The 144,179-nt window shown below is 47.4% G+C and overlaps 2 protein-coding genes across 2 annotated transcripts; both read right to left on the bottom strand.

The window, feature by feature from the left end:
- Positions 1-13,603: 13,603 nt before the first annotated feature.
- Positions 13,604-70,965, bottom strand: SYNGR3 (synaptogyrin 3). The gene is made up of 4 exons (XM_073648399.1): positions 70,430-70,965; positions 26,108-26,342; positions 22,967-23,109; positions 13,604-19,456 (listed from the first exon to the last, which is right to left on the bottom strand). Exons 1-4 carry the CDS (start codon positions 70,526-70,528, stop codon positions 19,247-19,249), a joined length of 687 nt encoding a protein of 228 aa, XP_073504500.1. The 5' UTR covers positions 70,529-70,965; the 3' UTR covers positions 13,604-19,246.
- A 19,094-nt stretch (positions 70,966-90,059) lies between these two features.
- GFER (growth factor, augmenter of liver regeneration) lies at positions 90,060-93,720 on the bottom strand. Its single transcript, XM_073648400.1, has 3 exons — positions 93,489-93,720; positions 92,146-92,354; positions 90,060-91,803 (listed from the first exon to the last, which is right to left on the bottom strand). The coding sequence occupies exons 1-3, from the start codon at positions 93,684-93,686 to the stop codon at positions 91,641-91,643; spliced, it is 570 nt and encodes a 189-aa protein (XP_073504501.1). The 5' UTR covers positions 93,687-93,720; the 3' UTR covers positions 90,060-91,640.
- Between the last annotated feature and the right edge of the window lie 50,459 nt (positions 93,721-144,179).

Consider the following 144,179-nt stretch of genomic DNA (forward strand, 5'->3'; position numbering starts at 1 on the left):
CTGCCACTACCCTCTATCACTACGCTCTGCCACTACCCTCTATCACTACGCTCTGCCACTACCCTCTATCACTACGCTCTGCCACTACCCTCTACTCCTACGCTCTGCCACTACCCTCTATCACTACGCTCTGCCACTACCCTCTATCACTACGCTCTGCCACTACCCTCTACTCCTACGCTCTGCCACTACCCTCTATCACTACTCTCTGCCTCTACCCTCTATCACTACGCTCTGCCACTACCCTCTATCACTACGCTCTATCACTACGCTCTGCCACTACCCTCTATCACTACCCTCTATCACTACGCTCTACCTCTACTCCTACGCTCTGCCACTACCCTCTATCACTACGCTCTACAACTACCCTCTACTCCTACGCTCTGCCACTACCCTCTATCACTACGCTCTGCCACTACCCTCTATCACTACGCTCTGCCACTACCCTCTATCACTACGCTCTGCCACTACCCTCTATTACTACGCTCTGCCACTACCCTCTATCACTACGCTCTGCCACTACCCTCTATCAGTACGCTCTACAACTACCCTCTACTCCTACGCTCTACCTCTACTCCTACGCTCTGCCACTACCCTCTATTACTACGCTCTGCCACTACCCTCTATCACTACGCTCTGCCACTACCCTCTATCACTACGCTCTACAACTACCCTCTACTCCTACGCTCTACCTCTACTCCTACGCTCTGCCACTACCCTCTATTACTACGCTCTGCCACTACCCTCTATCACTACGCTCTGCTTCTACCGTCTATCACTACGCTCTGCCACTACCCTCTATTACTACGCTCTGCCACTACCCTCTATCACTACGCTCTGCCACTACCCTCTATCACTACCCTCTGCCACTACCCTCTATCACTACTTTCTATCACTACGCTCTACCTCTACTCCTACGTTCTGCCACTACCCTCTATCACTACGCTCTACAACTACCCTCTACTCCTACGCTCTACCTCTACTCCTACGCTCTGCCACTACATTCTATCACTACGGTCTGCCACTACGCTCTGCCACTACCCTCTACTCCTATGCTCTACCTCTATTCCTACGCTCTGCCTCTATCACTACGCTCTGCCACTACCCTCTATCACTATGCTCTGCCACTACCCTCTATCACTACGCTCTGCCACTACCCTCTACTCCTACGCTCTACCTCTACTCCTACGCTCTACCTCTACTCCTACGCTCTACCTCTACTCCTACGCTCTACCTCTACTCCTACGCTCTACCTCTACTCCTACGCTCTGCCACTACATTCTATCACTACGCTCTGCCAGTACCCTCTATCACTACGCTCTGCCACTACCCTCTATCACTACGCTCTGCCACTACCCTCTATCACTACGCTCTGCCACTACCCTCTATCACTACGCTCTGCCACTACCCTCTATCACTACGCTCTGCCACTACCCTCTATCACTATGCTCTACCTCTACTCCTACGCTCTGCCTCTATCACTACGCTCTGCCACTACCCTCTACCACTATGCTCTACCTCTACTCCTACGCTCTGCCACTACCCTCTATCACTATGCTCTGCCACTACCCTCTATCACTATGCTCTGCCACTACCCTCTATCACTATGCTCTGCCACTACCCTCTATCACTACGCTCTGCCACTACCCTCTATCACTACGCTCTGCCACTACCCTCTATCACTACGCTCTGCCACTACCCTCTGCCACTACCCTCTATCACTACGCTCTGCCACTAACCTCTATCACTACGCTCTGCCACTACCCTCTATCACTACGCTCTGCCACTACCCTCTATGACTACGCTCTGCCACTACCCTCTGTCACTAAGCTCTGCCACTACCCTCTATCACTACGCTCTAACTCTATTCCTACGCTCTGCCACTAACCTCTATCACTACGCTCTACCACTTCCCTCTACTCCTACGCTCTGCCACTACCCTCTATCACTACGCTCTGCCACTACCCTCTATCACTACGCTCTGCCACTACCCTCTATCACTACGCTCTGCCACTACCCTCTACTCCTACGCTCTGCCACTACCCTCTATCACTACGCTCTGCCACTACCCTCTATCACTACGCTCTGCCACTACCCTCTATCACTACGCTCTGCCACTACCCTCTATCACTACGCTCTGCCACTATCCTCTATCACTACGCTCTGCCACTACCCTCTATCACTACGCTCTGCCACTACCCTCTACTCCTACGCTCTGCCACTACCCTCTATCACTACGCTCTGCCACTACCCTCTATCACTACGCTCTGCCACTACCCTCCACTCCTAAGCTCTACCTTTGCTCCTACGCTCTGCCACTACCCTCTATCACTACGCTCTGCCACTACCCTCTATCACTACTCTCTGCCTCTACCCTCTATCACTACGCTCTGCCACTACCCTCTATCACTACGCTCTACAACTACCCTCTACTCCTACGCTCTACCTCTACTCCTACGCTCTGCTACTACCCTCTATCACTACTCTCTGACACTACCCTCTATCACTACGCTCTGCCACTACCCTCTATCACTACGGTCTGCCTCTACCCTCTATCAATATGCTCTGCCACTACCCTCTACTCTAATGCTCTACCACTACCCTCTACTCCTACGCTCTGCCTCTACCCTCTATCACTACGCTCTGCCACTACCCTCTACTCCTACGCTCTGCCTCTACCCTCTATCACTACGCTCTGCCACTACCCTCTACTCCTACGCTCTGCAACTACCCTCTATCACTACGCTCTGCCACTACCCACTATCACTACGCTCTGCCACTACCCTCTATCACTACTCTCTGCCACTACCCTCTATCACTACGCTCTGCCACTACCCTCTATCACTACGCTCTGCTTCTACCGTCTATCACTACGCTCTACCTCTACTCCTACGCTCTGCTACTACCCTCTATCACTAAGCTCTGCCACTACCCTCTATCACTACACTCTAACTCTATTCCTACGCTCTGCCACTACCCTCTATCACTACGCTCTGCCACTACCCTCTACTCCTACGCTCTGCCACTACCCTCTATCACTACGCTCTGCTTCTACCGTCTATCACTCCGCTCTGCCACTACCCTCTATCACTACGCTCTGCCACTACCCTCTATCACTACGCTCTACCTCTACTCCTATGCTCTGCTACTACCCTCTATCACTAAGCTCTGCCACTACCCTCTATCACTACACTCTAACTCTATTCCTACGCTCTGCCACTAACCTCTATCACTACGCTCTACCACTTCCCTCTACTCCTACGCTCTGCCACTACCCTCTATCACTACGCTCTGCCACTACCCTCTATCACTACGCTCTGCCACTACCCTCTATCACTACGCTCTGCCACTACCCTCTATCACTACGCTCTGCCACTACCCTCTATCACTACGCTCTGCCACTACCCTCTATCACTACGCTCTGCCACTACCCTCTATCACTACGCTCTGCCACTACCCTCCACTCCTAAGCTCTACCTTTGCTCCTACGCTCTGCCACTACCCTCTATCACTACTCTCTGCCTCTACCCTCTATCACTACGCTCTGCCACTACCCTCTATCACTACGCTCTATCACTACGCTCTGCCACTACCCTCTATCACTACCCTCTATCACTACCCTCTATCACTACGCTCTACCTCTACTCCTACGCTCTGCCACTACCCTCTATCACTACGCTCTACAACTACCCTCTACTCCTACGCTCTGCCACTACCCTCTATCACTACGCTCTGCCACTACCCTCTATCACTACGCTCTGCCACTACCATCTATCACTACGCTCTGCCACTACCCTCTATCACTACGCTCTGCCACTACCCTCTATTACTACGCTCTGCCACTACCCTCTATCACTACGCTCTGCCACTACCCTCTATCAGTACGCTCTACAACTACCCTCTACTCCTACGCTCTACCTCTACTCCTACGCTCTGCCACTACCCTCTATTACTACGCTCTGCCACTACCCTCTATCACTACGCTCTGCCACTACCCTCTATCACTACGCTCTACAACTACCCTCTACTCCTACGCTCTACCTCTACTCCTACGCTCTGCCACTACCCTCTATTACTACGCTCTGCCACTACCCTCTATCACTACGCTCTGCTTCTACCGTCTATCACTACGCTCTGCCACTACCCTCTATTACTACGCTCTGCCACTACCCTCTATCACTACGCTCTGCCACTACCCTCTATCTCTACCCTCTGGCACTACCCTCTATCACTACTTTCTATCACTACGCTCTACCTCTACTCCTACGCTCTGCCACTACCCTCTATCACTACGCTCTACAACTACCCTCTACTCCTACGCTCTACCTCTACTCCTACGCTCTGCCACTACCCTCTATCACTACGCTCTGCCACTACCCTCTATCACTACGCTCTGCCACTACCCTCTATCACTACGCTCTGCCACTACCCTCTATCACTACGCTCTGCCACTACCCTCTATCACTACGCTCTGCCACTACCCTCTATCACTACGCTCTACAACTACCCTCTAATCCTACGCTCTACCTCTACTCCTACGCTCTGCCACTACCCTCTATCACTACGCTCTACCTCTACTCCTACGCTCTGCCACTACCCTCTATTACTACGCTCAGCCACTACCCTCTATCACTACGCTCTACCGCTACTCCTACGCTCTGCCACTACCCTCTATCACTACGCTCTGCCACTACCCTCTATCACTACTCTCTGCCACTACCCTCTATTACTACGCTCTGCCACTACCCTCTATTACTACGCTCTGCCACTACCCTCTATCACTACGCTCTGCCACTACCCTCTATCACTACGCTCTGCCACTACCTTCTATCACTACGCTCTGCCACTACCCTCTACTCCTACGCTCTGCCACTACCCTCTATCACTACGCACTACGCTCTGCCACTACGCTCTGCCTCTATCACTACGCTCTGCCACTACCCTCTATCACTACGCTCTGCCACTACCCTCTATCACTACGCTCTGCCACTACCCTCTATCACTATGCTCTACCTCTACTCCTACGCTCTGCCTCTATCACTACGCTCTGCCACTAACCTCTATCACTATGCTCTACCTCTACTCCTATGCTCTACCTCTACTCCTACGCTCTACCTCTACTCCTACGCTCTACCTCTACTCCTACGCTCTGCCACTACATTCTATCACTACGCTCTGCCACTACCCTCTATCACTATGCTCTACCTCTACTCCTACGCTCTGCCTCTATCACTACGCTCTGCCACTACCCTCTACCACTATGCTCTACCTCTACTCCTACGCTCTGCCACTACCCTCTATCACTATGCTCTGCCACTACCCTCTATTACTACGCTCTGCCACTACCCTCTATTACTACGCTCTGCCACTACCCTCTATCTCTTCGCTCTGCCACTACCCTCTATCTCTTCGCTCTGCCTCTACCCTCTATCACTATGCTCTACCACTACCCTCTATCATTACGCTGTACCTCTACTCCTACGATCTGCCACTACCCTCTATCGCTACGCTCTGCCACTACCCTCTATTGCTACGCTCTGCCACTACCCTCTATCGCTACGCTCTGCCACTATCCTCTGCCACTATCCTCTATCGTTACGCTCTACAACTACCCTCTACTCCTACGCTCTACCTCTACTCCTACGCTCTGCCACTACCCTCTATTACTACGCTCTGCCACTACCCTCTATCACTACGCTCTACAACTACCCTCTACTCCTACGCTCTACCTCTACTCCTACGCTCTGCCACTACCCTCTATTACTACGCTCTGCCACTACCCTCTATCACTACGCTCTGCTTCTACCGTCTATCACTACGCTCTGCCACTACCCTCTATTACTACGCTCTGCCACTACCCTCTATCACTACGCTCTGCCACTACCCTCTATCACTACCCTCTGCCACTACCCTCTATCACTACTTTCTATCACTACGCTCTACCTCTACTCCTACGCTCTGCCACTACCCTCTATCACTACGCTCTACAACTACCCTCTACTCCTACGCTCTACCTCTACTCCTACGCTCTGCCACTACATTCTATCACTACGCTCTGCCACTACGCTCTGCCACTACCCTCTACTCCTATGCTCTACCTCTATTCCTACGCTCTGCCTCTATCACTACGCTCTGCCACTACCCTCTATCACTATGCTCTGCCACTACCCTCTATCACTACGCTCTGCCACTACCCTCTACTCCTACGCTCTACCTCTACTCCTACGCTCTACCTCTACTCCTACGCTCTACCTCTACTCCTACGCTCTACCTCTACTCCTACGCTCTACCTCTACTCCTACGCTCTGCCACTACATTCTATCACTACGCTCTGCCAGTACCCTCTATCACTACGCTCTGCCACTACCCTCTATCACTACGCTCTGCCACTACCCTCTATCACTACGCTCTGCCACTACCCTCTATCACTACGCTCTGCCACTACCCTCTATCACTATGCTCTACCTCTACTCCTACGCTCTGCCTCTATCACTACGCTCTGCCACTACCCTCTACCACTATGCTCTACCTCTACTCCTACGCTCTGCCACTACCCTCTATCACTATGCTCTGCCACTACCCTCTATCACTATGCTCTGCCACTACCCTCTATCACTATGCTCTGCCACTACCCTCTATCACTACGCTCTGCCACTACCCTCTATCACTACGCTCTGCCACTACCCTCTATCACTACGCTCTGCCACTACCCTCTGCCACTACCCTCTATCACTACGCTCTGCCACTACCCTCTATCACTACGCTCTGCCACTACCCTCTATCACTACGCTCTGCCACTACCCTCTATCACTACGCTCTGCCACTACCCTCTATCACTACGCTCTGCCACTACCCTCTGTCACTAAGCTCTGCCACTACCCTCTATCACTACGCTCTAACTCTATTCCTACGCTCTGCCACTACCCTCTATCACTGCGCTCTACCACTTCCCTCTACTCCTACGCTCTGCCACTACCCTCTATCACTACGCTCTGCCACTACCCTCTATCACTACGCTCTGCCACTACCCTCTACTCCTACGCTCTGCCACTACCCTCTATCACTACGCTCTGCCACTACCCTCTATCACTACGCTCTGCCACTACCCTCTATCACTACGCTCTGCCACTACCCTCTATCACTACGCTCTGCCACTATCCTCTATCACTACGCTCTGCCACTACCCTCTATCACTACGCTCTGCCACTACCCTCTACTCCTACGCTCTGCCACTACCCTCTATCACTACGCTCTGCCACTACCCTCTATCACTACGCTCTGCCACTACCCTCCACTCCTAAGCTCTACCTTTGCTCCTACGCTCTGCCACTACCCTCTATCACTACGCTCTGCCACTACCCTCTATCACTACTCTCTGCCTCTACCCTCTATCACTACGCTCTGCCACTACCCTCTATCACTACGCTCTACAACTACCCTCTACTCCTACGCTCTACCTCTACTCCTACGCCCTGCTACTACCCTCTATCACTACTCTCTGACACCACCCTCTATCACTACGCTCTGCCACTACCCTCTATCACTACGGTCTGCCTCTACCCTCTATCAATATGCTCTGCCACTTCCCCTCTACTCTAATGCTCTACCACTACCCTCTACTCCTACGCTCTGCCTCTACCCTCTATCACTACGCTCTGCCACTACCCTCTACTCCTACGCTCTGCCTCTACCCTCTATCACTACGCTCTGCCACTACCCTCTACTCCTACGCTCTGCAACTACCCTCTATCACTACGCTCTGCCACTACCCTCTATCACTACGGTCTGCCTCTACCCTCTATCAATATGCTCTGCCACTTCCCCTCTACTCTAATGCTCTACCACTACCCTCTACTCCTACGCTCTGCCTCTACCCTCTATCACTACGCTCTGCCACTACCCTCTACTCCTACGCTCTGCCTCTACCCTCTATCACTACGCTCTGCCACTACCCTCTACTCCTACGCTCTGCAACTACCCACTATCACTACGCTCTGCCACTACCCTCTATCACTACTCTCTGCCACTACCCTCTATCACTACGCTCTGCCACTACCCTCTATCACTACGCTCTGCTTCTACCGTCTATCACTACGCTCTACCTCTACTCCTACGCTCTGCTACTACCCTCTATCACTAAGCTCTGCCACTACCCTCTATCACTACACTCTAACTCTATTCCTACGCTCTGCCACTACCCTCTATCACTACGCTCTGCCACTACCCTCTACTCCTACGCTCTGCCACTACCCTCTATCACTACGCTCTGCTTCTACCGTCTATCACTACGCTCTGCCACTACCCTCTATCACTACGCTCTGCCACTACCCTCTATCACTACGCTCTACCTCTACTCCTATGCTCTGCTACTACCCTCTATCACTAAGCTCTGCCACTACCCTCTATCACTACACTCTAACTCTATTCCTACGCTCTGCCACTAACCTCTATCACTACGCTCTACCACTTCCCTCTACTCCTACGCTCTGCCACTACCTTCTATCACTACGCTCTGCCACTACCCTCTATCACTACGCTCTGCCACTACCCTCTATCACTACGCTCTGCCACTACCCTCTATCACTACGCTCTGCCACTACCCTCTATCACTACGCTCTGCCACTACCCTCTATCACTACGCTCTGCCACTACCCTCTATCACTACGCTCTGCCACTACCCTCCACTCCTAAGCTCTACCTTTGCTCCTACGCTCTGCCACTACCCTCTATCACTACTCTCTGCCTCTACCCTCTATCACTACGCTCTGCCACTACCCTCTATCACTACCCTCTATCACTACCCTCTATCACTACGCTCTACCTCTACTCCTACGCTCTGCCACTACCCTCTATCACTACGCTCTACAACTACCCTCTACTCCTACGCTCTGCCACTACCCTCTATCACTACGCTCTGCCACTACCCTCTATCACTACGCTCTGCCACTACCCTCTATCACTACGCTCTGCCACTACCCTCTATTACTACGCTCTGCCACTACCCTCTATCACTACGCTCTGCCACTACCCTCTATCAATACGCTCTACAACTACCCTCTACTCCTACGCTCTACCTCTACTCCTACGCTCTGCCACTACCCTCTATTACTACGCTCTGCCACTACCCTCTATCACTACGCTCTGCCACTACCCTCTATCACTACGCTCTACAACTACCCTCTACTCCTACGCTCTACCTCTACTCCTACGCTCTGCCACTACCCTCTATTACTACGCTCTGCCACTACCCTCTATCACTACGCTCTGCTTCTACCGTCTATCACTACGCTCTGCCACTACCCTCTATTACTACGCTCTGCCACTACCCTCTATCACTACGCTCTGCCACTACCCTCTATCTCTACCCTCTGGCACTACCCTCTATCACTACTTTCTATCACTACGCTCTACCTCTACTCCTACGCTCTGCCACTACCCTCTATCACTACGCTCTACAACTACCCTCTACTCCTACGCTCTACCTCTACTCCTACGCTCTGCCACTACCCTCTATCACTACGCTCTGCCACTACCCTCTATCACTACGCTCTGCCACTACCCTCTATCACTACGCTCTGCCACTACCCTCTATCACTACGCTCTGCCACTACCCTCTATCACTACGCTCTGCCACTACCCTCTATCACTACGCTCTGCCACTACCCTCTATCACTACGCTCTACAACTACCCTCTAATCCTACGCTCTACCTCTACTCCTACGCTCTGCCACTACCCTCTATCACTACGCTCTACCTCTACTCCTACGCTCTGCCACTACCCTCTATTACTACGCTCAGCCACTACCCTCTATCACTACGCTCTACCGCTACTCCTACGCTCTGCCACTACCCTCTATCACTACGCTCTGCCACTACCCTCTATTACTACGCTCTGCCACTACCCTCTATTACTACGCTCTGCCACTACCCTCTATTACTACGCTCTGCCACTACCCTCTATCACTACGCTCTGCCACTACCCTCTATCACTACTCTCTGCCACTACCCTCTATTACTACGCTCTGCCACTACCCTCTATTACTACGCTCTGCCACTACCCTCTATCACTACGCTCTGCCACTACCCTCTATCACTACGCTCTGCCACTACCTTCTATCACTACGCTCTGCCACTACCCTCTACTCCTACGCTCTGCCACTACCCTCTATCACTACGCACTACGCTCTGCCACTACGCTCTGCCTCTATCACTACGCTCTGCCACTACCCTCTATCACTACGCTCTGCCACTACCCTCTATCACTACGCTCTGCCACTACCCTCTATCACTATGCTCTACCTCTACTCCTATGCTCTACCTCTACTCCTACGCTCTACCTCTACTCCTACGCTCTACCTCTACTCCTACGCTCTGCCACTACATTCTATCACTACGCTCTGCCACTACCCTCTATCACTACGCTCTGCCACTACCCTCTATCACTATGCTCTACCTCTACTCCTACGCTCTGCCTCTATCACTACGCTCTGCCACTACCCTCTACCACTATGCTCTACCTCTACTCCTACGCTCTGCCACTACCCTCTATCACTATGCTCTGCCACTACCCTCTATTACTACGCTCTGCCACTACCCTCTATTACTACTCTCTGCCACTACCCTCTATCTCTTCGCTCTGCCACTACCCTCTATCTCTTCGCTCTGCCACTACCCTCTATCACTACGCTCTGCCTCTACCCTCTATCACTATGCTCTACCACTACCCTCTATCATTACGCTGTACCTCTACTCCTACGATCTGCCACTACCCTCTATCGCTACGCTCTGCCACTACCCTCTATTGCTACGCTCTGCCACTACCCTCTATCGCTACGCTCTGCCACTATCCTCTGCCACTATCCTCTATCGTTACGCTCTACCTCTAGTCCTACACTCTGCCACTAAACCTCTATTCCTACGCACTGCCACTACCCTCTATCACTACGCTCTGCCACTACCCTCTATCACTACGCTCTACCGCTACTCCTACGCTCTGCCACTACCCTCTATCACTACCCTCTGCCACTACCCTCTATCACTACTTTCTATCACTACGCTCTACCTCTACTCCTACGCTCTGCCACTACCCTCTATCACTACGCTCTACAACTACCCTCTACTCCTACGCTCTACCTCTACTCCTACGCTCTGCCACTACCCTCTATCACTACGCTCTGCCACTACCCTCTATCACTACGCTCTGCCACTACCCTCTATCACTACGCTCTGCCACTACCCTCTATCACTACGCTCTGCCACTACCCTCTATCACTACGCTCTGCCACTACCCTCTATCACTACGCTCTGCCACTACCCTCTATCACTACGCTCTACAACTACCCTCTAATCCTACACTCTACCTCTACTCCTACGCTCTGCCACTACCCTCTATCACTACGCTCTACCTCTACTCCTACGCTCTGCCACTACCCTCTATCACTACGCTCTGCTTCTACCGTCTATCACTATGCTCTGCCACTACCCTCTATTACTACGCTCAGCCACTACCCTCTATCACTACGCTCTACCGCTACTCCTACGCTCTGCCACTACCCTCTATCACTACTCTCTGCCACTACCCTCTATTACTACGCTCTGCCACTACCCTCTATTACTACGCTCTGCCACTACCCTCTATCACTACGCTCTGCCACTACCCTCTATCACTACGCTCTGCCACTACCTTCTATCACTACGCTCTGCCACTACCCTCTACTCCTACGCTCTGCCACTACCCTCTATCACTACGCACTACGCTCTGCCACTACGCTCTGCCTCTATCACTACGCTCTGCCACTACCCTCTATCACTACGCTCTGCCACTACCCTCTATCACTACGCTCTGCCACTACCCTCTATCACTATGCTCTACCTCTACTCCTACGCTCTGCCTCTATCACTACGCTCTGCCACTAACCTCTATCACTGTGCTCTACCTCTACTCCTATGCTCTACCTCTACTCCTACGCTCTACCTCTACTCCTACGCTCTACCTCTACTCCTACGCTCTACCTCTACTCCTACGCTCTGCCACTACCCTCTATCACTACGCTCTGCCACTACCCTCTATCACTATGCTCTACCTCTACTCCTACGCTCTGCCTCTATCACTACGCTCTGCCACTACCCTCTACCACTATGCTCTACCTCTACTCCTACGCTCTGCCACTACCCTCTATCACTATGCTCTGCCACTACCCTCTATTACTACGCTCTGCCACTACCCTCTATTACTACGCTCTGCCACTACCCTCTATCTCTTCGCTCTGCCACTACCCTCTATCTCTTCGCTCTGCCACTACCCTCTATCACTACGCTCTGCCTCTACCCTCTATCACTATGCTCTACCACTACCCTCTATCATTACGCTGTACCTCTACTCCTACGATCTGCCACTACCCTCTATCGCTACGCTCTGCCACTACCCTCTATTGCTACGCTCTGCCACTACCCTCTATCGCTACGCTCTGCCACTATCCTCTGCCACTATCCTCTATCGTTACGCTCTACCTCTAGTCCTACACTCTGCCACTACCCTCTACTCCTACACTCTGCCTCCCCTCTATCACTACGCACTACTCCTACGCTCTGCCACTATCCTCTATCACTACGCTCTACTCCTACGCTCTACCACTATCACTATCCTCTATCACTATGCTCTACCACTACCCTCTATCATTACGCTCTACCTCTACTCCTACGCTCTACCTCTACTCCTACGCTCTACCTCTTCTCCTACGCTCTGCCACTATCCTCTACTCCTACGTTCTACCTCTACTCCTACATCACTATGCTCTATCTCTTCTCCTACGCTCTACCCTATACTGTACTCTACCACTACTCCTACACTTGACCCTTACATTCTACCTCTACTCTTACCCTCTTCCTCTACCAATACTGCCCGCTCTACCTCTACTCCTACCCTCTACCGCTACTCTTTTAACTTTTTTTTTTTTTTTTATAATTAACCATTGCCTCTACCTCTGATCCTGCCTACCAACTACCCTCTACCTGTACCTTCACCTCTACTCCTGCCCTCAACCGCTTCTATGCTTCACCTCTACCTAACGCCCCACCCTTTTATGCCCGGTATTAAAGGGAATCTGTCAGAATCCTTTTGCCATGTAATCTGAGAGCACCATGATGTAGGGGCTGAGAGCACCATGATGTAGGGGCTGAAAGCTTGATTCCAGTGATGTCACCTATTGGGCTGTAATTTGCAGTTATAGTGAAACCAGTGTGAAACCAGTGTTTTATTAGCATGAGATTGTCAATACAGGACTAGGTATCTCGTGCCTCCTAGTCAAACCACGCCTCCACCACTGATTGGCTGCTTTCTGACAGTGTACACAGAAAGCAGCCAATCAATGGTGTGGGCGTGGTTATACACAGCTCAGCATTCCAAAATCTGCAGCAGAGAAAAGTTTGATTGTATCACAACTGCTGCACCCAGTAAAGTAAGTGACCCATCACTGCAATCAGATTCTCAGCCCCTACATCATGCTGCTGACAGATTCCCTTTAATAAGAATCGCTTTTACCGCTCCCATTCCATTTTAGTAGTCGGGTGGGAAAAAAAAAATGTAGGCCGCACTCCTCTTCCATTTAATCTTCTCTTTTTTTTTATTATTTCATAATGTACAGAAAACAAGTTACATTTCCGACACGAGACGCTACTGAAAACGCACAATCACAGATTGTTCTTTCAGGAGATACGATATATACAGATAATTGTAAACATGTCACTTTTTTTTTTTCCAGACACACACGGACCACACGGTATAACTGACACGTTTGTGCACTGCCTCGGTTTCCCTGTAGACAGGCCCTGGTATGAGTATGTGACGACCAGCGAGCGTGGAGAAAGAAGTCATATAAAATGCACTGATTACGGGGCAGATTGTATCTGATCCAGAAAACCCTTTATTCATTAACACACAACAGAATTTTCACCCTTTTAAAGCCCTAAAGGCTAAAAACCCACAGTTGCAAAACTACAACCTCCATGTTGCCCTTACGGCCAATAAGCGTATAAAAAAAAAATATTATTCAATAAAGAAAGTAAGTGAACCCCTGTCTATGTTTGCACCTTTATGTTGGTGCTGGAATGTGTCCCTTCTCCCTACAACCAGCTTCAAATGTCTCCCAAATGTCTCTCCTGTGTAAACATTAGCAACATTTTTTGGCAGCTTCATATTACAGGGTCAGATTCTTGGGTTGGGCTCCAGTGTGCCTCCTGGGGGCAAAAACTTTATAATATTTTGATAGTGGATAGGACTAACTGGGTGTTCTTTCCATGCATTCATTCCCCCATTGTGCACTCTGATATGTTAGTTTATGTATTAGTTTTTACCTACCACAAACAGCAAGGCAAGGGGGATGCAGTTCCCCAGTACTTGTCATCCATATAATCCCATATGCTGCCTTAAAGGGTTAGTCTCAGGGTTATTCTGGTCTTCACAGATGGATAGTGCTTGTAAAAACGAGCAGTTTTTCAATTTACTGCTTGTTAAAATTTGCAGCCGTTCTTGAGATATCAGCACTTTTCTTTTGTTTACAGCTCGTTGCCTTGGAGACCGACCACCGCTGCGGTCTAGCTTGTAAACACTGAGCTGAAGCCGGCAGGGATTAGATGGTAACAGCGCGCTCTAGCGATCCTGACCAGCTTCAAAACAAGCTCAACAGAAAAGAGCTTGTAAGCACAGCACATGTTCTGCTGGCTGGCAGCAGTGGTCGGTTTCCAAGGCAACGAACTATAAACAAAAGAAAAGTGTTAATATCTCAAGAATGGCTGCAAATTTTAACAAGCAGCAAATTGCAAAACTGCTCGTATTTACTAGCTCTATCCAACAATATCCATGTATGAAGCTGGGGGAATAACCCTTTAACTGAAGAAGGAAGCCATTCTATAAGTGGCCCTGGTTACAAATTTTGCATCTGGCCCAGGAGATTAAAGCTCCTTTATCAGGAAGAAAAAAAAAGGTTTAGTTTAGCTGTCCACAATGCTTGTTAATATTTTGCTGTGCTGACATTGGAATTTGGCATTTCTATAAATTAGGTGGGGAAATTAGAAGGCACTGTGGGGGGCAGGGGCAGATCTAGAAAAGAAAGGTTGCACATCATTAAAATATAGATTTTTAATGCACAGTCAGAAGTGATTTAATTCCGCGTGCAAGCTGTCACCACCAGGGGGAGCTCACTCCATATGGATTTGCACTTGCTGGCAGCTCTTCGGTAAGTGGTCACCACCAGGGAGCGCTCACTCCATATAGATTTGCACTTGCTGGCTGCTCTGCCGTAAGCGGTCACCACCAGGGAGCGCTCACTCCATATGGATTTGCACTTACTGGCAGTTCTTTGATAAGCAATCACCACCAGGGGGAGCTCACTCCATATGGATTTGCACTTGTTGGCAGCTCTTCGGTAAGCAGTCACCACCAGGTGGAGCTCACTCAATATGGATTTGCACTTGTTGGCAGCTCTGCCGTAAGCGGTCACCACCAGGGGGAGCTCCATATGGATTTGTACTTGTTGGCAGCTCTTCGGTAAGCAATCACCACCAGGGAGAGTTCACTCCATATGGATTTGTACTTGTTGGCAGCTCTGCCGTAAGCGGTCACCACCAGGGGGAGCTCCATATGGATTTGTACTTGTTGGCAGCTCTTCAGTAAGCAGTCACCACCAGGGGGAGCTCACTCCATATGGATTTGTACTTGTTGGCAGCTCTGCCGTAAGCGGTCACCACCAGGGGGAGTTCACTCCATATGGATTTGTACTTGTTGGCAGCTCTGCCGTAAGCGGTCACCACCAGGGGGAGCTCACTCCATATGGATTTGCACTTGTTGGCAGCTCTGCCGTAAGCGGTCACCACCAGGGGGAGTTCACTCCATATGGATTTGTACTTGTTGGCAGTTCTTCGGTAAGCAATCACCACCAGGGGGAGTTCACTCCATATGGATTTGTACTTGCTGGCAGCTCTTCGGTAAGCAATCACCACCAGGGGGAGTTCACTCCATATGGATTTGTACTTGTTGGCAGCTCTTCGGTAAGCGGTCACCACCAGGGGGAGTTCACTCCATATGGATTTGTACTTGCTGGCAGCTCTTCGGTAAGCAATCACCACCAGGGGGAGTTCACTCCATATGGATTTGCACTTGTTGGCAGCTCTGCCGTAAGCGGTCACCACCAGGGGGAGCTCCATATGGATTTGCACTTGTTGGCAGCTCTTCGGTAAGCAGTCACCACCAGGGGGAGCTCACTCCATATGGATTTGCACTTGTTGGCAGCTCTGCCGTAAGCGGTCACCACCAGGGGGAGCTCCATATGGATTTGTACTTGTTGGCAGCTCTTCGGTAAGCTGTCACCACCAGGGGGAGCTCACTCCATATGGATTTGCACTTGTTGGCAGCTCTCCCATCTATCAGCTGCAGGAAAAAGCTCTGACTGTATGGTGGGACGCACCACAGATTATTGGGGTCTTTTCCACCATTGTGTCTCATCTTCATGCATAATGGTCGTTTGTGCTTTAGAATTTAGATTAGGATCCGCAATTTCTCCGATTCTACATAAGCGACAAAAGACGAAGTAGCGCCCAGGACACAAATATCTACATTTCTTTTCTATACAACCACCCTCGGTTCTTGGCCGTGTCTATGTATGCAACTTATCCCCCTACCAAGGTCATACTGCAATACCAGACATCACCTACAGGCAAGAGTGGTGCTATTTCTGGAAGAAAGCAGCCAAGTTTTTCAATTCTCCAACAACCCCCCCCCCCCGCACCACCCACCTTCAATGTTATATTGCCAGGTATATAGATTGCTACCTAGGACTACAGGTGTCAATTTTACCCCTTGTATGTGTCCCCCTAGCCCCTTTCCCCCTTTCCTTCACCCTACATTCATTACTATAGGCTGCATTATGCTGCAGAGCTGCAATCTCAATTCTGCTATCTGATATTAAAGACAGCCAACAAACCTGTCATTCAGACACCCCAGATACGGAGAGACAATTTTCTTGCATCATATTACTGTACAGGACAAACAAGGACTGCTGAGAGATTTCAGCTCTGAAGCCTACAGAATAGTGAATGCAGCTCTGGAGTAACTGTAGATTGATTCTGGTTGTCATGAATTAATAATGGACACAAAGTGAAGTAGCTTCACCCGATTTGTGTGGTTAGAGAAACGATTATCAGGACCCTGGTCCAGTGGCCACATCAGTAGCCCACAGCTGCCAGATGTGAGTCCTGCAAACTGCTTCCTACCTGCCAGAATCCCCAGCGCCTCTTCTAATTAGCAGGCCTGGTGCTATGTCTGCCGCAATGATGATGATGTGCTGGGCATACAAGTCAGAGCAGGGCAGGTAGGGGGCAGATCACTGGACTCCGATCTAGCAGACAGGGACTACTGAAATGGCCACCGGACCAGGATCTTGCAGACCTATTCACTCATCTCTTGTTAGTTCCCCTCCTAATTTACGGTTAGGATCCTAACTAATAGTTCTGCAAAAACTTGTGATGTCAATTTCATGGAACAGTTCAGTACCACATTATGACCAGCAGGTGGCACTGTTTGCACAGTCGCTCTGATTTTTAGAGTGCGGTAACTGAACGACCAATCACGTGTCACCTTTTTCTGGGGTATTGTACACACTGCAACGCATGGCAGAGATTTTGCAGACTGAACCCCCAGACAGAACTTTGCTTATGTCAATTCTTGTAGAAACTAACCACATCCACAAGGTACGGGGATCACACTGCGTCTCACGCTCCTTGCAATCTGATTGGTTACTTGTTATATTTATATTGCTCGCATGAATAGGTCTTTGGATAAATCTGTGATCAGCATAACTTGTCCTGTCCTGTTCCTGGACAATGCAATTTTTAAAAAAAAAAAATCCTTTTTTTTTTTAAATATTTTAAAGGAAATGGTCACCTTTTGAGGACATTATTTTTACTTAATTGCATGCATTTTGGGATAAAACATATTTTTTTTTTGTAATTGCGTTTCATTAAAAATGTTGTACCGCTTGACTTTTACAAGCTCTTTTGTTTACTTGCACGTGAATGAGTTAACTGAGAATCCATCAGTGAGCTCCTTCTGATAGGGAATTTGTAACTTTTTCATCTGTCTTCATATTGGATTCAGATGGCATTATAAGGACAGCCAATGAATGAATGCATTAAGAATTGTGCAATACGTCATTTCTCCTGTGGAGGCGCTGTAGTTGACTTGGAGGGTCCCAGTAGTGGCCATAATCAATTTGTGACTGGAGGAAAGGGATTATCTAAAGCCCGCCATATTTTATGATGTGGGATCTGTCGCAGGGTCTTATGTTCTGGTTACAGATGGAATGTTCTCAGAAGGTGAAGGTTTTTTTTTATCTAACTTCATACAAAAACCTGAGTGTATGAATAACGCTAAAAAATACTAATATGCTACTCTGTTTGGCCCATTGTAGATAGATCAGATCAGGTTGTATGAAATGATTCTATATGATATAAAATGATGCAGTGGTTGCCAGATCAAAGTGGATCTGGCTCCTATCGGAGGGCAGCATTGGGTAGAGGAGGAGATGATCAACCAAATCAGTCTGCCCTCTTAAAGGGAAGTTGCCGGATCACTAATCTGAGGTCACCATCGGATAGAGGAAAAAATGACGAACTCGGGGATATATAGTTTTCTATAGTTTGATTTGCCCTTTTCATTGTAAAAATTGACTAAACGTTGTTTGGCTGAGGTTGTGAGTCCTGCTCCCCCCGCCCACATAACTGTGTGGGTGGAGTAAGCAGGACTCACAGGCTCAGACCAGAGCAGCATTTATTAAATTTTTATAATGAAAATAGTCAATTAAACCATAGAAAACTATATATCCCCGAGTTCGTATTTTTTTCCTCTATCCGATGGTGACCTCAGATACGTGATCCGGCATTTCACTTTAAGGATGGTCAGGTTAGACCTCTTGAGATATTTTTATTGAACTGCTAGCCCCTCTTTCCTATGCTGATTGACTGATGCTATGTTATTAAAAAAAAAAAAAGTTAAAAACAGGAAAACCTTTTTGAAGTGATCACAAACAAGCAATCAATGTCACAGTACGGAGTGCACTGTACATCTAACTACGGGGATAATTCCGGCAATCACATCTAGAATGTACAGCAGGATACGGTAGTCACTTGATTCTCGGCACGGTATCAGTACACCTGTTATATCTGCATACAAACATCCGGGGTTCACCCATCTCCGTTAGTACGAGGGTGCTTGGTATCCTTTGGGGCTGATGTCTGCATTTTCGGTGAAAGGAGGACTTTGATAGGTTTCTGTACTTTCAATGCCGCTGCCTGTGGGGTAGCCTGGGTATCCAGCGTTGGGTCCAGGGGCGAACTGGTCCGTGGCAAACAGGGACATATCGGTTCCTAGGCGGAATCTCTGGTAGGCTTTCAGAGCCATAGCAGCCTGGGTGGGAGAGCGTATGTTAAAGGGTTAATAATGGGTTAAAAAGCAAAAAAAAGGGAAGCAAAACATAAGTCAGTGACAAGTGATAGGCTATCAAAGCGATTAATAAGCTGAACATGATAGGAAATATTTTGGTGTGAAGAGTTGTCCGCCTTTAGGGACAATTTGTATTATTTTTTATTATTTAAATTCATGTATTTGGGGCTAAAAATCATTTTTTGCAATTGGATTTCATTAAAAATTTTGCAACAAAATTTGGCTTATACAGGATCTTTGATGTGGTCTGTGTTCATAAATCAGCTGAGAGGAGCTCAGGAAAAGACAGAGAAAAGAGATACAAACTGCCACGGTTCAATCTGAATGAGCTCACTGACTGATTCTCAGTTAACTCATTCTGCAGACAGCAATAGACAGAGCAGAACAGAGGCTATAAATGGTGCAAACTTTTTTTTAAATCAAACCAAAGAATTACAAAAGCTTATCACTCCATTTGAATGAGCTCACTGAAAGATTCTCAGTTACCTCATTCTGCAGCCAGCAAAAGGCTGTAGAAGGCGAACGGTGCAAAATTTTTAATGAAACCCAATTCCAAAAATGATTTTTAACCCAAAATACATGTATTTAAGTAAAAAGATGAATTGTCCCAAAAGGAGGACACCCCTTTAAAGGGAAGGCGGACATTTTGAAATTACAAATGTGACATATTTTTTAAAAGGGTTTCTCCTTTTTGTCCATTATTGCTCATGTGTAAGTCCTAGCTTATATCCTACACAGGCGCTAAGAGGATTATAGTGATATGGAAAACTGGGCATGGGACGTATCTTAAAGAAACCCAGCTCATTTAAAGGGATATGCATTACAGACTTCCTGCTTTATAATTTCTCATCTAGGCTTTGAAAAACGGCGACTGACTATAGGTTGTGCGTGGTATTGCAGCACAGCTTCGTTCACTTAAATGGGGCTGAGTTGCAATACCAATCACAAGCAATGGTCAGGGGTGGCGCTGTTTCCTTGCATGGTGCATCTGCATCTGCCTAGATGCTGACCTCTTAAAGTTGGCAAGTATGCTTTTAGGGGAAGTCCATTAATGTCCATTTCCCTGCTGGACTTGAGTCAGCATCTGGCAAATGTGGGCACATGACGGGGCCCCAATGGGCTAGGGGCCCAAGGAGATATGAGTACATCTGCCCTATGCATGTCAAGCTCAGGGGAGGGGGGGGACAGTCAGGAGCCTCTATGATCTATCGGAGGGTCACTTTCCATGGATTTCCCCTTTAAAAATGAGTTTATTAGCCGGGGGGTTAAGGACATGAGCCGCAGGTGACAGGAGACAGAGAGCAGAGATACAAGGAGGGGATCAGGGAATTATCCTCTGCTCCTCAGTGCCGACATTTTTCCATGGCCAATAATGATAGATAAGTCTGAAATAGGAAAAACAGGGTTAAACATACACGGCATGTGTGAATTCCAATAATCCAGATGGTCTGATGATCCATAGCATGGCATCAAATAAAAAAAAAAAGAGCAATTGCACACACAGGGGGGCGACAGTGATCATAAAGTTCAGACTGAGCTGCAGTACCACACATAACCTGTGCACAGGTGTGGCGCCGTTTTTGGAAGAGAGAAGCCATGTTTTTTTCTATTAATTTTATTGTGTATACACTATATGGCACAGTTATCTAATGTATTGTATGATGATAATATTCCCTGTATGGAGTATAGCACTATATGTCAGTATTATTTTGGCTCTGTATGGTGATATTATTTATTCACTAAAGTGTGTAGCACTACATGTCACCACTATTTTATGTACCGTATGGTGATATTATTTAATCACTTTATGGTGTATAGCACTATGCGGCAGTATTATTTTGGGCATTTTATGGTAAAATTATTTATTTACTTCATAGTGTATAGCACTATTATTTTATGTATTGTATGGTTACATTTAATCACTATATTGTGTATGCACTATATGGCACTATTATTTTATGCATTGCTGATATTATTTATTCACTTTATGGTGTATAGCACTATATGGCTTTATTATTTTATGCATTAGTGATATATTGTTGATTTTATTTACTTTATGGTGTATAGCACAATATGTCATTACAATTTTCACACTGTATGGTTATATTATTTATTCACTATGGTGTATAGCACTATATGGCACTATTATATTATGTATTGTATGGTGATATTATTTATTCACTTTATGGAACTATTATTTTGGCACTGTATGCTAATATTATTTAATTACTACGATGAATAACACTATATGGCACCATTATTTCATGTATTGTATGGTGATATTATTTATTCACTTTATGGTATATAGTACTATATGGCACCATTATTTTATGCACCGTGTGGCGATATTATTAATTCATTTTATGGCGTACACCAGTGTATGGCAGTATTATTTTGTGCAATATATGGTGAAATTATTTATTAATTTTATGTTGTATACCACTATTATTTTATGTATTGTATGGTGATATTATTTAATCACTTTATGGTGTATAGCACTATTATTTTCTGCATTGGTGATATTATTTATTCACTTTATAGTGTGCAGCACTATATGAAATTATTATTGTGGCACTGTACTGTAATATTTAATTACTACGATGTATAGCATTATATGGCACTATTTTTTGATGCACTGTATGGGGATATTATTTATTCACTTTATGGTGTATAGCACTATGTGGCACTATTATCTTATGTGTTGTATGGCACCATTATATTATGCACTGCATGGTGATATTATTTATTGATTTTATGGTGTACAGCACTATTATGTTATGCATTGGTGATATTATTTATTCACTTTACAGTGTATAGCACTATATGGAACTATTACTGTGGCACTGTATGGTGATATTATTTAATTACTACGATGTATAACACTATATGGCACTATTATTTGATGCACTGTATGGTGATATTATTATCATGAACTGTATTTCACCATTATTTTATGCCATATTATTATTTATTAATTTTATGGTGTATAGCACTATTATTTTATGTATCGGTGATATTATTTATTCACAACGGTGTATAGCACTATATGGTATTATTATTTTATGTATTGTATGGCACCATTATATTATGCACCGCATGGTGATATTGTTTATTGATTTTATGGGGTAGAGTGCTATTATTTTATGTATTGGTGATATTATTTATTCAACATGGTGTACAGCACCATATGGCACTATTATTTTCTGCATTCCATGGTGATATTATTTATTCACCATTGTGTATAGCACTATATGGTGGTTTTATATTATCCATTGCATGGCACTATTATTTAATCACCATGGTGTATAGCACTATATGGCACTATTATTTTATGCATTCCATGGTGATATTATTTATTCACCATGGTGTATAGCACTATATGGCGGTTTTATATTATGCATTGCATGGCACTATTATTTATTCACTGGAAAAATGGTTCCCTAGAAGACGTGACTGTAACAACGAGACACTCACCCAGGAGATAATGGAGAAGAAGGAGAAGGCAATGGCGGCTCTCGCAGCATCGGCCGCTTGGTCGACCTCCTTCAGTTTTGGCGTCCTTTGCCACTGGTTGGCCAAGAAGCAGAAGCACACAAACCAGAGGAAGGACCAGAGGCCTGGAGTGAACGAGAGGACAAAAACACAAGTCATGGCGTTATACAGGGCACAAGGCTAGAGGTAACACACATGGCGACAATCTGGTCCGGACCCCTAATTAATGGGGGCCCCATAGGTTATATGAAAAAAGGGTCTCAGGTCTCGTTCCGGATGACGCTGCAGAATTCTCCTCTAGAGCTGCGCTCCCACTCCCGAAATAAAAGGTAAATAATGAGATTCTCCGTGAGGCGCTCGGGCTGCGTGGTCCGGGATGCAATTAGTATTAACCCTTATTTCCAGACGTGGCCTGTGATTAGGCTATTAGGAAAACAAGAGATAATTACAGCAGGCGCCACACGGCCTGTAAACACCGGGAGGGGACGGAAAGAGAGCGCCGGCACAGCCGCCAAGATAGGGCAGGCACTGAAGCGCTATTTTAAGGTGAAGCCCGATTCATCATTTGCGGTGTTTTTTTAAAGTCACTTTTCTTTTCTTTTTTTAGCAATATTTATCAACATCTTTTGAGCCAAATTTTTCACAATGGAGAACGGGGTTCATGAATTTTGCGTAAATTAAAAAAATGCTCGTTATTTTTTGTCTTTCGCCTTTTCAGAGCAAAGAGTCCGAAAACGTCTGGAAGACAAAAAACACTCCCAAAATGGTGAACGTAACATAAGAATAACAGGCGAACGCATAGAAAACAGGCGGTAAAAAAGGCGCAAAATACAAGAAGAATTTGGCGCACGATCAAAATCAGGTGAAAGACAACAAAAAAAAAAACAGAGAAAAAACGCAAATGCAATAATGAATATGGCCGCACATGTGTAATGTTGGTGAAATATCTAATTATTCTGTCCTGCTCTCTATGGTTGTTGCTAATACTGGACCTGGTCCATATAGGAGAACGGTGCCAAGAATAGCCATCTACAAACAATGACATTCCTGCTATTACATAGGACTGCAGGGAAATCCTAAATTAGTGGGGATATGGGGTCTTGTTGATGATAGTGTGTTATGGGGGTCCTGTGGCTGGTACTGTTAAGGAAGTTGTATGGCTGGAACTGTTATCAGGGTCCTGGAACTGACACTATTACAGGGGGTCCTGTGCCTGACACTGTTATGGGGGTCCTGTGCCTGACACTGTTATGGGGGTCCTGTAGCTGACACTGTTATGGGGGTCCTTTAGCTGGCACTGTTAAGGGGGTCCTGTAGCTGACACTGTTGTGGCGGTCCTATGGATGGCACGGTTATGGGTGTCCTGTGGATGGCACTGTTATGGGGTCCTGTAGCTGACATGGTAATGGAGGTCCTGTGGATGGCACTGTTATGGAGGTCCTGTAGCTGACACTGTTATGGGGTCCTGTAGCTGACATGGTTATGGAGGTCCTGTGCCTGACACTGTTATGGGGTCCTGTAGCTGACATGGTTATGGAGGTCCTGTGGATGGCACTGTTATGGAGGTCCTGTAGCTGACACTGTTATGGGGTCCTGTAGCTGACATGGTTATGGAGGTCCTGTGCCTGACACTGTTATGGGGTCCTGTAGCTGACATGGTTATGGGTGTCCTGTGGATGGCACTGTTATGGAGGTCCTGTAGCTGACACTGTTATGTGGTCATGTAGCTGACATGGCTATGGAGGTCCTGTGGATGGCACTGTTATGGAGGTCCTGTAGCTGACACGGTTATGGAGGTCCTGTAGCTGACACTGTTATGGAGGTCCTGTAGCTGACACGGTTATGGAGGTCCTGTAGCTGACACGGTTATGGAGGTCCTGTAGCTGACACGGTTATGGAGGTCCTGTAGCTGACACGGTTATGGAGGTCCTGTAGCTGACACTGTTGTGGCAGTCCTGTGGATGGCACTGTTATGGGGGTCCTGTGGATGGCACTGTTATGGAGGTCCTGTAGCTGACACTGTTATGGGGTCCTGTAGCTGACATGGTTATGGATGTCCTGTGGATGGCACTGTTATGGAGGTCCTGTAGCTGACACGGTTATGGAGGTCCTGTGGATGGCACTGTTATGGAGGTCCTGTGCCTGACACTGTTATGGGGGTCCTGTAGCTGACACAGTTGTGGCAGTCCTGTGGATGGCACTGTTATGGGGGTCCTGTAGCTGGCACTGTTAAGGGGGTTTTGTGGCTGACACTGTTGTGGGTGCTGTGGCTGACACCTGTTATGGGTGTCCTGTGGCTGACACGGTTATGGGAGTCCTGTGGCTGACACTGTTATGGGGCTCCTGTGGCCGACACTGTTATGGGGCTCCTGTGGCCGACACTGTTATGGGGCTCCTGTGGCCGACACTGTTATGGGGCTCCTGTGGCCGACACTGTTATGGGGGTCCTGTGGCTGACACTGTTATGGGGGTCCTGTGGCTGACACTGTTATGGGGGTCCTGTGGCTGACACTGTTATGGGGGTCCTGTGGCTGACACTGTTATGGGGGTCCTGTGGCTGACACTGTTATGGGGGTCCTGTGGCTGACACTGTTATGGGGGTCCTGTGGCTGACACTGTTATGGGGGTCCTGTGGCTGACACTGTTATGGGGGTCCTGTGGCTGACACTGTTATGGGAGACCTGTGGCTGACACTGTTATGGGGGTCATGTGGCTGATATTGTTATGGGAGACCCGTGGCTGACACTGTTATGGGGGTCCTGTGGCTAACACTGTTATGGGAGACCTGTGGCTGACACTGTTATGGGGGTTCAGTGGCTGACACTGTTATGTGGGTCCTGTGGCTGACACTGTTATGGGGGTCATGTAGCTGATATTGTTATGGGAGACCTGTGGCTGACACTGTTATGGGGGTCATGTGGCTGATATTGTTATGGGAGTCTTGTGGCTGACTCTGTTATGGGGGTCCTGTGGATGACACTATTATGGGGGTCCTGTGGCTGGCACTGTTATATGACAGCTGTGTCAGGACACGGTCATAAAATGCCCCCAGTGATGCCCAGAGGAACATAATGGGGGCTCAGATTACACACCAGTTCCAACCAAAGATCCCGATGTACTAACCTGAGAATCCCATATCCACCATCACCGCTCTTTTCCTGTCCTTGACGCTGCTGATTTGAGGGAAATTAATGTCCAGGACGAGGAACAACACGCAGGCGAAAAATGCGATGATCCCGATAGTGATGGCGTAGTTACAAGCCCCCTCATTTCTGTTGTAGACACAGTGCAGCTCCGGGCTTTCGATGTTTATATACCCCTCATTTATTATGGAGCCGAAGACCACGACAGAGAAAACCTGGAAAGGGAACAATGTCTGGTTAGTAGCGGCCATCACATCTGGTTACGAAATGCACTTCTATTTCTTTATCACCCTCAATACCAGCGGTCTGGAGCCCCCTATAACAGCAGTCTGGATGTGCAGTCTGGAGCCCCTCTATAACAGCAGTCTGGATGTGCAATCTGGAGCCCCCTATAACAGCAGTCTGGATGTGTAGTCTGGAGCCCCCTATAACAGCAGTCTGGATGTGTAGTCTGGAGCCCCCCTATAACAGCAGTCTGGATGTGTAGTCTGGAGCCCCTTATAACAGCAGTCTAGATGTGCAGTCTGGAGCTCCTCTATAACAGCAGTCTGGATGTGTAGTCTGGAGCCCCCTATAACAGCAGTCTGGATGTGTAGTCTGGAGCCCCTCTATAACAGCAGTCTGGATGTGTAGTCTGGAGCCCCCCTATAACAGCAGTCTGGATGTTTAGTCTGGAGTCCCTATAACAGCAGTCTGGATGTGTAGTCTGGAGCTCCCCTATAACAGCAGTCTGGATGTGTAGTCTGGAGCCCCTCTATAACAGCAGTCTGGAGCCCCCCTATAACAGCAGTCTGGAGCCCCCCTATAACAGCAGTCTGGATGTGTAGTCTGGAGCCCCCTATAACAGCAGTCTGGATGTGTAGTCTAGAGCCCCTCTATAACAGCAGTCTGGATGTGTAGTCTGGAGCCCCCCTATAACAGCAGTCTGGATGTTTAGTCTGGAGTCCCTATAACAGCAGTCTGGATGTGTAGTCTGGAGCTCCCCTATAACAGCAGTCTGGATGTGTAGTCTGGAGCCCCTCTATAACAGCAGTCTGGAGCCCCCCTATAACAGCAGTCTGGAGATCCCCTATAACAGCAGTCTGGATGTGTAGTCTGGAGCCCCCCTATAACAGCAGTCTGGAGCCCCCCTATAACAGCAGTCTGGATGTGTAGTCTGAAGCCCCCCTATAACAGCAGTCTGGATGTGTAGTCTGAAGCCCCCTATAACAGCAGTCTGGATGTGTAGTCTGGAGCCCCCTTATAACAGCAGTCTGGATGTGTAGTCTGGAGCCCCTCTATAACAGCAGTCTGAATATGTAGTCTGGAGCCGCCTATAACAGCAGTCTGGATGTGTAGTCTGGAGCCCCTCTATAACAGCAGACTGGATGTATAGTCTGGAGCTCCTCTATAACAGCAGACTGGATGTATAGTCTGGAGCTCCTCTATAATAGCAGTCTGGATGTGTAGTCTGGAGCCGCTCTATAACAGCAGTCTGAATGTGCAGTCTACAGCCCCTCTATAACAGCAGTCTGGATGTGTAATCTGGAGACCCCTATAACAGCAGTCTGGATGTGTAGTCTGGAGCCCCCCTATAACAGCAGTCTGCGTGTGTAGTATGGAGCCTCCTATGACAGCAGTCTGGATGTGTAGTCTGAAGCCCCCCTATAACAGCAGTCTGGATGTGTAGTCTGAAGCCCCCTATAACAGCAGTCTGGATGTGTAGTCTGGAGCCCCCCTATAACAGCAGTCTGGATGTGCAGTCTGGAGCCCCTCTATAACAGCAGTCTGGATGTGCAATCTGGAGCCCCCTATAACAGCAGTCTGGATGTGTAGCCTGGAGCCCCCCTATAACAGCAGTCTGGATGTGTAGTCTGGAGCCCCCTAAAACAGCAGTCTGGATGTGCAGTCTGGAGCCCCTCTATAACAGCAGTCTGGATGTGTAGTCTGGAGCCCCCTATAACAGCAGTCTGGATGTGTAGTCTGGAGCCCCTCTATAACAGCAGTCTGGATGTGTAGTCTGCAGCCCCTCTATAACAGCAATCTGGATGTGCAGTCTAGAGCCCCTCTATAACAGCAGTCTGGATGTGCAATCTGGAGCCCCCTATAACAGCAGTCTGGATGTGTAATCTGGAGCCCCCTATAACAGCAGTCAGGATGTGTAGTCTGGAGCCCCCTATAACAGCAGTCTGGATGTGCAGTCTAGAGCCCCTCTATAACAGCAGTCTGGATGTGTAATCTGGAGCCCCCTATAACAGCAGTCTGGATGTGTAGTCTGGAGCCCCCCTATAATAGCAGTCTGGATGTGTAGTCTGGAGCCCCTCTATAACAGCAGTCTGGATGTGCAGTCTAGAGCCCCTCTATAACAGCAGTCTGGATGTGTAATCTGGAGCCCCCTATAACAGCAGTTTGGATGTGTAGTCTGGAGCCCCCCTATAACAGCAGTCTGCGTGTGTAGTATGGAGCCTCCTATAACAGCAGTCTGGATGTGTAGTCTGGAGCCCCCCTATAACAGCAGTCTGGATGTGTAGTCTGAAGCCCCCTATAACAGCAGTCTGGATGTGTAGTCTGGAGCCCCCCTATAACAGCAGTCTGGATGTGCAGTCTGGAGCCCATCTATAACAGCAGTCTGGATGTGCAATCTGGAGCCCCCTATAACAGCAGTCTGGATGTGTAGTCTGGAGCCCCCTATAACAGCAGTCTGGATGTGCAGTCTAGAGCCCCCCTATAACAGCAGTCTGGATGTGTAGTCTGGAGCCCCCCTATAACAGCAGTCTGGGTGTGTAGTCTGGAGCCCCCCTATAACAGCAGTCTGGGTGTGTAGTCTGGAGCCCCCCTATAACAGCAGTCTGGGTGTATAGTCTGGAGCCCCCCTATAACAGCAGTCTGGATGTGTAGTCTGGAGCCCCCTATAAGAGCAGTCTGGATGTGTAGTCTGGAGCCCCCCTATAACAGCAGTCTGGATGTGTAGTCTGGAGCCCCCTATAACAGCAGTCTGGATGTGTAGTCTGGAGCCCCACATAACAGCAGTCTGGGTGTGTAGTCTGGAGCCCCCTATAACAGCAGTCTGGATGTGTAGTCTGGAGCCCCCTATAACAGCAGTCTGGATGTGTAGTCTGGAGCCCCCTATAACAGCAGTCTGGGTGTGCAGTCTGGAGCCCCCCTATAACAGCAGTCTGGATGTAAAGTCGGGAGCCCCCTATAACAGCAGTCTGGGTGTGTAGTCTGGAACCCCCCTATAACAGCAGTCTGGGTGTGTAGTCTGGAGCCCCCCTATAACAGCAGTCTGGATGTGTAGTTTGGAGCCCCCTATAAGAGCAGTCTGGATGTGTAGTCTGGAGCCCCCCTATAACAACAGTCTGGGTGTGTAGTCTTGAGCCCCACTATAACAGTAGTCTAGGTGTGTAGTCTGGAGCTCCCCTATAACAGCAGTCTCGGTGTGTAGTCTGGAGCCCCCCTATAACAGCAGTCTGGGTGTGTAGTCTTGAGCCCCCCTATAACAGCAGTCTGGGTGTGTAGTCTTGAGCCTCCCTATAACAGCAGTCTGGATGTGTAGTCTGGAGCCCCCTATAACAGCAGTCTGGATGTGTAGTCTGGAGCCCCCTATAACAGCAGTCTAGATGTGTAGTCTGGAGCCCCCTATAAGAACAGTCTGGATGTGTAGTCTGGAGCCCCCCTATAACAGCAGTCCGGATGTGTAGTCTGGAGCCCCCTATAACAGCAGTCTGGAGCCCCCTATAACAGCAGTCTGGAGCCCCCTATAACAGCAGTCTAGATGTGTAGTCTGGAGCCCCCTATAAGAGCAGTCTGGATGTGTAGTCTGGAGCCCCCTATAACAGCAGTCTGGGTGTGTAGTCTGGAGCCCCCCTATAACAGCAGTCTGGGTGTGTAGTCTGGAGCCCCCTATAACAGCAGTCTAGATGTGTAGTCTGGAGCCCCCTATAACAGGAGTCTGGATGTGTAGTCTGGAGCCCCCTATAACAGCAGTCTGGGTGTGTAGTCTGGAGCCCCCCTATAACAGCAGTCTGGGTGTTTAGTCTGGAGCCCCCCTATAACAGCAGTCTGGATGTGTAGTCTGGAGCCCCCTATAAGAGCAGTCTGGATGTGTAGTCTGGAGCCCCCCTATAACAGCAGTCTGGGTGTGTAGTCTTGAGCCCCCCTATAACAGCAGTCTGGGTGTGTAGTCTGGAGCCCCCCTATAACAGCAGTCTGGGTGTGTAGTCTGGAGCCCCCCTATAACAGCAGTCTGGGTGTGTAGTCTGGAGCCCTCTATAACAGAAGTCTGGATGTGTAGTCTGAAGCCCCCCTATAACAGCAGTCTGGATGTGTAGTCTGGAGCCCTCTATAACAGCAGTCTGGATGTGTAGTCTGAAGCCCCCCTATAACAGCAGTCTGGATGTGTAGTCTGGAGCCCCCCTATAACAGCAGTCTGGATGTGTAGTCTGGAGCCCCCTATAACAGCAGTCTGGATGTGTAGTCTGAAGCCCCCCCTATAACAGCAGTCTGGGTGTGTAGTCTGAAGCCCCCCTATAACAGCAGTGTGGATGTGTAGTCTGGAGCCTCCTATAACAGCAGTCTGGATGTGTAGTCTGAAGCCCCCCTATAACAGCAGTCTGGATGTGTAGTCTGGAGCCCCCTATAACAGCAGTCTGGATGTGTAGTCTGAAGCCCCCCTATAACAGCAGTCTGGGTGTGTAGTCTGAAGCCCCCCTATAACAGCAGTGTGGATGTGTAGTCTGGAACCTCCTATAACAGCAGTCTGGGTGTGTAGTCTGGAGCCCCCCTATAACAGCAGTCTGCGTGTGTAGTACGGAGCCTCCTATGACAGCAGTCTGGATGTGTAGTCTGAAGCCCCCCTATAACAGCAGTCTGGATGTGTAGTCTGAAGCCCCCTATAACAGCAGTCTGGATGTGTAGTCTGGAGCCCCCCTATAACAGCAGTCTGGATGTGCAGTCTGGAGCCCCTCTATAACAGCAGTCTGGATGTGCAATCTGGAGCCCCCTATAACAGCAGTCTGGATGTGTAGCCTGGAGCCCCCCTATAACAGCAGTCTGGATGTGTAGTCTGGAGCCCCCTAAAACAGCAGTCTGGATGTGCAGTCTGGAGCCCCTCTATAACAGCAGTCTGGATGTGTAGTCTGGAGCCCCCTATAACAGCAGTCTGGATGTGTAGTCTGGAGCCCCTCTATAACAGCAGTCTGGATGTGTAGTCTGCAGCCCCTCTATAACAGCAATCTGGATGTGCAGTCTAGAGCCCCTCTATAACAGCAGTCTGGATGTGCAATCTGGAGCCCCCTATAACAGCAGTCTGGATGTGTAATCTGGAGCCCCCTATAACAGCAGTCAGGATGTGTAGTCTGGAGCCCCCTATAACAGCAGTCTGGATGTGCAGTCTAGAGCCCCTCTATAACAGCAGTCTGGATGTGTAATCTGGAGCCCCCTATAACAGCAGTCTGGATGTGTAGTCTGGAGCCCCCCTATAATAGCAGTCTGGATGTGTAGTCTGGAGCCCCTCTATAACAGCAGTCTGGATGTGCAGTCTAGAGCCCCTCTATAACAGCAGTCTGGATGTGTAATCTGGAGCCCCCTATAACAGCAGTTTGGATGTGTAGTCTGGAGCCCCCCTATAACAGCAGTCTGCGTGTGTAGTATGGAGCCTCCTATAACAGCAGTCTGGATGTGTAGTCTGGAGCCCCCCTATAACAGCAGTCTGGATGTGTAGTCTGAAGCCCCCTATAACAGCAGTCTGGATGTGTAGTCTGGAGCCCCCCTATAACAGCAGTCTGGATGTGCAGTCTGGAGCCCGTCTATAACAGCAGTCTGGATGTGCAATCTGGAGCCCCCTATAACAGCAGTCTGGATGTGTAGTCTGGAGCCCCCTATAACAGCAGTCTGGATGTGCAGTCTAGAGCCCCCCTATAACAGCAGTCTGGATGTGTAGTCTGGAGCCCCCCTATAACAGCAGTCTGGGTGTGTAGTCTGGAGCCCCCCTATAACAGCAGTCTGGGTGTGTAGTCTGGAGCCCCCCTATAACAGCAGTCTGGGTGTATAGTCTGGAGCCCCCCTATAACAGCAGTCTGGATGTGTAGTCTGGAGCCCCCTATAACAGCAGTCTGGATGTGTAGTCTGGAGCCCCCCTATAACAGCAGTCTGGATGTGTAGTCTGGAGCCCCCTATAACAGCAGTCTGGATGTGTAGTCTGGAGCCCCCCTATAACAGCAGTCTGGATGTGTAGTCTGGAGCCCCCTATAACAGCAGTCTGGATGTGTAGTCTGGAGCCCCCTATAACAGCAGTCTGGATGTGTAGTCTGGAGCCCCCTATAACAGCAGTCTGGGTGTGCAGTCTGGAGCCCCCCTATAACAGCAGTCTGGATGTAAAGTCGGGAGCCCCCTATAACAGCAGTCTGGGTGTGTAGTCTGGAACCCCCCTATAACAGCAGTCTGGGTGTGTAGTCTGGAGCCCCCCTATAACAGCAGTCTGGATGTGTAGTTTGGAGCCCCCTATAAGAGCAGTCTGGATGTGTAGTCTGGAGCCCCCCTATAACAACAGTCTGGGTGTGTAGTCTTGAGCCCCACTATAACAGTAGTCTAGGTGTGTAGTCTGGAGCTCCCCTATAACAGCAGTCTCGGTGTGTAGTCTGGAGCCCCCCTATAACAGCAGTCTGGGTGTGTAGTCTTGAGCCCCCCTATAACAGCAGTCTGGGTGTGTAGTCTTGAGCCTCCCTATAACAGCAGTCTGGATGTGTAGTCTGGAGCCCCCTATAACAGCAGTCTGGATGTGTAGTCTGGAGCCCCCTATAACAGCAGTCTAGATGTGTAGTCTGGAGCCCCCTATAAGAACAGTCTGGATGTGTAGTCTGGAGCCCCCCTATAACAGCAGTCCGGATGTGTAGTCTGGAGCCCCCTATAACAGCAGTCTGGAGCCCCCTATAACAGCAGTCTGGAGCCCCCTATAACAGCAGTCTAGATGTGTAGTCTGGAGCCCCCTATAAGAGCAGTCTGGATGTGTAGTCTGGAGCCCCCTATAACAGCAGTCTGGGTGTGTAGTCTGGAGCCCCCCTATAACAGCAGTCTGGGTGTGTAGTCTGGAGCCCCCTATAACAGCAGTCTAGATGTGTAGTCTGGAGCCCCCTATAACAGGAGTCTGGATGTGTAGTCTGGAGCCCCCTATAACAGCAGTCTGGGTGTGTAGTCTGGAGCCCCCCTATAACAGCAGTCTGGGTGTGTAGTCTGGAGCCCCCCTATAACAGCAGTCTGGATGTGTAGTCTGGAGCCCCCTATAAGAGCAGTCTGGGTGTGTAGTCTTGAGCCCCCCTATAACAGCAGTCTGGGTGTGTAGTCTGGAGCCCCCCTATAACAGCAGTCTGGGTGTGTAGTCTGGAGCCCCCCTATAACAGCAGTCTGGGTGTGTAGTCTGGAGCCTCATATAACAGCAGTCTGGATGTGTAGTCTGGAGCCCTCTATAACAGAAGTCTGGATGTGTAGTCTGAAGCCCCCCTATAACAGCAGTCTGGATGTGTAGTCTGGAGCCCTCTATAACAGCAGTCTGGATGTGTAGTCTGAAGCCCCCCTATAACAGCAGTCTGGATGTGTAGTCTGGAGCCCCCCTATAACAGCAGTCTGGATGTGTAGTCTGGAGCCCCCTATAACAGCAGTCTGGATGTGTAGTCTGAAGCCCCCCTATAACAGCAGTCTGGGTGTGTAGTCTGAAGCCCCCCTATAACAGCAGTGTGGATGTGTAGTCTGGAGCCTCCTATAACAGCAGTCTGGATGTGTAGTCTGAAGCCCCCCTATAACAGCAGTCTGGATGTGTAGTCTGGAGCCCCCTATAACAGCAGTCTGGATGTGTAGTCTGAAGCCCCCCTATAACAGCAGTCTGGGTGTGTAGTCTGAAGCCCCCCTATAACAGCAGTGTGGATGTGTAGTCTGGAACCTCCTATAACAGCAGTCTGGGTGTGTAGTCTGGAGCCCCCCTATAACAGCAGTCTGGGTGTGTAGTCTGAAGCCCCCCTATAACAGCAGTCTGGATGTATAGTCTGGAGCCCCCTATAGCAGCAGTCTGGATGTGTAGTCTGGAGCCCCCCTATAACAGCAGTCTGGGTGTATAGTCTGGAGCTCCCCTATAACAGCAGTCTGGATGTGTAGTCTGGAGCCCCCCTATAACAGCAGTCTGGGTGTATAGTCTGGAGCTCCCCTATAACAGCAGTCTGGATGTGTAGTCTGGAGCTCCCTTATAACAGCAGTCTGGATGTGTAGTCTGGAGCCCCCTATAACAGCAGTCTGGGTGTGTAGTCTGGAGCCCCCCTATAACAGCAGTCTGCGTGTGTAGTCTGGAGCCCCCCTATAACAGCAGTCTGGATGTGTAGTCTGGAGCCCCCTATAAGAGCAGTCTGGATGTGTAGTCTGGAGCCCCCTATAACAGCAGTCTGGATGTGTAGTCTGGAGCCCCCTATAAGAGCAGTCTGGATGTGTAGTCTGGAGCCCCCCTATAACAGCAGTCTGGATGTGTAGTCTGGAGCCCCCTATAACAGCAGTCTGGGTGTATAGTCTGGAGCCCCCCTATAACAGCAGTCTGGATGTGTAGTCTGGAGCCCCCCTATAACAGCAGTCTGGGTGTGTAGTCTGGAGCCCCCCTATAACAGCAGTCTGGGTGTATAGTCTGGAGCCCCCTATAACAGCAGTCTGGATGTGTAGTCTGGAGCCCCGTATAAGCGCAGTCTGGATGTGTAGTCTGGAGCCCCCTATAACAGCAGTTTGGATGTGTAGTCTGGAGCCCCCTATAACAGCAGTGTGGATGTGTAGTCTGGAGCCCCCTATAAGAGCAGTCTGGATGTGTAGTCTGGAGCCCCCTTATAACAGCAGTCTAGATGTGTAGTCTGGAGCCCCCCTATAACAGCAGTCTGGATGTGTAGTCTGAAGCCCCCCTATAACAGCAGTCTGGATGTGTAGTCTGGAGGCCCCTATAACAGCAGTCTGGATGTGTAGTCTGGAGCCCCCCTATAACAGCAGTCTGGATGTGTAGTATGGAGGCCCCTATAACAGCAGTCTGGATGTGTAGTCTGGAGGCCCCTATAACAGCAGTCTGGATGTGTAGTCTGGAGCCCCTATAACAGCAGTCTGGATGTGTAGTCTGGAGCCCCTATAACAGCAGTCTGGATGTGTAGTCTGGAGCCCCTATAACAGCAGTCTGGATGTGTAGTCTGGAGGCCCCTATAACAGCAGTCTGGATGTGTAGTCTGAAGCCCCCTATAACAGCAGTCTGGGTGTGTAATCTGGAGGCCCCTATAACAGCAGTCTGGATGTGTAGTCTGGAGGCCCTATAACAGCAGTCTGGATGTGTAGTCTGGAGCCCCCTATAACAGCAGTCTGAATGTGTAGTCTGGAGGCCCCTATAACAGCAGTCTGGATGTGTAGTCTGGAGCCCCTATAACAGCAGTCTGGATGTGTAGTCTGGAGCCCCTATAACAGCAGTCTGGATGTGTAGTCTGGAGGCCCCTATAACAGCAGTCTGGATGTGTAGTCTGAAGCCCCCCTATAACAGCAGTCTGGATGTGTAGTCTGGAGGCCCCTATAACAGCAGTCTGGATGTGTAGTCTGGAGCCCCTATAACAGCAGTCTGGATGTGTAGTCTGGAGCCCCTATAACAGCAGTCTGGATGTGTAGTCTGGAGCCCCCTATAACAGCAGTCTGGATGTGTAGTCTGGAGCCCCCTATAACAGCAGTCTGGGTGTATAGTCTGGAGCCCCCCTATAACAGCAGTCTGGATGTGTAGTCTGGAGCCCCCCTATAACAGCAGTCTGGGTGTGTAGTCTGGAGCCCCCCTATAACAGCAGTCTGGGTGTATAGTCTGGAGCCCCCTATAACAGCAGTCTGGATGTGTAGTCTGGAGCCCCGTATAAGCGCAGTCTGGATGTGTAGTCTGGAGCCCCCTATAACAGCAGTTTGGATGTGTAGTCTGGAGCCCCCTATAACAGCAGTGTGGATGTGTAGTCTGGAGCCCCCTATAAGAGCAGTCTGGATGTGTAGTCTGGAGCCCCCTTATAACAGCAGTCTAGATGTGTAGTCTGGAGCCCCCCTATAACAGCAGTCTGGATGTGTAGTCTGAAGCCCCCCTATAACAGCAGTCTGGATGTGTAGTCTGGAGGCCCCTATAACAGCAGTCTGGATGTGTAGTCTGGAGCCCCCCTATAACAGCAGTCTGGATGTGTAGTATGGAGGCCCCTATAACAGCAGTCTGGATGTGTAGTCTGGAGGCCCCTATAACAGCAGTCTGGATGTGTAGTCTGGAGCCCCTATAACAGCAGTCTGGATGTGTAGTCTGGAGCCCCTATAACAGCAGTCTGGATGTGTAGTCTGGAGCCCCTATAACAGCAGTCTGGATGTGTAGTCTGGAGGCCCCTATAACAGCAGTCTGGATGTGTAGTCTGGAGCCCCTATAACAGCAGTCTGGATGTGTAGCCTGGAGCCCCTATAACAGCAGTCTGGGTGTGCAGTCTGGATGTGTAGTCTGGAGCCCCCTATAACAGCAGTCTGGATGTGTAGTCTGAAGCCCCCTATAACAGCTGTCTGGGTGTGTAGTCTGGAGCCCCCTATAAGAGCAGTCTGGGTGTGTAATCTGGAGGCCCCTATAACAGCAGTCTGGATGTGTAGTCTGGAGGCCCTATAACAGCAGTCTGGATGTGTAGTCTGGAGCCCCCTATAACAGCAGTTTGGATGTGTAGTCTGGAGCCCCCTATAACAGCAGTGTGGATGTGTAGTCTGGAGCCCCCTATAAGAGCAGTCTGGATGTGTAGTCTGGAGCCCCCTTATAACAGCAGTCTAGATGTGTAGTCTGGAGCCCCCCTATAACAGCAGTCTGGATGTGTAGTCTGAAGCCCCCCTATAACAGCAGTCTGGATGTGTAGTCTGGAGGCCCCTATAACAGCAGTCTGGATGTGTAGTCTGGAGCCCCCCTATAACAGCAGTCTGGATGTGTAGTATGGAGGCCCCTATAACAGCAGTCTGGATGTGTAGTCTGGAGGCCCCTATAACAGCAGTCTGGATGTGTAGTCTGGAGCCCCTATAACAGCAGTCTGGATGTGTAGTCTGGAGCCCCTATAACAGCAGTCTGGATGTGTAGTCTGGAGCCCCTATAACAGCAGTCTGGATGTGTAGTCTGGAGGCCCCTATAACAGCAGTCTGGATGTGTAGTCTGAAGCCCCCTATAACAGCAGTCTGGGTGTGTAATCTGGAGGCCCCTATAACAGCAGTCTGGATGTGTAGTCTGGAGCCCCTATAACAGCAGTCTGGATGTGTAGTCTGGAGCCCCTATAACAGCAGTCTGGATGTGTAGTCTGGAGGCCCCTATAACAGCAGTCTGGATGTGTAGTCTGAAGCCCCCCTATAACAGCAGTCTGGATGTGTAGTCTGGAGGCCCCTATAACAGCAGTCTGGATGTGTAGTCTGGAGCCCCTATAACAGCAGTCTGGATGTGTAGTCTGGAGCCCCTATAACAGCAGTCTGGATGTGTAGTCTGGAGCCCCCTATAACAGCAGTCTGGATGTGTAGTCTGGAGCCCCCTATAACAGCAGTCTGGGTGTATAGTCTGGAGCCCCCCTATAACAGCAGTCTGGATGTGTAGTCTGGAGCCCCCCTATAACAGCAGTCTGGGTGTGTAGTCTGGAGCCCCCCTATAACAGCAGTCTGGGTGTATAGTCTGGAGCCCCCTATAACAGCAGTCTGGATGTGTAGTCTGGAGCCCCGTATAAGCGCAGTCTGGATGTGTAGTCTGGAGCCCCCTATAACAGCAGTTTGGATGTGTAGTCTGGAGCCCCCTATAACAGCAGTGTGGATGTGTAGTCTGGAGCCCCCTATAAGAGCAGTCTGGATGTGTAGTCTGGAGCCCCCTTATAACAGCAGTCTAGATGTGTAGTCTGGAGCCCCCCTATAACAGCAGTCTGGATGTGTAGTCTGAAGCCCCCCTATAACAGCAGTCTGGATGTGTAGTCTGGAGGCCCCTATAACAGCAGTCTGGATGTGTAGTCTGGAGCCCCCCTATAACAGCAGTCTGGATGTGTAGTATGGAGGCCCCTATAACAGCAGTCTGGATGTGTAGTCTGGAGGCCCCTATAACAGCAGTCTGGATGTGTAGTCTGGAGCCCCTATAACAGCAGTCTGGATGTGTAGTCTGGAGCCCCTATAACAGCAGTCTGGATGTGTAGTCTGGAGCCCCTATAACAGCAGTCTGGATGTGTAGTCTGGAGGCCCCTATAACAGCAGTCTGGATGTGTAGTCTGGAGCCCCTATAACAGCAGTCTGGATGTGTAGCCTGGAGCCCCTATAACAGCAGTCTGGGTGTGCAGTCTGGATGTGTAGTCTGGAGCCCCCTATAACAGCAGTCTGGATGTGTAGTCTGAAGCCCCCTATAACAGCTGTCTGGGTGTGTAGTCTGGAGCCCCCTATAAGAGCAGTCTGGGTGTGTAATCTGGAGGCCCCTATAACAGCAGTCTGGATGTGTAGTCTGGAGGCCCTATAACAGCAGTCTGGATGTGTAGTCTGGAGCCCCCTATAACAGCAGTCTGAATGTGTAGTCTGGAGACCCCTATAACAGCAGTCTGGATGTGTAGTCTGGAGCCCCTATAACAGCAGTCTGGATGTGTAGTCTGGAGCCCCTATAACAGCAGTCTGGATGTGTAGTCTGGAGGCCCCTATAACAGCAGTCTGGATGTGTAGTCTGAAGCCCCCCTATAACAGCAGTCTGGATGTGTAGTCTGGAGGCCCCTATAACAGCAGTCTGGATGTGTAGTCTGGAGCCCCTATAACAGCAGTCTGGATGTGTAGTCTGGAGCCCCTATAACAGCAGTCTGGATGTGTAGTCTGGAGCCCCCTATAACAGCAGTCTGGATGTGTAGTCTGGAGCCCCCCTATAACAGCAGTCTGGATGTGTAGTCTGGAGGCCCCTATAACAGCAGTCTGGATGTGTAGTCTGGAGGCCCCTATAACAGCAGTCTGGATGTGTAGTCTGGAGCCCCCTATAACAGCAGTCTGGATGTGTAGTCTGGAGCCCCCTATAACAGCAGTCTGGATGTGTAGTCTGGAGCACCCCTATAACAGCAGTCTGGATGTGTAGTCTGGAGGCCCCTATAACAGCAGTCTGGATGTGTAGTCTGGAGCCCCCTATAACAGCTGTCTGGATGTGTAGTTTGGAGCCCCTATAACAGCAGTCTGGGTGTGTAGTCTGGAGCCCCCTATAACAGCAGTCTGGATGTGTAGTCTGGAGGCCCCTATAACAGCAGTCTGGATGTGTAGTCTGGAGCCCCCCTATAACAGCAGTCTGGATGTGTAGTCTGGAGGCCTCTATAACAGCAGTCTGGATGTGTAGTCTGGAGCCCCCTATAACAGCAGTCTGGATGTGTAGTCTGGAGCCCCTATAACAGCAGTCTGGATGTGTAGTCTGGAGCCCCCTATAACAGCAGTCTGGATGTGTAGTCTGGAGCCCCTATAACAGCAGTCTGGATGTGTAGTCTGGAGGCCCCTATAACAGCAGTCTGGATGTGTAGTCTGGAGCCCCCTATAACAGCAGTCTGGATGTGTAGTCTGGAGCCCCTATAACAGCAGTCTGGATGTGTAGTCTGGAGCCCCCTATAACAGCAGTCTGGATGTGTAGTCTGGAGCCCCTATAACAGCAGTCTGGATGTGTAGTCTGGAGCCCCTATAACAGCAGTCTGGATGTGTAGTCTGGAGCCCCCTATAACAGCAGTCTGGATGTGTAGTCTGGAGCCCCTTATAACAGCAGTCTGGATGTGTAGTCTGGAGCACCCCTATAACAGCAGTCTGGATGTGTAGTCTGGAGCCCCCCTATAGCAGCAGTCTGGATGTGTAGTCTGGAGCCCCCCTATAACAGCAGTCTGGATGTGTAGTCTGGAGGCCCCTTTAACAGCAGTCTGGATGTGTAGTCTGGAGCCCCCTATAACAGCAGTCTGGATGTGTAGTCTGGAGCCCCCTATAACAGCAGTCTGGATGTGTAGTCTGGAGCCCCTATAACAGCAGTCTGGATGTGTAGTCTGGAGCCCCCTATAACAGCAGTCTGCGTGTGTAGTCTGGAGCCCCCCTATAACAGCAGTCTGGATGTGTAGTCTGGAGTCCCCTATAACAGCAGTCTGGATGTGTAATCTGGAGCCCCCCTATAACAGCAGTCTGGGTGTGTAGTCTGGAGCACCCCTATAACAGCAGTCTGGGTGTGTAGTCTGGAGCCCCCTATAACAGCAGTCTGGATGTGTAATCTGGAGCCCCCCTATAACAGCAGTCTGGGTGTGTAGTCTGGAGCCCCCCTATAACAGCAGTCTGGATGTGTAGTCTGGAGCCCCCTATAACAGCAGTCTGGATGTGTAATCTGGAGCCCCCCTATAACAGCAGTCTGGGTGTGTAGTCTGGAGCACCCCTATAACAGCAGTCTGGGTGTGTAGTCTGGAGCACCCCTATAACAGCAGTCTGGGTGTGTAGTCTGGAGCCCCCCTATAACAGCAGTCTGGATGTGTATTCTGGAGCCCCCTATAACAGCAGTCTGGATGTGTAGTCTGGAGCACCCCTATAACAGCAGTCTGGATGTGTAGTCTGGAGGCCCCTATAACAGCAGTCTGGATGTGTAGTCTGGAGCCCCCTATAACAGCAGTCTGGATGTGTAGTCTGGAGCACCCCTATAACAGCAGTCTGGGTGTGTAGTCTGGAGCACCCCTATAACAGCAGTCTGGATGTGTAGTCTGGAGCCCCCTATAACAGCAGTCTGGATGTGTAGTCTGGAGCCCCCCTATAACAGCAGTCTGGATGTGTAGTCTGGAGCCCCCCTATAACAGCAATCTGGATGTGTAGTCTGGAGCCCCCCTATAACAGCAGTCTGGAGCCTCCCTATAACAGCAGTCTGGATGTGTAGTCTGGAGCCCCCCTATAACAGCAGTCTGGGTGTGTAGTCTGGAGCCCCCTATAACAGCAGTCTGGATGTGTAGTCTGGAGCCCCCCTATAACAGCAGTCTGGATGTGTAGTCTGGAGCCCCCCTACAACAGCAGTCTGGATGTGTAGTCTGGAGATCCCTATAACAGCAGTCTGGATGTGTAATCTGGAGCCCCCCTATAACAGCAGTCTGGGTGTGTAGTCTGGAGCCCCCCTATAACAGCAGTCTGGGTGTGTAGTCTGGAGCCCCCCTATAACAGCAGTCTGGATGTGTAATCTGGAGCCCCCCTATAACAGCAGTCTGGATGTGTAGTCTGGAGCCCCCTATAACAGCAGTCTGGATGTGTAGTCTGGAGCCCCCTATAACAGCAGTCTGGGTGTGTAGTCTGGAGCCCCCTATAACAGCAGTCTGGATGTGTAGTCTGGAGCCCCCTATAACAGCAGTCTGGGTGTGTAGTCTAGAGCCCCCTATAACAGCAGTCTGGATGTGTAGTCTGGAGCCCCCTATAACAGCAGTCTGGATGTGTAGTCTGGAGCCCCCTATAACAGCAGTCTGGATGTGTAGTCTGGAGCCCCCTATAACAGCAGTCTGGATGTGTAGTCTGGAGCCCCCTATAACAGCAGTCTGGATGTGTAGTCTGGAGCCCCCTATAACAGCAGTCTGGGTGTGTAGTCTAGAGCCCCCTATAACAGCAGTCTGGATGTGTAGTCTGGAGCCCCCTATAACAGCAGTCTGGATGTGTAGTGTGGAGCCCCCCTATAACAGCAGTCTGGGTGTGTAGTCTGGAGCCCCCCTATAACAGCAGTCTGGGTGTGTAGTCTGGAGCCCCCTATAACAGCAGTCTGGATGTGTAGTCTGGAGCCCCCCTATAACAGCAGTCTGGGTGTGTAGTCTGGAGCCCCCTATAACAGCAGTCTGGGTGTGTAGTCTGGAGCCCCCCTATAACAGCAGTCTGGATGTGTAGTCTGGAGCCCCCTATAACAGCAGTCTGGGTGTGTAGTCTAGAGCCCCCTATAACAGCAGTCTGGATGTGTAGTCTGGAGCCCCCTATAACAGCAGTCTGGATGTGTAGTCTGGAGCCCCCCTATAACAGCAGTCTGGATGTGTAGTCTGGAGCTCCCCTATAACAGCAGTCTGGGTGTATAGTCTGGAGCCCCCCTATAACAGCAGTCTGGATGTGTAGTCTGGAGCCCCCCTATAACAGCAGTCTGGGTGTGTAGTCTGGAGCCCCCCTATAACAGCAGTCTGGGTGTGTAGTCTGGAGCCCCCCTATAACAGCAGTCTGGGTGTGTAGGTGTTAGTTGCACGGAGCGGAGTTCTTCTTTTTGTGACATGTGATCACTGGCGGTGTGTGCGCTCTTGTGCTGCGGTCAGGCAGGGAGTTTACAAGCCGCTGGAAAAGGGGATTTTTGCTGTTATGTTTGTTGTGTAATGTATCGTTAACTACTTTTTTATTTTTTTAAAGGGGAAATTCACTCAGAGCTATAGATGGGCATCTGTTAACCTCAGAGCTTCACATTCCCACTTTCACAGACGGCTGACTAAGTGTGAAAGCGTCTTCAGTGAGATCCATATATATCTCAGCAACTTCTCACCTTGGCGCTGTCTCACTTTCTGTGACGAAAATAGTCATCTCTTATCATGAATGTGTAAGATCTTACTTGGTTAGATTTTGTTACTTATACTTATCTTTAAGAACATATATATATATTAGAAATAAAGTCATTTCTTTATTTCTTGTCCAAGACAGAAAGTGCTTCTCTCTGCCTGTGACTTTAAATTTAACCCACTCAGGATCCTCCCACGCTTATAATTTGAACCCGCCCCTGCAGAAATCTTAAAGGGCAATACTCCTTATAAAGGTGTTTACTATTTTTTCCACTTCTTTGGGAAAGAAGTAAGTAGACGACTAATCTTTCCTACGTTTTTGCCTGTCTTTGTAGCCCTTCCTCAAATCAATGCTTTTTATTCACAGGGAAGGGGGTGGGCTGCATTTCTAGCAGTACAAGTTAGGAGAAAAATAAATTATCAGCATCAGATTTTACACTCTGGTGACAATGAGAGCTCATCCCTATATCATCCACAGCAAACGTTAGCTGTGCGTGACACGTGCACATTCCTGCTTCTCACCGTACCACGGAAATGTCTCCCATCTCAAAGTAAATATTAGCTAAAAGTAGTGATCTCACATCAGCGGTTATCCATCTATTGCAAAACTACAATTCCAAATATCCCTCGAGCTTCTGACCATTTTCAGCTACAGCTCATATCTATTCACTTCGTTTGAAATGAGCTGTAATACCAGACACAACCACAGACAAAAGTGGCGCTATTTCTTGAAAAATGCTGCAATGGTTTTCGAAAATGTAGAATCAGAACTGATCCCTCCTGGTCTAATCTATGTCCGGTTAGAAGGCGTCAGGCGGTGAATTAGTCATTTCAGTATTTTAGTTCTCGGCTGGAAATCTGCCAAATATCCCATTTGCGTATTTTCATTTTACGGCTTTGTCTTGTTTTTTTCTGTAAGTGAGATGGTCTACAGCTTTACCCATGTAAACTAAATATTGGAGTTCGGAAATTTTAAAGACCGGTGAAAAATCGCACAAATCGAAATGCTGATTTTGAAAATTTTATCAAATTTTTAAAAATTCTGAGTCCTATATATAATAATATAATCACAATTGTAGGGTCTGCAGTCACCTCAATTTACCCATTATGATTGTCCTAGATCCACCCACATTCATGGACCCCACCCATTAGGGGCAGGGTTTGTTGGAAAAAGGATAGCCCTTTTCAAATAGATGAAGCCCATAATGGCTAGACTCTCAAGGGGTGGGTGAAGCTTGTTAGAAACAATGGCTAGACTCTGGAAGAGGGCTGAGACATATTAGAAAAAGGATAGTCCTGATGTTGGATCCTTCTTTAATAGGTGAAGCTTGTTGAAAATAATGGCCAAACTCTGACAAAAGGGCGAAACTTATTGGAAAAAGGATAATCTTGATGCTTGAAAAGGTGTGGAGTTCTTGAGAAACAATGGCTAGTCTCTCAAGGTGTGTAGCTTGTTTGAAAAAGGATAGTCCTGAAGTTTGAAACTTTTTAAATGGGCGCAGCTCGGTGAAAATAAAGACTAGACTCTCAAGAGCGGGGCTTGTTGAAAGAAAGGATAGTCCTGATGTTTGAAAAGGGATGGAGCTCGTGGAAAACAATGGCTAGGCTCTCAAGAGGAAGTTAGGAAAAAGATAGTCCAGAAGTTTGAAACTTTTTAAATGGGCGCAGCTTGGTGAAAAGAAAGACTAGACTCTCAAGAGAGGGGCTTGTTCAAAGAAAGGATAGTCCTGATGTTTGAAAAGGGATGGAGCTCGTGCAAAACAATGGCTAGGCTCTCAAGAGGAAGTTAGGAAAAAAATAGTCTAGAAGTTTGAAACTTTTCAAATGGGTGGGGCCCCTTAAAAACAGTGGCTAGATTCTGAAAAGGTGTGTGCGTGGTGTCCTGGAAAAAGAATAGCCCTGATGTTTGAAACTTTTTAAATCGGTGGAGCTTGTTGGAAACAATGAGTAGACTTTCAAAAAGGGGTATAGCTTTTTGGAAAAAGGTTAGTCCTAATACCTTGGCTATCAAACAAAGGGTTTAAATTGTTGTGAAAGAAATGTTATCACCTAGACCCTTAATAGGTGTTAGAAGATTTATGGTATATTAGGACCTTCAAAATATGGTGGAGTTTTTTGAGAAAATGACAATTCTGATCGGATCCTCTAAAGAGGCGTGGCCAGTGGAAATATAAACCTACTAAGAGGTGGAGCTTGATAGGAAATTGATAATACCGATGCCTTTGTTCCCTCTTAAAGGGGCATGAAAAATAAAAAATATTTTTGCCGAGACCCCTTTTTATAGGAATTGGTTAAAAATAGCCTCATGTAACCTGATGGTCATCTGCTTACTAGGTTAGACTCTTTAAGGTCTTGTATGGTCTGTGTTACAAAAAAAAAGAGGGAACAGGACCTTTAGGTCTTATTCACATTAAAGTTTTTTTTTGTCACACGAAAAACAAATATTTTCATCAGTGTATTGGATCCATATTTGTATTAATTTTTGGTCTGTGTATCCATTTCCACCTTCCGTGTGGCATCCGTTTTTCTCAAACGCAAAAAATAAAAACCTAAAATACTGTTGAAGTGTTTCCCTGGCTTCTTCCAATGACCATTAAAAAAGGTTGAACTTGATGGAATTATAAAATAAACTAAGAAACTATGAAAAAACTACGAAAAAAAAACAGAGCCAAGACATTTTTTTTTTTTTTTAGTGACCTATTCACTTGTGTGGGTGAGTTTAGTCCGACAACCGGGTCATGCATCACAAAAAAGTGACTTGTAACTTTGCGGAAAAAAAAAAAGTTTTATCTGTTTAATAAACTTTCTCATTTTTAACCAATAGGAACACAGTGCAGAGTTTGCTCTACTGCTCACTGCCACACATCCGCCCTTATAAAAGACTCCTAAGATTGGATTTCTAGTCTTACTAAACAAAAATTAGGGGTTTTTCACCGCCAAACAACTTTGCTTAATTCACATCAACAATAACTTCCATTACTCATCTATTTACTTTAGTATTGAGCAAGAAAAAAAAATTATCCATCTGTTCAGACAAATTCCCCAAATATTAAGAAATCTGGTGAATAAATACAGCTACTAATTATACATACAGATACTAATTAATCTTTGTTTAACTGACACATTCGGGAACTGTGAAATGTGGCCCATTTCCAACGCTGGTCACCGAGCGGTAATTCATTTTTATCATTGGGTGGTGCAGCGGTATCAGTCTTCCACAAAATCAGATGCCCGAGAGGCCCCAAAGGTCCCTTGTCACCTGAGAGGACCTCAGTATTATAAGTAGCCATATCAACATTTTAATTCTAAAAAAAAAAAAAAAATTTAAAAGAGTTGTCCATTTTCTGAAACATTTTTTTTTACTTAAATCATGTATTTCAGTCTAAAAATCATTTTGGCAATATGGTTCCATTAAAATTTTGCACCATTTGCCTGCCTTCTACAGTATCTACTGCTGACTGCTGAATGAGTTAAAGAGGACCTTTCACCAAATTTATCAAGTTGAACTGGACACACGATGTAATAGTAGCGGCAGGTTGGAATACAATGTTCTTTTTTTTTGTTTAATTTCACCTCTCCATTGCGAATATATTAACAATCAAAGTATTTGGCACCTAATGAGTTAATTTGTGTTCAGTCCAGGTGAGTGTTATCAGATAGTTTTCACTGAGAGGCGTGTACTTCTTCCTCTGAATGACAACGCCCAATCACAAGCAGGCAACAACACTGAGAGGAAAGAAGAACACGCCTCCAAAATAACTTAAGGCAGGATTCTCATTATGTGAGATGTAATGACAGAAAGCCCTGATCTCCTGGTCTAACCTCCTGCATAATTATAAAGATAGAAAAGGTCCCTATGGGGTAAATGAAAGCTCATCCCTATATCATCCACGGCAAACGTTAGCTATGTGTGACACGTGCACATTCCTGCTTCTCACCGTACCACGGAAATGTTTCCCGTCTCAAAGTATTGGTTAAAAGTGGTGATCTCACATCAGTGGTTATCCATCCATTACAAAACTACAATTCCCAATGTTCCCTGCGCTTCTGACCATTTTCAGCTACAGCTCATATCTATTCACTTAGTTTGAAATGAGCTGTAATACCAGACACAACCACAGACAAAAGTGGCGCTATTTCTTGAAAAATGCTGCAATGGTTTTCGAAAATGTAGAATCAGAACTGATCCCTCCTGGTCTAATCTATGTCCGGTTAGAAGGCGTCAGGCGATGAATTAGTCATTTCAGTATTTCAGTTCTCGGCTGGAAATCTGCCAAATATCCCATTTGCGTATTTTCATTTTACGGCTTTGTCTTGTTGTATTTTTCTGTAAGTGAGATGGTCTACAGCTTTACCCATGTAAACTAAATATTGGAGTTCGGAAATTTTAAAGACTGGTGAAAAATCGCACAAATCGAAATGCTGATTTTGAAAATTTTATAACATTTTTAAAAATTCTGAGTCATAAAAATAACTGAACACAAGGAACGAAAATATATCACAATTGTAGGGTCTGCAGTCACCTCAATTTACCCATTATGATTGTCCTAGATCCACCCACATGCATAGACCTCACCTATTAGGGGCAGGGTTTGTTGGAAAAAGGATAGCCCTTTTCAAATCGATGAAGCCCATAATGGCTAGACTCTCAAGGGGTGGGAGAAGCTTGTTAGAAACAATGGCTAGACTCTGGAAGAGGGCTGAGACTTATTAGAAAAAGGATAATCCTGATGTTGGATCCTTCTATAATAGGTGAAGCTCGTTGAAAATAATGGCCAAACTCTGACAAAAGGGCGAAACTTATTGGAAAAAGGATAATCTTGATGTTTGAAAAGGTGTGGAGTTCTTGGGAAACAACGGCTAGTCTCTCAAGGTGTGTAGCTTGTTTGAAAAAGGATAGTCCTGAAGTTTGAAACTTTTTAAATGGGCGCAGCTTGGTGAAAAGAAAGACTAAACTCTCAAGGGGCGGGGCTTGTTGAAAGAAAGGATAGTCCTGATGTTTGAAAAGGGATGGAGCTCGTGGAAAACAATGGCTAGGCTCTCAAGAGGAAGTTAGGAAAAAAATAGTCCAGAAGTTTGAAACTTTTTAAATGGGTGGGGCCCCTTAAAAACAGTGGCTAGATTCTGAAAAGGGGTGTGCGTGGTGTCCTGGAAAAAGAATAGCCCTGATGTTTGAAACTTTTTAAATCGGTGGAGCTTATTGGAAACAATGGGTAGACTTTCAAAAAGGAGTATATCTTTTTGGAAAAAGGATAGTCCTAATACCTTGGCTATCAAACAAAGGGTTTAAATTGTTGTGAAAGAAATGTTATTGCCTAGACCCTTAATAGGTGTTAGAAGATTTATGGTATATTTAGATATTTGGTATATCCTAGGGGGTAAAGTGCAGCACAGCTAAGTTCAGCTGTGTCACATTACAAACCCTTCTATCTGCTTCCTCCTCTTATAGCATTGTCACTTCTGCTGTACTGTAAGGTGCATGCAGTACAGCAGAGATGACAATATGAGATCTGATTAAAGGATCTGTAATGTGACACAGCTGAACTCAGCTGTGCTGCTCTTACCCATAAGGGACCTTATCTGAAATGTATTAGTCATTTGTGCTCTACTCTCAGCTACTCTCAGCTGCACATGTGCCTTCTTGAGCAGGGGGACCTTGCGGGCATAGCAGGATTTTAAGCCTTTGAGGCATAATGGGTTACCAATGGTTTTCTTGGTGACTCTGGTCCCAGCTGCCTTGAGATCATTAACAAGTTTCCCCCGTGTAGTTTTAGGCTGATCTCTCACGTTCCTCATGATCAAGGATACCCCACGAGGTGAGATTTTGCATGGTGCCCCAGATCGATGTCGATTGACAGTCATTTTGTATTTCTTCCATTTTCTTACTATTGCACCAACAGTTGTCTCCTTCTCACCCATCATCTTACTTATGGTTTTGTAGCCCATTCCAGCTTTGTGCAGGTCTCTGATCTTGTCCCTGACATCCTTAGAAAGCTCTTTGGTCTTGCTTATGTTGTAGAGGTTAGAGTCTGGCTGATTAATTGAGTCTGTGGACAGGAGTCTTTTATACAGGTGACCAGGGCCGGCGTCAGCACCCGGGCAAGTGCCGGGGCCCTGAGCAGGCGGGGGGGGGGGGGCTGTCTCTTCCGTGGCTGCTGCACTGTGACATCTCAGGCCAGAGGGCGCGGTGACGTCTTTACACCGCGCTCTCTCCTGAGCCGTCACAGCGCAGATCGGGAAGACGCCGGCGCACGTGAGGAGTCCGGAGCAGGTGAAAAGTGAGGTGAGTATTTGATTTTTTATTTTTTTTTTATTGTATGGAGGCATGGGGCATTATAAAGGAGGGGGGTGTGTGTGACATCCTGCATGGGGCATTATATGGTGGGGGTGTGTGACATCCTGCATGGGGCATTATAAACGAGGGGGGGTGACATCCTGCATGGGGCATTATATGGTGGGGGGGTGACATCCGGCATGGGGCATTATAAATGAGGGGGGGTATTACATCCTGCATGGGGCATTATATGGTGGGATGGGGGTGTATGACATCCTGCATGGGGCATTATAAGGGGGGGTGACATCCTGCATGGGGCATTATAAGGGGGGGGTGACATCCTGCGTGGGGCATTATTAGGGGGGTGACATCCTGCATGGGTCATTATGTGGGGGGAACAGCCTGTGTGGGGCATTATGTGGGGGGAACAGCCTGCATGAGGCATTATGTGGGGGGAACAGCCTGCATGGAGCATTATGTGGGGGCACAGCCTGCATGGAGCGTTATATGGTGGCCATTATTCTGTATGGATCGTTATATGGGGGCCAGTATTCTGTATGGATCGTTATATGGGGGCCAGTATCCTGTACGGAGCGTTAAATGGGGGCCAGTATCCTGTATGGAGCGATTCGCCAGTTTCTGAGTTATTGTAGAATTTACAATAGATATCACTCATGTAATGTAAGAAGTGAAATTTTTGGAATTCTACTATATATATATATATATATATTTCTCTGTGGTATCTGTGCATCATGAATCGTGGTATGTGTTAAAGGGGCCCACTGAGACTCTTTTGCCCAGGGCCCACAAAAACCTGGAGCCGGCCCTGCAGGTGACTATGTAAGACAGCTGTCTTTAATGCAGATAACGAGTTGATTAGGAGCGTAACTGGTCTGTAGGAGCCAGAACTCATAATGGTTTGTAGGGGATCAAATACTTATTTCTCACTGCAATATGCAAATAAATTTATCTAATTTATACAATGTGATTTTCTTGATTTTTTTGGGGGGGGATATTCTATCTCTCAATGTTAAAATTAACCTACCCTTAAAATTATAGACTGTTCATGTCTTTGTCGGTGGGCAAACTTACAAAAACAGCAAGGGATCAAATAATTATTTCCTTCACTGTATAACCACAAACCATATCAAAGTTCAATGTACAGTTAAACAAAAGAGCCTGTAAAAGACAAACGGTGCAAACTCTTTAATAAAATCCAATTGCAAAAATGATTTTTAGCATCAAATACATATATTTAAGTAAAAAAAAAAAAAAAAAAAAAAAGTGAACAATCTCTTTAACCCCTTAATAACATTTGACGTACTAATACGCGTCTGTGCCCTGGGACTTAAGAGCCAGACCCGTATTAGTACGTCATGGCGATCGCGCGCGCACACAGGCTGTGCGGGCGCGATCGCCGCCGGGTGTCAGCTGATTGTCACGGTCCTGCACCGCTCCCAGCACATTAACCCCCGCTATGCTGCGATCGAAGTCGATCGAAATCGATCGCGGCATTGCGGGGGCAAGGGGAGGTGATCGGCGATACTCACCTCCTCTTCCGGCTTCCAGCGCAGACTGCAGCGGCTTCCCGGGTGTTGCCATGACGACCCGATGTCGTCATGACAACATCCGGGTCACCAGAGAGCAGGAAGATTGCTTGGACATGCGCAGTGCATCTCCAAGCAATCTTAACACTGTGCACTTCTGACAGCCTGCATGGCATAGGGATGGTGCTCCATTCCTATGCCATGCAGGCGATCAGAAAAAAAAAAGTGAAAGTCCCAGAGTGGGACAAAGTAATAAGGTGTACAAACTGTCTGAAAGTGGAAAAAAAAAAAAAAAAAAAATGTGCAAAAATATTATAAAAAAATAAAAAAAATAATACACCAAAAATAAAAATATAATGTACCCATCAATAAATATTATTATAAAAAAAATAAAAAAAAAACAATAAAAGTACACATATTTGGTATCGCCGCGTCCGGAACAGCCTGACCTATAAAACTGTCCCACTAGTTAACCCCTTCAGTGAACACGGTAAAAAAAAAAAAAAAAAAAAACGCAGCAAAAAACAATGCTTTATCACCATACCGCCAAACAAAAAGTGGAATAACACGCGATCAAAAAGACGCATATAAATAAAAATGATACCGCTGAAAACGTCATCTCGTCCCACAAAAAACAAGCCGCCATACAGCTCCATCAGCCGAAAAATAAAAAAGTTTCAGCTCTCAGAATAAAGCGATGCTAAAAAATATTTTTTTCTATAAAATAGCTTTTATTGTGTATAAGCGCCAAAACATAGAAAAATTATACAAATGTGGTACCGCTGTAAACGTACTGACCCGAAGAATAAAGCTACCTCATCAATTTTACCACACGCAGAACAGAATAAAAAAAAAAAAAAAAAAAAACAATTCCTGAATTGTTGGTTTTTGTTTATTCTGCCTCCCAAAAATCGGAATAGAAAGCGATCAAAAAATGTCACATGCCTGAAAATGGCACCAATAACAACGTCAAGTCATCCCGCAAAAAACGAGCCGTCACATGACTGTCTGCCAAAATCTGGAAAAATTATAGCTCTCAAAATATGGCGATGCAAAAACTAGATTTTACAAAAAATGCGTCTTTTAGTGTGTGACAGCTGTCAGTCATAAAAACCCCATATGATTCTGGCATTGCTGTAATCACACCGACCCGAAGAATAAAGTCGTCTAATCACTTATACCGCACAAGGAACGGCGTCAAAAATAAACTCTTGGGTTAGGATTGGGCTAGGGTTAGGGCTGGGTTTGGGGCTAGGGTTGTGCTGGGGCTAGGGTTGTGCTGGGGCTAGGGTTGTGCTGGGGCTAGGGTTGTGCTGGGGCTAGGGTTGTGCTGGGGCTAGGGTTGTGCTGGGGCTAGGGTTGTGCTAGGGCTAGGGTTGTGCTAGGGCTAGGGCTGGGGTTGGGATTTTTTTCAAAAGTAAGAAAAAAAGATGACGATATGGTGACTAGTGTTGAGAGCAAGTGCTCGCTACTTGAGTTTGCATCGGGTGCTCTGGTATGCATTGAGTATCGTGGGTATTTGAGTGACATGCTCGAGTCTCTGCCCCATATGCTTCGCGGCCAAAAAACTTTACGGGGATTGCCTGCCATGCACGAGCGATCCCCGCATGTTTTTTTTTGGGTGCCTAATAACCGTGAAACATGCGGAGCAGGGACTCGAGCATGTCACTCAAGCACACGCTGTACATGGTGCATACCTGAGTACCCGATGCAAACTCAAGTAGCGAGCACTTGCGCTCAAGAATAATGACAACTTATTCAATATGATGACCTAATGTAAACAAATTCTGTGCCGTACCTCTGGGTTCAAAATGTTCACTATACACCTTAATAAAATCCTTGAGGGGTATAGTTTCCAAAATGGGGACACTTGTGGGGGAGCTCCACTGTTTAGGCACATCACGGGCTCTCCAAACGCGACATGGTGTCCGCTAACAAATTGAATGGAAAATCGGCTCAAATTGTTAGCGGACGCCATGTTGCGTTTGGAGAGCCCCTGTGTGCCCAAACATTGGAGCTCCCCCACAAGTGACCCCATTTTGGAAACTAGACCCCCCAAGGCACCTATCTAGATGCATAGTAAGCACTTGGAACCCCCAGGTGCTTCACAAATTGATTCGTAAAAATGAAAAAGTGAAAAAAAAAACACTTTTTCATTTTTATGAATCAATTTGTGAAGCACCTGGGGTTCCAAGTGCTCACTATGCATCTAGAAAGGTGCCTTGGGGGGTCTAGTTTCCAAAATGGGGTCACTTGTGGGGGAGCTCCAATGTTTGGGCACACAGGGACTCTCCAAATGCAACATGATATCCACTAACAAATTGTCGGCTCAAATTGTTAGCGGATATCATGTTGCATTTGGAGAGTCCCTGTGTGCCCAAACATTGGAGCTCCCCCACAAGTGACCCCATTTTGGAAACTAGACCCCCCAAGGCACCTATCTAGATGCATAGTGAGCACTTGGAACCCCAGGTGCTTCACAAATTGATTCATAAAAATGAAAAAGTGTTTTTTTTTTCACTTTTTCATTATTACGAATCAATTTGTGAAGCACCTGGGGGTTCCAAGTGCTCACTATGCATCTAGAAAGGTGCCTTGGGGGGTCTAGTTTCCAAAATGGGGTCACTTGTGGGGGAGCTCCAAAGTTTGGGCACAGAGGGGCTCTCCAAACGCAATGTGGTGTCCGCTAACAATTTGAGCCGATTTTCCATTCAATTTGTTAGCGGATACCATGTTGCATTTAGAGAGTCCCTGTGTGCCCAAACATTGGAGCTCCCCCACAAGTGACCCCATTTTGGAAACTAGACCCCCCAAGGCACCTATCTAGATGCATAGTGAGCACTTGGAACCCCTAGGTGCTTCACAAATTGATTCGTCAAAATGAAAAAGTGTTTTTTTTTTTCACTTTTTCATTTTTACGAATCAATTTGTGAAGCACCTGGGGGTTCCAAGTGCTCACTATGCATCTAGAAAGGTGCCTTGGGGGGTCTAGTTTCCAAAATGGGGTCACTTGTGGGGGAGCTCCAAAGTTTGGGCACAGAGGGGATCTCCAAACGCAATGTGGTGTCCGCTAACAATTTGAGCCGATTTTCCATTCAATTTGTTAGCGGATACCATGTTGCATTTAGAGAGTCCCTGTGTGCCCAAACATTGGAGCTCCCGCACAAGTAACCCCATTTTGGAAACTAGACCCCCCAAGGCACCTATCTAGATGCATAGTGAGCACTTGGAACCCCTAGGTGCTTCACAAATTGATTCGTAAAAATGAAAAAGTGTTTTTTTTTCACTTTTTCATTATTACGAATCAATTTGTGAAGCACCTGGGGGTTCCAAGTGCTCACTATGCATCTAGAAAGGTGCCTTGGGGGGTCTAGTTTCCAAAATGGGGTCACATGTGGGGGAGCTCCAAAGTTTGGGCACACAGGGGCTCTCCAAACAGAACATGGTGTCCGCTAATTATTCAAGCAAATTTTACAATCAAAAAGTCAAATGGCGCTCCTTCCCTTCCGAGCCCTGCCGTGCGCCCAAACAGTGTTTCTTCCCAAAATATTGGGTATCTGCGTGCCCAGGGGAAATTGCACAACAAATTTTGGGGTCCATTTTTTCTTGTTACCCATGTGAAAATAAAAAAAATTGGGTCTAAAGTAACATTTTTGTGAAAAAAGTTAAATGTTCATTTTTTTCTTCCACATTCAAAAAATTCCTGTGAAGCACCTGAAGGGTTAATAAAGTTCTTGAATGTGGTTTTGAGCACCTTGAGGGGTGCAGTTTTTAGAATGGTGTCACTTTTGGGTATTTTCTGTCATAAAGACCTCTCAAAGTGACTTCAAATGTGATGTGGTCCCTAAAAAAATAGTTTTATAAATTTTGTTGGAAAAATGAGAAATCGCTGGTCAACTTTTAACCCTTACAGCTCCCTAACAAAAAAAAATTTTGGTTCCAAAATTGTGCTGATGTAAAGTAGACATGTGGGAAATGTTATTTATTAACTCTTTTGTGTGACATATCGCTCTGATTTCAGGGCTTAAAAATTCAAATTTTGAAAATCGCAAAATTTTCGCCAAATTTCCATTTTTTTCACAAATAAACGCAAGTGATATCAAAGAAATTTTTCCACAATCATGAAGTACAATATGTCACGAAAAAACAATCTCAGAATCAGAGAGATCCGTTGAAGCGTTCCAGAGTAATTACCTCATAAAGTGACAGTGGTCAGAATTGTAAAAATTGGCCCGGTCATTAACGTGCAAACCACCCGCGGGGCTTAAGGGGTTAAGCACCTACTATTGTGTGGTGTTAGCATAAACCACACCTCAGTTGCAACTTAGACAGCAGAGCTATAGTGGTAAAATCGGGACTGTTGACAATTATGTGAACAGTACGTGGTAGGGACTGTTAGGCTGAGTGCACACAATGCGGTTTTAATGCGTTTCTGCATTATAATCGCTTGGTAATAGGTCTGCCATGTATAACAATGATAATCCGCATGTGCTGTGAACATGATGCGGAAATTTCCGCTGCGGATTATCATTGCGACACAAACCGCAGCACAATCAATTCAGGCGCAATTTCGTGGCAAAATCACACCCATTGACTTGCATTGAATCGCAGCAAACCCGCATGTATAATATCTATACATGCGGATTTGCTGCATTTCAATGTAATCAATAGGCGCAAAATCGCGCCACGGCTGGTACCCGGGTTGGAGAGGAGGCTGCTACTTCTCTCATCCGACCACTGTTCTGGCTGCTAACAGAGAGAGCAACGTGGATGGGAGAAGCAGCAGCCTGCAGCAGTGTGAAAAAAGAATAAAAAAGTAAAAATTTAAAATAAACCTTCATACCTCTCCGGCGGCCCCCTGTGTCCTCCTGGGAGATGCTGTCCCGTTGGAGGCTCGCTGCACACTTGCTTCCAGGGTCTGCGGTGACGTCACTGATCACCTGATGGTCACGCGACCATCAGCTGATCGGTGAAGTCAGCGATCACCTAATGGTTGCGTGACCATCAGGTGATCAGTACCGGCAGCAATCAGCTGATGGTCACGTGACCATCAGCTGATTGCTGAAGCCGGTAATCAGCTGATCGGTCTCATGACTGATCAGCTGATGCTTACTGTTGGAACCTTCACAAGAAGATTCCCACGGTCTCTAGCTCACCGGGGTTCAGCAGCTGATCTTCAGCTGATGAACCCCAGTGACCCCCTGCAGCACTGTATACTGGACAGGGGGTGATTTTACACCCGTCAGTATACAGTGCTGTATTCTACAGCTATGACATCAGTGATGGTTGATGTCACAGCTGTAGAAATGATCCGGATCGTTGTGGGACAGTCGTGATTGTGGATTAGGTTGTTGACGATGGACAGGTGAGGAACATGGTTGTTTGTTTTTTTACGTTTTTTTTCAGGTGATCGAGGGCTTCGCGGAGGCATGTAATAAAAAAAATTGTAGAACCATGTGTGTTTTATTTCATTAAAATACTGTATTCTGGCAGTGTCTTTTATTGAAAATCCGCCAACCATTTTACTACGAGGTTAGTAATGGGGGCATCTTATAGACGCCTCTCCATTACTAACCTGGGCTTCACGTCAGCCGCCAATACAAGGCTGACGTGAACCCCAACCCCATTACCCCCTGCCACCGCTACAGGGCAGTGAGGAAGAACGAGGCTAAGCGCCAGATTTTACGCATCTGGGACCGCTCAGGTGTGATATTAATAGCCGCGGAGGGGACTAGTATTCATGGCCCCTTCCATGGCTATTAATATCAGCCCGCAGCTGTCTAGTTTAGCATTTGCTGGCTGGATTTTATAGGGGGACCCCACATCAATTTTTTTCTGGGGTCTCCCTGTAATCTAGCCAGTAAAGGCTAAACAAACAGCTGTGGGCTGATATTAATAGCCAGGGAACGTTGTTGGCTAATGGCCCCTTCCACGGCTAATAATATCATCCCCCAGCGGTCGGCTTTCCCTTTGCTGGTTATAAAAATGATGTGGGAGCCCATGCCAATGTTTTTTTTAATTTTAGGCTTTGTGCCCATAATTCAGCCGTAGCAGTGCTTTGGACACAAATTTTTGCTGTGTCCAAAATGCTGCATTCTATTGAATGCAGGTAAATCCGCATGTGTTCGCTGAACCATGTGGATTTACCGCATTCAATACATTCTAGTGATCAAATTTTTTGTTGCGGAGACTAACGACTGCACAAGAGAATTTGATATGTTGCGTCCTAAAAGACGCGCCACATGTCAGTGTCCGCGGGTGATTCGCAGCCTCTGATGCACACATATGGACATGGGATTTCTAGAAACCCTATCCACTATGCTGTAACATCTGGACGCTGCGGGTTTGATGCTGTATAAACACGCAGCGTCAAACCTGCAGCGGCTCCTGACCGTGGCCACGTACCCAAACTCACATGCAGCATGTCAATTTCTGTAGCGGACACGCTAGTCTCCGCTGCAGATTTTGACCGATTTAAGTGTCATTATATGCAATGGATTCACATTTACCGACAACAAAAGTGCGGCATTATAACTCTGTGTTTTGGATGCAACATAAATACGTTGTGTCCAAAGCACTGCTGAGTGATGAACGGGGGATGTAGTGGCTGATGAACCAGCTGGAGATGTTAATTATGGCCAGGGAAAATGTTTGCCTAGTGGCACATTCCCAGGCTACAAAAAAAAGCTCACAGCAGTCGCATAAATTACGTGAATATAAATGCTAATGAAGATTGGGTGAATGGGACTAGCTGACACCCAGCTCTTTTGTTTGGTGATGTCAAGGTGTCAATCAGACCTTTTCATGACCAAAGTAAAGAAACACACAGACACAGTGTAAACACTTTATTTGAAATACAACACACCCATTCTTTAATTATTTAAATGAACCATCATACTCACCCCAGTTCTATGGTAATCCAAGGGCTTAAGCAATGTCCCACCAACTTTATAGCTCCAAAAATCATTCACTGATGCTCAAAAACGCTTCAAAAAACGCGTTGTGTTTTTTCTGGCAAGGAGAGACAAAAACGCTCAGGAAATTTCTGCTTCAAATCTGCATCGTGGGTACATACCCTTACAGATTTTGTAATGGGGCCCGACAACTGCAAAATCCCTTTTTGGAAACTTTCCCCTTTCCTTAAACTCTTAACTCATTTATCAAGTGCTGTGACTCGGCCACCATTTTCTGATTTTCAGCAGCCAGAAGCAGAAGTCCTGATACCAATATGTGCCACCAGCTTCTACTGACATCACTGCATCTCTACGCTGAGCCCTGGCGGCGGTGTCACCCACCCGCAGTGCCAGCTGTTGCTAAACAACAGCACAACGACTTTGAAACGGAGCATCTACACACATAAAATTTACATGAAATCCATTTGTAACTAAATTTTAATGTTTTCTGTAGATTAAATCAGTCCTGTTGCTAAGCAACTAGTTGTCAGGGTGACCACCCTTTAAGCTGACGAAGCTACGTGTCCGGAAGTTGTCACAGGAAGTGTTATCTGCTATACAGTAAACGGCCTCTCTATGCTACATGGATCAGTTTTATGTTGCTTTTGGGGCACCAAGAAGCATAAGGAGACTACGATAGACTGCAGGCCTCAATTTCCCAAAATGTCAACAAAACAACTGTCTTTAATGCTCTTAGCATCCAATCACAGTTCAGCTTTCATTTTTTAAACTGGTCTAGGTAAATTAAAGCTGCGCTGTGATTGGTTGCCACATTCTTGTTTACATTAAGAGGGTTAAACACCATTTAGGCCTAAAACCATATTTCCTACAATTGTATTTTGCACATTCCTAGGGGAGGGCAGGCGTGGCATCTGCCCAGGGTGCAGCCAGCAGGGGAGCCCCGTCAGGCGGCTTGATGCAGCTAGTCTCCCCGAAAGCTGCATTTTGCCGCCCGTGGACTGGGAGTTGGCTGTTCTCTGAGCCGACTGTTAAACTGACAGCCGGTTCAGATAAGGTGCAGTGCACCGTCTGCCAGTGATCAATTGTACTCTTGTTTTTCAGACACGAGTACAATGGAAGCCCTGGCCGTCGGGTCAGGACGACGTCAGCAGCGTGATCAGGCTGCTGATGTCACTCGACGGCGACGCTAACAACATTAGTGGTAAGTGCTACCGTGGAGCTGAATACACAAAATATTTATTGTAACGGGGGTCGGGAGGGAAGAAATAAGTTTTGAGGACATAGTTTTGGGAGCGAGGAAGGGATGGGTGCAAACACAATATGGAGATTGGGGGGGAGCGGGAGAAATTTGAGTACACAGTTTGAGGAGCAAGGGGACACATGGGGGAGGGCATGTATGAGGAAACAGTATGAGGGGGCCATGGGTGGAGACACAGTATAGTGAGTGGGGGGATGGGTGTGGACAGTATGAGTGAGGGGGGAATTTATGCGGACACAGTATGGGAAGCGAGGTACTGGGAACGAGGGAAGGGATGGGTGCAGACACAGTATGGTGAGTGGGGGGAAAGTGCAGATACAGTATGGAGAACAAGGGAAGGGATGGGTGCAGACACAGTATGAGGAGCAAGGGGGGGATGGGTGCAGATACAGTATGGTGAGTGGGGGGATGGGTGTGGACACAGTATGATGAGCAAGGGGGGGAATGTATGTGGACACAGTATGAGGAACAAGGGGAAGAATGTATGCGGACACAGTATAGGGAGCGAGGGTGATGAAATGAGTGCAGACACAGTATGGGGAGTAGGGGGAAGTGTGAGGAGGCAGTATGGAGAGCAAGGGGGTAAATATTTGAGAAGACAGTATGGTTACTAGGGGGGATGTGAGAGGAGATAGTTTGAGGAGGGAGAGGTATAGTGAGGGGCAATTATTTATTCAGGCGCACAGCGTAGAACAGATATTTTTATTCAGGAGCATTATAATGACACTGCTATTTTTAAGGGTATCGTGTGGAGATGTGCTGCACAAGACAGGAGAAGATGGAAGTCTGCAGAGACGAGCTGTGGCTGTGAATAGTCATCATGGCGTTTGGACAAGATGAAGAAAAGAACGGAAGTGACTCCAATAGGAGACAACGTCATCCATAAAGTACCTGGATGTAAATGTTTTTTGAGATACTGACTAATTCTCATCAGTACTGTGGTTCCTGTATGGTCCGTAGTCAGATGAAGACTTTTATGGACAACTCCCAGTATCTCCTTACCATTGTTAAGGATGTACTGAAAGTTGTAGGTTCATGCGATACAAATGTATATTGGTTTGACCTGACATTACAATTGATGTACCATGGTGGTCATGGTGATGTATTCCTGTTCTGATGAGGGTTTTGATGCTGTGTTTCTGTACTGATGGGGGTTATATGGATGTATTTCTGTACTGCTGGTGGTTCTGATGATTAATTTTTGTACTGCTAGTGGCTCTGATGATAAATTTCTGTACTTCTGGTGGTTCTGGTGATGTATTTCTGTACTGTTAGTGGTTCTGACAATGAATTTCTGTACTTCTGGTGGTTCTGGTGATGTATTTCTGTACTGTTAGTGGTTCTGAAGATAAATTTCTGTACTGCTGGTGGTTCTAGTCAGGGCCAGCTCCAGGTTTTTGTGAGCCCTGGGCGAAAGAGTCTCAGTGGGCCCCTTTAACACATACCACGATTCATGATGTACAGATACCCATACAGAATACTGGCCCCCATATAATGCTCCATACAGAATACTGGGCCCCATACAGAATAGTGAGCCATTATAATGGTCCGTACAGAATAATGGCCCCCATATAATGTTCCATACAGAATACTGGCTCCCATATAATTATTATTATTATTTTTTTTTATTATAGGGCCATTTATTCCATGGCACTTTACATGTATATAATGCTCCATACAGAATACTGGCCCCCATATAATGCTCCATACAGAATAATGAGCCAATATAATGGTCCATACAGAATACCGGCCCCCATATAATGCTCCATACAGAATACTGGCTTCCATATAATGCTCCATACAGAATACTGGCTTCCATATAATGCTCCATACAGAATACTGGCCCCCATATAATGCTCCATACAGAGTACTGGCCCCTATTTAATGCTCCATACAGAATACTGGCCCCCATATAATGCTCCATACAGAATACTGGCCCCCATATAATGCTCCATACAAAATACTGACCCCAATTAATGCCCCATGCAGGCTGGGCCCCCATATAATGCCCCATGCAGGCTGGGCCCCCATATAATGCCCCATGCAGGCTGGGCCCCCATATAATGCCCCATGCAGGTGCCCCCATATAATGCCCCATATAATGCCCCATGCAGGTGCCCCATATAATGCCCCATGCAGGTGCCCCCATATAATGCCCCATGCAGGAGCCCCCATATAATGCCCCATGCAGGTGCCCCATGCCTCCATACATAAAAAAAAAATCAAATACTCACCTCACCTGCTCCCGCTGCTCTCATTGCTGCCGCTGCTTCGGAATCCTCAGCCGCGCCGCCGTCTTCCCGCTCTGCGCTGTGACTGCACAGTAGAGGGTGCTGTGGAAAGACGTCATTGCGCCCTCTGACCTGAGACGTCACAGTGCAGCAGCCACGGAAGACACCGGACCTGCTGGTGAGGCACAGGAAGAGGTAAGTTTTGTGCCGTGGCCCTGAGCAAGCGGGGCGGGGGGGGGGGGGGGCGGGTGATGGCACCGCTCTCCTCTGCTCACGGGTCCCATAGCGTGTCGGGGTGCCTGACAGCGAGTGGGCCCCCCACCTGCTCAGGGCCACGGCACTAGCCCTGGTGCGCCAGGTGCTGACGCCGGGCCAGGTTCTAGGGATGTATTTCTGTACTGCTGGTGGTTCTGGATTCTTGTGCTGTTACTGGTTCTGATCCTGCACACATGTACCAATCCATAACTTGTAAGATTAAGTGATACATGGCTATGTTAATAAAGTGTTGTGCCCTCTGACCAAGTTAAAGGTTACTATGATTTTATTTAGGTTATGAGAATTAAAGTTTGTGATGAGACTGCATACTTCTGAAGTTTCACAGCGCGCACTGCACACTGTCAGGATTCTCTGGTGTCGGCATTGAGAGTGGGAGGTCACGAAACTGCAAGTATGCTATTTGCATACATGCGATCATGTGCTGACTAGACATGCGTGGCCTCACTCAATGAAAATGAAATGAGCGAGGCAGGACACGTCTAGTGGGAATGTCAAATTGCATACTTGTGCTCACATGATCGTCCACTCTAGCCACCGGCAAGGGAGAATCCTAAAAGTGTGCAGTGCACGCGCTATGAGAATTCAGAAGCCTGCAGTCTGTGGTCTTTCATCTCAAACCTGGACAAGCCCTTTAATTATAAAATGAAGCCCTGTAGCCAATCCTGACAGTGTGTAATATACTCACTTTTTTACAAAGTTCAGAAATTTTTCATGCCACAAAAACACTAAAAATAAATTATACAATTTTGGTATTGCCGTAATCGCAATGATCCAGAGAATCATGTTGCCAGGTCGTTTTTACTGTACAATGAACAAAATCTAAAAAAAACAGTGATGAAATTGTGGTTTTTTTTTAACCCTTTCACCGCACATAGAATTTTGTTTTTCCCCATTTCTCAATAAATTATATGGTAAGGTGAATCAAAACTACAATTCATCCCGCAAACAGCAAACCCTGAAATGGCTATATGGGCTGAGAAATAAAAAAAAAAGTGATGGCTCTTGGAAAAAGAGGAGGAAATGAACAAAAGCGAAAAAACAAAAATTGCTTGCGCCATGAAGGGGTTATATACGGATATGTTTCCTTTCCTATTTCGCTATATAACCAGGCGATATCAGTCAGGTCCTTGGAGTATCCGGCTGACCTCCCCTGTGGGAACTGTAATGGCGGCGGATATTCATCACCCGTACACCGGCTCTTTGCTATTACAACTGATTCTGTGCTTTGCGGAGCGGCAGCGCTGGTGTTGGAGGATTTGCCTCCTGCCTCCATCATCCCGGCGGCTGTAGTATGGGATTCTCATTACTATGCACCAATAGGCGGCCGGTGACATTCCCTGATGTCACGGTCACACAGCACGCCGCCACCAGCAGCTCACTCCACTCCTGTTTCCAGGAAGACGGCGAGGTGTTGCCTGAAATAAAGGCAGCGTTATCATACGCACAGGCTGCCGGAAAATCACACCTCCATGACGCAGAACCAGATGTGTCCTCAGCGTCTTCCCCTGTACATGCACATTATTACACAGAAGCCTTTAATAACATCATCCGATACTGAATGATCAGGTATAGATATTGGACGATGGATGACGTGCTCCAGTGATGACATTCAAATGACCTTGGATTAATAAAAACCAAGGTCTTAACAAATCAATCAGCCAAAAGCCCATGGGGTACATCTGACCGGAGCCGTCTATGCCCACTACGACTACACGCCTATAAGGTCTCCGCACGGCGTAGGAGCAAAATACTACCCTACTGGCACACACAGACCGTCCACAGGAATATACACTGTATGGAGAAATATAATAGGACATACATCTAATTCAGGTTTCTTATTTAGCCTTATTGTATAACCTCCAGCCCCTCACCCCGCAGTGTATAACATCTAGCCCCTCGCCCCCAGGTGTATAACATCCGGCCTCTCACCTCCCAGGGTATATCATCCGGTCCCTCCCCCTCCCCCGGTGTATAACATTCGGCACCTCGCACCCCCGGTGTATAACATCTGGCCACTCGCCCCCCTTGTATAACATCCGGCCCCTCGCCCCTTCGGTGTATAACATCCGGCACCTCTCCCCTTGGTGTATAACATCCAGCCCCTCGTGCTCCCGGTGTATAACATCCAGCCCCTCGCCCTCCCGGTGTATAACATCCGGCCCCTCAGCCCCCCTCGGTGTATAACATCTGGCACCTCTACCCCCCCACCCCATCCCGGTGTATAACCTCCGGCCCCTCTGTCCCCCGGTGTATAACCTCCGGCCCCCCGCCATGAAGTTTGCCTTTCCTAACATGTGACAGAACGGCCGGTGGTGCGGAGCTCCCTAATACCTCCCTGTAATAGGAGCCACCGGGGTAGCAAGTCCGTTCATGACATTTCTTCCTCCTGAATCTTCCACCATCACCTGTGAGTGATATTATCGAGAAGTGGAAGGAACCGCAGCAACTCAGCCATGAAGTGGAGACCCTGTAACGTTACATAGCGGGGGGCTGAGTGCTAAGAAGCAGAGGGCAGAAAAGTTACAAACGCTCTGCTGACCCCATAACTGCAGAGTCCAGATCTCCTCTGGTATAACATCAGCACAAACACTGCGCCCCTGCCGGGAGCTTCATAGCCGAGCAGCTGCATGCAGCCGTACATCACCAAGCACAATGCCGAGTGTCGGATGCAGTGGTGTAAAGCCGCCACCTCTGGACTCTGGAGGAGACGTGTTCTGTGCAGTGACGGATCACACTTCTCTATCTGCGTCTGGTGGAGGAGTCTGGGTTTGGTGATGCCAGGAGGATGTTACCCCCTGACTGCATTGTGCTCTATACAGATGGTGGAGGAGGATAATGCTATGGGCTGTTATCAGGGGGCGGCCTCAGTCCCTTAGATCAAGTGAAGGGAAATCTTAATCTTCAGCACAAGACATTGTGGACAATTGTAGCTTCCAGTTTTGTGGGAACAGTTTGGGGAAAACCCAAGACTGAGCCCAGTGCACAAGCTCCATACAGACATGGAGGGGGAGTTTGGTCGAAGAACATCACAGAGCCCGGACCCCAACTCCATCCAACACCTTTTGAATAAACTAGAAAGGAGCTTGTGAGCCCGGCCCCTGGGACAATCATTCCTCCAAATACTAGAGTAGGGGACCATGGCAAGGAGCAATTAAGCAAGTGCCTTGTCATCCCATTCAATTATGCTATGTAGAGGACTGCAGTAAAGTGATGAGGGTCCTCAGTACTGGGACCACCACCTCCTTATTGTTATCACCTATCCAGTGCATAGCTGATACATGCGTGCATACCAGGGAAACAAGTCTGGGGCAACTTGTCACAATCACAAACGTTCCATATGGAAATGCTGAACTTCCTTGTGCCGAGAAGAGATCATGTAAACCACTGGCACGCAGCGTGCCGCCCAATGACAAAACACACATGGGGAAATATTACTGCTGTACAGGTGCTTCCGCTCAATAATTATTATAGCCCCTAAATGAGGAAAGCACCAACCTAGGTGGAGTTCCCCTTTAAGTACTATATTAATTAAATAAAAACACCTGGTGTAAAAGTCAATCTGCTTAAACATTGTAAAATGATAAAAGCGGAAACATTATTTTCAACCCCATGCAGCATCTTAATGTCATGTACATCGGACTTCTCCCTAGCAGCTCTATCCCTATACCAGGAATACAACTCTGTGTTCACACCTGACTGCAGCAGCTCTCTCTGCCTCGCCCAGCACAGCGGTGCAGCGCAGGTTGGCAGCGCCCGGGTCAAGTATTTTTTGCCCCCTAGCCCATGATCTGTTAGTGCTCCCGGAGTTTCCTCCACCAGTTCAGTATTGTACCCCTTATACCCCATGAACATGTATTGTCATTTAAGCAAAATACTGAAGTCATTAAAGTTTGAATTTTAACCTCCCAAGTTTTTATTCTTTTTGCTAAATTATTAAAAATAAAGTTATACATTGTCATACATTTGTTTTTGCTTTTTTATTATATTTATGTAAAGCGCCATGGAACCTAATGGCGCTATATAAATATTTAATAATAATAATAATTCTATGTAACAATTTTATTAGCTGTTATTATTTATCCCTAACCTTAAACCTACACCTAACCCTAACCCAATCACTAGCTCTAAGATGCCCTAAATGTGACCCTAAACCTTACAGTAAACCTCATCCTAATCTTTTAGTAGCCCTAAGCCAAGCCCTTGTCCTAACCCAAGGTCTAACCTCAAGCCTAACCCTGAATCAATCACTAGCCCTAACCCTAGTAATTAGGTATATCAAAAAATATAAAAGCAGCTCTTTGTAATGAATGAAGACAGTATTGGATCCTTGGGCACCAGACTTGATTGAATACAATCTTCATTCAGTCTCTGCTGATCTTCTGTCATCTGAGTGGCTGCTTATGTGAAACCTAGCAGCGGAGATGAGTTTGTCATCGGGTGCAGCGCTCTGCATACGCAGTGACCGAAATGACAAATACTGATGTAATTATAGTTTGCACTTTAACCTCCAAGTTTTCATTCTGCTTTTTGCAAAAAATGTTAAAATAAAAAGTTATACAGTACAGACCAAAAGTTTGGACACACCTTCTCATTTAAAGATTTTTCTGTATTTTCATGACTATGAAAATTGTACATTCACACTGAAGGCATCAAAACTATGAATTAACACATGTGGAATTATATACTTAACAAAAAAGTGTGAAACAGCTGAAAATATGTCTTATATTCTAGGTTCTTCAAAGTAGCCACCTTTTGCTTTGATGACTGCTTTGCACACTCTTGGCATTCTCTTGATGAGCTTCAAGACGTAGTCACCGGAAATGGTTTTCACTTCACAGGTGTGCCCTGTCAGGTGCGCCGACGTCAGCTGCCGGATTTGATTGGCCGGCAGAGTGTATTGTAGCGCAGGGAGACAGAGGGTCCATGGGCCGCAATACACTTCAGCTGAATGTGCGTCCTCGGATGTCGGCAGTCCCCACTCCCGCATGGGGCCGGTCGCAGTTGCACTCTCATTACGCCCCCGGTAGGGACACATTATTTGCAGGGTGAATTCTTTAGTTAAGACGTTTATTTGTTCACACTTTTCCAAGAGGAATAACAGAGGAATGGAGGAAAACAGCAGCTTAAGAAAAGGTGTTTCAAAATTACTTGGCAATTACAATTTACTAAAAAAAATGTCAATAAAGCAGAAATAATATCCCTCTGCTAATATTGTGTCATTTTAACTTCCATCATTCTACGTTGACAGATTTTCTTATATATTATTACAGCGGGGGCACGGCTGTGATTTTCTCAGCTCCAAATCCACTACATAAACATAGTGTTAAATGGAAAAATTCTGTCTGCCTACAGCCACCACTAGAGGGAGCACACTGCATACTGGTTATACAGTGAGCTCCCTCTAGTGGTGGCTGCAAACAGATAAATGATAAAATTCTAACTGTGCAGAGAATTTGGAACTGAATTTTCCTGCATCTTCTTCCATTCCACCCCAATCGATCAGACTGTCCGCCCCATCATATTGTCTACTCCTTGGGGGGTATAAGCTTGATTCCATGACATGTTGTTTCCATACTGTTGATTCCATGACATGTATCCATAATTTACAAATCAATCAATGCGCTAATTAATAGTGGCAGGAAATGTGGGAGGTTGGGTAATAATCTATTCCTGGATCTACAGTAAATTACTGTGAAATCGAAAGGAAAGAAATAACCTTCAGCAGGAGGGGGGGGGGGCTTGTAATAAAAGCTTATTATGTCCTCCTGCCATAGAGACTCAGGAGATCCAGAATCCGGATTTAGCACCGTGTATTGGAACAAGCCACAGAGAATGGTAATTACTACCTAGAAAACACCGGATTCCTCTCACTATACACGCGACGCGCGTTGTGCGCAGCCCCATCTCCTCCTTCTGTAAGATCAGGATCCAGCTCTGCTGTTACAATGGCAATAAAAATGTCTGCTAACCCTTATTATTCTCTGTACAGTAGGATATGACATGAGCATGCCCGTAACGAGGAGGGCAATGCCAAAAATATACCCCTAGTATGAAATCACATCATACAAACATGTCCCTACTATAGGACGGTATAACATAAGCATGCCCTACAAAATGGTTTATGATTGGACATAGACATACCCATAGGACAGAAGCATTCTCAGAAAAACATAATAATTATATCCCTAGAACAATAAGGTATAACATAAGCATGTCCTTAACGATACAGCGGAAGTCTGCTCTTACCACAGAATGATATAACAAAAGCATGTCCCTGGTGTATGGTCTTATTAAAGAATGGTTTATTATGCCCACAGATCAGAATGGTATAACATAAGCACTCTCTGAGAACAGAATGATATATCATGATTGTGTTTCTTGAATAGCATGGCATAACATAAGCATATCCTTAATGCAAGATGGTATAGCGGAAATCTGCCTTTACACATAGACTGCTAACTCAAAAGCATGCCCCTAGAATAGTATGGTATAACATAAGCATGTTATTGCATTATTCTATGCTAAGAAATGTTCCCTTAGAATACAGTATAATATAACTGTGTCCTTAGTATAAAATGGTATAGTAATGACCATGTCCTTAGTGTATAATGGTATAATATAAGCATGTCCTTATGTAATGGTATAATATGAGCATGTTCTTAGCATGTAATGGTATAATATAAGCATGATCTTAGTATATAATGGTATAATATAAGCATGCCCTTATGTAATGGTATAATATGAGCATGTTCTTAGCATGTAATGGTATAATATAAGCATGTCCTTAGTGTATAATGATATAATATAAGCATGTCCCTAGTATATAATGGCATAATATGAGCATGTCCTTAGTATGTAATGGTACAACATAAGCCTGGTTATTACAATTTTAACACCAAGTGTCCCAAATATACTTCTCCCAGGCTTCTCTATCCCCAATGCAGGATCAGTGGAGGGGCTGGATGCACAGTGGAGGGGCTGGCTGCACAGTGGAGGGGCTGGATGCACAATGGAGGGGCTGGATGCACAGTGGAGGGGCTGGCTGCACAGTGGAGGGGCTGGATGCACAGTGGCGGGGCTGGATGCACAGTGAGATGCTGGATGCACTGTGGAAGGGCTGTATGCACAGTGGAGGGGCTGTATGCACAGTGGCGGGGCTGTATGCACAGTGGAGGGGCTGGATGCACAGTGGTGGGGCTGGATGCACAGTGGCGGGGCTGGATGCACAGTTGGAGGGGCTAGATCCATAGTGGCGGGGCTGGATACACAGTGGAGGGGCTGGATGCACAGTGGCGGGGCTGGATGCACAGTGGTGGGGCTGGATGCACAGTGGAGGGGCTGGATGCACAGTGGCGGGGCTGGATGCACAGTGGCGGGGCTGGATGCACAGTGGAGGGGCTGGATGCACAGTGGAGGGGCTGGATGCACAGTTGGAGGGGCTGGATGCACAGTGGCGGGGATGGATGCACAGTGGCGGGGCTGGATGCACAGTGGAGGGGCTGGATGCACAGTGGCGGGGCTGGATGCACAGTGGTGGGGCTGGATGCACAGTGGAGGGGCTGGATGCACAGTGGCGGGGCTGGATGTACAGTGGCGGGGCTGGATGCACAGTGGAGGGGCTGGATGCACAGTGGCGGGGCTGGATGCACAGTGGCGGGGCTGGTTGCACAGTGGAGGGGCTGGATGCACAGTGGAGGGGCTGGATGCACAGGGGAGGGGCTGGATGCACAGTGGCGGGGCTGGATGCACAGTGGAGGGGCTGTATGCACAGTGGCGGGGCTGGATGCACAGTGGCGGGGCTGGATGCACAGTGGAGGGGCTGGATGCACAGTGGCGGGGCTGGATGCACAGTGGCGGGGCTGGATGCACAGTGGCGGGGCTGGATGCACAGTGGAGGGGCTGGATGCACAGTGGCGGGGCTGGATGCACAGTGGAGGGGCTGGATGCACAGTGGAGGGGCTGGATGCACAGTGGCGGGGCTAGATGCACAGTGGAGGGGCTGTATGCACAGTGGAGGGGCTGTATGCACAGTGGAGGGGCTGTATGCACAGTGGCGGGGCTGGATGCACAGTGGCGGGGCTGGATGCACAGTGGCGGGGCTGGATGCACAGTGGTGGGGCTGGATGCACAGTGGCGGGGCTAGATGCACAGTGGAGGGGCTGTATGCACAGTGGAGGGGCTGTATGCACAGTGGCGGGGCTGGATGCACAGTGGCGGGGCTGGATGCACAGTGGAGGGGCTGGATGCACAGTGGCGGGGCTGGATGCACAGTGGCGGGGCTGGATGCACAGTGGAGGGGCTGTATGCACAGTGGAGGGGCTGGATGCACAGTGGCGGGGCTGGATGCACAGTGGCGGGGCTGGATGCACAGTGGAGGGGCTGGATGCACAGTGGCGGGGCTGGATGCACAGTGGCGAGGCTGGATGCACAGTGGAGGGGCTGGATGCACAGTGGTGGGGCTGGATGCACAGTGGAGGGGCTGGACGCACAGTGGCGGGGCTGGATGCACAGTGGAGGGGCTGGATGCACAGTGGCGAGGCTGGATGCACAGTGGAGGGGCTGTATGCACAGTGGAGGGGCTGTATGCACAGTGGCGGGGCTGGATGCACAGTGGTGGGGCTGGATGCACAGTGGAGGGGCTGGACGCACAGTGGCGGGGCTGGATGCACAGGCTGTGATCGTACATTGACATGCACAGCCCATACCACAGCACAGGTGAATAGGGGAAGATCCTGCCCTCATAGATACAAGGTGAATGGGGGGACTCCAGCAGCCTGATCATCATCCCCTCGGTATAAGCCAACTGTATAAGGGCTGAAGTCGGCACACAGTCATGTCGCTGTTTTGCTTGGCAGACAGGAGTGTCTATTGTCTGTGCACTGCTCATAATAAGTGGCCATCACAATGGCTCTCACTAGCCCAGGATCCCTCCTATTGTACTGGAGACAGATTCATATGCCCAGTGTATGGATCAGATGCTTAATGTATACTATCAGTATACAGCTCAGATGCTCAGTGTATATCAGTATATAGCTCAGATGCTCAGTATATAGCTCAGATGCTCAGTGTATATCAGTATATAGCTCAGATGCTCAGTGTATATCAGTGTATAGCTCAGATGCCCAATGTATATCAGTATATAGCTCAGATACCCAGTATACAGCTCAGATGCTCAGTATATAGCTCAGATGCTCAGTGTATATCAGTGCATAGCTCAGATGGTCAGTGTACAGATCAGATGCACATTACATTAGGTCCATCCATTGACAATGGGTGGTCCTCACTTACCCATGATGCTATCCTCAGGATGGTCTGTGGCTGTTTCAGGAATTCTATAGGGTCAAATCCTCCTCCTGCTCTTCCAGCTCCAAATGAAGCTCCTTCCATGTCTGCAGTGTCACTGCTCAGCACCTGCTTCCTCGCCTTGTCCTATAGCCCCTGCCCCTGGTAGGATCCCTCTGCCTGTCTGTCTGCCTGTCAGTCCTTCCTTCACCCTCCCCTCCTCTCTCTCCCTCTTGCAGACCCTTCCTCTCCTTTGCACTCAGTGCCTATGTTCTAGCAGTCTGTGTCTATGGTGCTGTGTGGGCATTACAGCCTGAGCTGTGGCACCTCCTCCCTCCTTCCATACAGTATATTTATTCCTCCTCCTCCCCTTCTCATCATCTTCTTCTTCCTTATCATCCCCAACACAGTTACTCTCTATTTTCCTTATCTCCCTTCTTCAGACCATCATCATCCTCCCTCCTCCTGTATTGAATACATTGCAAATGCCACCTTCTTCCTGGCATGAATGGGTTAAGGTGGCATCAAGGTGCAGGAGTCACTGCCTGATACAAATATTTACCTTTGATTCCATTGATATTACATTGTATCACACACAAGTCACATGACATTCTGTTGGGAAAATCGCCAGATTCACCAATAGTCAGCGACTGGTCAGGACGATAGATAATCATTTCTTTGCCATAGACTCATGTATAATCAGGAGGACCGCTGCTATTGGTTGCACTGGCCACAATATTTTGATGTATCATATAATAATTCCGATAATCCAGAACCTGATAATCTGCCATTTCCGGTAATCCAGCATAAAACAAAAATAACAAGGACCCTGGGGCAACGTCATACCAGAAGAACAGGACAGTTTTATTTTCGTTGTCTCCAATGTTTAACCCTTTAATGGCGCAGCCAATTTATGTTTTTTTTTTCGCCATATAGTTTTTTTTCCTCCCTCTTTTTCCAAAAGACATAACATTTATTTTTTTCATTTTTCGGTTGACAGCCTAATGAGAGCTTGTATTTTTTTTAGCTTTTTTTTTAGGGACGAGTTGTAGTTTTCCCTTAAAATGTACCGAAAAAAAGCAAAAAGAATTGTAAGGGGGATGAAATAAACTACAAGAAACGTGACGTAGAACATGTTAGTTTTCTTTTTATTTTAATGAATTAAAAAAAAATTCAGAATTTTGGAAAAAAAAAAATTAGGTTTGTGTCACCATCTTTCAAGACCCATAACTTTTAAGTTTTCTATCCATGTGAGGGCTTGTTTTTTTTGTTTGTGGTGAGATATAGTTTTTATTGATACCATTGTGGAGAACTTACAATATATTGATCGCTTATAATTGTATCTTGTGTAAATGGGAATTTTGGCGGTTTGATTTTTTTTTCCTTTACCTCATAGGTTAAATAATTTAATATTTTCATAGATTGGACTTTAATGGATGAGATGAAACCAAATTTGCCTATTTTCATGTCTCTATTCTTGAACAAGGAAAATTGGAGTGATCTGAATTCTGATTTTTTTTCTTTTTTTTTTCTTTTTAAATATTTTTTAAAACTTTTTTACACTTTTAAATATTTTGTACTTTTTTTTTTTAGTCCTAAAAGGCTACTTAAACCTGCGATCGTTTACTTCATTACTGCAGTATATCGTAAAAATCACGGTCTCCTATGACGCCAAGCCGCGAGCTTCACAGACATACCAGGATGTCACCAGCTGCTTCGGTAATCCATCGGCATTCCACGAGGTCTCAACAGGATTGTGCCATTTAAATGCCGCTGTCAGAGATTGATAGCAGCAGTTAATGGTTAAGTAGCAGCAATCGGAGCTCTGATTGCTGCTGGTAGGGGCAGATGCAGGCCGTGTAACACAGACAGCATCTGCCTTGTATGGAGCGGGCTCCGCTGTACTAGATATTCTTGCAGTTTTCTCATTTGTTCAGGTCATTCGTGCTCTGTCTTCTTCTCATCTTGAGATCCGACCCTCAACCCTCACCCACCAGGACACCTTCCCAACGTCAGGCATCTTTATGTCGGTCCCAGGATTGATATCCTTTCTGTTTTTCCTTACATGCAACAAACTCCGTTTGCTGTCAGTGACAGGAAACAATTGTTTCCACCCAGAGCGCTCTGATTTCCATTCACTTGCGGCAAGCAGACATCTTTAAAGCCCGGGATTTGATACACAAAAGGTTTCCATATTGTCTAATTGTTGCCACGTAATACAATTAGTGCAGGTCAGAAATAATTGTAAGACAAGTTTCAAGTTCTGGCAACTAATTAACAAACTGGGACAGGAACGCTAATTTCACTCTCCAGCTCCTGATATATCTGCGGTCATATATAATTAGTGTTATCTAATATTTACACATCTTATTGCCAACTTATTAGCAATAAGATAACCGATCATCTATTCGGGGCATGGGGTAGGCATCAGTGATGGTTATCTCGTTCAGCCTCCTGTAGTCTATGCAGAACCTTGTGCTCTGGTCCTTTTTTGGAACAAGGACTGTGCTGGCCGCCCAGGGACTGCACGAGGGAACCACCACTCCCAACTCTAACATTTCTCCTACTTCCCTCCGAATCATCTACTGAACCTCGGGTGCCACTCGGTACAGCTGCTGTCGAATCGTGTCCACTCGATGCTCAGTCAGAGTGGTCCGGCCAGGCTGGTTAGAGAAGAGCCCACAATACTGGTCTAATAACTCCCATAGTTGGCTGGATTGGGCAGGGGAGAGATGATCCCCTAAGGTGACTTGCTCCACCCCTCCATTTTCTTTGGTGTGCTGTAATATGTCCAGCAGGGGATCAGGTTCTGATGCATCTGGAGGGGGACAGCATATAGCTATCGCACATGTATCTCAGGCCTGGTATGCTTTTAATCGGTTAACATGAATAACCTTTGATTGGGTGTGGTGTGTGTAGAATGCTACCTGATAGGTGACTGCACCCTATTTGTCGACTATGGTATAAGGACCATCCCAGTTGGCCTGTAACTTGTCATGGCGGACGGGAGATAGTAACAGCACTTACTGGCCTACTGTGAATTCTCGGGGCTGGGTGCCCCTATCATAGTAGTGATGCGCCCCCAGGGCCGTGGGGTACTCGGCAGCCGGGCCCCTGTGTAGGCCGGTAGCGGAGTATCACGGTGGCTGACCTGGTCCGTGACCCAGGGTGGTCAGTGCAAAAGGGGGGTACTTTTATATGGGGGTTTTTTGGAATTGTTCGTGACGCCACCTGTGGATTGCAGCCAAAAGGAGCCACCGCTGCGGAGCAGTCCTCTGGAGCTGGTGTTACGGCAGCAGGGGTGGTGTGGCTCTCCACAGGTAGAGCAAGCTCCAGGGCAGTGTAGGAAAATGGTGGTTGCGCTGGGCGTTGTAGTGCAGAGAGGGAACGATGGCGCAGATTAACGAAGGGATGGAGGCAGTGCGGTGCAGTCATCCGAGTTTTTACTCACAGTTCTTATGAGGGTTTCACTGGTGCACTGTACAGGTGTCAGCCTCCCACGTCGCGCTGCGTTCACCAGGCCGGGGTTCAGCACTTCCTCAGGCAGATTAGGAGTACCGGACTGAACCCCACTTTATCGTGTTCCTAACTAGACTGTCTTTACGCTGGGTCTTTCTCCCTCCTGCCCTGCGCTTCCCACTCTCAATCCCGCTCGGGTGCTCTGAAGTCCCTCCTGTCCATCGGAGTTCACAGACCTGCTTGACCCTTACGGGGATTAGAATGAGGCTTCAGCAACTGACTATAGAAGCCAGAAGCCTCCGCTTTTTCCAGCCGAGACTTGAAGTACACGACTGGGCCAGGGGCCGGTCCCCTTCTTGCGGCCTACGATCCCTCTGTCTTCTGACAGATGCGGGGCGTACGGGTGCCTTCCTGCACTCGCCGTACCCCCTAGGATCCCTTCTACAGAGCGGAGCCTACTCCCTGCTCCCCTCCTGGGCCTCTGACACTAGGCCCTACTTGTGGAGCAGAGCTCCTACTGAGACTCTGCTCCCGGACTGTTCTTCTGAACTGTCCTTCTGAACTGAACTGCCACCCTAAGATGGCTTTCCTTTATATACCTACTACTATGGTGCTCCCCTAAACTGCTTCCTCCACCCACACCCACTACTGGTTCCCCCTACCTTTGGTTCCCCCCCTCCAGCCAGGGACAGGGCTCAGCAGGAAAACACAGTGCATCTTGCCCTTCCAGCCAGCCTGGAGCAGTGTAGTGTTGGATGTGACGCGCCCCTGGGCCTGAGTCGCGCAGCGTTGCGCACGCGGGAGCCTACCCGGAGCCGGATCGGATAGGGGTAGTAGTCTCGTGGCGATGACCTGGTCCGTGCCCAGGGAGTCAGACTAAGTGGCGGTATATTAGCAGTAGATGTAGGACGACTACGCCACCCGTTGAATGCAGCTATGGAGCTGCCACTGCAGGGCAGACTGCTGAGGCCGGTGGAAGGATGGTGCAGCGTGGATGGTGTAACCCCCAACGGGAGGGGTATGGCCTCAGGGCAGCCGACGTGGATGATGGGGGTAGCAGGAACCACTCAGAGGCGATGCGGTGTAGTTCAGGGTCTTTACTGGTGACAAAGATAGACCCTCCCGGAGTACTGGCTAGCGGTCGGGGCCTGGTCAGTCCTTGAGCAGATGGGATCCCCCTTTGCCAGGCGGAGTTGTAGGCCTCCCCAACTAATTGTACTCTTCTGGCTTCCTTGCTAGAGGCGGGTAAAGGTAGCCCACGTCCCTGAGTGTACCGTGTGGTGCTCACCCGTATGGCCGGTGACTCGGGGCCTTCTAGTGGCTTCCGCTCCACGACGGCGGTGCTGGTCCCATGCGTGTGACCGTGCCTTCGGGTTTCTTGGCCAGAGGACCTGAAATCCCCTGCCGGTCGGTTTCTGCTGCTGGGTCAGAGTTAATCCCCACAGCCTCGGACTCCGGGTCCGGTGGTAACTCTTCAATCAGGGCGAGCTCTTCAGCTGCCAGCCCCTGATTCCTTTTAGCACTGCTCCCACTGAGCTCCTGATCTTTCTTTCCTAAGCTGCTCCTCTTCTCCCTAACCCTGCCTCAGCCCCAGTTTTATATAGGGGAAGTCCTTCCCCTCCCAGGACCGGGCAGGAGGTGTGGCATGAATAGGATTCCTGACCAAGAGACCTCCCACCTGCTCTCAGACATAACATTGCTATTACTGTGGAGACCAGACCCCTGGGGTGCCACAGATGCAGGTGTTGGGGTTCCGGGCAGCACTCCCTCCTTACCTGAGAGAAGGGAGACACCACACCTCTGGGTGAAGTGCAGTACCTCTGTGGCGACTGAACCCTCAGGGGCGCCACACGGTCGTGCGTATAGACGGCGCGTCATCGCTGTAGTCAAATGAACAGAGATCAGCGGAGTAGCATCACTGGAGCTACCAGGGAGTTCAGAATTAGTTGTTTTGTTATTTTAGTCAAAATGTTTTGAAAGGGTGAAAATCTCAACCCAGGTGTCACCCAGTGATCAGAACCCAGCAATAAGTGTCCAATTGCCCTGCAGCAACACCGCAGGACAAATGAAGTATTACACTGTACCTATTGAAATCAATGTGCTGAGTACTCCAGAGGAAGATAGAATTATTTTTAGCCGTCCTTCCTCTTGGATAATGGATTAGGGTGCTGTAGAGGGACCCAACACAGAGTTTAATGTGTAGAACAAAAATGCTCATCAGTTGTGGGTTTGGGATGGTCATCGCTGACATCGCTCTATATGGCTCGCTTCACACAGACAAGGGCGGGCATCAGACAAGTTCAGATTAGGATACAGCGGAGGGGCGGGCAGGATGTCTAGAGCCATTTAGACAGACACTGGAAGTAAAAACTGTCAGCATCTGTTCTGTGTCACAGGGGGCATTAGACGGGTCTGATCTATTGCCTGGAAGCCACAGGATGATGTGTAACAGCATTACCCAGAAGCCAGGTTTATCTTCATCAGGCGCCGTGACTCACCTCCTCTGTCCAGGAGAAGACTTCCTGGAGATCCTGCGCTTTATGAACAGCAGAGTCTCCCCTGGAGATCAATAAATGTGACGTCTCACCGGTTATTAATGGCGTTTTTCTAAATGGCGCGGACACTTCCACGTTACATCTTTACGGCTCTTCATATAGAAAATGTCACAAGGCTCAATAACTATAATAAAAAGTCCCACAGGGGCATAAGAGTTTTTTTTCCTAATCCTCTTAGTTTGGGAATAGAATGCATTATTTTTTTTCCTGATACCGAGCTCCACATCCCCTGAATAGCCATAGAGATAAATAATAAAATTCTATCTTTCTGCAGCCTCCACTAGAGGGAGCTCTTTATATACGGTATGTACATTGAACTCAATGATAAAAGATCCTGTGCTCCATCTAGTGGCGATTGAAGAAAGCTAGAATTTTTATAAGGATTTGGAGCTCTGTACCAAAAAAAATCAAAGCTCTGACAAATATAATTAAAAAAAAGATAAATGAAATGGTGTTTGATGGAAGACAGTTGCCAGTTTATTTTTTTTATAGTCCTGTTGATCTGCAAATTTATATCTTAAGATCTTTTTCTCGTTGCTCCGCGACTATCCAGAGTTCCTCTTTTGCGGATCGTGCATATCAGTTGTTTTATTTCCTCTTTTAGATAACAATAGCTGTGTTATAGTGAAAATAATGTCTCTTCCTTGTTTTCAAGAAGTCAGCAAGACAGAATATTACTTATTAGGGCCCTTTCACATGGATGGTGACCGGTCACAGGAATGCTCTGCTGCAGCGGTCATCACCGTCCCAGCCCTGATTCACTGGTCATCACCGTCACCACTTTACTGCACTGACCATCACCATCCCAGCTCTACTATACAGGGCATCGCCATCCCAGCTCTGCTATACAGGGCATCGCCATCCCAGCTCTACTATACAGGGCATCGCCATCCCAGCTCTGCTATACAGGGCATCGCCATCCCAGCTCTGCTATACAGGGCATCGCCATCCCAGCTCTGCTGCATCGGCCATTGCCATCCCAGCTCTGCTAAACAGGGCATCGCCATCCCAGCTCTGCTGCATCGGCCTTCGCCGTCCCAGCTCTGCTATACAGGGCATCGCCATCCCAGCTCTGCTGCATCGGCCATCGCCATCCCAGCTCTGCTAAACAGGGCATCGCCATCCCAGCTCTGCTGCATCGGCCATCGCCGCCCAAGCTCTGATACAAGTCGTTATTGCCATTCCAGTTGTATGGGTCATTACCTTCCCAGCTCTGCTATACAGGGCATCGCTGTCCCAGCTCTGCAATACAGGGCATCGCCATCCCAGCTCTGCTGCATCGGTCATCGCCGTCCCAGCTCTGATACAAGTCGTTATTGCCATTCCAGTTGTATGGGTCATTACCTTCCCAGCTCTGCTATACAGGGCATCGCCATCCCAGCTCTGCAATACAGGGCATCACCGTCCCATTTCTGCTGCACGGGTTACTGTCATCCCAGCTCTGCTATACAGGGCATCGAAGTCCCAGCTTTGCTGCATGGGTCATCATTGTTCCAGTTCTGCTGCAACAGCTTGGCACCCCTTCTACAGTCCATTAGCTCAGCACCACTGCTCCCGACTCTACCGTCCTGCTGTACCAGCACCACCTCTCCATGTTGCTCAAGAACTGTTCACCGGAACCGTTTGAGCTTTGAGGATTCACCTCTCCAGGTGACACATAGCAAAATGGACTCATTCCCAGAATCGAGAAAGTCTGATACCCTGAAAAATCCAGGGTGTTGGGGCTAATGATTGGTCAAATAAACGTTTATAGTCACATTTGTTCCCAGTGAATTCCCAGTATAACCAGTGATCAGCCGACAAATGAGCAAACACATCCTATATGTGGCCTAAAAATCATTACAGAAAAAGGAGAAGAATAAAGGTAGATGCTAACTCTACAACAGCCGCAGGTCCATAGTACTGGAGGCTGACAATCGTGTAGGCCGGGTATGGGACCAAGGATGACTAAAGGAAATGGCCATCTCTGCCCCACCTGCCTGATGACCATCAATGCTGTAATTTTGTGACTAATTCAGTCTCAAGCCATTTTTGTTCCATACAAGATCGCCAGGATTTCTGCACCATTCAGTGCCATATTTAACATGCACCTGTCAATTAAGATGACTTTTCAGAATAACCTGTCATTTATGGAGAATAACACTATTTCTGGCCATTATATGACTTGTATTCTGCATTTTTTCCAGTTTTCCCTATTTTTTAATTTTCACTTTTCTCTGAGCTGGTGGGGGAAGACTAGCTGCTCCTCTCTCCAGACATCATGTAGCATGTGTTCAGAAGCAGCAACAGCATGGAGGACATTATACAGCAATACTGAGTAGTACCGCGTGAGAAAGCATTACGCGAAACGCGAATTAGGGCTGTGTGGAGGGCTCAGCAATTGTCACTTACGCACTGCACTTTATAATTATTCTTATTATCTGATCACTTAGACTCAGGTCTGGACATTTTAGTTGATTTGAATGTTGAAAATTTTTACTTGATAGTGACGTGTAATGTATAGAACATACTGAGATTAATCGTGTATTTGCTGACCATTTTTGTCCCTCCTGAATTTACTTTTTTTTCTTCTTTGAATTACCTGACCAATTGTTTTTAGCATTTTTCAATTAAGTATTTAAAATGTTATTAATTGTATTTGGTGATTTCTAGTAACTCTCTTTTCATAGGCTGTACTGAGCAGTGTAGCTGTGACTCCAGATCTGTGATGAGATAAAACACTGACTACAAAGCTGCGGCACCAGATGAATGCGTCTCACTGCCTGCACTCTTTTTCACTCTGCTTCTCTGACCAAACTCACTTTCCTAAGGCTGTCATCCCTCTCCTTGGCCTTCCTAGTGGAAGCAAACCTCTAACCGTCTGGCCCGTAACTGCTTCTGGGCCCATGGTCCAGGCACTTTCTTGCCTCTTACACAGGAGGCTTCACAATCCACCTCCTTGGCGAGTGCACACTCTCGCAGGCTCACTTTACTGCTTGCCACACTTAGTTTTTCTATTGTCGCAGGCATAGCTTACTAGCTCCCTGTGAAAACTCTCACCTCTCTTGCAATCTTGGGCAACTCATCTTCTCTCTCTCACAGGCGTGTCAATCACCCACACCAGAGATAAGATGTGAGAGCAACTTTCAATTGTGTGAGTTGGTGAGTGAGCCCATCACTTGATAATCCCCTCTCACATTCCCTCTGTAACTGACCCTAGCTGTCAGGAACATTGCAGGCTCACTCTGCTGTGGTAGCACACTTAGTTTTTCCATTTGTCGCAGGCATAGCTTACTAACACCCTGTGCAGACTCTCTCAGTCTTGGACAGCTCATCTTCTCTCTTACAGGAGTGTCAGTGACCCACACCAGGGATATCATGTGAGGTTAACTTTCAATTGGGTGAGTGAGCCCATCACCTGCAAATCACCTATCACGTTCCCTCTGCAAGTGACCCCAGCTGTCGGGATCAGAGTCCTTTATACTTTCTGCACTCTGGGGTGATGCTGACGGTGACCCCACATCCACATTACCCCTACTATCAGGTACAAATCCCCAAACCATTGCATTCACTCCCATGATGAGCCCCTCGGCCCTAAGGAGCGGTACTTCCTACATCAACCATCACATACTCAATCAGGTGCACAACTCAAAGTTATATTAGCCGGGGTGGCCCCAGTGTTACACCCCCAATCATTCACTGACCCCATATTCAACACGCCGCAATCAAATAACTTAAAGGGGCGGTACACCCAGTACAAATATACCGACATGACACAACACCAGGATAAAGTATGGTAAATAAGGAAACAGTCAGCAAAATGAGCATCAAGTACGAGGGTGAGGTCAACCGGTTTTTCAACAGTCTTTTGTCCAACTATAAGATTTGTTTTCAGAGGATAACAGTTCTGGTTTTGCACCAAAATGAATGTGAAAGTAAGAAACCTACTCGAAGCTACCCATAATTAAAAAAATAATTATTAACCCCTGATCTTTTATAGCTGCACCTATGACACAAGGCGTAATCTGACACTGCAGCAATCAAAGTCCCTTGAGATAAAACTGCAGGAGGTGGAGCTGTAAAATGGGAGCTAAACCACAGAGATTTTCAGTCCTTACCAGTGGGCCGCCCCGCAGCGTAAACTATGGGGGATCACAGCAATGGGCAGTGTAATGCAATGTGTATGATGAGGATTTTAGATTCCCCTTATGCTTTAAAATCACATTTAAAACTCCCAGAGAGAATGCTATTAAGGGGTTAAATAAGAATAAATTATGTATGATACCTCCTAGTGGACAAAACCCAGTATGACCGATGTAATCGGCTTGTAGATAAGAGGTGTACTTGGATATGTTTATGTATCAGGGAGAGTTAATAATTCATAATTGTTGTTTTAATGGCCACCACGGCCTCCTGAAGAAAAAGAATGTCTGTGAATCCTGGGATAGGGAAGAGGTAATGGCAGATCACACAATTACTGTACGACGGAGAAGCAACTACTGTCTGGTATCAACAAATCACTATACACATCCATATAAAAGAGAGAAGAAATGCAATATATACATCACATATATTACATAAACACATGACTTATCCCGCATTATACTCCAGAGCTGCATTCACTATTCTGCTGGTGCAGTCACTGTGTACATACATTACATTACTGATCCTGAGTTACATCCTGTATTATACTCCAGAGCTGCACTCACTGTTCTGCTGGTGCAGTCACTGTGTACATACATTACATTACTGATCCTGAGTTACATCCTGTATTATACTCCAGAGCTGCACTCACTATTCTGCTGGTGTGGTCGCTGTGTACATACATTACATTACTTATCCTGTACTGATCCTGAGTTACATCCTGTATTATACTCCAGAGCTGCACTCACTATTCTGCTGGTGCAGTCACTGTGTACATACATTACATTACTGATCCCGTACTGATCCTGAGTTACATCCTGTATTATACTCCAGAGCTGCATTCACTATTCTGCTGGTGCAGTCACTGTGTACATACATTACATTACTGATCCTGAGTTACATCCTGTATTATACTCCAGAGCTGCACTCACTATTCCGCTGGTGCAGTCACTGTGTACATACATTACATTACTTATCCCATACTGATCCTGAGTTACATCCTGTATTATACTCCAGAGCTGCACTCACTATTCTACTGGTGCAGTCACTGTGTACATACAATACATTACTGATCCTGAGTTACATCCTGTATTATACTCCAGAGCTGCACTCACTATTCTGTTGGTGCAGTCACTATGTACATACATTACATTACTGATCCTGAGTTACAAACTGTATTATACTCCAGAGCTGCACTCACTATTCTGCTGATGCAGTCACTGTGTACATACATTACTGATCCTGAGTTACATCATGTATTATACTCCAGAGCTGCACTCACTATTCTACTGGTGCAGTCACTGTGTACAGACATTACATTACTGATCCTGTACTGATCCTGAGTTACCTCCTGTATTATACTCCAGAGCTGCATTCACTATTCTGCTGGTGCAGTCACTGTGTACATACATTACATTACTGATGCTGAGTTACATCCTGTATTATACTCCAGAGCTGCACTCACTATTCTGCTGGTGCAGTCACTGTGTACATACATTACATTACTGTTCCTGTACTGATCCTGAGTTAGATCCTGTATTATACTGCAGAGCTGCACTCACTATTCTGCTTGTTCTTATAGATAGAACAATAGAATACATCTTACTGCACATCTATGTTATCATCCTTTTTAGTCTAAAGAGAGAATGACTGTAAAGCGGAGCAGTGGGACGAGGGAGAGCAGCTCCTCCCCTATAGTTAGATGTGGTGCGGTGCTGCCTCCGTGCTCGGCGCCCTCTTTGGGTGACAGGGCAGATGTGTGCAGACAGCGGCCAGGATCACATGCTGCGAGTTTGTCTTCCATGTCCTGAATCTCAGCTGCACTGATTCTATGGGAGATGAGATGTGAAGGTGATGGCGGACACGTGGAGGGGCCAGAGATATGACGTGTTGCGTCTGGACAATACGCTGATTTCTACAGGCTTCAGACAGAAACAAAGATTCAGCTCCGAGCCAACTCTCCAGGGGGTATTTTTTGGACCCCAAGCTCTAGCAATATGTTCCTACATGCAGATTTTTTGGGGAAGCTGGGAAATTGTAACCCAGAAGCAAATATTGTAAAATTTTTGCCGGCGCCCCCGAATGGTTCCCCTCCTCTTTCCATGTGGGGATGACGCCACACGCAATGGTTGTGGCGGTGTCCTCGCACTCCTCCTCCTTGCTCTGTGCACGCTGCGCCCAGTGCGCATGCGCTCCCCTGCTCTTAAATGGGCAGCGCGCGTATGTGCAAAGATGCCCCCAGCCAATAGCTGGGGGGCGTCTTATATTCGAGGCACCCTTCCCAATAGGCAGGTGCCTGAACAACCCCTATAGGTAGTTTGTTAGTGGTGTTGGTATGTGAACTGTATGTTGCCAGGTCCCCAGTCCTTAGTCTGTTATACACTGCTCAAAAAAATAAAGGGAACACTTAAACAACAGAATATAACTACAAGTAAATCAAACTTCTGTGAAATCAAACTGTCCACTTAGGAAGCAACACTGATTGACAATCAATTTCACATGCTGTTGTGCAAATTAAATAGACAATAGATGGAAATTATTGGCAGTTATCAAGACATCCTCAATAAAGCAGTGGTTCTGCAGGTGGGGACCACAGACCACATCTCAGTACCAATGCTTTCTGGCTGATGTTTTGGTCACTTTTGAATGTTGGTTGTGCTTTCACACTCGTGGTAGCATGAGACGGACTCTACAACCCACAGAAGTTGCTCAGGTAGTGCAGCTCATCCAGGATGGTACATCAATGCGAGCTGTGGCAAGAAGGTTTGCTGTGTCTGTCAGCGTAGTGTCCAGAGGCTGGAGGCGCTACCAGGAGACAGGCCAGTACACCAGGAGACGTGGAGGGGGCCGTAGGAGGACAACAACCCAGCAGCAGGACCACTACCTCCGCCTTTGTGCAAGGAGGAACAGGAGGAGCACTGCCAGAGCCCTGCAAAATGACCTCCAGCAGGCCACAAATGTGCATGTGTCTGCACAAACGGTTAGAAACTGACTCCATGAGGACCCGATGTCCACAGATGGGGGTTATCACAGCCCAACACCATGCAGGACGCTTGGCATTTGCCACAGAACACCAGGATTGGCAAAGTTGCCACTGGCGCCCTGTGCTCTTCACAGATGAAAGCAGGTTCACACTGAGCACATGTGACAGACGTGACAGAGTCTGGAGACGCCGTGGAGAGCGATCTGCTGCCTGCAACATCCTTCAGCATGACCGATTTGGCAGTGGGTCAGTAATGGTGTGGGGTGGCATTTCTTTGGAGGGCCGCACAGCCCTCCATGTGCTCGCCAGAGATAGCCTGACTGCCATTAGGTACCGAGATGAGATCCTCAGACCCCTTGTGAGACCATATGCTGGTGTGGTTGGCCCTGAGTTCCTCCTAATGCAGGACAATGCCAGACCTCATGTGGCTGGAGTGTGTCAGCAGTTCCTGCAAGATGAAGGCATTGAAGCTATGGACTGGCCCGCCCGTTCCCCAGACCTGAACCCGATTGAGCACATCTGGGACATGTCTCGCTCCATCCACCAACGTCACGTTGCACCACAGACTGTCCAGGAGTTGGCGGATGCTTTAGTCCAGGTCTGGGAAGAGATCCCACAGGAGACCATCCGCAACCTCATCAGGAGCATGCCCAGGCATTGTAGGGAGGTCATACAGGCACGTGGAGGCCACACACAATACTGAGCCTCATTTTGACTTGTTTTAAGGACATTACATCAAAGTTGGATCAGCCTGTAGTGTGTTTTTCCACCTTAATTTTGGGGGTGACTCCATATCCAGGCCTCTATTGGTTAATAAATTTGATTTCCATTGATGATTTTTGTGTGATTGTGTTGTCAGCACATTCAAGATCGTAGAGAACAAAGTATTCAATGAGAATATTTCATTCATTCAGATCTAGGATGTGTTATTTGAGTGTTCCCTTTATTTTTTTTAGCAGTGTAGATATCCCCTTATCCTGTTTCGTCCCATTAGTCTAGTATAGCGTGTATGAACGAGAACCTATCTCCGAGATCCAAATTATCCGGACTGTCCGTCAGTCTCCAAATCCTGCTCGCCAGTGACTCCGGGCACATCTTCCCGTGCAGCGAACCAGACTTTTTGGGATCAGCAGCTGCAGTACCAGGCGGCACCACCAGGTAGCCGCGTAGCTACGCCCCTCCCAGGCAAGCCCGGCCCCGTGGCAGTGGGTCCACGAACTGCGTGCACCACCTGCTAACCTGACATATTACAATGAAAGAGGGTCCAGACGCTCCTGCCCAAGAGTGGCGTGGTTTCCTAACCCCTTGGAGACACAGTTATTTTTCATTTTTTCTCCTCGCTTTTCAGAAGCAATAACCTGTTAACCATATCCATACGAGGGCTTGTTTTTTGCGGGATGAGTTGTAGTTTTCAATTATATCATTTATTTTACCAAAAATGTAATGAAAAAAGGGGGAAAAAAATTCCACTTGCAGTCGAATTCAGTAAAAAAAAAAAAAATTGATTTTTTTCTTTTAAGTTGTTCACTTTGCAGTAAAAATACAGCGATGGTTTACGTCTCCATGTTCTGAGATCAATAACTTTTTTATTTTTATTTTACCGTCCATGGAGCTGGGTGAGGATTTGTTCTTTGTCCGTGAAGCTGAAGTTTTATAGACACCATTTTGAGGTACACACAACGTTTTAAATGCCTTTTATTTTTGGGGGGAGAGAGGTGGGGACTGCGGCAACAGAAAAATGTTAGCTCTGGCGTTTAGATTTCTTTTCGACATTTAACGTACAGTTTAAGTAATTTTATATTTTGATAGGTCAGAATTTTTTGGACAAATATTTTTTACAATTCTTTCATTTTAAAAAGAAATAAAGGGGTGATTTAAAAATATATATATATTTTTTAAACCATTGTTTTTCAGCTTTTACTTTGTTAGTCCCCTTAAAGGACTTTAACCTGTGGTCATCTGATTCTTTATACTTGTCAGGAACTCCACAGGGATGACACCGGGGAGATCACGCAATATCTCGCCGTTGCCGTCACGCTGTTCGTATTTCGTCCAGAATCGCGAGCACACGATCCCGACTACTCGCTGCGTAGATATCGGCAAGTGACCAGTGAGCATATGGTGTCACACCTCTGCGTTCCAAAGCATGGAATACGAGTTTACGCCCTCTGTACGGTCACTGTCAGCTTCATGATAGCCCGATTATTAATATTATTCGCTGCCAGCACCGGCCGAGTTTGAAATATAATACAGGCCTGGCATGACGCCTGCGTTTTGGTAGCGTATATAACTTCGGGGAAGGGAACAATTAGAGAGCAAAAGAAACAGGACTATTACATTTTATATTTAATCCAAAAGGGAGGCAGTATTTAGGAAAAATATACACAAGGATGGTATAAAGGAGACATTAAAATACATAAGCAGTTACATAAAATAAACAGGATAAAAGAAGACAACTTACTCTATAAAGATCGCTGCGATGATTCAATATAGGTGGAGGAGGGGCTTCCCAGTTTGATTTGAGTGTTCTTGAACGTGACCCGTTGCTCATAATCCTTATACCCCCCTGGAAATGAGTGCTCCTGTATTTCCATGGGTTCTCTTATACCTATGGGGAGATCTGGCCACACGCCCCTTGTGGTGACATCATGTGGGCTGGTCTCCAGCCTGCACATTTTTATTAAAAATGCTAACTTCTGCGATAACTCATCGCTCGTTGATCGCAGAAGCTTGCAAACGATGCCATTTTTTCCGTTATGATTTTACCTACATTTAGAGACCACACATCGCATAGTTGCAGTCTGCTATTCTGGTGTTTTTGCGCTACAGCTCCCTGATTCTGCTTACAGTCATGGAAAACTATGGATACATTCATGGGCTGATTCTGCCACTAAAAATATAGGTCCCATTATTGCCGGACGTATGGAACTCACAATATTTCATATCAGAGTCGGCGTGTCTATAAATTTCTTCTTTGAAGCTCGGGAAGCAAGCTCCAACAGTTATACACGAATTATTGCAATCCTGCCACTAATTACCCCCTGCGTCTTTCAGGGTCAAGATGGTCCCATTCTAAGTAGCTTGTAACACTTCTTGGCTGCCAGCAGTTTGTTTAAGGCCTTACTCATGACTGTGTTAACTGGGGCTTTGTGCTGAGATTTTTATGGAGACAGCGTTGTACTGACCAAAAGGTGAATAAGGGAGAAATGGTCAATATCTATGACAGATTTTCAATATTCCTCAATATATCCCTGACAATACTATATACGGTATATGCTAGTGATGATCGAGTACTAAAATGCTCGAGTGCTCGATACTCGAATCGAGCAGGTTGAACGCTCGGACGGGCTCGACTCGAGTAACGAGTATAACGGAAGTCAATGGGAAACTCAAGCATTTATCTGGAAGACCCTAATAGGAGGGCTGGGGAAGGAAATCGCTGAAATTAATGGAAACAGCTCTCAAATGGAATGGGAACAGCTAGGGGAAGACGCCTGGACGCATCTGACTCCCATCCTGTTTAATTTCTGAAGGAGGGACTCAAACTCAAAGCCTATGAGGACAATGCAAGGAGTGCCAAAATTTAGAAGGAAGAGGGACTCCGATAACACCCTGCATTAGACATAAAGGAGGGCCTCATACACATTCTGTTAAAATTGTTAGGTAGTGGGACTCTTAGGCTGCGTGCCCACTACGCGTTTTTCAAGCGTTTTTGCCTTGGAATTTCCGCAGCAAAAACACTTAAAAAATGCTTGGTAATACGTGCCCCATGGTCCCCAATGATGATCCGCATGTGCTGTGCACATGCTGCGGAAATTTCCGCTGCGGATTATCATTGCGGAAAAATACGCAGCATGTCCATTAATTTTGCGGACACGCAGCGTAATCGCCGCCGCTGACTTGCATTGAAACGCAGCACATTTGCACACACGGATATTAAGCGTTTCTATATGTGGATGGTACCCGGGTTTGGAGAAGAGGAGACTCTCCTCCAGACCTGGGTACCATAGAACCTGCTAAAAAAAAAATTAAAGTAAAAAATAAAGATTATACTTACCTTCCGATGGCCCCCGGCCTCCTCAGCGATGCGTCCGGTCTGCTGTATGGGTCGAGGTGGTGTGAAGGACCTGCCATGACGTCATTTAGTCATGTGACAGGTCACGCGACCATGACTCAATGACGCAGCGGAGAAAATACCGGGGGACATCGGAAGGTAAGTATAATCTTTATTTTTTACCATTCTTATTCTTTTTTTTAAACTATTACTTGGTCACACTATATAAATCTATGCCGGTTGCATGGATTTATATAGTGTGACCAAGTTGTCAAGCACTTTTCCAGGTGATGCTAAAATCGCTTGACAACCCACATGCGGAAATGCATGTGAAGAACGCTTGACAAACGCTTCTACCTGGCAGGAAAAACGCATGTAAAATCCGCATGCGTTTTTTCCTGCCAGGGAGAAGCGGAAAAAATATGCAGCATTTCTGCATCGTGGGCACATAGCCTTAGACTGATAAAGCCTATGCACTAAATGCAAGAGCTGCCAAAAATTAGGAGGGACTGCTTCTAATATACAGGGTGGTCCAAAAGTAGGTGGACAGAAAATAATAACATTTATTTTGATTTATATATAAAATTATATTCACTAACACAAGCATAACATTGACAATTAAATTTTATTCTGAACAATAATACAAAAAGCCCTTCAATTTTACCAACGCAGGTGCTCAAACTGTTTTCCATTACAATTTGCACAGCTTTGAAGTCGCCTCTTACACTTCGGCAAACTTTTCTGCACAAGTCTCTTTGGGTGTTAATTTCTTGAAATGCATCTCTTATGGAATTTTTCAAATCACTGACACTTTTTGGTTTTCGACTATAAACTTTGTCCTTGAGTACTCCCCAAAAGAAAAAATCCATTGGGGTCAAGTCCGGTGAACGTGCCGGCCAATCAAGTGGGCCTCTTCGGCCAATCCATTTATTAGGAAATGTTTCATCAAGATACTCGCGGACCACTCTTGAATAATGTGGAGGGGCCCCATCTTGTTGGAAATAAAGGTCATTTGAATTCGGCTGTTGCTGTAACTGGGGAACAACTTGATTCATCAGAATTTTGTGATACTTATCTCCTGTGACTGTTCCATCAAAAAATATTGGTCCTAAAACACCAAAACTTGAAATACCACCCCAAACATTGACACCAGGCTCATTTAGTTGTGGCTCTAATGTTAAATGCATGTTCTCATTATACCAGTAAATACAATTATGTCTGTTAATATGGCCGGAGAATGGGAAAGAAGCTTCATCACTCCACATCATATTATCTAAACTTACTGGATTTTCTTCAATTTCGTTAAGCATAATCTCACTAAATTGCAGCCGCCTGTCTGGATCATCCCCCAATAAACCATGAATTAGATGTGGACGATCAGCTTCCACCCAATAGATTTCAGGATTCTCATGATAGAAGCTCGTGAAATTCCCAATTCCACAGAGGCTCTTCTGGTGGACTTTTTTGGACTCTGAACAAATATTTCAGCAACAAGTTATTTCACTTTACACCATGTTTGATAAATCTCCCCCTTCATAACCTTATTACACTTTCTGTCCACCTACTTTTGGACCACCATATATACACGTCACGTTGCACCACAGACTGTCCAGGAGTTGGCGGATGCTTTAGTCCAGGTCTGGGAGGAGATCCCACAGGAGACCATCCGCAACCTCATCAGGAGCATGGCCAGGCGTTGTAGGGAGGTCATACAGGCACGTGGAGGCCACACACAATACTCAGCCTCATCAGGAGCATGCCCAGGCGTTGTAGGGAGGTCATACAGGCACGTGGAGGCCACACACAATACTCAGCCTCATCAGGAGCATGCCCAGGCATTGTAGGGAGGTGATACAGGCAGGTGGAGGCCACACACAATACTCAGCCTCATCAGGAGCATGCCCAGGCGTTGTAGGGAGGTCATACAGGCACGTATACAAGTATAGCAATTAAATTAAAGACTGCCTATATGCCTGCTCTAATCTAAGCTCTCCTTGAACTGCCTCCGTAGTATCACCCCGGCAATTGCCCGGTCTCATTATTCAGGTACACGCTACTGATCACATTAGGAGACGCCGTGATGAAATTCAAGCAAATTGGATCCATCTGTTATTTTAGTTTTTCACTTAAATTTTCGGGGAGATTTAGACCCGGCCCTCATTGGCTGACGATCTTGCTTTCCACTCACCAACTACACATATTCTTAATCAGAACAGATTTCCATCTTGGATCTTCCGTCCATCCGACCTGTGATTGCCGCTTTCCCTTCATTATTTTGAGCAGCGCAGTACAGCGGCTCCTCTCTTTTACACACAAGGAGGCAAATCTGAATGTTGGGGTGTAAGGTCAGACAATCGACATGGCCCCTTTCCCTACACACGTGCTATACATGTCTACAGTCCCAAGTCCCCTTTAACTTTAGACCCCGAGAAATTAAAATGTGAAATTACAACTAACAGATCATTACGTAGCACTTGAGTTTTATTTAGAAAATAACATTGTATTTCCATTGTAAAAGTGTCCAAATGTGGAAGGAACCAATAAAATGTAGAAAAAGAAATGATTCCAGATGACAGCACTCGTACAAAGAAGGACGGAGAACGATGGCGGGAGCCCGAAAGGATACCATCGCTGATGCAACCCGCAAAACAGAGCAATAATATATCACTATGTCAGTAGTACTCACATAGAAGCCGAATACAAGCAAAAAAACGACCACTTGCACCACGGACCACCGACAAGTAAAGCATCAGGACCACCGGGCAGAAACTATAAGACCTAAAAGGGAACCTGCACTTTATCAGGTTTACGATAGAGCATGTCCTGCAGATTGGAGGGAGTCCGGGTGTGTGTGTGTGTGTGTGTGTGTGTGTGTGTGTGTGTGTGTGAATACTCTTAAAAGGGTTGTCCAAGACTACGATATTGATTATCCGAGCCTTAAGATAGGTCATCCATATCCAATTGGTGGGGTCCAGCTGTCAGATCTCCTGACCTACACAGTCCACATTGAAGTGACCAAGATCTGAGCCTAAAAACAGCCGCTACAGTGCACATCCGGCGGCTGCGGGAGCTTATAACAGCCAATTGGGTGGAATCGGTTGTCAGACTCCTACCAATTGGATACTGATCACCTGTCCTAAGTTTTAGATCATCAATGTTTAAGTCCTGGACGACCGCTTTAATTGGAATTTTGTAAAAATACATCATCTCCCCAGTCAGAATAACGATTGGGTGAAGGATACTCCGACATTCCTTGTTGGATCGGCTTAGAAAAATGGCTGGCAGAGAAGGTGGGGTGGATAGAGAACACCCATATGAAAGTCCTGTCTGCACTTTTGCTGTTTTATTAAAGCCAAATCGCACATGAAATAGTAGAGAGATAAGAAATCAGACGATTCTGGGCGTGTGACCAGTGTCGCAGTTTAGCCTTCGTCTTCTGGTAACATGACAAGTTGAACAAGTAGATTTGCAGGAGCCAGTTCCAGAGACCACGTCAGTCCGAGCCCTCATCGGTCCGTGCCCCCTGGACTGGAGCCGGTGATCCTCCTCCTATCTGCGTCTCTTCCAATTATCAGGCCCTGCTCGCCTTCATGCATCACTCCGCACCCGGCCTACTGATCAGAAGAGGCGCCCAGGATGCCAGCAGATGGGAGGAGGTTCACACGGCTCTGGTCTGAGGCGGCCACTAGACCACGGTCCTGAGAATCTTTGTACTCAACTCCAATGACATCTTTTGGTCACCGTGTCTCAGACTGCCGGCCGCCTATTAAAGGGGTGTTCCAATATTAGACAATTTGGGCCACGTATGACGGAGAGATGCAGAGTGGGGGGTCCACATTCATCTTGAGAACTGAGGTTCTTTGCCCTTATCTTGTAGCCCAAGGAATAAGACATGTCCGTCCCACTTCCACCAGGGGCCCGCACCCATCAGACACTTATGGCATATCTTGAGTGACGTTCGACCCTCGGGGCGTTTACTCCTTAGAAGACCTCCCAATAGTAAGAAAAACCACTAGCCAAGAGTGACCAGAGAAGAGCCGCGTGTCAGTCACAGGACCCGTCCTGCCAGCCGTCTCGCCATCTCTCGTCCACTTTGGAGCAGTCAAATTCGGACTTTCCCAACTTCCTGTTGACATCGTTGTGTAGCCGGCACATCCACTGGGACAGGTTGTGTCTGGTACTGGTGTCCGGCTGTGAACTGGAGAGCCTGAAATCACAGAAGAGGAGGGATTGATCCAAAGGGCAATAAATGAAGGAACCGACCACCTGCGAGGCACCAAAGAGAAAAACATGGCAGCTGTCTGCTACAAACAGCGCCACAACACTCCACTGGTCATGTCTAGTATTGCAGCTCAGATCCATTGAAGTGAATAGGGTTGATCTGCAACGCCACACAACCTGTAGATAAGATTGGGCGCTATTTTTTCAGGAGAAGCAGCCGTGTTTTTCTTATCTTATACAACTTCTCCCACTAGTACCCAGACGACCCACTCAATAGCGACCCCCCGCTCCTATGACATATCAGACGATTGTAGGTGGCGGCACGCACCTCCCTCTCATGTCCTCCGCACACTCATCGCAGGGGTAGAACTTTGAGAAGAGGTTAATGAAGCTTTTCATTTCCAGCTGCTGTTTGTTGGAGGGGTGGTCTGGATAATACGCCGCCATCGTGTGCAGGAAGGACCAGGTATTGCGGCCAAGGTCTTCCCGATCTAGCGGACACTCAGCAGGACGCTCCTTATCCTCTATGTCATCCTCCTAAAAGAAGAAAAGTACGCAGGTCAGCAGTGACTCGGCCCCCCAGGCCATCACTGACTCCCATCAGGACCCAGCGCCTGGGGCATAGTCGATCCTCCCATTGGGACCCAGCCCTGCCAAAAACTGGAGCCCGCAACGCAGTCGTTCCGCCCATGAAAACTCAACTCCGGTGCGCAGTCGCCCGTCCCCTCCCCGTCAGGTCCCGGCTCCGGGGCACAGTCGCCCGTCCCCTCCCCGTCAGGTCCCGGCTCCGGGGCACAGTCGCCCGTCCCGTCCCCGTCAGGTCCCGGCTCCGGGGCACAGTCGCCCGTCCCCTCCCCGTCAGGTCCCGGCTCCGGGGCACAGTCGCCCGTCCCCTCCCCGTCAGGTCCCGGCTCCGGGGCACAGTCGCCCGTCCCCTCCCCGTCAGGTCCCGGCTCCGGGGCACAGTCGTCCGTCCCCTCCCCGTCAGGTCCCGGCTCCGGGGCACAGTCGTCCGTCCCCTCCCCGTCAGGTCTTGGCTGCGGGGCACAGTCGTCCGTCCCCTCCCCGTCAGGTCCCGGCTCCGGGGCACAGTCGTCCGTCCCCTCCCCGTCAGGTCCCGGCTCCGGGGCACAGTCGTCCGTCCCCTCCCCGTCAGGTCCCGGCTCCGGGGCACAGTCGTCCGTCCCCTCCCCGTCAGGTCCCGGCTCCGGGGCACAGTCGTCCGTCCCCTCCCCGTCAGGTCCCGGCTCCGGGGCACAGTCGTCCGTCCCCTCCCCGTCAGGTCCCGGGGCACAGTCTTCCATCCCCTCCCCGTCAGGTCCCGGCTCCGGGGCACAGTCGTCCGTCCCCTCCCCGTCAGGTCCCGGCTCCGGGGCACAGTCGTCCGTCCCCTCCCCGTCAGGTCCCGGGGCACAGTCTTCCATCCCCTCCCTGTCAGGTCCCGGCTCCGGGGCACAGTCGTCCGTCCCCTCCCCGTCAGGTCCCGGCTCCGGGGCACAGTCGTCCGTCCCCTCCCCGTCAGGACCCAGCTCCGGGGCGCAGTCGTCCTCCTTACAGGACGTGTTTCCAAAAGCAACCAGTGAGGTCCCTTCTTCCATTTTGCTTGGTTGCTATGGTGACACCCGAGTTTCTTACAGGCGGGTGTCCTGCCGCCCGCGGGTCACCTCTCACCTGTGCGGCCGAGCTCTGTCTCCTCTGCGCCCTCATCCAGCTCTTGAAGTCCATACACGCCCTGCACGGCTTCTTCCCCTCCCCCTCCTCAGCGCCGCCATCCTGCTTTACCCCGGGGATAGCGAACGGGAAGCCGCTGAAAGGATTGGAGGGCTGCCGGTCACTGGGCGCCGCCATGTTGTCAGGAGCGCAGTGCATGCTGGGAGCTCACTGACAGGCCGGATATTAACTCTTGCGTGACCAGGCCGCGGCTGCAAAACTCTCACTAGAGGCTATGAAATTGCTGGGACTTGTAGTTTCTCAGATGTGATCGCCTTTTAGTCAGTTTTCTGATCAATGTTGGGAAGGATTAGCTTAAAAACAGCCAAAAACATCAGCTCCTGCATTTTTAGATAATGGCCAGCAGAGGGCGCACAAGATTTAACCGTGAACCTTTGCGTAATAGTAGGAGATGACCAGCAGAGGGCGCTCAAGATTTATTTGTGAACCCTTGCACAATAGCATCAGATGACCAGCAGAGGGCGCTCAAGAATTATCCGTGAACCCTTCCACCATAGCAGCAGATGACCAGCAGAGTGCGCTCAAGAATTATCCGTGAACCTTTGCGCAATAGCAGCAGATAACCAGCAGAGGGCGCTCAAGATTTATCCGTGAACCTTTGAGTAATAGCATCAGATTCCCAGTAGAGGGCGCTCAAGATTTATCCGTGAACCTTTGAGTAATAGCATCGGATGACCAGCAGAGGGCGCTCAAGATTTATCCGTGAACCTTTGAGTAATAGCAGCAGATGACCAGCAGAGGGCGCTCAAGATTTATCCGTGAACCTTTGAGTAATAGCAGCAGATGACCAGCAGAGGGCGCTCAAGATTTATCCGTGAACCTTTGAGCACTATAGCAGCAGATGACCAGCAGAGGGCGCTCAAGATTTATCCGTGAACCTTTGAGTAATAGCAGAAGATGACCAGCAGAAGGCGCTCAAGATTTATCCGTGAACCTTTGAGTAATAGCATCAGATGACCAGCAGAGGGCGCTCAAGATTTATCCGTGAACCTTTGAGCACTATAGCAGCAGATGACCAGCAGAGGGCGCTCAAGATTTATCCGTGAACCTTTGAGTAATAGCATCAGATGACCAGCAGAGGGCGCTCAAGATTTAACCGTGAACCTTTGAGCATTATAGCAGCAGATGACCAGCAGAGGGCGCACACTAGTCATTTTTTTTCTTTTTTCCTCCATTCTTGGTGCAGTTTTGTGCTGGTGCCGGCACATGACCTGGGCGCCTGGTGTGTGCTGTGTGATTATACAGCGGGTGACGCAGAGATTAGACATATATTTAGAAGCCGGCATTTACCTTTCGATAATGGGGCTGATAACGGTCCGGGACGTTTTCTGATTTTCTGATACACGGAAATTCTGCAAAATTCTGAAAGCAAAAAATATTTACCGTCCGTCTATATAAATGATATTATGCTATGCGGTTTTTATTTTCTCACCACCAGCCCTGGTGGGAGTTTTTATTTTGGTTGCTGATATGACCGTGATCAGAGCTGCCTCCGATCCTGACCATATAACCCCTTTAGATGCTGCGGTCATTGATGACTTCAGACCCTACGTGGTCTCTCCTAGGAAGGTGGGCCGACTGACCACGTGATATCAGGGTGCCAGTGAACTGCCATGACAGGTGAGGAACTTATAACGGCTCAGGGCTACCAAAGACATGACCCAATAAGCCGTCTGTCCTCCGTCCTTCCTCAATCTTGTCTTTTTCTGATACCAGCAGCGCTGCCGACACGAGTGGCACTGTTTATGAAACAAAGTAGACAACCCCTTTAAGCAGTAATTATTTAAAGGGAGTGTACACTTTTGCATCTCTTATTGTTCAATGCATCTAAAAATAAAGGATGAAACAACTTGGTTAAAAATCTCGTGACTGTTTTGTGCCCACAGCTTTTATGCCGACCCTTGTGGCTCAGGTCTTAACTCCTTCACCCCTGGGTCATTTTGCGTTTTCATTTTTTACTCCCCTTCTTCCCAGAGCCAGAACAGTTTTATTTTTCGGCAATATGGCCATGTGAGGGCTTATTTTTTGCAGGATGAGTTGTACTTTTGAACGACATCACTGGTTTTACCATATCATGTACTGGAAAACGGGGAAAAATTACAAGTGCAGTGAAATTGCAAAAAAAATTGCAATTCCACAGTTGTTTTTTTTCTACCATGTTCATTAAATGCTAAAACTGACCTGCCATTATTATTCTCCAGGTCATTACGAGTTCATAGACACCAAACATGTATAGGTTCTTTTTTAAGTAGTGAAAAAAAAAATCCAAAGTTTGTTAAAAAAAAAAAAAAAAAAAAAAAAATGGCGCCATTTCCAAGACCCGCAGCGTCTCCATTTTTCGGGATCTGGGGCCAGGTGAGGGCTTACTTTTTGCGCGCCGGGCTGACGTTTTTATTGATACCATTTTGGGGTACATCCGATGTTTTGATCGCCTTTTATTGCGACCAAAAAACTTAATTCTGGCGTTTTCAATTTTTTCTCGTTACGCCGTTTACCGATCGGATTAGTTATTTTGTTATATTGATAGATCGGGCGATTCTGAACGTGGCAATAGCAAGTATGTGTGTATTTGATTTTTTTTTAATGTTTTATTTTGAATGGGGTGAAAGGGGGGGGTGACTTAAACTTTTATATATTTTTAATTTTTTTAAGATTTTTAAAAAAGTTTTTTTATACTTTTTGCATACGTCAATAGTCTCCATGGGACAATAGAAGCAGCAACTGTCTGATTGCCTGTGTGTAGCAGAATTGCTCACTTGCTATGAGCGCCGACCGCTGGTCACAGCAGTAACTGGCCATTGGCGTCCATAAGGCTTAGATGCTTTCTGAGAATAAAGTTACAAATAATGTGTAATGAGTAAAGTTCCTTTCTGAATGTCTGGTCCATTGCATTAACAATCAGGATCAGGAGGGAACGATTCGCTCCTCTGGGGTGGATCATGCCTTGTAGTTGTGGCCCTTCCTTTTTCTCTTTCCCGACCTTGATTGACATTTGCCTTTTTGTCAACCGTATTAATTATGTAACTTTGGGTGTCTCCGGTGTCATTGACTTAAACAGAGTGGTAGGGAACAGGGCTAACCTCCAGAGTACCACATGACAGCAAGTTGGAGACACATACAGTGCCTACAAGTAGTATTCAACCCCCTGCAGATTTAGCTGGTTTGATAAGATGCAAATAAGTTAGAGCCTTCAAACTGCAAACGAGAGTAGGTTTTATGAACAGAAGCATAAATCTTACAAACCAAAAAGTTATGTTGCTCAGTTGAATTTTATTAAATTTTAAACATAAAAGTGTGGGTCAATTATTATACAACCCCTATGTTTAATATTTTGTGGAATAACCCTTGTTTGCAATTACAGCTAATAATCGTCTTTTATAAGACCTGATCAGGCCGGCACAGGTCTGTGGAGTTATCTTGGCCCACTCCTCCATGCAGATCTTCTCCAAGTTATCTAGGTTCTTTGGGTGTCTCATGTGGACTTTATTCTTGAGCTCCTTCCACAAGTTTTCAATTGGGTTAAGGTCAGGAGACTGACTAGGCCACTCCAACACCTTGACTTTTTCCCTCTTGAACCAGGCCTTGGTTTTCTTGGCTGTGTGCTTTGGGTCGTTGTCTTGTTGGAAGATGAAATTACGACCCATCTTAAGATCCTTGATGGAGGAGCGGAGGTTCTTGGCCAAAATCTCCAGGTAGGCCGTGCTATCCATCTTCCCATGGATGCGGACCAGATGGCCAGGCCCCTTGGCTGAGAAACAGCCCCACAGCATGATGCTGCCACCACCATGCTTGACTGTAGGGATGGTATTCTTGGGGTCGTATGCAGTGCCATCCAGTCTCCAAACGTCACGTGTGTGGTTGGCACCAAAGATCTCGATCTTGGTCTCATCAGACCATAGAACCTTGAACCAGTCTGTCTCAGAGTCCTCCAAGTGATCATGAGCAAACTGTAGACGAGCCTTGACATGACGCTTTGAAAGTAAAGGTACCATACCGGCTCGTCTGGAACGGAGACCATTGCGGTGGAGTACGTTACTTATGGTATTGACTGAAACCAATGTCCCCACTGCCATGAGATCTTCCCGGAGCTCCTTCCTTGTTGTCCTTGGGTTAGCCTTGACTCTTCGGACAAGCCTGGCCTCGGCACGGGAGGACACTTTCAAAGGCTGTCCAGGCCTTGGAAGGCTAACAGTAGTTCCATAAGCCTTCCACTTACGGATGATGCTCCCAACAGTGGAGACAGGTAGGCCCAACTCCTTGGAAAGGGTTTTGTACCCCTTGCCAGCCTTGTGACCCTCCACGATCTTGTCTCTGATGGCCTTGGAATGCTCCTTTGTCTTTCCCATGTTGACCATGTCTGAGTGCTGTTCACAAGTTTGGGGAGGGTCTTAAGTAGTCAGAAAAGGCTGGCAAAAGAGATCTTTAATCCACACATGTGAAGCTCATTATTCTTGGTGCCTGAACTACTTCTTAATACTTTAGGGGGACCAAACAGAATTCTTGTGGTTTAAGGGGTTGAATAATAAATGACACTCTGAATTAACTTTTAACGTTTTTTAAAAAAAAAAAAAAAGAAAAAAAAATTTGCTGCAGTGCATTTCCCACTTCCAGGCTGATCTACAGTACAAATGTCACAATGCCAAGTTAATTCCGCATGTGTCAACCAGCTAAATCTGCAGGGGGTTGAATACTACTTGTAGGCACTGTAGGTCTGCATTTTAGCTGCACACAAAAAACGGTGGAGGATATTTTTTTTAACAAAATATTTAGATTTGAGAGTCCTCAGTGGTTGATGCCTTTTCATGGCTAACCGAAAAGATGGTAACAAATTGCAAGCTTTCGAGACTACTCAGGTCTCTTCATCAGGCATAGTATACCACAAAATCTGAAGAGTCACATATTTATACACAATAAGACACAAAAATAAAGCAATAGGTAAGACAGGTGATGGAAAGCAGAGTTATTATTATTCCATCACCTGTCTTACCTATTGCTTCATTTTTGTGTCTTATTGTGTATAAATATGTGACTCTTCAGATTTTGTGGTATACTATGCCTGATGAAGAGACCTGAGTAGTCTCGAAAGCTTGCAATTTGTTACCATGTTTTCGGTTAACCATTAAAAGGTATCAAACACTGAGGACTCTCAAATCTAAATACTCTTCTATCTACTGGCTAACACGGTACAAGACCAGCATGTGACTTGTCATATTTCTCCACGCGAGCAGTTAGGACTGGAGGTGTTGTCATGGGGGTGGAGTACCTCCAGCAGTCACAAAATAACCATAACATTACAAAGTATGGTGATTGATAAGATCTTAATTTAAGGGGTTAATATGTGATTCAGTCTCGTGACGTAAGGACATCTTGTACTTTTTTCTTTGCAGAATTTCTTTACTCATTCAAGCTGACGTCAATGCAGGAGATAAGAAAAGGTGACACTTTGATCAAACCCTTTAGTAATGCTACATTTCCTTATATTTTTGTACTACATTTATGTTTTATTATTACAGGACACTGCTCTTATTAATGCAGTGTCTCCATTTGGAGTTTTATGGGGTTTTCTCTGTTCCAATTCTCAAACCTATAGGTTAGGGTGAGCAGCACGGACCGGAGACAAAGGTACAGCACATCGGATGGCACGTGGATCAGCAAGGACTAGGACAGCAAGGTATTCAGGATGGCAGACAGAAAAACTGAAGCACCAGATGAAGCACCACCAGGTGTGCAGATACACACGGGAACAGTAGATGTATAGGTAGTCTGGTAACTTGCTTGTAGAGAAGCAGATACACACAGGCATAGTAAAGGTATATGCAGCTAGGAACTTGTGGCAAACATATGGTTAATCACAAGGGAGAAGAGATAAATTTGCAATCTAGTAACTTGCTTGCAAAGATAAATTTGCAAACTATTAACTTGCTTGCAGAGATGCTAGTAACTTGCTTGCAGAGATGCTAGCAACTTGCTTGCAGAGATGCGGTACTTGCTTGCAGTAAAATTGTATTGGCAAACTTGTAACTTGCTTGCAGAGGTTCGTTACCTTGCTAACAGAGACTAAAGTGTGAACAGCACCAAGAACAGTTACGAGAAGTTGTTAATCTGAAATCTTGATTGCTGCATGGTAAATGTGGAGTATACCTAGACAAATTGAACCAATCTTAATAGCAATGTTGCTTGGAATGAGCAGAAGAGATAATTTTACACCTGGCTGGAGCTGAGCCAAGTGGAAAAATAAGTAAACTCTTGACAAACAAAATGCAGATGAAAGCCAAATACACAGACACACATGGGTGTTTGAGCCTTGGGTGATGACATCACTGGTGCGTCCCAGGATATCAGTAACCTGGTGTAGACTAGCACAGAGGAAGAGAACCATAGGAGAAGGAGGCAAGACACAGCACTGGAGCCAGGACAGGTAAGTAATAGCACAGACGCTTCTGCCATGAGGCGAGATGAACAGCCTGGTGCGACTCTTAGATGCAGCATTTTGCCACCCCCGGGAGCAGGACTGGTCCTGCAATGGACCGCAGCAGCTTGAAAAACTTTTAACAGTATAGGCATTCTGAGGATGCTTATACTTTTTGCTGTAGTGGAGCAGAGAGCCATTAACTCCCTGCTCCGCCACTTACTCTGGCAGGCCGCAGGCTACTTTCAGCTTGTTCTAGCACCACATTGGAAACATTGGCAGTGACGTCACTGCATCACACCACCTGCGCATATTGTGAGACAAGCAGAGTTCAGGGAGTCTTGACTAGGTGAGTATAAGGTTTGTTTTTTATTATGCGGCAGGCTGAGGGAGCATCATTTGGGGGATTGTACTGTGGGGGCCATCATACTGTGAATATGGGGGCATTAGTTTAGGGATCTGTGGGGGTCATCATACTGTGTATAAGGGGCTATAGGTGTATTATACTGTATATAATGGACTGTGGAGGGCATTATACTGTATACAGGGAACAGTACGGGACATTGTATAGTGTATAGGGGACATCATACTTTATATTGCGGACTGCTGGCCATCTTCCTGTATATGAATATGATGGGGAGAACATGATGGTTGTTCTGGTGCTGTTTTCATGTATTGATGATGGTTCTGGTGCTGTATTCATGTACATATTTTGGTTCTGGTAATGTTTTCATATGCTGATAGTGGTCGTGGTGATCTTTTCATGTGCTGGTGGTGGTTCTGGTGTTGTATTCCTGTACTGGTGGTGGTCCTGGTGCTATATTTATGTAATGATAATGGTTCCTGTGCTATATTCCTGTACTAATGGTGGTTTGGGTGTTGTATTTATGTGGTGATGGTGGCTCTGGTGTTGTTTTCCTGTACTCGTGGTGGTTCTAGTGCTGTATTAATAATTTGATGATGGTTCTGGTGTTGTACTCCTTCATATGAGACAGTGTTCTGTTCTATATACTGCAATACTGTTTTATTGCAGTATAAAGCTTAAGCAATCAGACAACTACAGGTTCAAGTCCCCTAAGGGAGCTAAATAATAATGAATAAATACTGTAAAAGCAAAAATCTAAAAAAACAATGATGTAATTGCGATTGTTCACACAAGGTTTAAATTGCACTGAAGGGAGGAACACCATTTCAGATTTTTTTGCCTTAGGCAGCAGAAAATCTAAAATTGTGTAATAGGAACAATGTTGAAATGTAACTCTATGACCTATATGTCCAGTATATATCACTCGAACAGCGCTAGCCTAAATCCTCCCACAATTAACCTACCTAGTTTAATAAATTATTAGATGAGCCTAAAACTGGCCATACACATGGCTAACCTCTATCTCCCCCGACTCCCCTATTCACATGAGAGAGGAGTAAGCCGATGACAGAACCATCTGGTGTCGGCTTATCTTCTCTAAAAACTAAAGGCTTTAACCGCCCAATCCTTTTCGTCCCCGACTTCATCTGTCAGGGCCAAAGTCGAGAGGTTCCCATACACATAAAGTGGTCAGCTGGTCCTGCCAAACTCATTAGGTTGAAAATTTGGGCCTTTACCTCACTGGGGCTCTTATTTTTACATCCTCACCCCTAAGTCAGATACAAGAATCAAGGAGGCTGAAATATGAGGAGCTGTTTGAAGGATCCTTATACTGTAGAGTTATTTTAGCTGTCCCTATTCAGCCTGTGACCTCTAAGGAACACAACATTTTTTTGAAATGGTCAAGGAGTCAAAATAGGTCTTTGTTAGTCTGGTGGCGTCTCATACGGCCCCTCATATCTCAACGTCTTGTGACCTGGTGGAAAGAGGTAACTTGCCTAAATTCTGAGTAGAGTTTGTAATCTGAGAAATGACTGTTTATAGACCTCTGGGCTATGTTATATATGGTCGGCTTTCTAGTTACATCTCCGAAACACTGATTTACCGGCACAAAGCAACTGCTGGTATCTGTGTTTCTTCTTCCTTGTAGAGAAAGCAATAACCCTCGAAACCACCTGCACGTCATCACCTATGGATTTTCTCTAATCTTTATGACTGCCGACATTGATGTGTAGAATACGGTTTATACTGCGATAATCCACCCTTTTACCTCTATAGATCCCTTGTTTTTAGCCCTTTCCTGCTATAGGACATAATAGTTTGTCCTTCGTCAGGTGTAGGTATATGGAGCAGACAACTGCGCTATACAGCCGGCACGATCAAATGATTGTAGGTCCCTAGAGGGACTACAAAAAAAATAAATAAGTGAAAATTATTAAAAAAAAGTTTTGGAAAGTGTAAGAAAAAAAATAATTGTCCCCTCTTTTCCCCATTTAAAAATAAAAAAATTGAAAAAATGAACAAATTGGGAATCACTGCACTCGTAAAACGTCCGATCTATGAAAATATAAAATTGTTTAACCCCACAGTAAATCAAAAAGACAAAATTTGTGGTTTATTTAGACATCTTTCATACCTAAAAAAATGGAATAAAAAAGCGATCAAATTGTCATACAGTCCTGCTCATCGTTATTGGCACTCATAAAGTTTAAGTACATAATGTGGAATATCTCCTGAAAAAAAGTGAATCAAGTGAAACAGTTTTTTGGATAGAGACTCGTGTTAAATACAAAAGAGCAAATGATAAAAGACCTAAATAAACTGGAGCAGTGGGCAGCAACCAACAGAATGGTTTTTAACAGGGAAAAATGCAAAGTACTACATCTGGGCAATAAAAATGAAAAAAGCATATACAGAATGGGAGGAATAGAGCTAAGCAACAGTACATGTGAAAAAGACTTAGGTATACTAATAGATCATAGACTGAACATGAGTCAACAGTGTGATGCAGCAGCAAAAAAGGCAAATACAATTCTGGGATGTATTAACAGAAGCATACAGTCTAGATCACGTGAAGTCATTATCAGTCTTTACTCCTCTTTGGTCAGACCTCATCTGGAATACTGTGTACAGTTTTGGGCACCACATTTTAAAAAAGACATAGACAAACTGGAGCAAGTTCAGAGAAGAGCAACCAGAATGGTGACTGGTCTGCAAACCATGTCCTATGAGGAACGGTTGCAGGATTTGGGAATGTTTAGCTTGCAAAAAAGAAGACTGAGAGGAGACTTAATAGCTGTCTACAAATATGTCAAGGGCTGTCACATTGTAGAAGGATCATCTTTATTCTCATTTGCACAAGGAAAGACTAGAAGCAATGGGATGAAACTAAATGGGAGGAGACACAGATTAAATATTAGAAAAAACTTTTTGACAGTTAGGGTGATTAATGAGTGGAACAGGCTGCCACGAGAGGTGGTGAGTTCCCCTTCAATGGACGTCTTCAAACAGAGGCTGGACAGACATCTGTCTGAGATGATCTAGTGAATCCTGCTTTGAGCAGGGGGTTGGACCAGATGACCCAGGAGGTCCCTTCCAACTCTACCATTCTATGATTCTATGATAAACAATAATTTAAAACAACAAACAATGGGAGAAATAGAAAAACCTAAAGCTTGCTGTGTCACTGGTTTGGCACCGTTTACATTAATTTAGTATGGAAACACATTTTGACTCGCCTGTGGTAAATCACAAAAGAGATTCTCCTGTGATTGTCGGTGCCCATGTGACATGACTTAACCAATGAATGATGACGTCACTGTTTTAAAAAGCCACACGGTAGACCCTGTTCCTTTGTCACAATGGTGAAGACAAAGGAGCTGTCTGAGGACATCAGAACTGCTATTATTAGCAAACACAAGACTTATAAAGGGTATAAAGCCATCTCAAAAGACCTTGGTATCCCAGTTTCAACAGTGCACAATGTTATGAAGAAGTTTGCCAAGCATAGAGCCGTAAAAAACCTCTCTGGACGAGGGGGGAAGAGGAAGATTGACAAGAGATGTCGTCAAAGGTTGGTGCGAATGGTGGAAAAAACACCACATTAAACAGCCAAAGACCTGAAGGTCAACCCTGGAACCATACGTTGCACACTAAACCAAACATAGCTTTATGGATGAAGGCCAAGGAAGAAACCATTGCTGAAGAAAAGACATAAAAAGGAACGACTGACCTTTGCCAAAGATTACCTTGACAAACCACAATCCTGTCTGGGAAAATGTTCTGTGGACAGATGAAACAAAAATAGAGCTTTTTGACAATGCAACAGTTTGTTTACAGACGGCGCATTGAAGCTTATAAAGAAAAGAACACCTTACCAACAGTTGAGCATGGTGGAGGATCCATAATGTTGTGGGGTTGCTTTGCTGCATCTGGTACTGGAAGCCTTGACTGTGTCACAGGAATAATGAAATCAGAGAATTATCAAGAGATTTTGGAGTGAAATGCCCTACCCAGTGTAAGAAAACTTTGTTTTCATGGGCCCTCCAGCAAGACAATGACCCAAAGCACACATCCAAAACATCCAAAAGTACACAGGAATGGTTGAAAAAAAAAATGGACTGTTTTAAAATGGCCAGCAATGAGTCCTGACCTCAATCCCATTGAAAATCTTTGGGGTGAGATGAAATCTGCCATTGGGAAAAAGAACTCTGCTGTTCAAGAGCTTGAAGAAACTGCAAAGGAAGAGTGGGAGAAAACTCCAGCTGAGAAGTGCAAGAACCTTATAGATGGCTGCAAAAACGTGTGGAGGCTGTCAATGGCAAAGGGTGTGCAACCAAGTAATAATTAGGGGGGCAAACAAGTAATAATTAGGGGTGCCTTTATTGCTGCTTATTCTGTTTCTTCTTTGAAATTGCAACATGGAAGTTGAAAAACAATGTTTTATTGCTGTATTACTTTGGACCACTAATTAAAAAATCCTGAGGATATAACTTTGGTACATTTCCATTTATTTCTGAAGATATTGTACAGTCTATGAAAAAAATGAAGGGGTGCCAATAATGGTGAGCAGCACTGTAAAATAAAAACTCAGCAAAAAAAGGTAAGGTCCAATGAAGGAAAAAATAAATATAGTTACCCATGGCAGAAAATGGCAACACAAACCGAATATTTTTTTTTTAAATTTCAGAATGTTTTTTAACAACTAAAAAAATAATAAAAAATACAGTTTTTGCTATTATTTATTTTATTATTTATTATATTGTTTTGCGTTGCCATAATTGTACTGCTCTCAAAAATGGAATTGCCAGTTCATTTTTACTGTATACTAAATTATGGGAAAATAAAATCCAGAAAACAATGAAAAAAATGCATTTTAATCACCATATTATCACACTTAGATTTTTTTTCTCATTTACGAAGACATTATATGGTAAAGTGAATGGTGTCATTCAAAAATATAAACTCGTCCTGCAAAATACAATGGCTACGGGGCCGGAAAAGTAAAAATGTTATAGCCTTACAAAGGGAGGATTGAAAAAACAAAAGCGAAAAAATGAGAGCGCAATAACGAAAATTGGCAGGTGTGGAAAATAAAATCCTGCAGGGTAAGAATCAAAAATGGAAGATTTAATATTTTATCAATTAATAAGATGCAAAGTAAATGAACAAAAGAGAAATCTAAATCCCATTAATATTTACCTTCAAAAACAGCATCAATAGTAGGTGCACATGCACACAGTCTGTTCCGCACCATTGTTTTCGTGCACAGTTCCTATGCTTTCATGCATAGTTGAGTTACTTGTGTCACGAATAATTTGGGGATTCGTGGCAGCTCTGGTTATGCTGTCATTTAAATGTATTTTTTTCCTTTTCGTTCAGCAAGGGTTTATCTTAGTCTCTTGCTGGCAGCTTTTTGAGGATGGTCAGCTGATGTTGGTTGGTTTCACTCCCACCTCCCTTTAAATAGCCATATGATCCATCAGCTGACCACCGGTTATAGTTCATTCTATGCTGACCTCTTTGAAGGAGCCTGTCTCTGAAGAAGCTGTGGTGTTCGTTGCAGTTGCAGCGGTGAAGTTTCCTGTTGGGAAGCTAAGTGTATTTTATGTTGTTATCTTCCCATTGTTTGTCTTACCTTCCTTGTATTGTACTATTGTAGTGGTGAGATTAGTGTCTCGCTGGCCTGCGCACCAGCCAGGTCAAGTCCAGGGCCAGTGAGGGCTTAGGCACATGATCGCACACGGAGGGGGGGGGGACTCGTCTAGGGACAATAGGGGAGCTTAGGGACAGACACAGGTTGGTTTCAGGAGGTGTCCCTTCCCTCGTTCCCTACTGCTAAGGCCCCCCTTCCTCCTCTATTATCCCGTTGTACCCGTGTGTTGTGCCGTCCGCTGGACATCCACTGGTCGTTCCGTGACAACTTGGCTTTATTTCCATGTAGAAGGTATTAATTTTTGGCCACAATTCTTGTGTGAAGATTACTTTTGGCAAGACTTGTAGCTGGGTCCCACTGATCGCTGCTAGTTCTGAGCTGATGACACTGCTGGACATCTTCTGATTTCAAAGAGAAGTAACATGATGTGTCCGTTTGCTGCACTAAGTTTCCTTGGCTGACCACTGTGTCTACTTAAAAAGAGCTTGAACAGTATTGAAATCTTTGCCTGTGAGACACCTTGCTGATGCAGTATAACTACCTTGTGTCTTGTCATGGTGTATAACCTGTGACATGAAAATGTCTTCCAGAACCTCACCTTTGTAAGCAGAGTTTGGCAGTTCCTCATCCAGTTTTAAATCTCCAACCCAGCTGTTTCAGTTAATGACTATGCTTCAACCTACATGTAAAAATTATGATGATTATCACGTTTGTATAATTGGATATACTCATAAACCTGACTATAATCCTATAAAATTCCTTGTAGTGCCGGCGACCCTGCCCTCTGCTAGGCAGGGACGCTGCTCCCCTCACCGCTCTGCTCCGTGCCCGGCATCTTCCCCCCGCTCTGCTGTCAGCGCGCGCTCCGTCCCGGCGTCCTCCTCCTGCTCTGCTCTCAGCGCGCGCTCCTTCCCGGCTCCTGTGCTTAGGGCGCGCGCGCTCCCCTCCTCTTAAAGGGGCCGCGCGCGCCGCCCTAAAGAGTCCCCGGCCAATGGCCGGAGGACTTCATCATATATAAGGCACCTCCTCCAAAATGGAGGTGCCCGAGCAATGTTGTTTGCACCTGTGTCTCACCTGTGCTTCAGCCCTCAGGTCCCGTTGCCAGTTACCTGCCAGTTTCCTGCCAGTTTCCTGCTAGTTACCTGCCAGTTACCTGCCTGATTCCTGCCTGAATACTTGTTACCTGTCTGCCAGTCTGAGGTCCGACGGTCTGCCTTACTACTCCTGTCAGTCTGTCTAAAGGACCAGCCTGCCCGCTCACCTGGGAGCGCATATCAGCTTCCTGCCTGCTTGCCTGAGGTCCGACGGTCTGCCTTACTACTCCGGTCAGTCTGTCTATGGACCAGCTTGCCCGCTCACCTGGGAGCGCTTCTCCGTTATCTGCCTGCTTGCCAGCCCGGAGGCTCCGTTGTCACGTGCTGTGACCACCAGCAATCTCAGAGACTCTTGCCCGCTCACCTGGGAGCGCATCTCCGTTACCTGCCTGCTTGCCAGCCCGGAGGTCCCGTTGTCACGTGCGGTGACCACCAGCTATTCCAGAGACTCTTGCCCGCTCACCTGGGAGCGCTTCTCCGTTACCTACCTGCCTGCCAGCCCGGAGGTTCCGCCGTCACGTGCCGTGACCACCTGCTATTCCAGAGACTCTCGCTTGCTCACCTGGGAGCACACATCTACCATCTGCCTGCTAGCCTACCCGGAGGCTCTGCCATCACAGGTCGTACCTACCCCTTACCCAGAGACTGCCCTGATCACTTGCCGTAACTCCCTGTCCGTTCACCCAGAGACTGCCACCCGCTCCCTTACAAGGGCCGCCCCCTTGTATAGTAGCTCAGAGGTTCCGCCTCCCGGACCCGTTACAGTTTGCTCGGGCCCATGGAACCCGGTGGCACCCAAGCTCCCTCGCTCACGGACCTGTGTCATGAACTGTCCCGTCAAAGGTCCCAACAGGAGTCCATCCTGGGTCACCTGCGGAATGTCAATACTCGCCTGGACACTCTGACTACACCACCTGCAGCCACTGCCAGTACCATGACTCGCAACCCGGCAGCTCCGCTACCCACTAATACCATGGTAACCTATCCCGGTCCCCGGCTGTCTGCACCTCCTCGCTTCGGAGGCGACTCCGTCCAGGCTCGGGGCTTCATAAATCAGTGCACCCTGCACTTTGAACTTTTGTCCCATCAGTTTAATTCCGACCGGGCCAAAATTGCCTTTATCATGTCCCATCTCACCGGGGAGGCCCTGGCCTGGCTAAATCCTCTATGGGAGAGAGGAGACCCCCTGGTGTCCAACTTGCCTGCCTTTCTCTCGGCTTTCCGGAAAGTCTTCGACGAACCCGGACGGAAGACCTCATCCGCATCCTCTCTGCTACGCCTCCGTCAGGAGGGTCTCACCGTGGGCCAATATGCCATACGGTTCCGCACCCTTGCCTCGGAGCTGGCCTGGGATAACGACGCTCTGGTATCCGTCTTCTGGGAGGGTCTGTCCGGTCGTATTAAAGATGAACTTGCTGGTCGGGACATTCCTACCTCTCTCGATGATCTAATAAACCTTGCCACCCGGATTGACCTACGGTTCCAGGAGCGTGCCAAAGAGGTCACCCGTGAGAGAAGGATTCCACGTTTAGCTCCTACTTTCCAGAAACCCGTCATTCCCTCCTTCTCTCCCCAGGTACACTCTCCTGAGCCTATGCAGGTCGACCAGACCAAGATGGTCAAAACCCGTCAGGACTCACGCCGTGCCGAGGGGAGCTGCTTCTACTGTGGCAGTAAGGAGCACCGGATCCGTGCCTGCCCGGAGAGGTCGGGAAACGCCTGTGTCTAGGTTCGCTCAGAGAGGTCCACCTAGACAAGAATAAATCCTCTCCATCCCTGCTGTTGTCAGTTTCGATCATCTACGGGGAGAACCGTTATTTCGAACTAGCCCAACTTGACTCTGGAGCAGCCGGGAACCTTATTTCACAGTCCCTGGTTGAGAAATACCGCATCCCCACCAAACCTCTGGCTGTACCCTTGTCTGTCGCTGCCGTGGATGGGGGCCTCTTACCTCGCCCCATTCAACTCATCACCGAATCCATTACCCTGCAGGTGGGAATGCTGCATTCTGAAAGTATCTCCTTTCATGTTCTGCCTGGACTCTCTCACGCCCTCTTGCTAGGTCTGCCCTGGCTCCAGAGACATGCACCCGTGCTAGACTGGCAAACCGGAGAGGTCCTTCGCTGGGGACAAGACTGTCATAAAACCTGCCTGGTTCCCGTCCATCCCGTCCGTCCCTCTCCTACCCCAGCTAATCTACCTGGACTTCCGATTCCTTATTGGTCTTACGCAGATGTCTTTAATAAAAAGGAGGCAGAGACATTACCACCACATAGACCATACGACTGTCCCATCGATCTGCTACCCGGTACTACTCCTCCCCGTGGGCGTATCTATCCTTTATCCGCTGCTGAGACCCGGTCAATGTCCGAATATATTGAGGAGAATCTGGCCAGAGGATTCATCCGGAAATCTACCTCCCCGGCGGGAGCAGGCTTCTTTTTCGTCAAAAAGAAGGACGGCTCTCTCCGTCCCTGTATAGACTATAGAGGCCTAAACCTGATCACGGTGAAGAATAAGTACCCCCTTCCGCTCATTCCAGAATTATTTGATCGTCTGAGGGGGGCTAGGATCTTCACCAAACTGGACCTTCGTGGGGCGTACAACCTGGTTCGTATTCGTCAGGGGGATGAATGGAAGACGGCATTCAACACCCGGGACGGCCACTATGAATACCTGGTAATGCCCTTTGGTCTCTGTAACGCTCCTGCCGTCTTTCAAGAGTTGGTCAATGACATCTTCCGGGACCTTCTCTACTCCTGCGTAGTGGTGTACCTGGACGACATCTTGGTCTTCTCTCCGGATCTCCAGACTCACCGGAGGGACGTTCGTCAGGTCCTGCTCAGGCTAAGGCAGAACCATCTCTACGCTAAATTTGAGAAGTGCCTCTTTGAGCAGACCTCGCTTCCGTTTCTGGGCTACATTATCTCTCAGACCGGCCTACAAATGGATCCTGAGAAACTGTCTGCCATCGAGAAATGGCCCTGACCGGAGGGGTTGAAGGCCATTCAGCGATTCCTGGGCTTCGCCAACTACTACCGCCTCTTCATACCACACTTCTCTTCCCGGACGGCCCCAATTTCTGCGCTCACCCGTAAAGGTACTAATCCCAAAGAGTGGCCACCCGAAGCAGAGGAGGCCTTTCTTTCCCTTAAACAGGCCTTCTCTTCCGCCCCGGTGCTGCATCGCCCAGATGGCAACAAGCAGTTCTTCCTGGAAGTTGACGCCTCCTCCTCTGGAGCCGGAGCGGTACTTACTCAAAAATCATCTTCCGGGAGGATGGTAACTTGTGGCTTCTTCTCTAAACTCTTCTCCTCCTCTGAGCGCAACTATTCCATAGGAGACCGAGAGTTATTGGCCATCAAACTGGCATTGGAGGAGTGGCGTTACCTGCTCGAGGGGGCTCTTCACCCGGTAATAATTTACACTGACCACAAGAACTTGGCTTACCTCCAGCATGCCCAGAGACTTAACCCGCGCCAAGCGCGGTGGTCCTTGTTTTTTGCTCGTTTTGATTTTGTCCTTCATTTTCGCCCGGCTGACAAAAACGTCAAGGCGGACGCCTTGTCTCGGTCCTTTCTGGTGTCTGATCTCGAGGAGGATCCGAAACATATCATCGATCCCGCCAGAGTAATGCAGGTGGCTCCCGTGAGTCTAAATCGTCTTCCTCCTGGTAAGACGTTCGTACCAGTACCTGATCGGGAGAAGATCCTACACTGGGGTCATTCGTCTAAACTAGCTGGCCACGCCGGTCAGAAAAAGACCCTCCAGCTTATTACCCGGCACTACTGGTGGCCTAACCTGCACAAGGATGTAATAGACTTTGTTTCTGCCTGTGTGTCCTGCGCCCGCAACAAAGTTCCGAGACACCTGCCGGCCGGCCGCCTCCTACCTCTGCCAGTACCTGCTGCCCCCTGGCAGCATATAGCGATGGACTTCATTACTGATCTGCCCGTCTCTGCCGGTTGTACGGTCATTTGGGTGGTCGCTGACCGCTTCTCCAAGATGGCTCACTTCATTCCACTGCCAGGTCTTCCGTCTGCACCCGAGCTGGCTAAAGACTTTATCCGCCACATCTTCCGTCTTCATGGCCTGCCCCGTCACATCGTGTCGGATCGTGGGGTACAGTTCACTTCCCGTTTCTGGAGAGCCACTTGTAAATTGCTGGACGTCACCCTGGACTTCTCCTCCGCTTACCACCCACAGTCCAATGGTCAAGTGGAGCGGATCAATCAGAACCTGACCAGTTACCTTCGGCACTTCGTTAATGCCCACCATTCTGACTGGGTGGATCTCCTGCCATGGGCCGAATTCTCGTACAACAATCACGAGAGCGAGTCTTCCTCCAAATCCCCGTTTTTTGTAGTCTACGGTCAGCATCCTCGGATCCCGTTTCCCGTCTCCACCTCGGCGGACAATCCGGCTGCGGAATCTCTTGTTAACAAATTTTCCTCCATATGGGAGAGTACCCGGTCCGCACTCCTTCTGTCATCCGAGCGTATGAAAAGACACGCTGACAAAAAACGTCTGGACCCTCCTCAATTCCGCCCTGGGGATAAAGTCTGGCTCTCGTCCAAATATGTCCGGCTCAAGATCCCTTCCTATAAGTTAGGGCCTCGGTTCATCGGCCCACTGGAGGTCATCAGTCAGATCAACCCGGTGGCCTATAAATTGAAACTCCCGGCCAACTTACGGATCCCTAACTCCTTCCATGTGTCTCTCCTCAAACCTGTGGTGCTTAACTCTTTTTCCAAGTCTACAGGTACGCCTCCTGCTCCGGTTTCTGCTGAGGACGAGTTTGAGGTAGAGAACATTCTTGCCACCAAAAGGGTAAGAGGAAAGACCTTTTTCCTGGTAGATTGGAAGGGGTTTGGTCCTGAGGAGAGAACGTGGGAGCCCCGGGAGAACATCCATGCCCCTCTCATCCTAGCTAAATTTCTGTCTGGCCTAAAAAAGGGGGGGCCTAAAGGGGGGGGTACTGTAGTGCCGGCGTCCCTGCCCTCTGCTAGGCAGGGACGCTGCTCCCCTCACCGCTCTGCTCCGTGCCCGGCATCTTCCCCCCGCTCTGCTGTCAGCGCGCGCTCCATCCCGGCGTCCTCCTCCTGCTCTGCTCTCAGCGCGCGCTCCTGCCCGGCTCCTGTGCTTAGGGCGCGCGCGCGCGCGCGCTCCCCTCCTCTTAAAGGGGCCGCGCGCGCCGCCCTAAAGAGTCCCCGGCCAATGGCCGGAGGACTTCATCATATATAAGGCACCTCCTCCAAAATGGAGGTGCCCGAGCAATGTTGTTTGCACCTGTGTCTCACCTGTGCTTCAGCCCTCAGGTCCCGTTGCCAGTTACCTGCCAGTTTCCTGCCAGTTTCCTGCTAGTTACCTGCCAGTTACCTGCCTGATTCCTGCCTGAATACTTGTTACCTGTCTGCCAGTCTGAGGTCCGACGGTCTGCCTTACTACTCCTGTCAGTCTGTCTAAAGGACCAGCCTGCCCGCTCACCTGGGAGCGCATATCAGCTTCCTGCCTGCTTGCCTGAGGTCCGACGGTCTGCCTTACTACTCCGGTCAGTCTGTCTATGGACCAGCTTGCCCGCTCACCTGGGAGCGCTTCTCCGTTATCTGCCTGCTTGCCAGCCCGGAGGCTCCGTTGTCACGTGCTGTGACCACCAGCAATCTCAGAGACTCTTGCCCGCTCACCTGGGAGCGCATCTCCGTTACCTGCCTGCTTGCCAGCCCGGAGGTCCCGTTGTCACGTGCGGTGACCACCAGCTATTCCAGAGACTCTTGCCCGCTCACCTGGGAGCGCTTCTCCGTTACCTACCTGCCTGCCAGCCCGGAGGTTCCGCCGTCACGTGCCGTGACCACCTGCTATTCCAGAGACTCTCGCTTGCTCACCTGGGAGCACACATCTACCATCTGCCTGCTAGCCTACCCGGAGGCTCTGCCATCACAGGTCGTACCTACCCCTTACCCAGAGACTGCCCTGATCACTTGCCGTAACTCCCTGTCCGTTCACCCAGAGACTGCCACCCGCTCCCTTACAAGGGCCGCCCCCTTGTATAGTAGCTCAGAGGTTCCGCCTCCCGGACCCGTTACAGTTTGCTCGGGCCCATGGAACCCGGTGGCACCCAAGCTCCCTCGCTCACGGACCTGTGTCATGAACTGTCCCGTCAAAGGTCCCAACAGGAGTCCATCCTGGGTCACCTGCGGAATGTCAATACTCGCCTGGACACTCTGACTACACCACCTGCAGCCACTGCCAGTACCATGACTCGCAACCCGGCAGCTCCGCTACCCACTAATACCATGGTAACCTATCCCGGTCCCCGGCTGTCTGCACCTCCTCGCTTCGGAGGCGACTCCGTCCAGGCTCGGGGCTTCATAAATCAGTGCACCCTGCACTTTGAACTTTTGTCCCATCAGTTTAATTCCGACCGGGCCAAAATTGCCTTTATCATGTCCCATCTCACCGGGGAGGCCCTGGCCTGGCTAAATCCTCTATGGGAGAGAGGAGACCCCCTGGTGTCCAACTTGCCTGCCTTTCTCTCGGCTTTCCGGAAAGTCTTCGACGAACCCGGACGGAAGACCTCATCCGCATCCTCTCTGCTACGCCTCCGTCAGGAGGGTCTCACCGTGGGCCAATATGCCATACGGTTCCGCACCCTTGCCTCGGAGCTGGCCTGGGATAACGACGCTCTGGTATCCGTCTTCTGGGAGGGTCTGTCCGGTCGTATTAAAGATGAACTTGCTGGTCGGGACATTCCTACCTCTCTCGATGATCTAATAAACCTTGCCACCCGGATTGACCTACGGTTCCAGGAGCGTGCCAAAGAGGTCACCCGTGAGAGAAGGATTCCACGTTTAGCTCCTACTTTCCAGAAACCCGTCATTCCCTCCTTCTCTCCCCAGGTACACTCTCCTGAGCCTATGCAGGTCGACCAGACCAAGATGGTCAAAACCCGTCAGGACTCACGCCGTGCCGAGGGGAGCTGCTTCTACTGTGGCAGTAAGGAGCACCGGATCCGTGCCTGCCCGGAGAGGTCGGGAAACGCCTGTGTCTAGGTTCGCTCAGAGAGGTCCACCTAGACAAGAATAAATCCTCTCCATCCCTGCTGTTGTCAGTTTCGATCATCTACGGGGAGAACCGTTATTTCGAACTAGCCCAACTTGACTCTGGAGCAGCCGGGAACCTTATTTCACAGTCCCTGGTTGAGAAATACTGCATCCCCACCAAACCTCTGGCTGTACCCTTGTCTGTCGCTGCCGTGGATGGGGGCCTCTTACCTCGCCCCATTCAACTCATCACCGAATCCATTACCCTGCAGGTGGGAATGCTGCATTCTGAAAGTATCTCCTTTCATGTTCTGCCTGGACTCTCTCACGCCCTCTTGCTAGGTCTGCCCTGGCTCCAGAGACATGCACCCGTGCTAGACTGGCAAACCGGAGAGGTCCTTCGCTGGGGACAAGACTGTCATAAAACCTGCCTGGTTCCCGTCCATCCCGTCCGTCCCTCTCCTACCCCAGCTAATCTACCTGGACTTCCGATTCCTTATTGGTCTTACGCAGATGTCTTTAATAAAAAGGAGGCAGAGACATTACCACCACATAGACCATACGACTGTCCCATCGATCTGCTACCCGGTACTACTCCTCCCCGTGGGCGTATCTATCCTTTATCCGCTGCTGAGACCCGGTCAATGTCCGAATATATTGAGGAGAATCTGGCCAGAGGATTCATCCGGAAATCTACCTCCCCGGCGGGAGCAGGCTTCTTTTTCGTCAAAAAGAAGGACGGCTCTCTCCGTCCCTGTATAGACTATAGAGGCCTAAACCTGATCACGGTGAAGAATAAGTACCCCCTTCCGCTCATTCCAGAATTATTTGATCGTCTGAGGGGGGCTAGGATCTTCACCAAACTGGACCTTCGTGGGGCGTACAACCTGGTTCGTATTCGTCAGGGGGATGAATGGAAGACGGCATTCAACACCCGGGACGGCCACTATGAATACCTGGTAATGCCCTTTGGTCTCTGTAACGCTCCTGCCGTCTTTCAAGAGTTGGTCAATGACATCTTCCGGGACCTTCTCTACTCCTGCGTAGTGGTGTACCTGGACGACATCTTGGTCTTCTCTCCGGATCTCCAGACTCACCGGAGGGACGTTCGTCAGGTCCTGCTCAGGCTAAGGCAGAACCATCTCTACGCTAAATTTGAGAAGTGCCTCTTTGAGCAGACCTCGCTTCCGTTTCTGGGCTACATTATCTCTCAGACCGGCCTACAAATGGATCCTGAGAAACTGTCTGCCATCGAGAAATGGCCCCGACCGGAGGGGTTGAAGGCCATTCAGCGATTCCTGGGCTTCGCCAACTACTACCGCCTCTTCATACCACACTTCTCTTCCCGGACGGCCCCAATTTCTGCGCTCACCCGTAAAGGTACTAATCCCAAAGAGTGGCCACCCGAAGCAGAGGAGGCCTTTCTTTCCCTTAAACAGGCCTTCTCTTCCGCCCCGGTGCTGCATCGCCCAGATGGCAACAAGCAGTTCTTCCTGGAAGTTGACGCCTCCTCCTCTGGAGCCGGAGCGGTACTTACTCAAAAATCATCTTCCGGGAGGATGGTAACTTGTGGCTTCTTCTCTAAACTCTTCTCCTCCTCTGAGCGCAACTATTCCATAGGAGACCGAGAGTTATTGGCCATCAAACTGGCATTGGAGGAGTGGCGTTACCTGCTCGAGGGGGCTCTTCACCCGGTAATAATTTACACTGACCACAAGAACTTGGCTTACCTCCAGCATGCCCAGAGACTTAACCCGCGCCAAGCGCGGTGGTCCTTGTTTTTTGCTCGTTTTGATTTTGTCCTTCATTTTCGCCCGGCTGACAAAAACGTCAAGGCGGACGCCTTGTCTCGGTCCTTTCTGGTGTCTGATCTCGAGGAGGATCCGAAACATATCATCGATCCCGCCAGAGTAATGCAGGTGGCTCCCGTGAGTCTAAATCGTCTTCCTCCTGGTAAGACGTTCGTACCAGTACCTGATCGGGAGAAGATCCTACACTGGGGTCATTCGTCTAAACTAGCTGGCCACGCCGGTCAGAAAAAGACCCTCCAGCTTATTACCCGGCACTACTGGTGGCCTAACCTGCACAAGGATGTAATAGACTTTGTTTCTGCCTGTGTGTCCTGCGCCCGCAACAAAGTTCCGAGACACCTGCCGGCCGGCCGCCTCCTACCTCTGCCAGTACCTGCTGCCCCCTGGCAGCATATAGCGATGGACTTCATTACTGATCTGCCCGTCTCTGCCGGTTGTACGGTCATTTGGGTGGTCGCTGACCGCTTCTCCAAGATGGCTCACTTCATTCCACTGCCAGGTCTTCCGTCTGCACCCGAGCTGGCTAAAGACTTTATCCGCCACATCTTCCGTCTTCATGGCCTGCCCCGTCACATCGTGTCGGATCGTGGGGTACAGTTCACTTCCCGTTTCTGGAGAGCCACTTGTAAATTGCTGGACGTCACCCTGGACTTCTCCTCCGCTTACCACCCACAGTCCAATGGTCAAGTGGAGCGGATCAATCAGAACCTGACCAGTTACCTTCGGCACTTCGTTAATGCCCACCATTCTGACTGGGTGGATCTCCTGCCATGGGCCGAATTCTCGTACAACAATCACGAGAGCGAGTCTTCCTCCAAATCCCCGTTTTTTGTAGTCTACGGTCAGCATCCTCGGATCCCGTTTCCCGTCTCCACCTCGGCGGACAATCCGGCTGCGGAATCTCTTGTTAACAAATTTTCCTCCATATGGGAGAGTACCCGGTCCGCACTCCTTCTGTCATCCGAGCGTATGAAAAGACACGCTGACAAAAAACGTCTGGACCCTCCTCAATTCCGCCCTGGGGATAAAGTCTGGCTCTCGTCCAAATATGTCCGGCTCAAGATCCCTTCCTATAAGTTAGGGCCTCGGTTCATCGGCCCACTGGAGGTCATCAGTCAGATCAACCCGGTGGCCTATAAATTGAAACTCCCGGCCAACTTACGGATCCCTAACTCCTTCCATGTGTCTCTCCTCAAACCTGTGGTGCTTAACTCTTTTTCCAAGTCTACAGGTACGCCTCCTGCTCCGGTTTCTGCTGAGGACGAGTTTGAGGTAGAGAACATTCTTGCCACCAAAAGGGTAAGAGGAAAGACCTTTTTCCTGGTAGATTGGAAGGGGTTTGGTCCTGAGGAGAGAACGTGGGAGCCCCGGGAGAACATCCATGCCCCTCTCATCCTAGCTAAATTTCTGTCTGGCCTAAAAAAGGGGGGGCCTAAAGGGGGGGGTACTGTAGTGCCGGCGTCCCTGCCCTCTGCTAGGCAGGGACGCTGCTCCCCTCACCGCTCTGCTCCGTGCCCGGCATCTTCCCCCCGCTCTGCTGTCAGCGCGCGCTCCATCCCGGCGTCCTCCTCCTGCTCTGCTCTCAGCGCGCGCTCCTGCCCGGCTCCTGTGCTTAGGGCGCGCGCGCGCGCGCGCTCCCCTCCTCTTAAAGGGGCCGCGCGCGCCGCCCTAAAGAGTCCCCGGCCAATGGCCGGAGGACTTCATCATATATAAGGCACCTCCTCCAAAATGGAGGTGCCCGAGCAATGTTGTTTGCACCTGTGTCTCACCTGTGCTTCAGCCCTCAGGTCCCGTTGCCAGTTACCTGCCAGTTTCCTGCCAGTTTCCTGCTAGTTACCTGCCAGTTACCTGCCTGATTCCTGCCTGAATACTTGTTACCTGTCTGCCAGTCTGAGGTCCGACGGTCTGCCTTACTACTCCTGTCAGTCTGTCTAAAGGACCAGCCTGCCCGCTCACCTGGGAGCGCATATCAGCTTCCTGCCTGCTTGCCTGAGGTCCGACGGTCTGCCTTACTACTCCGGTCAGTCTGTCTATGGACCAGCTTGCCCGCTCACCTGGGAGCGCTTCTCCGTTATCTGCCTGCTTGCCAGCCCGGAGGCTCCGTTGTCACGTGCTGTGACCACCAGCAATCTCAGAGACTCTTGCCCGCTCACCTGGGAGCGCATCTCCGTTACCTGCCTGCTTGCCAGCCCGGAGGTCCCGTTGTCACGTGCGGTGACCACCAGCTATTCCAGAGACTCTTGCCCGCTCACCTGGGAGCGCTTCTCCGTTACCTACCTGCCTGCCAGCCCGGAGGTTCCGCCGTCACGTGCCGTGACCACCTGCTATTCCAGAGACTCTCGCTTGCTCACCTGGGAGCACACATCTACCATCTGCCTGCTAGCCTACCCGGAGGCTCTGCCATCACAGGTCGTACCTACCCCTTACCCAGAGACTGCCCTGATCACTTGCCGTAACTCCCTGTCCGTTCACCCAGAGACTGCCACCCGCTCCCTTACAAGGGCCGCCCCCTTGTATAGTAGCTCAGAGGTTCCGCCTCCCGGACCCGTTACATTCCTGACTTTGTAGCAGTACCTAGAAGAATTGATGAAGGCAACGGATGCTCACCAAGTATTGATGGGATTAAGATTTCTCTTTTGTTTGTTTGCTTTGCATTTTGTTAATTGATAAAAATAAACTATTAACACTTTTACTTTTGAAAGCTTCTTACTGTGGAGCACTTTTTCTACATTTGCCGAAAACTTTTGCTCAATACTGTATGTATACATCCCAAATAGTTGGGCTTTTCAAAACCCATTCAACCCAGATAAACTGCATAAAATGTTATAAAAGCCAAAAAAGCAAAAATAAGTATGAAACAGAACCTACGTCGCAAATTAGGCTGTACACCAGTTCTCTTACGAGGTATCATTGGTCCCCAAGTAAATAAACTGCAGGCAAAAGCATAACTTGGGCTCCTACATCTGGACTGAACTGGGTCTTCAAAGCGGTTCACCCCTCGGAAATCCCTATTTGGTTGAAAGGTTCTTTGACAATAATCTGGTCATGAAGTGTCCTCCTGCTGGGACCTCCAACGATCAGCTGTAATCTGTGGGGAAATCTGGCAGCAAGTGTTCAATTTTACTACAGCACCACCACTGGAGAAATGAAATATTATATAGAGTCCATTCAAATCTATGGGTTGCCTGTGTAATGCAGGACAGGACAGGTCCTCCGGAGCGAGCAACGCTCTTTTTATTCACTCTACTTTGAAGAAAAGCTGAATTAGTCATGGTGCATCTTGTAACCCAACGAAAGATCAAGAAGAAACGTAAAAATTATTTTGGCATGGAGATAATGAAGTTTACTTCAAAGGTCTCAGTGATCTGCTACCAATATTTCATTCATTGTCAGCTGGCTATATGTTAGAACATCATTGTCAGAGACAAGGAAGTGTGCCTGAAATTTTTTCTACCTTTGTCAAACATCTCTTGGTCTGGTCTCAATAAGGAAATAAAAAATATCAAATGATGTGATGATGAAATGTCTTGTAACAAGAAGAACATTGTAAAGATGCCGAGAAGAGTTAATCTTCTGGAACCAAAGCTTATGTTTTTCTTTAAACACTTGTGAGCTGAGCTGGAATTATTGGTCATCTGTGGTTTGCATGGCATACAAAGCCAATGACTTGCATGCTACAGTTACCTCACACGTGATAGTCTCGTGTAACACAATATGTAGAATTTTCAGTAGTGTAGTTTTGTGGTTGTCAGTCCATGGTGCCCACTGGTGCTAGTTTATTTTTCCTGTAACCAGGATGCAGAAGATCAATGCCTAATTTTATTTGCTACATTGGTTGAAATTAGCTTGCTACAAACTTGATGACTTGGTGCCTAGATACTGATGTCTAGTGGTTCAGTACCCAAGTCTCGAAGTTTAGTTTTCCAGTTCCTGATGTCCAGAAATGTTCTCCAGTGTAGAGGTTTATTTTTCCAATTTATGGTGTCTAGAGTTTTTTGTCTCCATCTCTTGATGTCCAGGGAGTTAGTTCTTCAGTTTGTGTTGTCTAGAGTGTTGGTCCTCCAGTTCCTATTATCCAGAGGTTTGGTTCCTCCATTCCCAGTATCCAGAGATTTAGTTGACCAGGTTCTGGTGTCCAGAGGTTTGGTTCTCCAGTTTATGGTATCCAGAAGGTTTGTTTCCTCAGCACTTAGAGTCCAGTTCCTACTGTTGAAAGGATTGGTTATACAGTTCCTATTATCCAGAGGTTTGGTTCCTCCATTCCCAGTATCCAGAGATTTAGTTGACCTGTTCTGGTGTCCAGAGATTTACTTTTCCAGATCCTATAGTTGAGAAGTTTAATTCTCCAGTCTCTGAAATCTAGAGGTTTGGTTCCTCAGTACCTAGTCTCCAGGAATTTAATTGTCCAGTTCCTAGTGTCCAGAGGTTTGGTTCTCCAGTTCCTATTGCTTAGAAGTTTGATTCTCCAATTTCTGGTCTCTTGAGGCTTAAATCTCTAGTTCTTGGTGTCAGGTTTTGTTCCTCTGTTCCAGAAGTCCAGGAATTATGTTCTCCAGTTTTTTATGTCCATAAGTTTGGTTCTCTAGCTCCTGGTCTCCAGAGGTTTGGTTCTCCTGTTCCTGGTGTCCAAAAGTTTGGTTCATTTGGTTCTCCAGTTCCTAGTGTCCAGATGCTTAGTTCTCCAATTCCTATTGTCCAAATGTTTAATCCTGCAGTTTTTGTTGTCCAGGAGTTAAGTGCACCAATCTTGGTAAATGACTTCTGACACTTTTATTTAGTGGTTTGGTGTTTTAACTTATTTTCTTAATTATTATTTGGCACTACATTCTTTGGTGTCAGATAGTTTCGCTCCACTGTAGCCGATGTAAAGTAGTTTTGTGTCAGATGTCACAGAGAACAGTGGTTTAGTCCTCCAGTGTTTAGTGTCCAATGGTGAAAAACCCCGGGTCCTGATGGTCAGGTATCGGTAACCTTATATTGAACTGCTCCTGCACATAATCATGGAGGTAAATGATAAAATTATGGCTACCTTCAACCACCTCTAGGGGGAGCCCACTGCATATAGGTGTACAGTGGGTACAGAAAGTATTCAGACCCCTTTAAATTTTTCACTCTTTGTTTCATTGCAGCCATTTGGTAAATTCTAAAAAGTTCATTTTCCCATTAAAGTACACTCTGCACTCCATCTTGCCTGAAAAAATACCCAGAAATGTAGAAATGTTTGCAAATTTATTAAAAAAGAAAAACTAAAATATCACATGGTCATAAGTATTCAGACCCTTTGCTAAGACCCTCATATTTAAGTCACATGCTGGCCATTTTCTTGTGATCCTCCTTGAGATGGTTCTACTCCTTCATTGGAGTCCAGCTGTGTTTAATTAAACTGATAGGACTTGATTTGGAAAGGCACACACCTGCCTATATAAGACCTCACAGCTCACAGTGCATGTCAGACTAAATGAGAATCATGAGCTCAAAGGAACTGCCCAAGGAGCTCAGAGACAGAATTGTGGCAAGGCACAGATCTGGCCAAGGTTACAAAAGAATTTCTGCATTACTCAAGGTTCCTAAGAGCACAATGGCCTTCATAATCCTTAAATGGAAGAAGTTTGGGACCACCAGAAGTCTTCCTAGACCTGGATGTCCAGCCAAACTGAGCAATCGTGGGAGAAGAGCCTTGCAGAGAGAGGTAAAGAAGAGCCTCAAGATCACTGTGGCTGAGCTCCAGAGATGCAGTAGGGAGATGGGAGAAAGTTCCACAAAGTCAACTATCACTGCAGCCCTCCAACAGTCGGGCCTTTATGGTAGAGTGGCCTGAAGGAAGCCTTTCCTCAGTACAAGACATATGAAAGCCCACATAGAGTTTGCTCAAAAACACATAAAGGACTCCCAGACTATGAGAAATAAGATTCTCTGGTCTGATAATTCTAAGCGGTATGTGTGGAGAAAACCAGGCACTGCTCATCACCTGCCCAATACAATCCCAACAGTGAAACATGGTGGTGGCAGCATCATGCTATGGGGGTGTTTTTCAGCTGCAGGGACAGGACGACTGGTTGCAATTGAAGGAAACATGAATGTGGCCAAGTATAGAGATATCCTGGATGAAAACCTCTTCCAGAGTGCTCTGGACCTCAGACTTGGCCGAAGGTTCACCTTCCAACAAGACAATGACCCTAAACACACAGCTAAAATAACAAAGGAGTGGCTTCAGAACAACTCTGTGACCATTCTTGACTGGCCCAGCCAGAGCCCAGACCTCAACCCAATTGAGCATCTCTGGAGAGACCTGAAAATGGCTGTCCACCAACGTTCACCATCCAACCTGACGGAACTGGAGAGGATCTGCAAGGAAGAATGGCAGAGGAGCCCCAAATCCAGGTGTGAAAACTTGTTGCCTCATTCCCAAGAAGACTCATGGCTGTACTAGCTCAAAAGGGGGCTTCTCCTCAATACTGAGCAAAGGGTCTGAATACTTATGATCATGTGATATTTCAGTTTTTCTTGTTTAATAAATTTGCAAAAATTTCTACATTTCTGGTTTTTTTTCAGTCAAGATGGGGTGCAGGGTGGACTTTAATGAGATAAAAAATGAACTTTTTAGAATTTACCAAATGAAACAAAGAGTGAAAAATCTAAAGGGGTCTGAATACTTTCCGTACCCATTGTATATAATTCCATACATGGCAGTGGTCTTAATTTGGCAAAAAAAATCCTGCAAACCAGAAAAAAAGGAACAGAGTTTATGTAAATTTTAAATAAAAAAGCCCATGGGACATAAATGTCAAAGTTTTTTCGGGTTGCAGCCCGTTTTAAATGCATGTAACTTCTCAAGGTGAGGCTGATCTCCCAGCATGTAAATTTCAGTTTACTAGAAGGATGTAATTTTTCACATTGTGAAATGAGTACAGATACATTGACACACGCCTGCTCTCGTACAAGGAAACAACCTCCGCTGGAAAGTTGGTTTTTATTATATGGGGCAGATTGGAATGTGACCACCCGTTACTGACTGTTCGTGTTTTTTATGGTTTCAGAAGTGTTTGTGGTGAATGTCACGTAATGTATTACAATCTGTACCATGTGACACATATGTTAATGTAATTGATTAATATTAAAGGTATTGTCCAAATTTTGGATGCATTTTTTTTACTTAAATGCATGTATTTTGGGCTAAAGAAAAAATTTTTCATAGGGTTTTATAAAAAAAATGGCACCGTTTGAATTTTATATTCTCTGTGTTGCACTGGCTGCTGAATGAGTTAACTGAGAATCTATCAGTGAACTCTTTATGACAGTCATATAGGGAGTGTGTAAGCTTTTCTCAGCTGATTTATGACCACAGACCACATCAAAGTTGAATGTGCAGGAAACATGGAGTCTATAAAAGCAAAGTGATGCAAAATTTTTAATGAAACCCAATGGCGAAAAATGATTTTCGGCCACAAATACATGGATTTAAGACAAAAAAACATTGGGGAAGGGGATTCAGTTTGCTTTTGTGATCCCTATCATCAAAGGGGATTATCTCATTATCACAAATCTTCTAAATGTTCTCTAATAGGGTTTAGAGCAGCTCTTGCATAGCATATCTTCCAAAGACCTGACTAAGTCCATAGCCAACAAGTAATACCACTTTTCACCTAAAGTGACCCCTGCAGACTGATAAAAGATCAGTCGATTTAGGGTGGCTGAAGGTAATCACCGAGCCAAAGTGGTTGTCTGGATAAAATGATCCCTTTAAGATAAAATTCTGCTTTTTTAAGATATTATCTTAAAGGGATTATAAAATAATATTATAATACCACTAACAATGTGGTAAGACACCGTAGAACAAAAGTGAATTAGAAATCCAATCAGAGTTTGGATCCTGGAATTGGTGATGGGGTAAAAACATTACCCTTCTTCCATAATATCCACTGGCATTATTATATCATTACTTGTATTAGTTATTATTTAAAATTAATGATGTGTTATACCCAACACCAACTAAATTATTAGAACGCATCTGGTGGAAAAAGTCCATAACGTGTGGATTTTCCAATATTGCAGTTTGATTGACAGCACTATTTTCAACTCTCCTATTGCTGTAATACTTATTCTAGTGTTGTGTCTACAGTACACACCCCTTTACTGGTGCAGGGGGCTGCTATCACAATTGGTAAATCCTAACACACAAGCATTCCCTTTTCCTAGACATGTTTCGCCAATAAACTGGCTTCATCAAGGGTACAGAGGCTTGCACACCTGATGAAGCTTATTTAGTGGCGAAACATGTTGAGTTGTGTTCTTTTCTAAAGGTGGTGGCTGTCCTTTGTACAGGTTCAGTGATGTGTACTGCAGACACCCAACCGATATAACTATAGTAGCAATAGGAGACTTGAGAAATAATGCTCTCAATTAGACATCAATAATGGAAAATATATTTTTGATGTGACTTGTGCGCTGTGATACAGTCACTGCAGGACAAGAAGTGCACATGGATGTAGTCGTGTTTCATTTCTTGGTCTTCATGAGGACATTGATGCATTGAAAGCCATCGTCTATACATGACCGAGTTAAATAAAAATATAAAATCTGTAATAAATGTTAATTTCTACCTAATCCAATCATCCTTCGTTCTGCATGAGCGCAGCAAACTTGTAATAGAAGTGACTAATTTTGGCATTTCTGAAGAAGCACTTCCTGGCAGGTTACCCAAGAAGAACTTTCTGAGGTCATCCAGATTGTATGGAAGTCATATAAAGCGACCATTGTATCCCATAATGGATGAATACGGGTCTTTATTCGTCCTTCGTAGCACCTGAGGGACTCATTATAAGTGCTGAAATAAATGCACTGATCGCTTCCTGATATTTTCTCCATCTTTACTTCTGAAATTACATGCAGGAGGGGATAGCCCACATCATTTATAGTCCTTCTCTTGCTGCACCTCTCTTCTCGATTTTATACATTGAAGCTGTAGGATATTGTAAGCAGTCTTCTTCTGCTGCTCCGAAACAAGTCTGTGTAGCATAGGAAGGTAGTCTGTTGTATAGCGTGTTGGACTACGACAATACACATAGCTACTTATACTCCAAAAGGGGTCACAAAGGCAGAAAAAACAATCCCAGTCTATAATCTGTTTTTATATAGTTCAGGTCCAAATGCATGGTGGTTACACTACTATGGAGGCAGCTACGCTTGGCGGTTACAGTCTTCAACTTTTAGTAACTGGTTTATAGCAATAATGAGACACCATATTGACCCTTGATGATTTTTTTTGTAGATGGGGAATGGTCAATCTCACTAAAATAGTGTCTTGCTCATAACTTGGGTGGATTAAAAAAAATTAAATTAAAAATTTAATTAAGTGGCGGTAAGTCATTAAAACATTCTTATAGAAATATTCCAAACAGCAAAAGTTTGGGAAGGTTCTTCATTAGACAGAGCCCCGGCATCCAGATGCTCAGTTAAATGTATGGGTAGTATGACGGAAATAGGTGAGAGGGGTTAGAACTTTGGTAAAATAGATTTCAGCAGCGGTCTACACTTGCAGGCATCCAGAACAGGGGCAGAACTGTACAGGGGCCCAGAGTTGGAGGGGGCCCATGGCTAAACTGCTCTCATCGTTAATCATGTGCTGGGCAAGGAGCGATCCTGCAGCTCCACTGCTTACAGTAGAAAACAGCAGCAAAGTTGCAGGAAACAGGGACACTATACAGGGACTTATAATGAATTGATGGGGTAAGAGAGCATGCTATACAGAGACTTATAATGAATTGATGGGGTAAGAGAGCATGCTATACAGGGACTTATAATGAATTGATGGGGTAAGACAGCATGCTATACAGAGACTTATAATGAATTGGGCGAGGGGGTTATACAGGGACTTCTAATAAATTGGGGGTACGGGAGGGTGTTATACAGGGACTTATAATGAATTGCGGAGACTCTATACAGGGACGTGCACTGAATTGGGGTGTAGAGGACATATGACAGGGACTTAGAATGAATAGGGGAGGAGGAGATTCACAATGACTGATTAATTTATAGTTATTGGGTGGTAGAAAGTATAGTTAATGGGGGGCATAGTGCTGGCTTATCAATTTATATTTGGAATGGTGCGTAAATGTATATTAATGGTGGGATACATATCTTGGATTCAGGGGCACAGTGTGGGAAGTTTTTCATTTAGGAGGAAAATGTGTGTATATACAGTATACAAGTGCTTCTCAGTAAATTAGAATATCATCAAAAAGTTAATTTATTTCAGTTCTTCAATACAAAAAGTGAAACTCATATATTATATAGAGTCATTACAAACAGAGTGTTTCAGTAGGCTCCACAATCATGGGGAAGACTGCTGACTTGACAGATGTCCAGAAGGCAGTCATTGACACGCTCCACAAGAGGGTAAGCCACAAAACTAAAGATCATTGCTAAAGGAGCTGGCTGTTCACAGAGTGCTGTATCCAAGCATATTAATGGAAAGTTGAGTGGAAGGAAAAAGTGTGGTAGAAAAAGGTGCACAAGCAACTGGGATAACCGCAGCCTTGATAGGATTGTTAAGAAAAGGCCATTCAAAAATTTGGGGGAGATTTACAAGGAGTGGACTGCTGCTGGAGTCATTGCTTCAAGAGTCACCGCACACAGACGTATCCAGGACATGGGCTACAAGTGTCGCATTCCTTGTGTCAAGCCCCTCGTGACCAATAGACAACGCCAGAAGCGTCTTACCTGGGCCAAGGAGAAAAAGACCTGGACTGTTCTCAGGGGTCCAAGGTGTTGTTTTCAGATGAAAGTAAATTTTGCATTTCATTTGGAGATCAAGGTCCCAGAGTCTGGAGGAAGAGTGGAGAGGCCACAATCCAAGCTGCTGGAGGTCTAGTGTGAAGTTTCCACAATCAGTGATGGTTTGGGGAGCCATGTCATCTGCTGGTGGAGGTCCACTGTGTTTTATCAAGACCAAAGTCAGCGCCGCCGTCTACCAGGACATTTTCCAGCACTTCATGCTTCCCTCTGCCGACAAGCTTTTTGGAGATGGAAATGTCATTCTCCAGCAGGACTTGGCCCCTGTCCACACTGCCAAAAGTACCAATACCTGGTTTACACACAACAGTATCACTGTGCTTGATTGGCAGCAAACTCGCCTGACCTTAACCCCATAGAGAATCTATTATAGAGGATCTATGGGGTATTGTCAAGAGGAAGATGAGAGACCCCAGACCCAACAATGCAGACGAACTGAAGGCTGCTATCAAAGCCACCTGGGCTTCCATAACACCTCAGCAGTGCCACAGGCTGATCGCCTCCATGCCAAATTGCCTCATTGATGCAGTAATTGATGCAAAAGGAGCCCCGACCAAGTATTGAGGACATTTACTGTACATACATTTCAGTAGGACAACATTTCGGATTTTAAAAATATTTTTCAAGCTTTTGTTATAAAGTATTCTAATTTACTGAGATAATGACTTTTGTGTTTTCATTGGCTGTAAGCCATAATCATCAACATTAACAGAAATAAACACTTGAAATAGATCACTCTGTCTGTAATGACTCTATATAATATATGAGTTTCACTTTTTGTATTGAAGAACTGAAATAAATTAACTTTTTGATGATATTCTAATTTAGTGAGAAGCACTTACATATATATATATATATATACTAGATGGTGGCCCGATTCTAATGCATCGGGTATTCTAGAATAGGTATGCGGCTGACCGGGCACAATCAGCAGAGCTGTGTTTAAATTTGGCGCCAAAATCGCTGATTGGTCGCGTTCGGCAAACGCAACCAATCAGCAAAGCGGTGTTTAAATTTGGCGGCAATATCGGTGATTGGTCGCGGGCGGCGGCCGCGACCAATCAGCAAACCGTTTTAGTGAGGACTGGAGAGCGTGTTTAAATTTGGCACCAAAATCGCTGATTAGTCGCGACCGCGACCAATCAGCAGAGCGGGGTTTAAATTTGGCGCCAATACTGCTGACTGGTCGCAGCCCCGACCGTGACCAATCAGCAGAGCGATGCAGAGCGGGGTTTAAATTTGGCGCCAAAATCGCTGATTGGTCGTGGTCGCCGGCCTCGACCAATCAGCAGAGCGTTGTTTAAATTTGGCGCCAAAATCGCTGATTAGTCGCGGCTGACGGCCGTGACCAATCAGCAGAGCGTTGTTTAAATTTGGCGCCAAAATCGCTGATTGGTGGCGGCCGCCGGCCTCAACCAATTAGCAGAGCGGTGTTTAAATTTGGCGCCAATCTCGCTAATTGTTGGCGGCTGGCGGCCGCGACCAATCAGCAGAGCGTTGTTTAAATTTGGCGCCAAAATCGCTGATTAGTCGCGGCTGACGGCCGTGACCAATCAGCAGAGTGTTGTTTAAATTTGGCGCCAAAATCGCTGATTGGTCGCGGCCGCCGGCCTCAACCAATTAGCAGAGCCGTGTTTAAATTTGGTGCCAATCTCGCTAATTGTTGGCGGCTGGCGGCCGCGACCAATCAGCAGAGCGGGGTTTAAATTTGGCCCCAATACTGCTGATTGGTCGCGGAGTTGGCGACCGTGACCAATCAGCAGGGCGTTGTTTAAATTTGGCACAAAAAACGCAGATTGGTCGCGGCCGGTGGTTGCGACCAATCAGCAGAGTGAGGTTTAAATTTGCCGCCAATACTGCTGACTGGTCACGGCCGACAACCGCGACCAATCAGCAGAGCGGTGTTTAAATTTTGCGCCAATACTGCTGATTGATCTCGGCCAGTGACCGCGATCAATCAGCAGTGCGTTGCTTAAATTTGGCGCCAATCTCGCTGATTGGACGCGTCCGCCGTCCGCGACCAATCAGCAGAGCGTTGTTTAAATTTGGCACAAAAAACGCAGATTGGTCGCGGCCGGTGGTTGCGACCAATCAGCAGAGTGAGGTTTAAATTTGCCGCCAATACTGCTGACTGGTCACGGCCGACAACCGCGACCAATCAGCAGAGCGGTGTTTAAATTTTGCGCCAATACTGCTGATTGATCTCGGCCAGCGACCGCGATCAATCAGCAGAGCGTTGCTTAAATTTGGCACCAATCTCGCTGATTGGACGCGTCCGCCGTCCGCGACCAATCAGCAGAGCGTTGTTTAAATTTGGCGCCAAGCTCGGTGATTGGTTGCGGCTGGCGTCCGCAACCAATTAGCACAGCAGTGTTTAAATGTGGCGGCAAGATCGATGATTGGTCGCGGCCGCTATTTAAATGTGGCGCCCAAATCGGTGATTGATCGCGGGCAGCGGCCGCGACCAATCAGCAGAGCGGTGTTTAACTTTAGCGCCAAGATCACTGATTGGTCGCGTGCGCAGAGCGCGACCAATCAGCGAATCGTATTGGTGAGGAGCGGGGAGCGGAATCGTATTAGTGAGGACCGGGGATCGCCGCTGCCTGTGCGGATACTTCCGCTGCGAGAACCCGGGACATGAGCGGGCGCTCGGAGCAGAAGTATCCCGACCCGCAGCGCCGCTCCCCGGTCCTCCCTTCACACCCTAGCCTTTGATGTCCCCACAGTATCCGCATGGTGTTACAAAGGTCCAGACATTTGTGTTAAAAATCGGTGATTGGTCGCTGGCGCTGCCCGCGACCAATCACCGATTTGGGCGCCAAATTTAAATGTCGGCCGCGACCAATTACCGATCTTGGCTCCACATTTAAACACCGCTGTGCTGATTGGTCGCGGCCGATATTTAAATTTGGCGCCCAAATCGGTGATTGGTCGCGGGCAGCGCCAGCGACCAATCAGCGATTTTTAACACAAATGTCCGGACCTTTGTAACACCATGCGGATACTGTGGGGACATCAGCGGCTAGGGTGTGACGGGAGGATCGGGGAGCGGCGCTGCGGGTCGGGATACTTTTGCTCCGAGCGCCCACTCATGTCCTGGGTTCTCGGAGCGGAAGTATCCGCAAAGGCAGCGCCGCTGACATCCATGCGGCTAGGGTGTGAAGGGAGGACCAGGGAGCGGCGCTGACATCCAATTGGTCGCGGCCGCTATTTAAATCTGCCGCACAAATCGGTGATTGGTCGCTGTCTTGGCCCGCGACCAATCACTGATCTTGGCGCCAAAGTTAAACACTATTGTGCTGATTGTTCGCGGACGCTGACCGCGGCCAATCACCGATTTAGGCGCCAAATTTAAATATCGCCCGCGACCAATCACCGATTTTGGCGCCACATTTAAATAGCGTCCGCGACCAATCAGTACAGTGGTGTTTAAATGTGGAGCCAAGATCGGTGATTGGTCGCGGCCGATAATTAAATTTGGCGCCCAAATCGGTGATTGGTCGCGGCCAGCGCCAGCGACCAATCAGCGATTTTTAACACAAATGTCCGGACCTTTGTAACACCATGCGGATACTATGGGGACATCAGCGGCTAGGGTGTGAAGGGAAGACCGGGGAGCGGCGCTGCGGGTCGGGATACTTCTGCTGCGAGCGCCCGCTCATGTCCCTGGTTCTCGCAGCAGAAGTATCCGCACAGGCAGCGCCGCTCCCCGGTCCTCCCTTCACACCCTAGCCGCTGATGTCCCCACAGTATCCGCATGGTGTTACAAAGGTCCGGACATTTGTGTTAAAAATCGCTGATTGGACGCCGATGCTGGCGCCGACCAATCACCAATTTGGGCGCCAAATTTAAATATCGGACGCGACCAATCACCGATCTTGGCTCCAGATTTAAACACCACTGTGCTGATTGGTCGCGGCCGATATTTAAATTTGGCGCCCAAATCGGTGATTGGTCGCGGGCAGCGCCCACGACCAATCAGCGATTTTTAACACAAATGTCCGGACCTTTGTAACACCATGCGGATACTGTGGGGACATCAACGGCTAGGGTGTGACGGGAGGACCGGGGAGCGGCGCTGCGGGTCGGGATACTTCTGCTCCGAGCGCCCGCTCATGTCCCGGGTTCTCGGAGCGGAACTATCCGCACAGGCAGCGCCGCTGACATCCATGCGGCTAGGGTGTGAAGGGAGGACCGGGGAGCGGCGCTGACATCCAATTGGTCGCGGTCGCTATTTAAATGTGCCGCACAAATCGGTGATTGGTCGTGGTCTTGGTCCGCGACCAATCACCGATCTTGGCTCCAGATTTAAACACCGCTGTGCTGATTGGTCGCGGCCGATATTTAAATTTGGCGCCCAAATCGGTGATTGGTCGCGGGCAGCGCCCATGACCAATCAGCGATTTTTAACACAAATGTCCGGACCTTTGTAACACCATGCGGATACTGTGAGGACATCAGCGGCTAGGGTGTGACGGGAGGACCGGGGAGCGGCGCTGCGGGTCGGGATACTTCTGCTCCGAGCGCCCGCTCATGTCCCGGGTTCTCGGAGCGGAACTATCCGCACAGGCAGCGCCGCTGACATCCATGCGGCTAGGGTGTGAAGGGAGGACCGGGGAGCGGCGCTGACATCCAATTGGTCGCGGTCGCTATTTAAATGTGCCGCACAAATCGGTGATTGGTCGTGGTCTTGGTCCGTGACCAATCACCGATCTTGGCTCCAGATTTAAACACCGCTGTGCTGATTGGTCGCGGCCGATATTTAAATTTGGCGCCCAAATCGGTGATTGGTCGCGGGCAGCGTCCGCGACCAATCAGCACAGCGGTATTTAACTTTTGCGCTAAGATCAGTGATTGGTCGGGTCCGAAGACCGCGACCAATCATCAAATCGTCTTGGTGAGGACCGGGGAGCGGCGCTGCCTGTGCGGCTACTTCCGCTGCGAGAACCCGGGACATAGCGGGCGCTGGCAGCAGAAGTATCCCGACCCGCAGCGCCGCTCCCCGGTCCTCCCTTCCGCATGGAGGTCAGCGGCGCCGGCGGTCCTTCCGCTGCTACCGGCCGGGAGATGAGCGCCTCGCGTCGCTCATCTCCCGGCTGCATCTCCGTCCCGCAGATGGGTCCGGCGGTCAGGTTCCTTCTGCTGGTACCGGCCGGGAGATGAGCGCCTCGCGTCGCTCATCTCCCGGCTTCAACGCCGCTGAGCTCCGTCCCGCAGATGAGCCGCTAACGGCCGCCATCTTTTTTCTGAAATCCCGCGGCGCTGATTGGCCGCTGCCGGACCAATGAGCGACGTGGGATTTCCTGGACAGACACACAGACAGACAGGCAGACAGATGGGATAAGACAATTATATAGTAGATATATACAGTTATATGAAAAAGTTTGGGCACCCCTATTAATCTTAAGCTTAATGTTTTATAAAAATTGGTGTTTTTGCAACAGCTATTTCAGTTTGATATATGTAATAACTGTTGGACACAGTAATGTTTCTGCCATGAAATGAGGTTTATTGTACTAACAGAAAATGTGCAATCTTCGTTCAAGCAAAATTTGACAGGTGCATAAGTATGGGCACCCTTATCATTTTCTTGTTTTAAATACTCCTACCTACTTTTTACTGACTTACTAAAGCACTTTTTTTGGTTTTGTAACCTCATTGAGCTTTGAACTTCATAGCCAGGTGTATGCAATCATGAGAAAAGCTACTTAAAGTGGCCACTTGCAAGTTGTTCTCCTGTTTGAATCTTCTCTGAAGAGTGGCATCATGGGCTCCTCAAAACAACTGTCAAATGATCTGAAAACAAAGATTATTCAACATAGTTGTTCAGGGGAAGGATACAAAAAGCTGTCTCAGAGATTTAACCTGTCAGTTTCCACTGTGAGGAACATAGTAAGGAAATGGAAGAACACAGGGACAGTTCTTGTTAAGGCCAGAAGTGGCAGGCCAAGAAAAACATCAGAAAGGCAGAGAAGAAGAATGGTGAGATCAGTCAAGGACAATCCTCAGACCACCTCCAGAGAGCTGCAGCATCAACTTGCTGCAGATGGTGTCACTGTGCATCGGTCAACTATACAATGCACTTTGCACAAGGAGAAGCTGTATGGGAGAGTGATGCGAAAGAAGCTGTTTCTGCAAGCACGCCACAAACAGAGTCGGCTGAGGTATGCAAAAGCACATTTGGAGAAGCCAATTTCTTTTTGGAAGAAGGTCCTGTGGACTGATGAAACCAAGATTGAGTTGTTTGGTCATACAAAAAGGCGTTATGCATGGTGGCAAAAAAACACAGCATTCCAAGAAAAACACTTGCTACCCACAGTAAAATTTGGTGGAGGTTCCATCATGCTTTGGGGCTGTGTGGCCAATGCCGGCACCGGGAATCTTGTTAAAGTTGAGGGACGCATGGATTCCACTCAGTATCAGCAGATTCTTGACAATAATTTTCAAGAATCAGTGACAAAGTTGAAGTTATGCAGGGGATGGATCTTTCAGCAAGACAATGATCCAAAACACCGCTCCAAATCTACTCAGGCATTCATGCAGAGGAACAATTACAATGTTCTGGAATGGCCATCCCAGTCCCCAGACCTGAATATCATTGAACATCTGTGGGATCATTTGAAGAGGGCTGTCCATGCTCGGCGACCATCAAACTTAACTGAACTGGAATTGTTTTGTAAAGAGGAATGGTCAAAAATACCTTCATCCAGGATCCAGGAAATCATTAAAAGCTACAGGAAGCAACTAGAGGCTATTATTTTTGCAAAAGGAGGATCTACTAAATATTAATGTCACTTTTCTGGTGAGGTGCCCATACTTATGCACCTGTCAAATTTTGTTTGAATGCAGATTGCACATTTTCTGTTCGTACAATAAACCTCATTTCAAGGCAGAAACATTACTGTGTTCAACAGTTATTACACATATCAAACTGAAATAGCTGTTGCAAAAACACCAATTTTTATAAAACAATAAGCTTAAGATTAATAGGGGTGCCCAAACTTTTTCATATAACTGTATATATATATATATATATATATATATATACGGTACAGACCAAAAGTTTGGACACACCTTCTCATTTAAAGATTTTTCTGTATTTTCATGACTATGGAAATTGTACATTCACACTGAAAGTATCAAAACTATGAATTAACACATGTGGAATTATATACGTAACAAAAAAGTGTGAAACAACTGAAAATATGTCTTATATTCTAGGTTCTTCAAAGTAGCCACCTTTTGCTTTGATGACTGCTTTGCACACTCTTGGCATTCTCTTGATGAGCTTCAAGAGGTAGTCACCGGAAATGGTTTTCACTTCACAGGTGTGCCCTGTCAGGTTTAATAAGTGGGATTTCTTGCCTTATAAATGGGGTTGGGACCATCAGTTGTGTTGTGCAGAAGTCTGGTGGATACACAGCTGATAGTCCTACTGAATAGACTGTTAGAATTTGTATTATGGCAAGAAAAAAGCAGCTAAGTAAAGAAAAACGAGTGGCCATCATTACTTTAAGAAATGAAGGTCAGTCAGTGCGAAAAATTGGGCAAACTTTGAAAGTGTCCCCAAGTGCAGTTGCAAAAACCATCAAGCGCTACAAAGAAACTGGCTCAGATGAGGACCACCCCAGGAAAGGAAGACCAAGAGTCACCTCTGCTTCTGAGGATAAGTTTATCCGAGTCACCAGCCTCAGAAATCGCAGGTTAACAGTAGCTCAGATTAGAGACCAGGTCAATGCCACACAGAGTTCTAGCAGCAGACACATCTCTACAATAACTGTTAAGAGGAGACTTTGTGCAGCAGGCCTTCATGGTAAAATAGCTGCTAGGAAACCACTGCTAAGGACAGGCAACAAGCAGAAGAGACTTGTTTTGGCTAAAGAACACAAGGAATGGACATTAGACCAGTGGAAATCTGTGCTTTGGTCTGATGAGTCCAAATTTGAGATCTTTGGTTCCAACCACGGTGTCTTTGTGTGACACAGAAAAGGTGAACGGATGGACTCTACATGCCTGGTTCCCACCGTGAAGCATGGAGGAGGAGGTGTGATGGTGTGGGGGTGCTTTGCTCGTGACACTGTTGGGGATTTATTCAAAATTGAAGGCATACTGAACCAGCATGGCTACCACAGCATCTTGCAGCGGCATGTTATTCCATCCGGTTTGTGTTTAGTTGGACCATCATTTATTTTTCAACAGGACAATGACCCCAAACACACCTCCAGGCTGTGTAAGGGCTATTTGACCAAGAAGGAGAGTGATGGGGTGCTACGCCAGATGATCTGGCCTCCACAGTCACCAGACCTGAACCCAATCGAGATGGTTTGGGGTGAGCTGGACCGCAGAGTGAAGGCAAAAGGGCCGACAAGTGCTAAGCATCTCTGGGAACTCCTTCAAGATTGTTGGAAGACCATTTCCGGTGACTACCTCTTGAAGCTCATCAAGAGAATGCCAAGAGTGTGCAAAGCAGTCATCAAAGCAAAAGGTGGCTACTTTGAAGAACCTAGAATATAAGACATACTTTCAGTTGTTTCACACTTTTTTGTTAAGTATATAATTCCACATGTGTTAATTCATAGTTTTGATGCCTTCAGTGTGAATGTACACTGATGACACACAGATTTATCTCTCTGGACCTGATATCTCCTCCTTACTAACCAGAATCCCACAATGTCTGTCCGCTATCTCATCCTTCTTCTCTGATAGATTTCTAAAACTTAACATGGATGAAACTGAATTCATCATCTTTCCACCCCCCAACTGACCTATCCATCACAGTGAATGGCTGTCTACTTTCCCCATTCCTGCAAGCTCGCTGCCTCGGGGTAACCCTGGACTCTGATCTCTCCTTTATACCACATATCCAAGCCCTTTCCACTTCCTGCCGACTCCAACTCAAAAACATCTCCCGGATCCGCACATTCCTCAACCATGAATCTGCAAAACCAGTAGTGCACGTCTGCATCATCTCCCGCCTCGACTACTGCAACCTCCTGCTCTGTGGTCTCCTCTCTAACACTCTCACACCCCTCCAATCTATCCTAAACTCTGCTGCCCGACTAATCCATCTGTGCCCCTGCTATTCCCTGGCCTCTCCTCCTCTGGTTCCCCATTACCCAGAGACTCCAGCTCAAAACCCTAACCTTGGCATACAAAGCCATCCACCACCTGTGTCCTCCATACATCTGTGACTAGTCTGGTACTTACCTGCACGCAACCTCCGATCCTCACAAGATCTCCTTCACTACTCCCCTCTTATCTCCTCTTCCCACAATCGCATACAAGATTTCTCCCGTGCTACCCCCCTACTCTGGAACTCTCTACCCCAACACATCAGACTCTCGCCTACCGTGGAAACCTTCAAAAGGAACCTGAAGACTCACCTCTTCCGACAAGCCTACAACCTGTAGTAACCACAACCAGCTCTATCCTCACCTACTGTGTCCTCACCCATCCCTTGTAGATTGTGATCCCTCGCGGGCAGGGTCCTCGCTCCTCCTGTACCAGTCGCCGACTTGTATTGTTCAAAATTATTGTAAGTGTATTTGCTATGCATACCCCTTTCACATGTAAAGCGCCATGGAATAAATGGCGCTATAATAAATTATAATAATAATAATACACATTAGACCTTGTTATTTTCAGGATTGTAGTGATCAGTGTAGTAAGTCGAGTCATAGCTGGAAGATGTCAACATGAAGGTCTGACCAGAATGTGAAGGAACAACAGATAACTACTCTAATCAGATGAGACGTCAGTGGTAAGTCACTGGAGCTATATATTTATTCTTTATGTACGACGGTATAGAAATGATGGGAGTAATACTCTTGTTTGTAAAACAACCTCCCTAGGGCAACATTCACCAGTTCAGATGAAATGTTCATGTGCTGCCACATTTTTTCATCGGACGGCAAACAGACCCATATAATTTTATAGTCACTCACACATCAGTGAAAATCAAGGATCTGAGAATGAGATTTGTGAGACTCAGAGCATGTCCTATTCTGGTCTAATTGTGAGGAACAGAATAGGACATACTCAATGAGTCTGAAAAAAAAATTGGGCAGCACACAGACACTTCACACGGATGTGTGGATATAGCCTTATCATGTAAAGTGCCATCCCTTAGTATACAGTGTAATCTTTTGTTAAGTATAGCACCGTCCTTTATTATATAGTGTAATTTATTTTTATGTATAGTGCCATCCCTTAGTATATAGCATAGAAGAGAGTGTATTTCGCCCGCAGTGTACTCTCTTGTTATCTGTAACACCAACCCTTAGTATATAGTGTAATTTAATTTTATGTATAGTACAATCCCTTAATATATAGTGTACTCTTTTGTTATGTATAATGCCATCCCTTAGTATACAGTATAATTTATTTTTAAGTATAGTGCCATCCCTTAGTATATAGCATAGAAGAGAGTGTATTTCATTCACAGTGTACTCTTTTGTTACAGTCCTGCTTATCGTTATTGGCACCCATGAAGTTTAAGTACATAATGTACCACATGTGATGAATGGCACTAGAGAGATCACGCAGAATCCCACCGCTGCCACCACACATGAAGGATCCCCGCCGTGCCTCACGCCTGATGTCGATATTATGTCAGACTGATCAAGTGATACGGATCCACACTTTGCACCAACATGACATTCTGCACCCCCTCGGGACTTGTAAGGTCAGATTGGTACAGTACTACACAGACACCCCCTGTCCTCACAGGTTCAGGAAGTAACCACCACTCCACCATACCACTTCGCGACCAGCTCTGCCCCCACCTACTGTATCCTCACCCATCCCTTGTAGATAGTGAGCCCTCATGGGCAGGGTCCTCCCTCCTCCTGTACCAGTCAGCGACTTCTATTGTCTAAGATTATTGTACTTGTTTTTATTATGTAGACCCCTTATTATGTATACATGTAAAGCGCCATGGAATAAATGGCGCTATAATAATAAATAATAATGTGGAATATCTCCTGAAAAAAATGAATCAAGTGAAACAGTTTTTTTGTATAGAGACTCTGGTTAAATACAAAAGAGCAAATGATAAACAATAATTGAAAAAAAAACAATGGGAGGGAAAAATAGAAAAACCTAAAGCTTGCTGTGACACTGGTTTGGCACCTTTACATTAATTTAGCATGGAAACACATTTTGACTCGCCTGTGGTAAATCACAAAATAGATTCTCCTGTAATTAATTGTCAGTGCCCATGTGACATGAATTAGCCAATGGATGATGACTTCACTGTTTTTTAAAAAAAACACATAGTAGGCCCTGTTCCTTTGTCACAATGGTGAAGACAAAGGAGCTGTCTGAGGACATCAGAACTGCTATTATTAGCAAACACAAGAGTTCCAAAGGGCATGGTATCCTAGTTTCAACAGTGCGCAATGTTATTAAGAAGTTTGCCAAGCATGGAAGCATTAAGAACTTCCCTGGACGTGGGGGAAAGAGGAAAATTGACAAGAGATGTCTTCGAAGGTTGGTGTGAATGATGGAAAAAACACCATGTCAAACATCCAAAGACCTGAAGGCCAACCTGGAAGAGTCTGAGGTCATGGTTTCAACAAGTACCATACACCACACATTAAACCAAGCAGAGCTTTATGGGAGAAGGCCAAAGAAGAAACCATTGCTGAAGAAAATACATAAAAAGGAAACTTTTCCAAAGAGCACCTTGACAAATCACAATCATTCTGGGAAAATGTTCTGTGGACAGATGAAACAAAAATATAGTTTTTTGGAAATGCAAAGCAACAGTTTGTTTTCAGACGGCGCAATGAAGCTTATAAGGAAAAGAACACCTTATCAACAGTTAAGCATGGTGGAGGATCCATACTGCAGTGGGGTTGCTTTGCTGCATCTGGTACTGGAGGCCTTGACCGCATCACAGGAATCATGAAATCAGAGAATTATTAAGAGATTTTAGAGTGAAATGTCCTACCCAGTGTAAGAAAACTTTGAGTCGAAGAACATGGGTCCTCCAGGAAAACAATGACCTAAAGCACGCATCCAAAAGGACACAGGAATGGTTGAAAATGAAAATATGGACTGTTTTAAAATGGCCAGCAATGAGTCCTGACCTCAATCCTATTGAAAATCTTTGGGGTGAGATGAAATCTGCCATTGGGAAAAAGAACCCTGCAAACATTCAAGAGCTTGAAGAAACTGCAAAGGAAGAGTGGGAGAAAACTCCAGCTGAGAAGTGCAAGAAGCTTATAGATGGCTGCAAGCAGGGCCGGCGTCAGCACCCGGCGTACCCGGGCAAGTGCCGGGGCCCTGGAAAATCAGAGGAGCCCACCGCCCACTCACTGTCGGGGCCCACCCTCCCACTCACTGTCGGGGCCCACCCTCCCACTCACTGTCGGGGCCCACCCGCCCACTCACTGTCGGGGCCCTGGCTGCTTCCTCTGCACCTGTTCAGGGACGCAGGAGCTGCTTGATTGCCGGCACTCCCCTCAGACACGGCCGCGCGCCGTGCGGCTGTGTCTGCTAGTAATGACGCGGCAGGGTCGACGGCACTGCACCTTTAATTGTGCTTGTGTGTCGCCCCTGCCGCGTCATTATTAGCAGACACAGCCGCACAGCGCGCGGCCATGTCTGGGGGGGAGTGCCGGCAATCAAACACCGTCGGAGGTCCTGCACAGATGGGGGGGAGCGGCCTGGACCCGGAATCGACCGCAAGTGGGCCCCTCTGATGGTCCAGGGCCATGATGTCTGTGACACGCCGGGGGCCCTGAACTGCCCCATACTTGAGGATCTGCTGGACAGGACACTGGACCGGGGACAGGTGAGTGAGGCTTCCCCAATCCCCATATTAAAAATATTTGTAATGGGTCTGTGTGAGTGCATGTATGTAAATGTCAGTGTGTATGACTGTGTATATATATTTGTCTGTTTTATATATGTCTTTAAGAATTTGTGTAAAAATATGTGTATGTCTGTATGTGTACATGTCTGCGTACCGTGTGTGCGTGCGTGTGTCTGCGTACTGTGTGTGCGTGCGCGTCTGCGTACCGTGTGTGCGTGCACGTGTCTGCGTACCGTGTGTGCGTGCACGTGTCTGCGTACCGTGTGTGCGTGCGCGTGTCTGCGTACCATGTGTGCGCGTGCAGGTGTCTGCGTACCATGTGTGCGCGCGCAGGTGTCTGCGTACCGTGTGTGTGCACATGTCTGCATATGTGAAGGATGAGGGGGCAGGCTGGGCCCTGTGTACTATATATATATTTCTCCACCGTATCTGTGCATCATGAATGGTGGTATGTGTTAAAGGGCCCACTGAGACTCTTTCGCTCGGGGCCCAGAAAAACCTGGAGCCGGCCCTGGCTGCAAGAAAGGTGTGGAGGCTGTCAGCAATGCCAAAGGGCGTGCAACCAAGTATTACTTAGGGTAGGATACTACGTAATAAGATTACTAGAGCGGATGCTATGTAATAAAGGATGACAATATACATAATAAAAGAGGAAACTAATATATATATATATATATATATATATATATATATATATATATATATATATATATAAATTAAAGACAGCACCATTTCATATTACTCACTAGTGGATGCCAAGCCTCCAGTCTGTCCAAACTGCTGCATGTCAATAGAAAAAATATAAAGAGGCAGCACTCCAAGAAATTTTTGAAAAAAAATGGACTTTAATGAGCCCAAAGGCGACGTTTCGGTTCACAGAACCTTTCTCAAGTATATATATAAATATACAGTACAGACCAAAAGTTTGGACACACCTTCTCATTTAAAGATTTTTTTGTATTTTCATGACTATGAAAATTGTACATTCACACTGAAGGCATCAAAACTATGAATTAACACATGTGGAATTATATACTTAACAAAAAAGTGTGAAACAACTGAAAATATGTCTTATATTCTAGGTTCTTCAAAGTAGCCACCTTTTGCTTTGATGACTGCTTTGCACACTCACACTTTTAGTCACCGGAAATGGTTTTCACTTCACAGGTGTGCCCTGTCAGGTTTAATAAGTGGGATTTCTTGCCTTTTAAATGGGGTTGGGACCATCAGTTGTGTTGTGCAGAAGTCTGGTGGATACACAGCTGATAGTCCTACTGAATAGACTGTTAGAATTTGTATTATGGCAAGAAAAAAGCAGCTAAGTAAAGAAAAACGAGTGGCCATCATTACTTTAAGAAATGAAGGTCAGTCAGTGCGAAAAATTGGGCAAACTTTGAAAGTGTCCCCAAGTGCAGTTGCAAAAACCATCAAGCGCTACAAAGAAACTGGCTCAGATGAGGACCACCCCAGGAAAGGAAGACCAAGAGTCACCTCTGCTTCTGAGGATAAGTTTATCCGAGTCACCAGCCTCAGAAATCGCAGGTTAACAGTAGCTCAGATTAGAGACCAGGTCAATGCCACACAGAGTTCTAGCAGCAGACACATCTCTACAACAACTGTTAAGAGGAGACTTTGTGCAGCAGGCCTTCATGGTAAAATAGCTGCTAGGAAACCACTGCTAAGGACAGGCAACAAGCAGAAGAGACTTGTTTTGGCTAAAGAACACAAGGAATGGACATTAGACCAGTGGAAATCTGTGCTTTGGTCTGATGAGTCCAAATTTGAGATCTTTGGTTCCAACCACTGTGAGAAAAGGTGAACGGATGGACTCTACAAGCCTGGTTCCCACCGTGAAGCATGGAGGAGGAGGTGTGATGGTGTGGGGGTGCTTTGCCGGTGACACTGTTGGGGATTTATTCAAAATTGAAGGCATACTGAACCAGCATGGCTACCACAGCATCTTGCAGCGGCATGCTATTCCATCCGGTTTGCGTTTAGTTGGACCATCATTTATTTTTCAACAGGACAATGACCCCAAACACACCTCCAGGCTGTGTAAGGGCTATTTGACCAAGAGGGAGAGTTATGGGGTGCTACGCCAGATGACCTGGCCTCCACAGTCACCAGACCTGAACCCAATCGAGATGGTTTGGGGTGAGCTGGACCGCAGAGTGAAGGCAAAAGGGCCGTCAAGTGGTAAGCATCTCTGGGAACTCCTTCAAGATTGTTGGAAGACCATTTCCGGTGACTACCTCTTGAAGCTCATCAAGAGAATGCCAAGAGTGTGCAAAGCAGTCATCAAAGCAAAAGGTGGCTACTTTGAAGAACCTAGAATATAAGACATATTTTCAGTTGTTTCACACTTTTTTGTTAAGTATATAATTCCACATGTGTTAATTCATAGTTTTGATGACTTCAGTGTGAATGTACAATTGTCATAGTCATGAAAATACAGAAAAATCTTTAAATGAGAAGGTGTGTCCAAACTTTTGGTCTGTACTGTATATATATATACGCTGCTCAAAAAAATAAAGGGAACACTTAAACAACAGAATATAACTCCAAGTAAATCAAGCTTCTGTGAAATCAAACTGTCCACTTAGGAAGCAACACTGATTGACAATCCATTTCACATGCTGTTGTGCAAATGGAATAGACTATAGATGGAAATTATTGGCAATTATCAAGACACCCTCAATAAAGGAGTGGTTCTGCAGGTGGGGACCACAGACCACATCTCAGTACCAATGCCTTCTGGCTGATGTTTTGGTCACTTTTGAATGTTGGTTGTGCTTTCACACTCGTGGTAGCATGAGACGGACTCTACAACTAACAGAAGTTGCTCAGGTAGTGCAGCTCATCCAGGATGGCACATCAATGCGAGCTGTGGCAAGAAGGTTTGCTGTGTCTGTCAGCGTAGTGTCCAGAGGCTGGAGGCGCTACCAGGAGACAGGCCAGCACACCAGGAGACGTGGAGGGGGCCGTAGGAGGGCAACAAACCAGCAGCAGGACCGCTACCTCCGCCTTTGTGCAAGGCGGAACAGGAGGAGTACTTCCAGAGCCCTGCAAAATGACCTCCAGCAGGCCACAAATGTGCATGTGTCAGCACAAACGGTTAGAAACCGACTCCGTGAGGGTGGTATGAGGGCCCGACGTCCACAGATGGGGGTTGTGCTCACAGCCCAACATCGTGCAGGATGCTTGGCATTTGCCACAGAACACCAGGATTGGCAAAGTCGCCACTGGCGCCCTGTGCTCTTCACAGATGAAAGCAGGTTCACACTGAGCACATGTGACAGACGTGACAGAGTATGGAGACGCCGTGGAGAGCGATCTGCTGCCTGCAACATCCTTCAGCATGACCGGTTTGGCAGGGTCAGTAATGGTGTGAGGTGGCATTTCTTTGGAGGGCCACACAGCCCTCCATGTGCTCGCCAGAGCCTGACTGCCATTAGGTACCGAGATGAGATCCTCAGACCCCTTGTGAGACCATATGCTGGTGCGGTTGGCCATGAGTTCCTCCTAATGCAGGACAATGCCAGACCTCATGTGGCTGGAGTGTGTCAGCAGTTCCTGCAAGATGTAGGCATTGAAGCTATGGACTGGCCCGCCCGTTCCCCAGACCTGAATCTGACGCGCCCAGGGAATGGGGACGACTCGGCGCCCGGGCCTTGTTGTTGCCTGATCTTGGGGGATGTCGCGGTGGCTGGCTCCCGGGCCCGTACCCTGGGGTCACTCTTAAAAAAAGGGGGGAAGTTATATGGGATAGGGAATGTTCGTGACATCACCTGTGGTGTCTGGTGAGGATCACCAGTGCTGCGACAGTCCTCTGAGGCCGGTGTTTAGGCAGCTTAGTTGGTGCGGTTCCCCACAGGTGAAGCGGGGCCTCAGGGCAGCGTAAGTGAGGGGATGCAGGACAGAGGGGACCCAGCCGGGTCGGAGGAAGAATAGGCACACACACGACAGTTCACTTCAGTACCTTTACTGGTGGTGTTTCAGGCATGATCCAGGGTACTTCAAGGTGAAGAGTGCATATCAGGACTCTCCCCAGTGAGCGGGTGTGGGGCCTCCTGTTCCTTGCCTTTCCTTGATAAGTTTCTCACCTGCCTGGAGCTAGGCCTAACTTGGTCTTTGTCTTGCACCTGCTGACCTGGTGGTAGGGCCTTCTGTTGGAGTTCACACTCCCTGGTCTCTGGGGCCTCCGTGACTCCTGACCCTGGTACGTAATCAGCTTTTGGTGTTCCTGGGACATATAGTTCGCCAGGGGTTCCGGTTGTTTCTGCTGGGTGTAAGGAATCCCTGCAGACGCGGACCCGGTGTCCGTTATATGTTCTTGGGGTGAGCGGGTAAAGCTCCTCTGCCCCCTATGTTACTCTCTTTCCACTCGCCTTTGGCCACACTCGAGGCCCTCACTAGGCTTCACACTGCAGCAGGCTCGCTGCGCCTCGTCGCTCTTTTGGAGTCGGCGCGCCCTAGGCTCACTAACTCGAGCTCTCTGAGTCTGGACTGAACTGACTGAGCTCCACTGCAGTCTAGCTTCTGCAGGAGCTCCTCTCAACAGACTGACTGCCTAACTCCACCCTCCAGTATATATATCCCTATTCAGGATCCCTCTGGTGGTCTGAGGTGGTAGGGTGGAGGTGTGT

The sequence above is a fragment of the Phyllobates terribilis genome, unplaced genomic scaffold (genome assembly GCF_046119375.1).
Source record: "Phyllobates terribilis strain yellow unplaced genomic scaffold, ASM4611937v1 Scaffold_9__5_contigs__length_417890890, whole genome shotgun sequence".
Lineage (NCBI taxonomy): Eukaryota > Metazoa > Chordata > Amphibia > Anura > Dendrobatidae > Phyllobates > Phyllobates terribilis.

Coding starts and splice junctions, on each gene's coding strand:
- SYNGR3 (XM_073648399.1), bottom strand. CDS start 70,528: ATGGAAGGAGCTTCATTTGGAGCTGGAAGAGCAGGAGGAGGATTTGAC. Junction 26,343..70,429: donor TCCTGAGGATAGCATCATGG/GTAAGTGAGGAC, acceptor TTCCCTTTCCAG/GTTTTCTCTGTCGTGGTCTT. Junction 23,110..26,107: donor GGTGGATATGGGATTCTCAG/GTTAGTACATCG, acceptor CGTTCACTCCAG/GCCTCTGGTCCTTCCTCTGG.
- GFER (XM_073648400.1), bottom strand. CDS start 93,686: ATGCACTGCGCTCCTGACAACATGGCGGCGCCCAGTGACCGGCAGCCC. Junction 92,355..93,488: donor GACAGAGCTCGGCCGCACAG/GTGAGAGGTGAC, acceptor TTCTTCTTTTAG/GAGGATGACATAGAGGATAA. Junction 91,804..92,145: donor GCGGAGGACATGAGAGGGAG/GTGCGTGCCGCC, acceptor CTGTGATTTCAG/GCTCTCCAGTTCACAGCCGG.